General features: G+C 33.8%; 1 protein-coding gene across 1 annotated transcript; it reads right to left on the bottom strand.

The window, feature by feature from the left end:
- Nucleotides 1–53,879: 53,879 nt before the first annotated feature.
- On the bottom strand, nucleotides 53,880–143,430 carry LOC124355086 (forkhead box protein B1-like). Its single transcript, XM_046806026.1, has 2 exons — nucleotides 142,316–143,430; nucleotides 53,880–55,643 (listed from the first exon to the last, which is right to left on the bottom strand). Exons 1-2 carry the CDS (start codon nucleotides 142,977–142,979, stop codon nucleotides 55,537–55,539), a joined length of 771 nt encoding a protein of 256 aa, XP_046661982.1. The 5' UTR covers nucleotides 142,980–143,430; the 3' UTR covers nucleotides 53,880–55,536.
- Nucleotides 143,431–144,179: the final 749 nt, after the last annotated feature.

The following is a 144,179-nucleotide window of genomic DNA, read 5'->3' as shown; positions in this document are numbered from 1 at the left end:
TGGTATATAACATATATGTATTTCTAGAGTTTCACAAAGACACCTATTAATTCCTTCAGCTTACTCGTATTACTAGCAGCTATACGCGGCTTCACACGTCATTGCGTAGGTTTTACACATGTATGAGCACTTGTGGTTTTTAGTGAATTATATTTCTGACGCCAATGTTAAGTTTGTCTTTTTGCCATGATCAAGAAAATATGTTAAAAATTGTATATTTATGACCATATTAATTTACTCTGGTCGTAGTATTTTTTATTCCATTATTGATTTTGCTTTTTTCCCCGTACAAGAAAACATATTTAAACACATAACTCTGAGAAGCCTACTTCTGTCAAAAGAAAAAAAAGATATAATTCGTAACAATCTTTAAATATATAATAGATTTTATGTTTTGTATATCTGCACTGATAGCAGTTACCCACTGCTTTTCACTTGTTTTACCACTACTGGTTCGGGTGTATATTTTCGACGTCAATGATGAGTTTACCTTGTTGCCACTACCAAGAAAATACGTCAAAGAGTATATATAACCATTGCAATTTACTTAGTCCTCAGTATTATTTATTCCATAGTTGATTTTGCCTTGTTTTAAAATAAAACATATATTACAGATCAGAGAAGCCTACTTCTGTAAAAATACAACTAAGATGGGGTTTTGTAAGCCTTGAAATGTATAGTAAAAGTCAAATAGTAACTTTTTATTCTGTATCTAATACTAAGTATTTGCTAAGAATATATAGTTAAAAGTACATTAACAACGACACTATTTAATGTATTCGTGTCTTTATAAACTGAAAAATATTTTTAATATTTTATAACATTTACAGCTTGAATTGGTACATTAGTTCAAACGCACAGTCCAGCGAACTTCCATCTACCATACCTCTTGCCCTTTGCTACAAAGTCAGTCTTTGGTGTTAAAATTCTGACCATCTTATGGTTTAGAACAGTATCTAAGTTGGATTTCTCAGTAAATTTCTAAGGTAGAGTACTTACCTAAATTCTGAAATAAATAAAACCGCGTGAAAACTAATGGTTATTCTTTAAATAATTTGCACACTATAAATGTAAACAAATTGAACATTAATTTATTTAACAGATGGTTGTGCTTTAATAAAGCAATGTTCACATAGATCATTTTATTACATTTTACAGGCTCTTCCAATTAATATTAAAATCCAGTGGGACGTACTTTGGAGGAATTTTAGAAATAGGAATAGTCCTGTATTCTAATTTCGATTCCCAAGGACCGTAAGAATCTCCATATAGAATTTCAATGCAATCGCTTGAATAGTTGACGCGTGAAAGCAAAACAAACAAAGACACTTTCGCATTTGTAATATTATTAGGATTAGGATTTGCTAGGCTATACAAAGTCAGAGTTATCCAAATATTTACTATCCAAATTTAATTTTCTTAGCAATTCTCACACTATATGTACTAAGCTTATTCATAATAGTGTGGATGTTATTAGTATATTATGATTAGTATTCTGAACTTGATGATGGACATTCAAAAACAAATGGGTTCATTAACATTCTTGTTAGAGGCCAACTGTAACTTAACAGACTAAAATTGATTCTCATGTCGTCAAATTCTATATTATGAGCACAAATTTAAGAACATATATTTAATTTGCACACATATATTACTTATAAAATGTCACCCTCAGAAGTCTATAGTTATCTAGAAATTCGGAAATCATATATCCGAATCAGACGTCACTAACACTTTGCTCAATATTATATAATAGTATAATGACTCAGGAATTGTTTGTGTCGTTATAAATTCCCTCTTTTTTCTCTCGGTTATTGTTACAGATAAAGTCCCAGGACAGTGTAAATGTTACATTTCTTTAGATGTTAGCTTCATAGGTTCCTTTTGTTATTAAAAAAAAATGTCAATGATGCAATACTAACAATTTTGTTTTCTTGGTAAGGACCTCCCATTGTGAGTTTGTTAAACATAGAATTTAGATTCGATTCCACATTAATGTTACGCAAATAAAGCGTAGATTTATAAATAAAGTTGAAATTGCCTCAAATGTTACTTTGAACAAAGTCTTATAGAAGATTACTATTAAATTCAAAACTCATTAAAACTAGCTTATTAATTAACTTAAAGTGTTTGATATTGTTACTTATACTCCGAATCATATTTTCCCTCGTAGCTCATTTCCTACATCTCATCAAAGTGACCCATTCCCAACGTGTTGGCGTCCACTCAGGAAAATGAAATTATAGACGGAAGTGAAATTGCATATTCATAACCTATCTCGGATCTGATAATTAAAGATGCAGTGGGGATTAATTCAATTTGTGGAATTAATAAACATGATTGTTTCCTTGCGGTGCGAGCCTGCCATTGGCGGAACCCCAGTCAGCGCTAATTGTGGTGTCTGAGAGCGTCTGTGCGTGCCTGCTGGTAGTACGGATGGTCCGGGCTCTTCGACCGTGAATGTATCGAATCACCTTGACTTGGCCCATTTTGTCCTTGAAGGTCACGGCTACGTGGTGAAACACAAAAAAGGAAGTGCAGCATCGCACATTTCTGTCCATTAAGCGTCATAAAACACATCATATAGAATGAATGATGTTACTCCAATACGAGCTAATTCTTTACTATATGAATAAGAAGTCCAGGGAGCAAGTTAAGATATGATTTGAGAACACAATTATCGTTCGATATTTTAAATAATTTCGATACCCTCCTATTCAGACCACCACTAAAACTATCGTGGCAGGATCGATTTCTTTTCCAGACAAAATTACTTTATCGATTACACGAAAATCTAGGATGTTTGCTTATACAATGCAAGTTGGCTCTAAAATCATATAATTTCTTTCGTTTAGGTAATTTTTCGAAAAATTTAGAATTTGGTTTACACGTTTTAATTTCTGGGTTGAGAAAAAACTAAAATAGACTCATTTGCTGGTTACTCTAAATACTTTACCCTAAATGTGGATTTTGGGACTGGAAGCGTTTTGCCAAATAGTATAGAACCTGGATCTTTGAAACTACCTAGTAAGGATGAGAATTGTACGCCCATACTCAAGTCAGAAACATGTTTCCAGTCAACGTGAAGCAGCTGTAATAATGTTTGAGTAATATAAAAAACAATTATCTACTTTTGATAAATATTATGAATTATAAATAAATTTATTTAAAAATTCCCTACTGTCGTTGATCAAACTCTGAATTTAAAAATCCACTAATGATGATGATCGAGAGTATGGAGTAAAGAACACAGTGGAATTTCTTATATTGAGATTGTGGCTCGTATCTTCTTGGCTGAGCGTAAGCGAAGCCTATCAATCGCGAGGTTGAAAACATTTCATTTCTGCCTGTCTCTCTGTTTTTCTATCCGCACGATATCTCCAAAATGAAATGACCTACTGGCCTGAAGCTTCATTTCTATACTAGCAACACTGACTATGGTGATGGTGAATGTCACTCCACGGGACATGGCTGAACTTTAGATAATATTTTTACATTAGTTTTATGGATAACGATGATTAAAACGACGGAAGGAGAGAATAAATAAATTTATTAATAAACGTACAGTCGTAGGAAACTTTAAAATATGTGAACTGTCACACATTTTTAAAATCATAATTCATAGAGCAAAAAAAATAATAGAGTGGAAAGTTAATTTCAGCGCACTCTTGTGTTGCAGTACTCTCTCTAGCTCATCGTAACTTTCATTATTTGACCATTGCTATAAAACATAACGTAATGAAAATATTTGAACTCATCATGTGGCAAGATATCTCGAGAAATATTTCATCCGAAGACTTCTTTCTTCCGAAGAAAGCTCGGTAGAGCAGGGTGTGCTATAATTCAGGTAGTCATCATTCATCCCGATGATTACAAAACGAGAATAACTGGGATACGAACTGTCTTTCCTCCTCTTTTTAATGCTCATTTCTCATGATATTATGTTTGTCCGACAGTTAATTTAGAATGTTTACAATTTTTAAATAGATTTTAGAACTAAACCATTTTGATAAAAGATAAAAATTTATGTTCTCCAGATAGTGTTAACCTAGCCGCTGACCAATTAGAAGGAAGTACTTTAAAATACTTGGCATTATCACAATGGGTAAACATATTTAACTCATGTTCATTGTAAGTATTGCCTACTGTGTAATATAAATATATTTTACACTTGGAATATCGAGATTAGTTAGAACACATGAAGGCATTTGGCTCTTTAAGATTAGTAACCTTAGTTAAGTGACGTTCACTCGATATAAACTTATATAAGGTCAATATAGTGATACTAAAAAGAGCATGAAGAACACCTGCGATGTGGTTGCGACTAAGCAAGAAATATATGGCAATCTCAGTGGAGATGAGGTTTAATAGAAGGTGTAGAGTCTTTATGACAAGATCTTGCTAGGAGTGTTCGGAAATGGTCCACAAGGAAACAGTGCTCTGCCACTAAAGATTTATCTTCTCGAAAAACTTGTATTGCGATGGAAGCAGCCGTATGCAAGAACGTTAGCTAGATGGCAATTCTTCATGGTGCCTCAAAGAACGAAAACCTCATCGGTGTCTTCTACCGACTGAGATGAAGATTTAAGAGGTGTTTTTTTAACCCTACTGAGACCAAATCAATAAATCGAATAACACAGTTGGAACATCAGGGAACATATAGATGATGTCAATAACCAAGTTAGGAAGAACGAGAATATTAGGGAATGAAAGAGGAACTTCTGCAGCCTTACTGCAAACTATACTTCCATCTATAAGAGGTGATTCAAAAGGTTATGGATCATCACGCCGGGTAAAATGACTGATCCGATCAATTATCTTTCTCTTCAATTGCTCTGTTTTCTTGTAACTACAAAGGAGCCTCAAAAAGGCTGCATAAGGCTGAAGAACTACGTGAAAAACAAAGTTTACTCTCAGAGATCAAACATAACTTCAAACTGCATGTGAACTATATGTGTTGTAGTTATAATTTCTAATAAAGTTGACAGTAATCTCCTTCACGATAAAGCACCACCCTTATCCAGAGGAATTCGTCCAGGATTTAAAGTAACCTTTTTATGACAACAGTGAACAGCCACAGTGAAAATAACTAGTGTATCTGTCAAATTGTCTACAGATTCGATTGGGTGAACTCGATGTTGATTGTATGACGAAAATATTGGCTTTGATTTCTTTCAGGCCGAAACTACAGCATTTCACATAAAGTGACAAAAACGAAGACTCGATTGAAACCTATACTATTGAAAATGCTAGAAGATTTAGGATTGGATGAGCATTTTTGAGAAAAAAAGGATAAATACCCTTTCAGTATAAACAGGGCGTGGAAAAGACTCAAGATCATTCGAGCGAAGTATTAGAGACTGACTGTACTTTGAATAACGATGAGAAAGTGTGATCTGCTATAGTTACAGCTGTTCCATTTAAAACTATTAATTTATCGCCATCTGGCAGACTCACAGACTTTCGTATCAGTTCCTAGACTCAGGATCACAGAAGCCTGAAGATAGGAATACATCAGTAGGCCTCAGGTGCTTTGCTGCAGGAAGAATCAGAAATTCATAATTAAAACGACTGAAAACTAATACTGTCAATTATATTGAACGATACGAAAAAACAACATGAGAGGGCCCCTATTTCTACAACGTGAGAGTAATCTCTAACTAGTAATTGGAACAGCTTAACATAGCCCGCAACACATCTAGATTAATTCAGCTTGGAGAGACAGTTAAAGTTATATTTACCGGAAAGAGAGAGTATTCTTCCAATTTCGAGGACATAAATAATTTAACTAGCATAGCCAAATGCACAAGCACATTCTATTAATACAACCATTTTCCGATATTAGTTCAAGTAAATAATAATTAGGTACCTTATATTAAGGAAGATTATGACCCGAATTGTAACATGTTGGTAATAATTAGAACTAGATCTTGTAAGATTAAGGATTGTTAGAAGTGATTCGTAACAATAAGTATTCTTAACGCAATGGTATTTTAATGCATACTCAACTGCAAGAGGGTAATGTTTGGGAATATAACAGTAGGGTAAAATACAAAAATATAACACAGTTTTAGAGCACTATGATACCACATTTTGGAGGATGTTCAATCACAGTTACCTATGCAATACAAGATGTGCCTTATTTATTCATGTTTCAATAATTTGCTAGACTTGCTGTAACATGGTTAACCAAGTTTGATAGAAAAATAGAAGACTACTATAAAGTTCTACAAATATGTTAGGCTTTTTTATGTTTAGTTTTCAGAAGTCAGAAATCCTTTATTCAGAAGTATACAATATCTTGACATGCAAAAAAACACAGATACCAAAAATGACGTGTGTGGGCATTATAGTTACTCAGTAATTAAACTATTTTTCATTTTATGTGTGCCTATTTCCAAAGTGCAGTCCTTTAGTCCTTCTATTGCATATTGGATATTGCTTCCACATTATATAATATTATCCATAGTATTCCTAATACAACAATCAATAGATATAAATAAATTCTCACTATCCTACATTAAATCTATCACTTATAAATATATAGAGATAAACACTGTATAAACAGCTATAACAATAAATAGAATATTACATCTCAATAACAATAACAATTAAGCAAAACAGAAAAGTAACACAGCTTAATGAAATCACCATGCAAAAGGAATGTTATAATTGACTAATAAATATGAAATTAGAATATTAGCACCAGAGCAGACAACAGCCCTCATGCTTATCACTCAGTCAAGACCAACATTCAAGCTTTCTAACACAGTATAGCAGCACTCAATGGAGCTTTGACATTTGAGGTAGAGTGCTTCAAATTAAAATGTAACACAATTATAAATATTAACTATCTGATAAGGGATGATAGATGATATTATTAGCAGGGTTTATTCTTCAAATATCCGCAAAAAATACTCTTTTATGGTGACACTGTTTATTGCGCAATATTTCCTTTATCCCCCTTCTTTTTCATTCTTTTTCTAGGTATTCCAGGTACTTAAAACAAACAGATCTGTCCATCTCACCCCATTTTCTCTTCATTAACGTTTGGTTTTCATTTTCAGCTTCGTGTAATAACTTATTCGTGATCCTTCCAACTCTTCTATCTGTTATATAACGGTCTCGAGCTGTCAATTTGTCATATAAAATTAGTTATGGCACATTAGTTATCCAGTAAACTTAGTTTACTGGCACACTTAGTTATCCAGTAGAGTGTGTTCTTCATGGTCAGCGACATTAGCTGCAAAATACTGACATATAATGGAGCTGAGGAATAACTAACCATTTGTCGTTGTGCCTTACCAGATTTAGATATACCGTTATAGCTTTAGCCAAAGTGTGAAATTAATGATAGTGCAAAATATTAGAGTGTGGGAAGTCAGAGAGGTAGCATAAGACAGTTCGTATGATCATGGATAATGTTGGAAGAGCAGACACGCTTACTAATATGAAGTAGAGAGAAGAAGACATGAATTTTCGTGCTTGTAAAGCTGTTTCAGATTGTCGTTTAAAGCACTTCAGTCTCTCCAAGATGTCACAAATAATTCCAATGTTTACATCCATTGCATTGTTACGACATCTTTCCAATGGACATAGATCTCTCTAATACCTACCTCTCCTCTGCCCTACTACAAGTACAGTATTTTTGCCAAAGTTCATATTCCAGTTAGATCAACAACATTCGTGTACATGAATATTTCCACCTACCATACTTCTATATAATAGTATCACTACATTTCTTACGAAGCTACTAAGCTCTTACTATCAATTCTAATGTGCAAATTAATTTTCTAATTGTGAACTTGAATTTGTTTTATCCATTGTTTACCCAGAATGTAGAGATGATATTTTTACAGGGCAACTTCACCATTACCAAAAATATTATCAATCAGAATGTTCTACAATATAACAGTATACCTAACTAAATAATGTGAGCCGCTTTTACCACCGTTCTCGTCTCGCAATTTCCTAACTTCAAATGCTATGGAAAGTAGAATGCTATTAAAATGTCAGCAATAGTAAGATCCGTTTTCTCTATATAACCACGTTCACATAGCTCATGCATTTATCATAATATGTACAAGCTCTAGAAGACTTCAAATGTAAAGATATAATAATCCAATAATGTAGTTCCAATATTAAGTACGTCAGCTATATACCTTTATCCGGTCTGAATGTATTGTTACTAAACTCCTAAAAGTTATATATAGCTTATGTTTTGAAATTACTGTTTTGCTCCCTATGGGACCGATACGTCGATGCTATCCTATTGAAAAAAGGATCTCGCCCGGTTGAAGATGATACTGAGGTTTGATGCTATAACCCAGTAAGTGTAAACTATCCATTGTGAACAAATCGAGAAGATTAATTATTTACTGCCTCAGTTATCGATAATGATGAAGATCTCGCCACGTTGAGAGATGGTGCTACAACCTTGGATGTGTGACAAAATGATAACATGATGAAGGTTATCTTGCTTGCTACGTTGGTTATCGATATAGTATTGATGATAATTAAACTAGGGCATGGTATGATGATGGAACTCAGAATATGACATAATTACAAGATTGAGTACATTAATCACCTTGCTGCTATAAATATCAATATAATGGTGTTATTTATTTTGTCAATTTGGATGTTTTTTGCTACAACACAATGATAAAAGTTAGATGTGACAAAATACAATAGTAAAAATTGTTGATTTTTTGCTATTTCTGCTATCGATAAAATATTGGTAAAACCTTAAATATATTTTTTTAGCAGACATAATATTATAATACAATCATGATTGGCACAATGGCAATCATAAAAACGTTAGCTACTCTATGTTTTCTCTCTGGAAACGTAGATCTCTTCAGGGTGTAGGCGTAATGCTTCATTGCTACATGGTGATGTATTGCGTAACTTTCAAACAACGACTATTTCAGATATCAGTATGTTATTAACGCTTACCTCGCTTACAAAGAGAATCTTTTCAGTATGCAGGTATGATGCTACTATTCACTTAGTTTCGGGACAATAAAAACCTAAAGAATGTTGGCAATATTACAATTCCGATATCACTATGCTATTGATGTTTATCTCGCTACACAGTTGATCTCATCAGGATCCAGGTATGATGCTACTATTAAGTTACTTTTGACACAATGACAACGTAGTGAATTTTTATAATATAAATATTCCAAATGTCACTATGCTATTGATGCTTATCTCGCTGACACAGTGGATCTCGCCCGGCTGAAGGTGTGATGTTATAACTCAGTCGGGTGTGACACAATGACAATATAGAGAACGTTGGCAATATTGCTTTTCTAGATGTCACTACGCTGTTTTGATACTTACCTCGCTGACACAGTGGATCTCGCCCGGCTGAAGGTGTGATGTTATAACTCAGTCGGGTGTGACACAATTACAATATAGAGAACGTTAGCAAAATTACTGTTCTAGATTCACTATGCTGTTTTGATACTTATCTCGCTGACACAGTGGATCTCGCCCGGCTGAAGGTGTGATGTTATAACTCAGCGGGTGTGACACAATTACAATATAGAGAACGTTGGCAATATTACTGTTCTAGATTCACTATGCTGTTTTGATACTTATCTCGCTGACACGGTGGATCTCGCCCGGCTGAAGGTGTGATGTTGAGGTGTGATGTTATAACTCAGCGGGTGTGACACAATTACAATATAGAGAACGTTGGCAATATTACTGTTCTAGATTCACTATGCTGTTTTGATACTTATCTCGCTGACACGGTGGATCTCGCCCGGCTGAAGGTGTGATGTATAACTCAGTCGGGTGTGACACAATTACAATATAGAGAACGTTGGCAATATTACTGTTCTAGATTCACTATGCTGTTTTGATACTTATCTCGCTGACACGGTGGATCTCGCCCGGCTGAAGGTGTGATGTTATAACTCAGCGGGTGTGACACAATTACAATATAGAGAACGTTGGCAATATTACTGTTCTAGATTCACTATGCTGTTTTGATACTTATCTCGCTGACACGGTGGATCTCGCCCGGCTGAATGTGTGATGTTGAGGTGTGATGTTATAACTCAGCGGGTGTGACACAATTACAATATAGAGAACGTTAGCAAAATTACTGTTCTAGATTCACTATGCTGTTTTGATACTTATCTCGCTGACACAGTGGATCTCGCCCGGCTGAAGGTGTGATGTTATAACTCAGCGGGTGTGACACAATTACAATATAGAGAACGTTGGCAATATTACTGTTCTAGATTCACTATGCTGTTTTGATACTTATCTCGCTGACACGGTGGATCTCGCCCGGCTGAATGTGTGATGTTGAGGTGTGATGTTATAACTCAGCGGGTGTGACACAATTACAATATAGAGAACGTTAGCAAAATTACTGTTCTAGATTCACTATGCTGTTTTGATACTTATCTCGCTGACACGGTGGATCTCGCCCGGCTGAATGTGTGATGTTGAGGTGTGATGTTATAACTCAGTCGGGTGTGACACAATTACAATATAGAGAACGTTGGCAATATTACTGTTCTAGATTCACTATGCTGTTTTGATACTTATCTCGCTGACACGGTGGATCTCGCCCGGCTGAAGGTGTGATGTTGAGGTGTGATGTTATAACTCAGTCGGGTGTGACACAATGACAAGATGGAGAACATTAGGCTGCCGAGAGCGGCCAGCTGCCCGGCCCCGCCCATTCTTGTTACCTGCCTCACTAATAATTATTAGCAGCATCAAACACAGCGCTCCAAATAACAGAGCGGCATCTCTTGACCGGTTCACAGTGATGACCAAACGCCTCGTGCCTCTACTTGTTATTTCTAGTTTGGCCTAAAGCATAATACCATTTTATAGGTACAGGAAATGTAGTTAACTTTAGCTCTCATTTTACTGATTTATACACTATGCATGTTTCTTACGGTTGAAAACTATACAAAGGTAATATATGTTATTGAAAAAACCCCACCTTTTCGTCCTTTAAGTGCAGTTTTCATCTTGAATATGTGATTCATATTTTACTGTATACGCATTTTTAAATAGGCACTTTCCGTAATAGAAATCTAAGTAGCCGATTTCGAAAGTTCTTAAGACATTTTAGATACAGAATTGTTACGTAAACTTAATTATTTATTGCATATACTTTATAGATATTTTATTGCATAGTATAAAGAAATAGTGAGTGATATGTATAAAATTTAAGCCATTCATAATATTAAATTTTTTTCTAAAAAATTTTGTTAGTTTCATAAGAAATCAGTACTACAGAACTGTTTTTAAGAATAATGATTTTAATAACAATTTAACTATGCTGGGATTAACTTTATGCAAATTGAAGCACTCAGGCAAATTTATTTTTTAGCTTTTCCAGTAATCACCAGTTTTTGGCTGCATATTGTAGGTGATGATAAGCATATATGTCCGACACAGTCGTATTTCAAAATATCAAATCAGAAATGTGAAAGCTAGGTATTAAAAAAAACATACGATTAGTTATTCAACAGATAACACAATTAAAACAGTAAGTACCGATACAATCTTGAAGTAATTGTAGTGGATAAGTACAAGCCAACCCCGATAAATCACTCGAGAACTATGTTTGTTATTTGACATGGTCGTAATCACACAACGTTTGCAATTACGACCGGCGACCGCCAGGAGCAAGTATTTACGACCCGATACGACACGGTTGGATGTCGAGCAGCGTGCAAATCGCCAAGGATACGTACGTCCGTAGCCACCGCTTCTGAGCAGATAGCTGCCGTAGCAGTGGTCGCGGTAGATCCTGACTTTTCTCGGAACGACAATATTTATTTTGGTTTAACGCTCCACTGCCGCATTGGCTCTGCTGGGATCCCCGCAAATAAATTAATTCGAGGCGTGAATGTCCCTTTGTGCCCGAAGGACAAGGTCGTACCAGCACCGACACCATGCGACCCGTGAGGATTCTTTAGGAATTGAAAGCCTTATTTACGACTTCTTTTGTAGCATTACAATCTGCGTTCTATAAGTCCTGGATATTTATATCCTATCTTATATGTAATTACTCTGGTTTTATTAGAAATGCCGATGCGTCTTGTCGAATATCTATTGTTTCAGTATTACTTCACACATTAACAAATTCGGTGTTAGATTATCAGTTCAAAATGGTCGTCAAAGTTTTAAACATGTTTTAGATTAAAGTTGTACTGAATATTTTGTGATATAACTCTCTTTGTTTTCTATTCTGTATTCTGATCTGATAAAGCACACATATTAAAAAAATTCTATACATTGTAATTAGATGTTTATAAAACTTTTTAATACAGTTAATTTTATTACAAAAACGGCATAGGTTACATTTGCGGCATAGGTGTGTAATTAAGACAGGTAATTTGGCTTTAGTAATGAAAATACAATAAACCCTACAATATTTTAAACGATGGCTCTACTGAAGTGATAAAATGGATTCTATATCCAAATGCAATAGAGTTTTAGGTATAAAGGGTAAATATTTTCGCATATTTTGACATTATTTTGTTAGTTATGAAATATAATAGAACTAATATACACATGCTTGTGTTATGGTTACACGAAAGTTTTGTTTCCTCCACAAGATCTCTTCCCCAACACAACCAAGTACACTGCTACTTGTCTATGCGCTCGACCATACCTGTGAACCGGACTCGCGGCCCCTCCGGCCAGCCAGTTTTCAAACCATGGGCCTGCCTATACTTTAGTGTCGGTTTTTCGAGCCTTCAAACACAATCTGCTCCTCCGTCTCTCTCCCTCTAACACAAATTGTGAGCGAAAATATGTGTTATTAAGTCCTCTTTGGACGGCCGCCGATTAGTCGGCACTGAGAAAATACTAGCCCTATCTGTTCAAATATTTGCCGACAAGGGGTAATTATCATCACGGACACCTTCGCTTCATGATGCGGCAAAAACTGTCTAGTCGTGGCGTTCCCACTCAGCCGCCTCACTAGTTAATTAATTGTACGAGTATTGACTGTATTCGGTAAAGAATGAGCAACTATTTTCATTTATCAGTCAACTACTTATAGGTCAGTTATCAGTCAACCAATTACATTTCAGATTTAAAAGTCCTTCCTTAACGGGTAAAAATTTTAATTAAAACTTCCATTCGATGTTCATAAAATTAACCAAAGCTATTACAAAGTTGGTGTAGTCGTAAAGCTGGTAGAAAAGTGCCTACGTTACGTGATACATATTAGTAAAAATATTAATTTTTAAATAGCCAAAAGTTTCAAAAGTGCAGTTTTGTGGCTTCGCATTTTGGACATATACAGAATTTGGTCATATAGGTTTTGGTGGATCTGAGCTTGACGTCTCAGCTGATATCCAATAACTTCAGCGTCTAAGGGAATCATATTTAGACGATTTAAGATTAATCCCAGAGCTACAGGAGCTGCACGTGGACCTATAACCCTACCTAGGCTTATACCTAAGGGAAATTGAAACGTCTATAAATAAGGAATGTTTCAAAATTCAGTATGAAGTTCAACACAGGAAAATGAAAGTGCATTTTGGAGTTTTAGGTGTAAATATCCGATTCAAAATAGTTTTTCACATGGGGAAGTGCGCCTACTTTGTACCTCTGCCTAAATCGTACCACATTCATAAAAGCTAGTCGAAGTAATGAGTGAGTATAACTACGAGAGGCCGTTTAAGGAACTACAGACCACTCTGACAAAGGAGAACTCTCATTAGTTGTGTCAGCGTCGCGTGTGCTTAGTCTTAAAACCTATATTTGTGCCATTTGTTAAAATTATTGTAATTTGAACATCTTACTATAGATTCACGGCTTGAAAGGTTAGTGTACTCACTATTTTACACGTTATTAGTGTTAAACTTAAGCTATATAATGAAGTAAGAATCGAGATTTTTTCCTTCTCCATAACCTAGAAAGTGCTTAGTTTGTCCAAGATGGAGACTGCCTCAATTGTACCGCTTTTGTTTTCCTAATTTGTACAATTTAAGCTAAAAATGGCTTTTGTTTCAGATGGATGTAAAAACCAGAAAATATAGTCTTTGGTCAGTGGATGACATGCATAGAGCTATCGCAGCCGTACAAAACAGTGATATGGGAGTTAATGCTGCCTGCCGTACCTACGGAGTCTCCAAGCCTATCCTAAAAAGACATGGAGAGAATCAACACATATGCTATTGACGGAGCAAAAGCTTTTAGGCCGTCCTTAGGATTGGCCTAAAGTAATTGAAGAACAGATAGTAAATATGTTTTAAATCAAGAACGTAGATTTTTAACCTTACAAGGGATGGCCTTAAAAAGTTGGCTTTCCAAGTTGCAGAAGCTAACAATACTTGATCATAGATTTAACGAAGCCAAGAAGATAGCGGAATATAAATGTTATTACTCATTTTTAAGAAGACTTCCACAGTTAAATCTTCTAACCAACATCTATGGCTAGAGCCACCGGATTTTCAAAAGAAAGGGTTGACGAGTTTTTTAAAAAATTAACCGAAATTCTTGATGAAAACAAGTTTCAAGGGGCAGAAAGGTATAACGTAGATGAGACTGCCCTATCAACTGTCCAAAAGCTATGGAAAATAGTTGGCCTCAAAGGAAAGCTCTAGATTGGAGGAATGACCAGTGGTAAAAGAAGGATTTTGACTAAGGGGATGTTTTTGTATGAGTGCCTCGGGTGCTTACGTTTCCCCAATGCTCGTGTTTAGGAGACTTCGATTCAAAGTGAGTGGAAATTGGGAGCTCCACCTGGAATGAATTTTATAGTAACTGAATAAAGAATGGAGTAACTAACAGTGAAGTTTTGTGTAATGGCTTCGACATTTTGTGAAGTTCACTAAGTCAACGAAAGACAATAAAACACTATTGATCTTAGATGTAATGCCAATCATCCGAAAATCTTGGATGCCATCCTTTATTCTACAGAAATTGCATTATAATGCTTTCCTTGCCAAGTCACACGAGCCACAGACTCCAAACATTGGACATACATTTTTTGCCCCTTTGAAGTACAATTTTAACTTGGCAGTTGATAAATATATCAGAAAAAATCGAACGAAAGTAGTTCCTTCACATATCAGCTTACCTTTAGGTAAGAGTTACCCAAAAGCCAATATTGCTACAGAGATGAATGGTATTTTAAGCGGTTGATGAAGACAAATTTCGAGAGTCAGATTTTTCCATACGAAATTTGGAGTTAACGTCAACACCTGCGTCTTCAACGTCAACACCATGTGAGCAGCTCCACAATTTAGGAGATAAAGACGCCGATCTTTCAAGTAGCCTATCACATGTAAGAGTATAGAAGATATCTCTCCAATTCCTCATGTTACCAAGTTTGTAAAGGAAAGGCATGTAGAAACTTCAGTTGCAAATGTTCTTACAAGCCCACCTTATAAAAAATCCCTTATTGAAGTCCAAACTGGCGAAAAGATTAAAAGAAAATCAAATAACAATAAAAACACCTGTGAAAAGGAATTTAGGTTTCCTCAAATATAAATAAGTATCAGACTCTTGTAACTGCAAAATATGTGGACAAAAAAACATGATACAGTGCCTGAAATATCATGAATGGCACCACGATAAAAATGTGCTGGTGTTAAGCCAACTTAAAAACAATACTCTTGTTCCGAGAATGCACCATCTAAAAAATATTGTTCATGGATGAATTTAGTATTTTAAGTCAGTAAAACTTAAAATTTAACCTTTTTTACTTTGGATTTTACATTTATACTTAATAGTTTGTTTTATTTCAAAGTAATATTTAATGATTAGAAATTTTATTTTAACTACAACATATAATACCACATGTGATTCACCATGGTATATTTTAAGAAAACATTTGGCACAATTTAATCATTCATGGTATAGCAAAAGTAAATAAAAAAGTGTTTAAACTTAAAAAAATAGCTTATTAGCTAAACATACTGGCCTTATAATTTTAGACGTTGTTTAAGGCCTAAGGCACAATAATGCAGTGAAATTCACAGTTTCCTAAGAATAGTTTTCTATAAAAATGAGACCATCCTAAGTGGTACAATATCGGCACACTTACCCTAATTATCTTGGATATTTTATACGTGCTGAATTTAAAATTAAAAGACTCACCATTGCACAAATTTAATTGTTTTAAATTAGATAATGTTTAATTTTTTTTGCTAAATTACTATGGAATGCAAAGCTGACAAATCGTCAGGCGTGTACACCTTGTGGTATTCCAGCACGTAATCCAGAAGCTCCTGAAGGATATGAAGGTAGTCAAATGCACTAAGAGGGCTAAAAACAGCCTGGTGATTGTAGAGACTGAAAAACATTTAAGGGAACGAGTAGTGCTTCGATAAAAGATTGATAGTTGATTGGTTTTACTGAAGAGTCATCTCAAGCAAAGGAAATATATATCTAGTCAGATTAATAGTGTATGAGGTTTTATATAGGCTGGTGGCTGAAATCAAGCTTCTTCTTTGACCGATTACTTCAAGATAACAAGGTAAGGCCTTAGCTAGATAAGAATGTTATGTTTGCCCTCAGTTCACCTTCCACTTATTGCAGAGTTTGAAGTCTAACGCTGTGATAGAGTGATGTGACAACCGTGTACCTGATGAGGCAATAAGAACACCACTTCATCTTGATTAAATTTATTTGTAGTCCAGGTGTCTCTGATGTCGAAACTATTTAGAGAGTTCTTCTTGAGCTTCTTCGTCGCCGACTGTTTTGGATCTCTTCTTTGGATGTTTATTCCAGATTCTAGGAGTAAAATCCGCCACAGCGTTATACTTCCAACGCTGCAATAAGTGGAAGGTGAAATGGAGCTGAACTTATCATTCTTATTGAATCAACACTTCCCACCATTGCTCTACGTTATACTTAGCTAGATAACCACTCAGTGGTATAGAAAATTTACTTCTGGGGATAGATTGGTCCATTTGTGTTATACTAGACCAGAGGCTTATGGGGATCAGATAATTCCGTGCATTCTTATTTCAAAATCCCAAAACTGTATAAACAACAATAAAAATATAAATTGATCTTACGGCCTTAAAACAAAAGCGGTTTTAAATTCAACAAAATGTAAGAGAAAATGGTAATGTTGCTGGTCCTAAAAAGTATAGGACTTAGAAAATACGCTGGGTGTTGATGATCTAAACTTATAAACGCTCAAGAAATATTGATTAACGTTTGTTACACTCAAAGCCAAGAGATCCTTTGATGATCTTCTATTATTGTGTTTTCAAGTCATGTCACAATCACGCAGCTTAGGTATGAAAATCATCACAATCTCCAAAACCTTGGGAAAATCTCCCAACAATGCAGTATCAATTCGATAGTGGACCACGTTCTGGTTTGAAATAGCAAATCAAATCAAGACCAAATGAACCTATCCAGAACCGAAACCGATCGTTACCCCACTATATTCAAAGCAGCAATAAACGTATCAGTCCAAAAAATGATTGTTTCACAAGAGAAGGACCTTTCCCTCACGTGCGCGGTAGCGGTATTAGAGGTGCGCGGCGACTGCGCATGCGTGTATCAGTGCGCAGATCGCCCGGAACCTGCTCCAGTTCGATTTAATATCACCATAATGGATCCGGGGACCGTTCCGAATTGATTTCTATAACTGGTATCGATTTATAGCACTATTAACAGTCCATCTGAGGCGCCGAATGGCTGTAAAATAGTTTTATAGGGACAGTAAGATTTTGAATCTGAGTTAGTAATCGATTCTTTTGTACCAGTATATGGATTGAACCACCATTCAGAGGAACCAGTTTTAAAGTGGCTCAATACTTTGGGAACAGTATTAAAATCTAAGATTGTTATTTTGTAAGAAATGTGTATAGGTTCATACATATTCCAACCAGGTTAGTAAATGGTACTTTCTAACTTTCCCCATCTTTTGTTTGTCACTATTTGTCATTATTGTTGTGCAATAACATAACTAATAGTAACATTTTAAAATAATAACCAAATAAAACATAATTTAGAACATAAAGTTCAATGTCGGTACGATATTGTTACAATATCAAACATAGAATATGCTTGAGTAGTAGCAGTGCCAAAAGAGCTCCAATAGTTGTGTAACGCGATCTACTGAGGAGATCATAAGAGAAAAGTCCCTAATAAAGGTATAAAATGAATAAGATAAAATGGCTAAAAATAGATTCTTTGGGCGTAAAAGCCATAGAGCAAAACATATTATAAGACAGAGAACCTAATAATGAACACGGCTAGGATAACGAAGTTTTTAAGGCAAATTGTACAATAATAGTTCCCTTTATCTTAAATTAGCAGGACTGATATACAAAAACTACACGTTTTTAGCACTGGATTTTGTATCCAAAAGTACATCAGTATATAATATCATACACAATGATAACAGACAAATGCCAATACATAAAATAAACTAAAACAATAATTATATACTACACCTTGTACTTCAGAAATAAAAAAATGAGTACATTATTAAATACCATAAATTGTATCCTTATAGTTCTAAATGTTTATATATTTATTAACATTTGTTCGGTTATAATTGCCTTCCTAAAACTTATTTACTAAGGAATTTTCTTTTTATATACCACAAATTAATTTTATATTAAATATATAGAGTTTGCTCCTTAATTTACCCTGTAACATTCGAATAATTACCCTATATGTTGAACTTAAATTGTCAGCAACTCAACCTACCAAAATTATGACATCGATTTAGGAGCGAGTCATTGTGCCATTTGCAACTTTACATAACTTTTCTAAAATTTTCTAATCGCCACGTACAATTATTTACATTTCCTTCCTCATTATAATGTTGTCTTACATTCATTTCACACTATATTAGAGCTTACTTGTTGGAAGTATTTTGAGTTCTTAATTGTTGTTTGTTAAATTATAATTTATAATATCAGCGGCAGAATTAACAATTAAACCTGTTATCAACTAAACTCTTATAGTTGAAACACATAAACGAACGGTAGCTGATATCAGAATGAGCAAGAACATAATCGGACCTAATGCGAATCCTTGGGGTCGTCCTATTCTCACCAGCGATTCGCCCCCGAACATTACACACCGTTAATTAATAAAAATAACCCAGTAGAAACCAAAGAACACGATGAATCCTAGAAACTGTAATTGATTTTTATTACACTTCTCATCAGAGAGAAGCGCGTTGATAGGTTTAATTGCTTAATTTGAGTGACGCACGGCTGAGGCAACAATGGTTGTTCATTACCGCAAAATATGTTTCAGGGGCTATAAAACTTTAGTGTTATGGAGACGGGCCAATTAGAATGTGCTTAGCCAGATCAATTGGGCGTAACAGGGTTCAGCGCCAGACGTGTATGTTTATTTAACGCAATTACGGGTGATGTAAAACGTGCGAAACACTAATTGCACGTGAGATAGAAGAGCAAACAGCAGCGCTGACCTGCCATAGAACAATTAGACACTGATATGGCTGCCGGCTCGGCGGGCTTTGTTGGATAATTGTTGCTACAACATGGTTTCTCGGAGAACTTGTCTACTAAAATGGCGGATTATTGTGGTCGGTCATAATGATAAACAGTTCACGTACTGTATACAATACCAAACAGTAAATCTAGCTATTTCTCTCAGTCTTGTACAAACATGTCTGCAATTATTGGGTCATTTTGAAACATTCGTCTATTTGAAAAATTTTGGAATTTATACTTGCATTTTTTTTATTATTTTGTATACCTTGCACAAAACCTTGTTTTTCGAATAATTAAACTAATCGTCAGCCACGCTAGTTTGATGGGGGTCGAAACGGAATTGCATCAAAAGAGTTGAAAATATGAAAAGATAATGTGCCCTTAGATTATATTTTTTACACTTTGACTCCCTTAAAAAAGATCGTTTTGTCACGTAAATAACATTTGGGCCACCATCGAAAATTATATAAAACATCTGAGAGTCTCCACATTCATGGGCTTTCAAAGGTTAGCTGATGTTACACAATGATTCATGTGTCTTACGATTAGTGTACAATGTGTTAAGCTAGAAAAAAAAATATTATCTGACGAAAACTAATTGTTCAGTATTTTTAACCTTTTTTTATACTCGCCCTACCCCGAAACTAAACTTGCTGACTATCAATTTCTTAGAAAAACTTCTTTCGATTACATGAAAAACTGGGTTTATCGAGTATAGAATGCAAAATAGGTTTCGGATCCTGGCCTATAAGCAATCGTGCTATAACAGCTTATGTAATATGGAATATTTAAGTTGTGGAATCACAATATCTCATCTGACGTTATTAACTTGGATAATAGGATCATTCAATGCCCTTACTTGATATCTTTTATTCGAACTTATATGATTGATACATAAGGTAGAAGATTAGAATGATATACCACTCTTCCAAATTGAAATCTTACCTTTTACCACATTAATTTAATATAAATGGTAGTAGGATCAAGCAATATCTGTATATAACATTTTCCATTTCACCTTATGTGATTAATACAAGATGGTTGAAGGCCCATCCGATGTTTTGAAGTGAAATTTAACATTTCATTTTATTATTATCACAATAAAGTATTAGGATCATTGTATGTTCTAACTTGCAGCCTGTCCATTTCTATCCTTAAGTGAATGATAACAAATAGTAGTAGTGGATCGTCGAAATACATGAAATCTGCCAGATACACCAACACGATTAATCCAAAATGTACAAGCTACATCAAATATCATAGCACAGAGCAAAACTTCTATATTGTTTCTAAAACTAGATAGGACAATTTAAAACTCTAAAAATCAAATTTCTATTATTTAACCGTGAAGTTTTACATATAACAATACTGGTAAATTTACTCCATCTTGAGATTATATTTGCTCATTATCTGCAATAATAAAATACAATATATACCATCATTTATTTACTAATATGATAAGAATAAATCTATTTTGTAAACTACATTGCATGTGGTATTTAATCTTCTTTTGTTTAATACATAAGAGAGGATTTTTTTAAATGATTTATTCGTCATTTTGAGGAAGGAGCTAAAATTATTTATTTTTAAACATATTCTAAGTTGAGAATGAAATATAGATTTTTATTTTTATTTGAACGTAAAAATAGAAAAAGAATGTATACATTTTATTTCAGAAAACTTAAGAAAGTCCTCATTTCAGAGGTTTTAATATTTTGGGACCAGAACTATACCTGCATAAAAGGGATTCAGTCAAATTCCCAGTATCCCGAAGAGAACTACAGCTCTGGGAGGGCAAATAAAAGAACACAACGAGAAGCTGTTCTAAAAGATAAAACTTCAAATTTTAGCTCATGGGCGTGTAAAATTTACATTTATGAACTTATGGGTATGTTACTGTTGGATATGTTGAGTTCGGCTCAAGTTCACCATTCACTTACTACAGAGTCTGAAATATGAAGCTGTCACAGATGAGACTTCTGGAGTCCGGATTTCAAACCTGTCTGAAGAGATCCATATGTCGATGACGAAGAAGCTAAAAACGAACTCTGCATCTTTTTTACATCAAAGACACCTAGACCACAGAAGCAAGTGTAAACTAGACGAAAAAGCTTTCTCATTGTCTCAGTAGTGGCACAGTTGAGTGCACTACATGTTTTAGACACGATTCCGAGTATTCTACCCACAAAAATGGTAGAAAGGGTTGATTCAATGTGAATATTCAGTTAAACACCTGGCGAGGCAATGAGTATTCATCTTCATCTAGAATGTACTCAAGTAGTATATATGGCTCTGATCTCGAAACGATACGGAGAGTTTATTTTGAGCTTCTTCTTTGCCGACTTTGGATCTCTTCAGATGGACCAAAGAAAATCTAAAGATTTCAGGAGTCAAGTCTATGACAGCTTCAGATTTCAAAAGATCCACTAATCGGAATACGGAGTGGAGTTGAACTTAAAGTTCTATTGAATCAATTATTCCACCATACTACGTTTTGCGTGGGTTACTCCAACAACAAGCATGACTTAGATTTTGTTGGAGTTTAATCTTTGTATGTTATTATTTTCTCTCTGTTCATTTGGTTACATGTAGGCCAATATACTAAAAATTAAAATAAGTTGTTACTCAAATTATTTAGTATCTTGTCCCTAATTAAATCTTGTACACACCAGTTATGGTGGCAAACGGCCGATAAGTATAAAATCGTCTACTTCTCAATTGCTTGTGGACTATGTGCTTTATCTTGGTTTTAAATTCTATTAAAATATTAGAAAATTTATAATGCCACTATGGATTGTTAAAATTTAAAGAGGCAATGTACTCGTAGTATTACGGGCATTTTGAAATCAGGTCCATTCAAATGTTTAAAGACAAAATTATAAATTACTTCACGTAATGAATCTGAAAACAGCTGAATAGTGACGTGTTTCTTAAGTATATAGGTTCCTTAAGTAATGTACTATTGCATATACTATTTTAAAAATTATATGTCATTAAAAATATCAACCTATGAATAATAAAAGCAGATTTCTTCCGAGAAATCGTTTTTGTAGACTAACAAAGTACGGAAGCGCCAACATAAATTCCTTCTGTTACGTTCTTGTGTGACTCAGATTAATTTCCAGGACGGACTTGGTTACGAGCATCTCTGACTTCGAGCAGAGTTGGGACAATCCCAATAAACCAACTGACATTTTTATGGTAGAATGTAGATAAAAGCCCTTTTTCTATCTATAAAATTGTGCTATACATTAATTTGACGTTCTCTGTTATATTAAAAATATGAATATAAAGTTATCCACTAAATGAAATGCCAACCAGTCTTGGCGTTTAGCAAAGTATGGCGTTGTTTTGGTTTTGTGATGTGTTGCTGATGCGTAAAAAACTAGTAAAAAAACCAAGTTTAGAGGATTAGAACAACTGGTGTTCGCTACATTGTGATCAAAAAGTTTCATAATCTTAAAGAATTAATAAATTAATAAAGAAAAATTAATAAACTTTCTACGATTTGAGACATTGACAGTTTTATAGGTTAAAATAGGTTACAAATTATAGTGGTTCCAATGTTTATCCTTTTTACAAAAGATTCTAGAAATAAATTTTAAGAATCACACAATTAGTAATATTAGTAATTTTAAAATTAAATTGTAAAACAAACATAGTCTTTAAATGTCCAAGCACAAAATATATACGAAAAGAACAAATATACACCTAAATACTGTATTACGCTTTTCTTCAAATTTGTACTGCAACACGTAATGCTTCCTTAAAAAAATCTATTACAACGCTGTGTGCAACTGTGCAAGGGTTTTTTTTTTAAATTTGCAAACACGGTTTTGCAGTACTTACTTGTTTCATGAATTGATACATACAGTTCATACAAAGATCGTACATCTCACTCATCAAGTATTACAAAATATCAACTGTACAGCACAAGTCATGTACACTGTAGAAATAAAAAACAGACAAGTTTTAATTATAATATTCGTACATTATTAGAAATCTGGTTTTGTTATTAGCTTATCAGAAATTCATTCTCCCAGTAATGTTCCTTTTCTGCAAGAAAAGTGTTTAAACTATTTTTAAAAGAAATGAGACTTTTATAATGTTCTACGTCCAAAGAAAGTTCGTTGGAATAATAACTCCAGAAAATGAGACATCCATTATGAAAGTGTTCTACTATATTTGGTAGGCCGGAGTATATTCCACCAAGTATACAACCTAATAAAATATCACAAACTCAAAACAACAAATCTTTTGTGAGCTGTGCTTTTTTATATTTAAAGTTGTCTTGAGAGCATTTAATATACCAATACATACCACCAAACCCACTGTTGATTCTGAAACGATCATCCCACTTCAATAAGTGAAGCAATAATTAAAGAAACGAACTAATAATTTCTGCCTAGGGTATAGGCGAATACCCTAGGAATGTCCCAGGCCACCTGAGCTAGTGATTATGGAGCCGTGGAACATTGAAGTGCCAGGAGAGATGCAACACAGTTTATCATGATATCAGGACGAGAGATAGGATCACACGAATACCCTAGGAATGTCCCAGGCCACCTGAGCTAGTGATTATGGAGCCGTGGAACATTGAAGTGCCAGGAGAGATGCGACACAGTTTATCATGATATCGGGACGAGAGATAGGATCACACGAATACCCTAGGAATGTCCCAGGCCACCTGAGCTAGTGATTATGGAGCCGTGGAACATTGAAGTGCCAGGAGAGATGCGACACAGTTTATCATGATATCGGGACGAGAGATAGGATCACACGAATACCCTAGGAATGTCCCAGGCCACCTGAGCTAGTGATTATGGAGCCGTAGAACATTGAAGTGCCAGGAGAGATGCGACACAGTCTATCATGATATCGGGACGAGAGATAGGATCACACGAATCGCCTCACGGAGCCGACACTGGTCGGCACTTCACACAATGCAAATTATCTGGTGGAATCGCATCTGCATTGCTAAACAATGTTTGGCGCAACTCTTATTACAGGTTATACAAATAGATTAGCATACCCGGGGTACGTGGTGTCGCGCACTTCAATGGGCCTGACGCAATGGACGGATTGGAGCTACTTCGCATCATAACGACACAGGGCGATGACATGTTATGTATTCATTTGGCAGGGCACGAAAAGTAATATTATATTCACCACTACTTTGATTAGGGCTCTGATTTTATGGGGTTTCCAAAAACTAATGTACTATTATTACTAATATTATTTTTAAGCAAAATTGGACCTTACAAGCTATTTTTAAACATCTTAAGCTTACCAAAAACTTATTAATGCTAGCTTAAAATATTAATTTTCGCTACTATGGTGTCAAAATTAAACTTAAATTTGATTTTTACACATATCCCATAAAAATTACCTTATTAATTTATATACTAATGTAGATTGACATAATACTATAAATATGTCAATAGGAGTTCGGATAATTCTATGTTACAACATAGAAGACTTCGCTTCGAGATTTGATATCTACCCTTTATATCTACCTCTGAGGAACCGTAGTAAATATGTTTAAATATGCAGTATAATATAATTGTTTATATACTAAACTAAGTGTACAAAAATAAAATGATATAAGAACTTAAGCAACACCTGACTGGTACATTAACAGGTTGAAGTCCCGACTAGTGAGCATGAACCCATGCAGTGACAATATGCAGGACCGAGAGCACTATACAACGTATCTGCACGTATATTGTGCTGGCGTCCATCTGGATTTGAATCCAATAAGAATAATGTCATATTTGGAACACTGTCACACTCTTATTTTTAGTCGTAAAATTAGGGTGGATGTGTCATTTTAAAATAATAATTAATAGTACAACAAAACAACAACAAATAAAGGCGTGAATTGTTGGAAATTTACAATGGTCTTATGTGTGGAAATCAACAAAGCCAACTCACAATCTGAATGCCTCTATAATGTTGTATTTGCAATGTATTTCAAATGTACACAATAAGTATTTCAAGAATAAATAAGTCTAAACGAGTAATTTAAAAATACAATTGCCAGGAATAAAAATGTGTTTAAATCTTTATTTGTGCCCACAATTGCAAGAAATATACTGTATTCCGACAGAAATTCAAAATTTAACCACCTTGATGATTGGCAATCAATTTTTGAATTTCTAGGTTCTTATATTAAAATGGTCATTAAACTGGAGACAGCGATGGTGGCATTGTTAAAATGAAGATAGAGTATATTAGACATCCTTTTTTGGTTTTAGTTAATAATATGTATATTATTGAGGGACTAAAATAGATTATATGTCAGTGAATTTAAAAAATGAGACATATTTAAAATAAACTGTCGTATGATTATGACATAAGAATTAGAGGACTATGCGTTTAATTAATATTTTCTTTGAATATATACTCGTACTTAAATTGCGTTCGTCAATCATATATTTAAATATGTAATAATTGCGTAGAAAATATCGCCTAGTTTATTTTAAACAGATATTTATTTAGATAAAAACTATTATTTTCAATAGTCTGAAACCCGACTTCAATTGAAAAACAACACCAAGGGAGTTTCAACACCTCCCGTAACTGATAACTCCCTTTAATTCATCTACTTTAATTATACAATGGCACTGTGATTACTCACTATAGTTAATCGGCTTTAGTGGCTTATGCTCGAACTAATGGTCCAGCAAATGAACTCATTCAGGCAACCCAGGATGGGTGCTAATAAGCAATGCGCATCGTCGTACGTGAGCAAAGAATCCTGGAAATACGTCCAGAATCGTCTCGAAATAATCAAATGTGATTAACATTATCCAAGTATAACTTATAAAGTAATGAATCAAATACCACTAAAAAGCTTAATTAGTGTGTTTTATAAGAGCCCATCATTAGCATTTTGTTAGCATCATTAGTTTTTATGGCGTACTAATTATTTTGTTTAATTTAATCGGAAACATTGCGATAGTCGTACTTATGACCATAATTCGTCGGATACTTCAAGATGTAGGCCTATATGATCTTCCAGACTATCTCAATACGGACAATCTGTTTACAGTCCTTGAAGATCTCATTATCTTTTTCACACTTTGAACATTTTTACACTTCGGAAGACTATATCTCAAGTTGATTCTCTGATCTTATTTGTGACACTACATTCCATTCATATCTAGAAGAGATTCAATTCAACTGTACTACATTTAATAATCTAATTTGTGGTGGAGGAATTTCCTTACTACAGGAAGAATCCTGGTAAGGGATTGAATTGGGCATTGCACCTGGGTATGATTAAAATTCACTGACTTCTAACAGATTTACTAAGGATACAGCCACTTGGAAAAGAACACGCCAAGCAAATAGAGAATCACAAGGCACCTGCGAACACCTACGGCCCATACCGTCCAGTCGCAGGTGCCGGTCAGCACCTGTCCCTCGTGTTTACCGACACCGTGTTCCCCGACCCAACAATTTCCGACACCTTCAGCGTGAACCATTACAATATAAATTAGCGGCGCGCATCGGTCCGCCGGCCCAGTGCCGTAATCAATTCATACGGGGTCTCTAATAAACCGTCCCACATCGCGGTATAATCGGCCGTTGTTGGTATTATTAACACGGCCCGACCTTATCTCCATCTCTCTAAGTATGACATAAAACTTAATCACACGTTCTCGGTGCCCACAAGCATTAAGAATTAAGAGTCGCGGTGCATTTGAGATTTCGCGAAGGAGACATCGATTGGTTCGGTCGCGTTCAGTTACTCGGGATTGCGCGAGCTGTTGTTCTGGTACTGAAGATGGAGCTCAGTTAACGATATGATATCCGGAATCGAGCAGAGCTATTGTTCTGATATCCAGAATCGACTGGAGCTATTGATCTGGTTCCAGGGATTGCGCGGAGCTAATGTTATGGTGGCAGGAATATTGCGGAATTTACATTCTGGTACCACGGATGAGTGAAGCTAACGTCCTGGTACCAGGGATTGCACGGAGCTAACGTCCTGGTACCAGGGATTGCACGGAGCTAACGTCCTGGTATCAGAGATTGCACGGAGCTAACGTCCTGGTACCAGGAATTGCACAGAGCTAGCGTACTGGTACCAGGATTGCACGGAGCTAACGTCCTGGTATCAGAGATTGCACGGAGCTAACGCCCTGGTACCAGGATTGCACGGAGCTAACGTCCTGGTACCAGGGATTGCACGGAGCTAACGTCCTGGTACCAGGATTGCACGGAGCTAATGTCCTGGTACCAGGGATTGCACAGAGCTAGCGTACTGGTACCAGGATTGCACGGAGCTAGCGTACTGGTACCAGGATTGCACGGAGCTAACGTCCTGGTACCAAGGAATTGCACGGAGCTAACGTTCTCATACCAGGGATTGCATAGTTTTTTGGGATATAATATTTAAATATTATTAAAAAAGTAACGATATGACGACATTAATCTAATTTTCAGTTATGGAATATAGGTGTTTTTCATCAATATCCACACATATAAGATCTTTTCTGCAAATCTACCACTATCGACTCAAATTTAATTTCTCATATAATTTTTAAACCAGTAATGGCGTGAAGCTTTGTAACAAAAGGAGTTTTAAGGTAGCGAACAATCATAAGTAATTAGACCCAGAAACCAACCAGGCTATGCGACATCAACGAAACATTTAATGTAACCCCACGCGAACAGTGGTTATACAGTTCTTGAAACATCTGCCGTGTACCTGGTCGCTAAATATTGCTGGGACTATAAGGACTAATCATTATTCACATCATCATCTAATCACAACTATTACAATTGTGAAACATAGAAGTTCTTAATCATTTCTAACTACTATTCTTTTTTCACAGTAACTGTTTCACTGTTTTGTTTTTTTATGTGAATCTGCAAGACATGAGGGACTACATCAAAACACGATTACAATTGTCCACTCTTGCATATTTAGTGAAACTGCATCAACTGTATTCTTAAGCAACAATTGACAGTTTACACACAGTAATACATGAGAAGTACCTGTTTTAAAGAGCCAGATTTTATTAAATGACCCCATTAATCCAACTAAAAAACCAAACTGTAAAAGAAAAATATTACACATATATTTTTAAAGCTGCATTTTTATATAGCTAAAAAATAATAGGTTAAGTATAAGACAACTGGTAAAACACCTTGGTAGTGAGAGTTAAACTTGATAAAAGTAGAATAAATTAATACTGGATTTTGCAAATCTGAATTAGATTTGAAGTGAAATGGCTGTATTCTATAAATTCCAAGAAAACTCGCTTTAAAAATGACTTAAACTCCTTTACAAAAACAACAAAGTTAAATAAACTAGCAGTAATGTACATTTGCACATATATCTAAATTTAATCCTTAACTTTTCTAAGCTGTAAAATATGCATAAACATGCATTTTGAATTGTTGATCTTATGTAGCAAGGCCCCAGATCTTGTATAGAATAGCAACTGTTACCTAATCAGCGAGAAATTAAGCCATTAAAATGGACGTTAATTGATCCAGTGTTCCATCGTTAAGGTAACAAAGGTTTGGTTTGTCAAAATTAAATAGTGTGAGGAGAACTAATTAGAACAGCCGAGAAGAGAGTGTAGTGTTGAGAAACCACAGCTCAGCGCGCCTCGCCGCTGTAACTGAGAACCGCGTTTACAATGACTGAGTAAGTGTGGGCCTCATTTCAATAATATGTAAGTAATTACGGCAAACACAGCACGCACGTGTGTTTGTGTGTTGCGTGTTACAGTTTCGTAACCAAATTATATATTTACTCAACTCTCGCCCCCGTTTAATGGACCACTGGAACGTGTGATTAGGCAAAAGAAAAAGAAACAAAAGTAGTTCTTACTAAACAAATAACCAATCGTGCATAACACTGTTTGATTAGTTGTTGGTTTCGTTGTTTTTGTAAACAAACGCGTACTATATATAGATTTCAAGGTATACTGTAGGAAAAAAAATTGGCTGAGCGTCAGGGAAGCCAAAATATTTCATTTCTATCTATCCGTATGATAATACGAGATAAAACTGACAATTTATTTGAAATTTTGCATGAACATAGATTCCTATTCCAGCAACATTGAGTTCCTTCATGTGATTTGGCTGAGCGTAAGCGAGTATCTTTACATTGTTATGGGTAAACATGATGACAACGAGGAATTCCCAGAAAAAATAAACTTTTTAATAAACTTAGTATAACCATGTGCTATTTTAATTTGTGAATTTGTAAAAAATGTAGCTTACTAGAACAACTTGAAATTTTGAATGCAACCTCAGTGAAGGGTAAAACTTGACACTTATGTAGTGTATTCCTATCTTGTACAGTAGAACGTCAATAATCCGGATTAATTGGGACCGGGCCCCATCCGGATTATCAAATTATCCGGATTATCGAAATTACCTTAAAGTATACACTATTTAAGTACACAAACATTTTAAAATTTTATATTTTCTCTTATACAGTAAAGGGTTTAGAGGTAAAAACATCTTATGTTCAAACACTGTATTGTAGTTTGTTAGTAGGAACATGCGTATAGTAAAAACATTAAACACTAGCTTGAGCTTTTAAAAAAAATGTTTAATAGGTTTATGAACACTGCAGTAGTATTTAGTTTTTTCGCAACTAAGTTGTTAATTCGTTTGAAAAGAACAGTTGAGTGGGTGAGCTCTCGTTTTATTTCTCTAGCCATGACATCAGTGTCACCTCTGCTACAAACGCTTCAGAATGAGTTAGCTCTGTTTCTTCTATCTCATGTCTGGGTCGTCACTGTCAGATTCCATTGTTTCTGTTTCCTCTGAAAGAAATTGCTTAAATAAACAACAACAAAAATGCTTTCTTTTCTTGCCATTACACAGTACTTTATGTATATTACGCCATCGCCCGCTTGACACTAAAGAACATAGTGTAAGGGCAGATAGTACGATGTTTTGATTTTTGCTAGATGCAAATCCGGATTATTGACAGTCCGGAATTTTGACGTCCGAATTATCGACGTTTACTGTGATTAAATAACCTCTGTGGCCCATGTGGGACTTATTTCATGGATATAAAGTGTACTATGTTTGCTTGTAAATTCTTAAATAAATTTGATTTGATTTGATTTAAATTGTAAATAAATAATGATAGGAAATAAAATATAAACTTGTGAAATAATGATATCATTTGAAATTGTTATGTGGTTCGTTGGAAACATTAAAAGAATTCTAGTTCAGCTGAATCTTGTTCAGTACAAGCAGCAGCAATGGCTTATATATTATTTTAAAAATAATTTCAAAAATTATCTAAATTATTTCGAAAAAAGAGCAGAAACTTGCACATAAGCAGGTCGATGTTTTCAAATGCATTTGTCACCGATACCAAAACAGCTTTATTTGAAACTGGGAACTAAGTTAGTGAACATAGAACAACTTCTTATAAAAATTGTCAATGCTAAAAACAAAAATTATTTTCTCTCTTATGATGTAACAGAATCCAAAAAGTTGCCAACATCATTCTATTTTCGGGACCGAACGTCTGCAATTTCAGTGGAGTGTTGAACATTTTGAATGGTTGCGGGACTATAATGTGATTGTATGCGTGAGAACCTGGATTGGATTCCGACTGAAGTGTTTCAATTACCCTAGATCGGGGATATTGGTTAATCAAAGGTCACCTTTGTATGATGTAAAACGAGGTCAGACTAATACGATCGTGTGTTTTCAAAGTGTCGAACAGTTATTCTAAATACATTACTATATCGTGTTAAAGTAATTTAAAATCAGACTTTCTCTGTTAAAATATATAAAAAATAAAAAAGTAAAATATACTTTCATGTATTTGCTTCTACTTGTATTTTTAAAATCGGTCACCCACCTCTTTTGTGATCATAGTTCTATCTTTCACTGATAACATTGCAATAAACTCGAGTATATTTTCTAGCACAGTTAAAGGCACTAATTATGATTTTACGTTAATTAAGTAATTCCCAAATAAAGAAGGACTTTAACAACGGAGTGTTTTATCTTAGAAGTGAATTTTAAAGTATTAGTATTTTATTTTTTAATGTATGATACTACATCCAGTTTTATTGGTTTAAACATGTAGTTCCTTTGTATTTATTTAAAACTAATTTTTTAATATTTACGAATCTGTTTTTCCTAATACCACTTATGAGTAGGAAAGATGACTCAAAAGTTGTTTTAAAATGTGTAACATTTTTAAAATTTTATTTAACATTTCTGTTATTAGCTGTAAATCTTTTACCATCCTCACCAAATTATGTATTGCATAATATTATCTTCAATTTTGTTATATAAAAAAAAATACTTTTTAAAGGAAATAGTATTCCAGAATTGGAATAACAACACAGTTTACATTTCAGTGCTATAGATAAACCTTTCGAGTTCTTCTACTTACGGAAGGTCGTAAAGACTGTACGTTTAATATACCTATTTGTTTGTGAAGAGAGTAATTTTCACAATAAACTAACTGTATTATGAGATTCTGCACCCGAAAACGGCCAAAATTATAAATTTGTTAACAATTTTTTAAATTTTGTTTTGGTTCTACACAAATATTATCCCTAGAAATAGTTAAGCTAAAGAAACCAAATATGGTACTTAGGTTTGAATAGATAAGAAAAAACTTTAAAAATTAATTGTGTTATTTTCTGTAATATCGACAAAATGGCATATGTTGAATGTTTTCAATGTAAAGTAATAATAATTATTTAAAAAACGGTATAGTTATAAAAGCTTTACTTGATACTAACTATTTTAGCAATTTTATTACAACTCCAACGGTACTTGTTTCAACAAAATCCGTCAACGTATACGCGAGCACGACCACTTTAAAGCTAAGCTTGCACAAACAGCAAATATTTGGTCTTTTGTTATTCATCAGCTGTTTTCAATAGGTTATACAACATTTAAAAGGTACCAACTATTTTAAAACATTTATCACATTTCCAACGGTACTTTTTCTAACAAACTCCGTCAATGCACAAGCGAGCTCGACCACTTTAAATATACGCTTGCACAAGCCAGGAGCAACAAACAACTGATACCTCTCTACTGTGGCAAGTTTGAAGTTTATGTTTACGTTAATCCCCATAAGAATGAAGTAAATTAAAGTGAAAGGATTACGAAATGAAACATGTTTATGGTGAGTGAGCAACTAGAAAATGAATGCTTGATAGTCAATGTATTCCTACTGCACGTCGTGTGATGTGACAAACTAAGTATGAAACACTCCAAGTCCCCATTGCTGACCGGAAACCCCGGTAAAGAGTTCGGTATATCCGGTTATTTTACATACAATAGTGGTTGCTCTATCAGTTGACCACTCCTTCAGGAGCGCCTCCGGGCTGGAGGTGACAGAGGGAGTGACTGTGACTCCGCCAAATCACCAGATCACCTGGAGTCGCCAGTCATCTTGCAGAGCGATGGCTGAATCACCGCAATGTACCTCCAAGGACTGATGAGCCATGTCTGAATCATCAGATTCGTGACTGGGCCAACAATGACTCCAGGTGTGAATAGCATTTTTAACCGTGAAACGTTGACTAATCTTGAGAAATTCCTTTGACTTAAAAGCAAATGCCTGAAAGAGATTTTGGGATTCATAACCCTTTTGACACTGTAGTCCTTTAAGTATAAAACTGATTTGCTTAGCAATGATATATACTAAGTACAAGAAATTCTTAACACCTTCTACATACAAGCAGTAATATTGAATTTTTCTTTAAACGTAACACAGTAAGTATCCTTATAAATGTATTTTTCCAGCGAACAAAGTGTATTTGCAGAGGTGACACGATACTGTATGTACAGTCGGAAATACTTTATTTCAATACTTTAATTCCTCAGAACTTTCTGTATCACTGGCCCTCGCTAGAATACGTTAGAATGGCTGGTCCAAACCTATTTCATAGATTAATAGTTTGTAAATCATACAGCATTTCCTATATTCTTCGTGCTATACAAGGTATATTTATTCATGCATAGTTGTAGGGTGTAAACATGACAGTTATTCATCACCTCACCTGATTTCCAAAATTGTGTTCCAAATGCTTGTCAATGGAGTAAGTGGATTATAGCTCTGCTAGGGACAATTGCATCGTGTCAGATCTATCCACTGGCCTAAATAGAGGGTTGGAGCACACGGTTGTACTGTATTCGCTGTCTCATTTTCTAAAATAAAAGTCAAAATTAAGTTTTGATTTCTCAACTTTGTACTTGGCCCCGCTGTGTTTTTATAGCGACTGATCTTATACTGTTACTTATGCGATAATATCACACTTGAAGATCAAGCTAAGACAACTGATTGTTTCTCTAGTCTGAACTGAAAGTCGACCTCGAATCTTATACATAATAAGTTGATTAACTTAAATACTGCTATCCTGCTAGGGGATATACGAATTCCACGCATTAGAGTCGCTTTCCTACGTATGAATGCAATAACAATAATAGATATGTGTCGTTAAACTACTTTCTGTATCAGTAAAATAAAGATACATGTTTTGTTAGATTTTCTCTTAAGAGCATGTAGTTTTAATAATTATGTTATTAAATTGTGATAATCTAGAAACCAAAGAAGATATAGTGCAAGGATTTCCAATATAGTAAGTACATTAATTTGTAACATCAAAATGTTTGCGTTACTTTATTGACTTGTCTTTTAATTACTGAAATCTTTACATCAAAATTAAGCTAATTATGTTTGTTATTACATTATACATTTTGTAAGTAATTTTGAACTAAACGAAGTTAGTAAGGGATTTTTTAAATTAAATCTTTATTAGAAAATAATTTTAGGCAACCAAGCGAGAATTAGAATTTCAGTTAGTGACTCGGTTAACCATTTCCTGACGTGCCTGGAAATCTCAAATTCATGTATTTCCAAAACCAGCTCCATGCGGTTACTATACCGCGCCAGAATCATACAATGAAACGCCAGCGCAACACATTTCTTATCCGGATTCATTAAAACTCGTCGCTGACCCTTAACGTTGAGCGTTCCAAAACCTACGCTCGTCGTGACAGGGGAAACTCGCCGGTATAGAGCGGTCAGAGAGCGGCGGCCGGTGAGCAAACCGTTTCAAGATGGCCGACTCATCGCGGAAAGCTGGCGTTAATTGGTCTAATTGTGCTATTTTTTGTTTTCCTAGGGAGCTCTATCATTAATATAATTACAAATACGAAAGGTGAGTAATTACGGAAAGGCCCTTGTTCGTAATAACCTCACTGAATTATTCGTAATAGCCCGAGGCAGCTTCTCCGGAGGACGTAAATTAATTATTGCGGCTAAGGAGGAGCGCGGGATTAAATTATTTAGAGGGCTGCAATTATTCGGCGGTCCGGAAGCGCTTATCCCTCCCGGAAGTGGACATTTGGAGGTATTAACAGTGTGGTTTGTGTTTGCATAATAAGGCGCTCGGACGCGGCCCAGCGCTGGGCACGCCGGCTCGCCGCACCTCCACCCTAGCATTACAGCGCGCGGCGTCCAAATTACAAATCCACTACTGACGGCCGGCTATTCGAGCAAACATGCGGCTCCAACAACAGATTGATTTCTTGAGAGCCGGTCTGTTATAACGCCTCGTCCGCCGCGCCGAGTCCGCAGTCCCGCGGTACAGACACGCATTCCCACCTCACATTTACAGCTTCATCACTTTTCCTTGGCATTGTGTTCAGGAATGACCCGGGCCCTGTTGTCAAGCGAACAAGGATTAGTACTTTAAGCCATATGGATGTTCTTCAGTACTGCTTCTCTTGTAAAATTGTTTCAAAACCTTACATTACATCTGAGGATGATAGCCGTTGCTGAGTGGTCTAGGGTGTCGGATTTTGAGTTTGGGCTAAAGAGATATCGTAGTCTTAAATCCTGACCGTCGCTCTTTCACCAGTACGTACCTTAGACCTTTTACTGTACTGACTCTCTCAGATAGGATCCTCGCACAGGCCAGGAGGAAAGGCTAAAAGGGGGATTGGGGTATCGTTAAAAAAATATAGATCAAAAAAGTAAATTTCCTATGGAGGGAATTTGGGAGCATTATTCAAAAATGAAGTTAACATTTTCATCCAATAAATTTAATTGAATATTAATTATTAAACACCCTCAGACCAATGTATTCACTGTGAATAAACGAGTACGTTAATCACTCATAGACAGCATCAGTCACTTCAGCGACTGAACGGAAACCAAAACGTAGCTTTGAACTTTAACTTGTTTATCCAGTTACCTTATCGGTGCCACGGAGATTTATGAGGTTGTTTTGATCCCATTGGGAAGTAAAGGCATAACATTTGATCATGAACTGCGTTTGAGCAGCCACTAAAATGCTAATACTATGAAGATTGCATGCAACGGTCGGCGCCTCAAGGTTGCCATTAATTTTTGGGCTATTAATTACTTCAACCATCTCATTCACACGTTACAATTAACTCAATCATGCCTCACTCATGTTCATGTTAAAATACTTACCATTGATTTGTCACCGTAAAGATGAAATTTAGATTTAATGAGATGGCCAGTCTATTTTGATATAATATTGGAAGTAGTTTGACTCTTCCCGCCGAAGAGTGAATGTTCACTTTCTTGAAAGTCTTAAATCCTGCTGGAGGAATTGTTAGAACCGTTTATACAACATACAAATAAACCCTGAGTTAGCTTTCTTTCAACGCCATACTTACACTTCCCTAAATTAATTACATGCTCTACTTGAATAGCTATAAATTACTTAAATATTTAAAAAAATATATAATTTATTCTATTATGTTTTATCATCATCTAGCAGTTACCTGCGTCTTCGTACGAAACTCATTTTAAAAATAGGAGCATCATGAGAATATTCCTTTTAAATGACAATCCAAACAATCCTGAGATAATTCATAGTCAATGAAAGTTATTCCAATCTCTCGGTCCATTTCAAAATTAAGTTTAACGGTGGTGCCCTAAAATTGGCGAGTGACACTGTTTTTATAAATACATAAAAAATTTCTGTCTGATAATATCGTGATATTTTATTTTATTAAATAGCTCTACCAGTAGCAATTGACCTATTTTAGGCTAATGTAAAGGTGCCCTAAGTCTAAAGTGAGACTAGAGTCGCTTTTCAGTTAACACACTTATGAATTAATAAATGTTGGATTTTTAATGTTGTTGATTTAAAACCCCAATAAACCAAACCCAGACCTATCTGCACGTAACTTGACATTTGTAAAAAACTAACTTTGACAGATTACAAAAACAACATTTATTATCACCTCTTTAAATGTGTAAAAATTATTACCTTATTATACTTTACTTTGCTTTGGAATAAATACATATTTACTATCTGCTGATTAAGCCAAGTCCACATGTATAATGGACAATAGATTTAAGAGAGTCTTAAAGATCCTTGAGCGTAACCCGAAGAGATTTTCGAAATAGGGATAGACCTATACGTTAAACAGGGACCCTCTCAATGTCTATGTAATATTTCATTACAATTGGTTTAGTTGTTGTTACGCAATAAAAATACACACACAGACAGACAAAACTAGATTTTATTATAATATAGTGGATTTTATATAAAAAGCACGCTTATTCTTCAGAATCCCAGAACATCGTGTAGATAGATGCTATTATGTACACCACAAAAGACAAAGTTACTAAATTTTAAATATCATAAAATGTCTTAGAACCATCGTATTTTGTTAACATAACAGTAAAAAAGTTTTTAAATAATATGATTATCCTTAACCAACAAATTTAAAAACGAAAAACAAATCATTTAATGCCTATTCTCCAAGTTTGTGTTGGCTAGGTCATATATAATTTCTCTTACATGAATGTTTTCGTTTCATTATGAAATTTAATTACAGATTGCACGATGCCGACGAGTAGATTTTACTTTTTAACAAGGGCCATTCTCTCGTGTGGGAACATGGTATAAGAAGTATATATGTTTATGTATTAATAACATATGTGCATACTGAATTAAATAACCTTCCCTTAATAACACGTTATTAGCAGTCATCGAGAGCCGATGACCGAGAGGTCCATGACGTCAGACTTTGAATCTGAGTTAGAGATAGCGCAGGTTCAAATTATGTCTGTGACCGTAGCATACTCATCAGTTCCATTGACCTTGTACCGTATCGACTTTCCCCCTTATCCTGTTTGATAAGATCCTCGCACAGATCAGTGTCCCATGAGGACAGGCAGAATATGGCTTAAAAGGGAATTGGGCCCTCCATAAAAAATAACGTACATAACGTATGTTAGGTGAAATTATTATTTATGTAAATGTACAAACGTACAAAGCAAAAAAGACAAGAAACTTTAAGATTTATACATACAAATACATGCAGCACAACATACAAGAACATTCAAAGCTGAGTTAAACATATTAATTATTGTTTGTTCAGTTTGTTTCTGGTTTTAAATGTTAGATCGAAAGTTATTATTGCAAGGCTAAACACACTATGGAACAGCTCCAACGTTAGTTACTGGTTGTTTATAAATGGTAAAAGAAAGTTTGTCTACAGCAATATATTTATAAACCACATAAAATACAACGTAAAGTAGTTTAAATTATCGCTAGATGGTTACTGAATGTTGAAGAGAGAAGTTTATTTTGTGTACTCTAACGGAGTTGTAAGTGAAAGTGTTATATACCAATACCTCAATATACTAAGAGTATATTAACTTAGTATCAATTTACTACCAAAACCCAGGATTTGGTAGGGTAAAGTATATGTCACAGTAATATTTTCCAGTGAAGCGATTAACAAAGCATCTGTTATAGCCATTTTATTCTATCTCAAAGTTGGAGTTGCTAATGGATGTTTGAGGATACAAGATAAGCTATTTGACGATATTTGACGTCAGAGAAGTTTTCTTGCTCGGTTATCTTGGTGATCTCAGTTAAAGAGATGTCGATTCTTATGAAACTGTAAATTATTAAGTTATTTTATATATTCAAATAGAAAATTACTATCGTATAAGTAGGGACTCGCTTGTGTAGTGGTAGCTTACTCGCCCGCCAAGAGGGGGATCCGGGTTCGAGTCCTACTGGAGCTACAACTTTTGTTATTCAATTTTTATTTATAACAATTTGAAATATTTTAATAACTTTTTTTATAAAATAAAACTAGTCTACTACCGTTTAAACAAATTTACTGAGTTTAAAAAACATTTGACGGGTATTTGGTTTTCAGATCTTAGGATAGTTTGGTTATATAAACACATATGTGGCATAAACAATCTAATACTAAATAATTAAATTGTATAACTTAGGAGCTCTGTTGTGTAGTGGTAGCATATACACGCGGAAAGTGAGAGATCCGGGTTTGAGTTCCCGCAGAGCAACAAGTACTTTTTGCGATTTCTTGGAATTAAATATATTGAATTGAATTGCTTTTATTTCAGAAATAAATTATATTATTGATGTTTCTTAATGTATTATTAAGAGCAATATTTTTATGCGGGAAAATTCATAATCTAATGCTTTAAAATAATATAATTAATTAAATTTCCTTTAAAGTCTTTCATGTATTACGTTTTAAATAAATTGTGGTAAACATTGGTATATTACATTCATTTAACATTCAAGTTGTTAATTGTGAGTTAGTATTCAATGTGTTACAAATGATATGAATTATGATAGAACTTTAAACTAACAAGCTGTTGTGTAAATAATTACAAAAATATCATAACTTAGCCTATGTTTTACTTAACAGCTGTGTGCAGTGAAATATCAGGCAGGTCTATCAACTACCTGAATAGTATTATAAAAATTCCCTTCACATAACCATACAAACACGGGTTTTTAAGAATTAGTTGACGAAAACCACGAGGAAAGTACATCATATATGGCACTTTTGAAATCATTTATAAATATATTTTATTTTGACTAACTAAAGAGTGGTACGTTGCGTTAAAAATCTAATTAAACTCTACAGCTCCTTCTTGCTGGTCTTGAAACTTTTAAATATAACATTCAACAACTAGAAGAAATTTGTATGAGGATTTCTAGTAAAAAAGTTTCAATGTGGGTACGAAGAAGACAGCTGCGAGAGTTTGGAAGTTTGGATCAAAATCAGACATGAGTGAATGACGCAGTCAATAATCAACTCAACAACATTAATTGGTCCTGTTATTACGCACAACAATGACAGGATATGCTAATCAGGATATTTGTCAATTTAATCTTTTCTGTATCTCATAGTTTCCAAGATCCCTTCAGTGTGCATAGCATGTTTTACACACATTTTTAAATATTTATGGGTGTGTGTGTTTTAATTCGGAGTTAGCAATATCTTATCCACCGGTCGAGATGGAGCTGATAATATAAATTTAATACAATAGTATATGTTATAATGTAAATAGTTCAATGTTATAGTAATTTTATATGGTACAGTTTAATGTAGGTAGTTTACTCACCAGTCAAAGTGGCCAAAGAATGGTATATGTGAGTAGCAAGATAAGCCTCGTACTTCTTGCCCTAAAGCGCCAGCTAGCTGGGCGTTTTTCTTATCCTCAGAAGGGGTCAATAGTGAAAAAAATACATATTAGAGTGAGTTTTAATGTTTTTGTATCACATCAAATGAATGGGACAGTCAGGTAAATAGAAATAGCTATGTTAGTAGAACTTATATAAATTGGGATTTTATTTTACAGGGCTGTCCACATTGGGTAAGGTGATGGACCTCAGGGAATATATCTTCATTGTACAAGATATAGATTTTAGGATGGGATTTAATGTCTCAAATTTAGAATAATATTGTATTAGTAGAATGGCCTCGACAAGGTTTCAAAGAAAATGTTTAGTGAACTAAACCTTCCCTTTGCATCTATTACTATTTACGTAGTTTCTTTGTCTCTGTGAGTTACTTTGTTATTCCTGCTTTCTTTATATGACTTTGAAGTCGATTTAAAGTTATTCTAAATTATTAAATGGCATCTTGTGCACGCTCACTCTCAAAATTATCAATTATTAAATTTTAGTGAATAATTAAAATGGTAGGATAATCTGATACTTGTGACAAGTAAAGTAGAGAACCAGGTGAGGGTTCTCGGGTACAAACCTACAGGTGGATTGAGTTCTATTAGTCCAATATGTTTTGGATTCACCGTGATGACCTCCTTTATATGAGTATTTCATTGACGAGCAACTCTTAAAGCAGAATCTCAAGGAAAATTGGACCTTGAGAAAGGGTCCTCGCAAGAACTACCAAAAGCATCTGCGTGGTATTGAGTTCGTACAATTAATTTCGATTATAATATGAAAAAGGTACATTATTTAGACATTTTTCTCACAGTTTGATGATTTGAGTTAAGCGTTTACTTTCTGCAAGATTATTTTGATTTTTTTAATAGGAATAAATAACAAATAGGCTTAATTGTTGTCCGGTAAATGAATAACTACGGAATCTAAATTAGAAAACTGCAAATAAAAAATAATCGACCAGAGATTTTGTATATACGGCAAAAAGGACGGATACTGTTGACAGTGAAAACGGATAGTCTTGGCGGGTGGTGCTTATCAAACCAGTTGATGTATTATGGGGTGAATATGTCAGGAGATCATTACTACACCAAAAGCTTTCATGTGTTAAAACTAATATTTGTGTTATAGCTTTATAAGGGAAAATGTCTATAAATGTTGCTTGTTGTAAATTATCCTTATAAATACTTTCTAAAACACCTTGTACAGATTCCTGTAGGATATTGGTGTACAATAGACGTATCACTTTCCTTTGGTTAATGATGTGAGAACTAGTGCAATCAATTTAATTGCAACTCTAATTAAATCACAAATTCTAATTCCTTAAATATTGTTTGCCTTAATTACAAAACTGTTGAACGTCGTCTTTGCTCACTACTATGATAAATTATTTGAAACTTACCGTTGACAGATTGATATGTTTATAAAGCACCTCCCCAGTCATATATACTCGCTCTTACAATAACTGCCTTACATGGATCACAAGTAAACGTAGCCTGCGGCGTATATCGTATCAGGTTTACGCCCTGGATGAACCGTAGCGTAGTGTGTACCTATTAATTAAGGTGTCTAGGCATCGATGTGAACGCTCCATTGAGAGCAGTAATAGATTATTTAGTCATGGCCAACTAGACAAGACGGTTAGAGCAAACATGGCGAAACCGACTCATTAATCACTACTAACAAGTCTTGCCGTGCCTGCTGTCCGTCTCTTGTCTGTCCGTTGTCTGGCTAACTCCATCGTGACGTGCCTGCTTGCTAGGGTCCTCTAGTTCCCTTAACTAGCCGAGGAAGTGGAGAGATGCAAGTGTTACTGTTCCTGCTGTCCGTCTCTTGTCTGTCCGTTGTCTGGCTAACTCCATCGTAACGTGTCTGCTAGTTCCTTAAAGTAGCCGAGGAAGTGGAGAGATGCAAGTGTTGTCGTGCCTGCTGTCCGTCTCTTGTCTGTCCGTTGTCTGGCTAACTCCGTCGAGACGTGTCTGTTTGCCAGGTTCCGCTAGTTCCTTAAAGTAGCCGAGGAAGTGTAGAGATGCAATTGTTACTGTTCCTGCTGTCCGTCTCTTGTCTGCCTGTTGCCTTTTGTCTGGCTGACTCCATTATGAGGTGTATAGGCTACTTTCTTAGGTTCGCTAGTTCCTCAGAGCAGCTGGGGAAGTGAAGAGATGCAAGTAATGCCATGCTTGCTTTTCGTATTTATTTGTCTGTTGTCTGGCTGACTCCATTATGAGGTGTATACTTTCTTAGGTTCGCTAGTTCCTCAGAGCAGCTGGGGAAGTGAAGAGATGCAAGTAATGTCATGCTTGCTTTTCGTATTTGTTTGTCGGTTGTCTGGCTGAATCCGTTATGACGTGTTTGGCAAGACGTGAATACTTTAATCGAAAGCAAATTATGTGTACTGTTCCGAGGCAATAGCACATTTCAAAGTTTTCTTGGGATATATTTCGGTATCTTATTTGATTTGAGACCATACTTGATAAGAATTAATGGTTAATGGTAATTAAAAATACAGATATGACACCAATTGTGTTATTATCTTCTACATCAGCAATACACCTGGAGTAATAATTGCAAAATAAATAACATATGACTATTTTGAATTTAAGTAATGTGAAAAATTACGTAATTATAAAAAAGAAACAATGAATAAAACAAATAACATACCTATAATTTTATCATAATATAATTATGGTCATGTATAGAGGAATTACGATAATTTCTCCCTGCAAAGATATTACCGTGATAAAGGAATTTCATGATTTAGATTTCAAGAGTAAGGTCCTTACTTCACCACTTTATCTACTAATTAAAAGAAGAGAAATGCTGGAGTGTCTCACTTACCCTTTTCATATATCCATTGCGTCGTTCTTAGATAATAAAAAGGATATATTCAACATACACCCACATTCTATCGAGCATACTCTGACATTAATTATATAAAGTTGGGTATTTAATTTACTAATTACAAAAAAATGACATACAAAACATATTACATTGCAATGAAAGGAACATGCTATGTAATTGGTTTTGGCGTTCAAGAAAACCACACTACTATAAACGTAGATTTGTTTATAGTCTCTTAAATTCAGATTTTGTAATCGGTATTCTATGAAAAAATTAATTAAAGCAATATTTGTTTTTCGGACGCCTCAATTTGAGCAGGTAAGGGCGAGGACACACCAACTGGGCTAACACATTCAAATTTATTCCACGATTGACAAAAATTGACCACCGGTCTGTAATATTATGTAAATAAAAGGGATAACGGCTCCAGATTACAGCCAAGATAGTACAGAATGGCTATAAATTGGTGATGTTTGAATGGTTAAACTGTGCTTCATTTGGTAGAAATGGAGATTAGTTTAAACATTAAAACTCCTTTAAGGAATGATATCCAAAGGTGAGTGACTAAGTCAAATTTTAAATCTTGATCAAACTTATTACCTTTAACGTTAAAATGGCAAATTAATATTTAATCATGAACACGTTGTTATTATATATATATATGTATATATATATATATATATATATATATATATATATATATATATATATATATATATTAGTAGTAATCAGAAGACTTCATTTGAGATGAAGTTAATTTTTAAAGTATATTTTTAACAGAATTTATAACTAGTGTAGTGTTCACATTAACACTTTCGAAAGCAATGGTTGTTCTCTGAGGATAAAAAGCTTAGAAATTGCAGCTAGTCCTATAAAGAACTTTGTGCTGCTTCCAGAGTAACAGAATATTCTGGATGGGTAGTGTTGGGGGCAGGGACTGCCTCCTGTTGAGATCCATGGGGAAGAATGTAGGACACTAATCTCAAGTAATGCCCACTTGGAAGAATGGGGAGCCAGCTCTGATCCAGATTCTCCAGTCAAAGCAGCCTGGGGATGGCCCTTATATCTAGGCAAGCAAGAACCTTTGACTCTTAGGGAACAAACCCCACCAACCCCAACAGTATTCTTCCGCAATAGCTAGACCTATCGAATTACTCTTGCACCCCAGATTCTGTTCAGTTTCGGTTAGTGATGTGCCGTTACTGGGCATCCATAAAGTTGCCCAGATTCAATTGACACATCGGTTTTTGCTGTGCCCAGTTTGAGTCCAACTGGAAATTATAAACCAACCAGAAGTAAACCCTTCTGGGTACAAAGATAGCAATGGTTACAGGAGGATACATACATGTATCTGTGATATACGTGCAAACAGACATTCTACCGCCTGGTATTCAAGGTGTTAACTTCGAAGAGTAGTGCCCACATACAGTACCATGGCTAAAAAATGCCTACCTAATAATGTTTGCTTCAATTGTATTATGCCCCGGGGACGAGAAGAACTAAACATTATATAAATACACAAACCTGGGATCATTGATGTTTCTGTTGAAGGCAACTTACTGCTAAATCGCTTGGTTGCCAAGGGGCAATATGCGGCGAAGAAGAGGGCTTAAATATAAATGTTTATATCAAGGAGGTTCCACCGTCTAGGTAAATATAATTATCGATATCCCTGGTAAAGAGCAAGTTACTGCTAAATCACAAGGAGCAATATTGGGTGAAGGATAAGGCATAAATACGAATGTCTTTAATTCAGAGATGTTCGAAAAGATTCTTGGTATTAGATGTTCGATTTCGCTATTATTAAATACACTGTGGATATAAGAGTACTCGAAATGTTATTAAAGTACATATTTTGATGATTATTGAAAAGTCCATGCTTGGAATTCGACATTGACGATTGATGATTTTGAAAGAAGAGTACAATTACTACAAAATATTTGCTGTTATTACAATAAAGCTGTTACACATAAAATGGTGTTTTGGTTTCATGTATTAACAAACATTATACCATTTTGCTGATAACCTTTGATTATTGCTAATTATTATGATTCCTTTAACGTGTTAATTACAATTTCTTAGAAATTTGATATAAATACAAAAAATATTGCACTGTAAAAAATTGTGAGCATTATACCAAATGAAGTCATTTAATTTGTATATTTATAATTTCTTATACTTATTATAACTTTAAATCCAGTTTTGGGATTTATTGTAGTGTTGGATATGTATAGTTTTATTATGTTTAACTCGGTTCTGAAAGAAATATGGTTTTCGATTTGCTTTGTAGTTACGTGCATCGATATATTGATTCCAGATATAATGTGTTGAACATGCAAATTAAGTAGTGAAAATATGCCTTTTATATTCATATATTACTGTAAGAATTCATCTCATTATCGTCAACAGTTTTTTTTGCTCCGATCAACACACTTTTTCCTTTATTTCCGTATAAAAAATATCTTAGAGAACTGTGTCCATACATTTTCCCAACATAAAACGGATTGGACCACTTCAATATTCACTTTATACTTCGTTTTCGGGTTTTTAATAGCCCTATCGGCGAAATTGATTACTAACGTTATGGATAAAGTCGTTTAGGGCCCTAACCTACTCAGTAAACAATTACGATAACACCTCTACAGCGGAAGGAGGCTCGTCAGGCGATTTACCTTCGTCCAGAGTGATTATAAAGTGATAAAGAGAAGGCTCATTAAAATTACTCAAAAACGAGGGCATTAGGAGAGGCGGCTGAGGAGAGCTAAATAGAGCTTATTAATCAAAATATTTCCCGTCGCCATAACGAGAGAACCGCTCAATCTCGAGCAGGTATCCGTGATAAGCATAATGTAGTGCGATCTTACCCATTAATTATGGTAAAGCAGACCTACGCTCCTTGATACGGGCCGCCTCTCCAGTACTGAACCGGAAGCCGCCAAACAAACGGATACATAACCGATTTCCGACGATCGCGCGCGCTCGGACGACTTCCGGCGATTACAGGAGAGAGGCTGGCAGTGACGTGCGGCGCGGCGACTGGTGGTGTCGGCGAGGGCAGTTTCGGTAACTAGCGGGAAAGCGGTAAAACACAGGGCGGAGCGGTTCAATTACCTCGATTTCGTCGTTAGATCGGACACTTTACACCGGTCGTTGGAGGCTCGTGACGGGCCTAGGAAGGAAACGAGAGACGGTGAACTGTTGGTTTTGTACATAGACGCGTAATATCGTTTGACGTCAGGTGATAGTCCGAAATAGAAGAGTATATTAACAATGAACTTGTCTAGTAATTGTATTTGAGGCTTGGAATACTTAGTCTTTCTCGACCTGGTTGTAACAGTTAAAAAAGGTATAATACCAGAACACACTCTGCTTGGTTCAAAGGAGCTGTATATAGGGGAGGGGAGAAATTTGGGAAATATAGACAAAAATCAATAGATATATCTTTCAAAGGTAATTTTTTTCCTTGGACCTGCAACCATACGTTAGACCTAAAAGAAAAGTTAAATCAGCGTGTCCCAATGATTCAAAGAGAATAAAATAGCAAATTCTTAACAAAAAAGTCGATTTTATTTCGTGGGCTGGCGCTATAGTAATATTTATGCTATAGTAATATAGATTTGATTCAAGAGCGTCAAGCTAAAAAATTAAAAACGCTCCCATTTTGACCCATCCAAAACAAATGCGGTTGATAGTTGAATTGATCTTTAGTAGGAATTAATTTATATAGATAAAGTCAAACCCTATTGCTTTATTTCAAAAATTGAACATTTTATCATTTCTCATTTCAAATATTATAAGAGATAGTTATTTAACAATATGTAAACATTTTAGAAGAATCATAATATATATTCCGATAGCTTAATTCCACTACAAAATATAATAATAATAATAATAATATAATTTTATTTTCCATTCGTTAATTTACATGAATATAACTTAATATGTCCTTGGAAATAACTGACCACAGTTACAAGTATGTGTGGCCAGTGAGAATTATTAAATATAAACAAATTTACAACATCCTTAAACTAATTATATAAATACATAGTAAAAAAAATGATAAATGAGTCCAGTCTCGATACATCCAAAGACACTCTCTGTGGCGCTTGGTTTACTTATAAAATAACTAATATATGTACAGATTATATTCCTATAATAGGTGGTACTGCAGTTCAACTTAACATTTCTCACATAATATACGTACTTATATTTACAATTTTAGAAGAAAAATAAAACAACAGACGAGAAAAAAAATTTAAATTAGTTTCGACATATGTACAGAATTTATACCAAGCAAACATTCATAAAGTCTACATCTTGTTTTAAAAATAACCACTCTTTTATTTTTCCAGAAAATATTTTTAAGTTTATACAACTTTTTACCTCATGTGGTAATTGATTAAAGTACTTAGGCCCTATATATTGGAAAGAATGATTAAAAATACTTTTTGTAACTTTTGGAAGTTTGAATATTCTATTTGATCCACTTCTTGTATTGTGCATTAAATTTGTTGTTCCAGTATTTCCACTTTTAAGATAAAATATTCTTAAGACTTTGTAAATAAATAGATGTTGAACAGGAAGTATCTTTAATGTGCAGTATAGTGGAAATGAACTATCTCTTTTTTTTTACATGTAATTATTATGATAAGGTAATTTTGGGATTTTCTTATTCTCAATATATAAGTCTTGTAAGTACCCCCCCAACAATGTATAGCATACTGAATTCTCGAGTGTACCAGCGCAAAATAAAGCATTTTTAAGGTTGTTTCGTTGCAAAAGTTTCTTAAGTAGTAAAATGTCCTTATCATTGATTTAATTTTACTGTGAACAGTTATTGAGTGTCTTTCCCAGTTTAATTGTTCGTCCAGTACAACTCCTAGATATTTAAAATACTTTACCTTTTCTATGGTTTGATACTTCTGGTTTTGAGTACAATTATCTATGTTGTATACTATACCAGAGGGAAAATCAAAATTTGTATGACTGAAATTAACGTACTTAGTTTTACTGACATTTACTTGCATTTTGTTTTTCACACACCAATTTTTTAAAGTGTTGAGGTCTTCTGTAATAAGTTGCCAGGCGATAGCGGCGTCTGTGAATGAATAAAAGAACGCGATATCGTCAGCAAAAGCACATATTTGCCCATGAAAAGGAAGTTTTTAACAGGTCATTTATAAAAATTAGAAATAGGATTGAAGAGGTCACTGACCCTTGTGGTACTCCAGCCTTGACAAAGCAAGGGTTACTAAACCTATCTTTAATCTTAACCTGTTGGACCCTATTGCTTAAAAAGCTTTTAAACCAGTTAAGAGCGATTCCTCTTACTCCTGCATGTTCCAATTTTTCCAATAAGATGTTATGGTCAACATAATCAAAAGCTTTTTTAAAGTCAATAAATAGACCTGTGGCTTTCTCTTTTTTATTTAAGCTACAATATATTTGTTCTGTAATTGCAAGTATTGCTTCTTCAGTTGATTTTCCTTTTCTAAATCCAAACTGGCAGGGACTAAAAAAATTGTTTCTTTCCAAAAAGCTTATTAATCTTGATTTAATTATTTTCTCAATTATTTTAGAAAAACCTGATAGCAAGCTTATTGGTCTTAAATTGTCAAGTTTATAGGATGAATCCTTCTTGAATATGGGAACAACAGTACTTAATTTAAGTCTTTCGGGAAAAATACCTTCATTAAAACTTAAGTTAACAATGTACGTTAAGACAGCGGATATTTCATTTGAAATGTTTTTAATACAGTCTACGGAAAAATTATCAACACCACATGATTTTTTATTTTTAAGGTTTTTTATTATTTGTATGATTTCTAAGTCGTTTGTAGGATTGATAAAGATGGAGGAGGGACTAGGCAAGGAAAGAAACGTTTGAGGTGCAGAAGTGTACAGGTGAGTTGGACCTTGGGTTGAGATAAGATAAGAGTTGATTGACTCTGCCACTTGTCTTGCATCAGACACTACTTCCCCGTTATCTAACTCGATCTTATCTACAGAATTTACGATTTGCCTCTCCACTCAAATTATTTATAATTTTCCAGCACTGTGCTTGGTCACCTATGCAACTGTTTAACTTTGTACTGTAAAAATTCTGCTTGGTTAAATTAATATCATTTTTTAGTTTTTCAGTAAATCTGTTATAATATTTTTTAAACTTTAGGTCATAAGGTCGTTTCTTTAATATTGAATATAGGTTTCTCCTTCTTTTTAATCGATTTAATAAATTATGATTCATCCAAGGTGTGATAGCCTTTGCTTTGTTTAACCTAGAAGGCACAGCAACTGTTTTACAACTAACTTATTTATATTTAAAGATAATATCTCAAAAAATTTATTATAATTTAAATTAACATCATTTAATACAAAACATTGCATCCAGTCAATTTCATGGAGTTTTTTTTAAGCTTATCATAATTAATATTACATTTTTTAAGCGTGATATCTGTTAGTATATTGAATTGACCTTTATTTACTTTCTCGTTGTAACAGCTCAATCCTAGGAAACAATGATCTGTGAGCCCTACATCAAAAACAGCTGAATTAAAACAATCTAATTTCCTATTTCTAATAAACATGTGATCAATTAAAGATTTAAATACATTTGTTATTCTAGTTGGACTATTAATAAGTGAAACCGAACCGTGGTTACTTAATAGGTTAATGTAACTTTGAGTAATTAAGTTGCTTTCTAATATGTTAATATTTATATCACTTACATAAATAATATTTTGTTGGCAGGCAGTAAGTTGGGTGTCTAGCTCTTTAATAAAATCAGTCTCTGAACTAAAATTAAATCTATAAATAGAAAATAATTTAAAATAAACTTTTTTTATCCTGATATTTAGAAATAAGCTATCAGCCGTAACCATATGAATGTCTGTTTGTGTGGCACATATGTCCTTATGTATATAACAAACAACACCACCTGCCCTATAGTTCTCATTACACTTGGCAAACATGTTGTAATCCGGTATTTTATACAAATCAAGTTCATCCTTATTGATCCAAATTTCGCTAAAGACAACAATATCTATTTTACTTTTAAATTGGCTAAAATCAGCTATAAAATGGTTAAAGTTTTTCCTTAAACTCCTAATGTTGGTATAGATTAAACTGAATAAACTATTCTCCTCTCTATTTACAAAAACATTATCTACTTCATGTTGTTGTTGTACAATAGTATACTTATCCACCATATTTTATATTAAAAAAACAATAATTCATTAATAAGAAATAAGAAAAGAAATATAACAAGAGCAAGAAATATAAGGAAAAATAACAATATATACAAAACATCAACAAAATACCTCTTATTGCCGTTGTAGTCTCGATCACTTCAGATTTTCTATCTCATGAAAAGAGTTAACCCTCTGCACTTTCCCTCCCTCACTTTTCCTAATAAAAAATTTTCCTTCACGGCACCAAACGAAGGCGTAGTTTAACTCACGGCACTTCTTCTTTAGTGTAGCGAGGAACAGTTTGTTGTCCGGTGACAGATGTTCATTCACGTAGACTCTTTGGTTTTGTGGGAAGTGTTTGTTGACTTGGTAAGCATTTAGGGTCTTCGTTTCTCTGAATTTGGAAATCCAAGTATCTCGTAGAATTCTTTCTAGAAACTGGACCACAACTGAGGGGATACGTTCCTTCTTGTAGGTAGGAATGCGATGCGCAGCTGTTATATCTTCCTTCTGCACCTCCATGCCGATAGCTGTCCCCACGTCTTGAATAATTTTATTCACGTCCTCGTTTAGGTGTCGCAGGAATGCCGCTTAACTCTACATCGTTCCTTCTGCTGTACTGTTCCAGGTTACGTACTCGATCTTTAAGTTCGACCAGTTCCCTAGACATCAACTTGTTACTCATCTGCAGCTGTTCGTTTTCTTTTTTAATCTCAATGAACTCTCTTTTAATATTATTCATAAGGCTGTTGGCAGCGTCTACCCTGTCTGAAAGAAACTGCATGGATGTTGACAATTCCGCCATTTCGTTCCTGAACATCTTAAACTCAATAAATACGTCCTTTTTGAACTCTTCAATGACTCTCACGAAGAAATCCTTGGTGAGGGCAGGGTCAGAAGAGGAAGAGGTCTCATTTCCTTGTGTCGGTGTAGCACTTTTTCTGCAGCTTGCGCACTTCCAGTCCTTGGTCGAGCGCATCTTCCTGCCTTCGAATTCGCTCTTAACGCATTCCAGATGAAACACGCTTTCACACGCTCCACTACACTTAACAGCAGTAACCTCACTAACTGAATTTTTGCAAACGCCACAGGATGCCATACTTAAGTACCTTTATACAGTTATACTGTCGATTTCAGAACACGACAAGAAATCCAGTCGATGTTTGCGCGTCGATGCTTGCGCGTCTGTGTGTCGCGGAGCGATAACAGAGAGCTCTTATCTACTCGGCGACGCGAGCTGGACTCTACTCAAATATATATATATATATATATATATATATATATATATATATATATATATAATATTATATAAGTTAATTAATTATTGATTCTAGTTGCAAGTATTCGAACTCAATATTCTTAATTAGAGACGTTTGGCCAAAAAATTACAAATTTTAGTTATTTATTATAAATTCTGCATAAAGCAAACAAAGTTGTTAACGAACGAAGCGATCTTGCAAGTATAAAATACCCAAAAACGTACAAAAAATAATTTCAAGATTTTTGTTGTGGTATCATGCTACAAACAATCTACAGCTAATGAGGATTGTCGTTATCTTATAACTTGGTTTATAATAATATTTTCAGCACATACGCTTACAGATTAGTTATAGGATTATTCTATAGATCTTCAGTTTATGAAATATAGAAACAACTGATAAACATCGACGATAGTCACGATATTCGATTTAATCGACTAATAAATATTCACGTGCAATTCTTGTGGGTAATGTAATTCACTCATTGTTGGCCATGAAACAATAATATTGTTGGACAGATACAAGTATAATCATACTGAACCGACTGACCCAGACAACCCGTCTACTACTACAGCCAAGCAGAATGGCTTAAAACTGTAATTTGAAAATGTTGCTAATTTAATCACAAAAAATCCATATAAAATACTGTCAAAGTTATTCATTTCCAATCTACAACACTTTAACTCACAGTCATGTATCATATTGTAAGTAACGTTTACATTGAGGTGAATACAAAAGTTTGTTACACATTTCAATTAATCTAGTTTGAAAATGCTCCATACTTCCACAACATTGTTAGTAAATAAAATTCTGATTTTATTAGAAGAAACTTTTTTGTTTTTATAATTATCAAAAACAAACCATAAAAATATTGGTATTGGTAATGCATGCACTTTATGAAGACTTAAATTATACATCTATACTTAAAGTTTGATACTATCTCATAAACAGTAGCCTAAATATTATTGGAGACAAAGCATAATAATTAACAGTTGTAATTAGTATTTACTTTTAAATATTCACATTATAATAGTATCAAAAGTTTAATTTATTATGTTTACGCTAATACTGTTAAAACGATTGGGTTAAAGTGTTGTATAGATTTAGTTTAAAAATTAAAATTACATATACGAGTATGCCTTTTTGAGTTTTAAAATTCGTGATAGTTAAATGATCCATTTAAATTAAGGAGATTCTAAAATGTTAAAAGAGGCTAAATGTTCCTCTAGGTGTATTTTAAGTAGCAATCCAAATTGTTATACAAACATTCCGTAATTATTCCGTTTACCCAAGTACCAAAATTGAAGGTTTTCACAATGATTTTTGTTTCTTGGTGAGTGTGTGATGTGATGTAAGGAAGACTTAATTTTTACTACCGATGGCACCATGACGAATTGCAACTTTAAAAAGGTTAACAGTTCCAAAACCTAGCGAAACAAACTATGACATTTTATTTACACATTATTACGACATTTTATTAAAGGTTACTTCTAAGAGACAAGTTTGCAGATTGTAAGTTATTTCAAGTATATCAACTTTATAGCAACTAATGATATTGTAAAGGCTTTTTACTCAGTCTAATAATATAATGACAGATATTTTCATTTTGTCATCAAAGAAAATAACCAAAGAAAGGATCAGCAACAATCCCATTTCGGTGTTTGTAAAAATATATGTTTGCTGAATTTGATGGGCCTTGGAGAGGGTTGAGCTTTTGAGCAAAAGAATCTTCTAGGCAGTATATTACTGTATAGTACTATGAGCTTGCAATAAAATGTTATTGATTTCTTGAGAACGAATTTGTACAACAGTACAAATTTTTATTCAGAACAAAAATAGTCATTGCGAGATAAATATTCTTCTATAGTTAATATAACACGTTCTCAATCTAAATTCCTTACCTTGATTTTTGGGATACACATTACGATACACTCCATGATACCAAAAATTACCTTTTTATGGGTATTATAATATAATCCAGTTAATAAAAACCTTATTTGTTTGATAATTGTATATATATATATATATATATATATATATTATATATATATATATATATATATATATATGGAGGTATTAATACAATTCTTAAGAATCAGCCAATCAACAACCCCGACATTAGAAAGGGAATAGGAATAAAAATATATAAAAAAACCAATCGGTTTACTTGACAATAAATATAAGTGTATACAATAAACTATTGCTCTAAATGTATAGGAAGCTCTTGAGAATTTAAGATACGTCTTAGAAAAGTAACAATATTATAAATATTTATAATTATAAATAAACAATTCTCGTATCTCAATAATGTTCTCAACTTAAACCTATAAATAATTACAAAACTATTACTTAAACTGTAAAATTGCACATTTATGGCAAATGGTTATTATTTTTCCATGTCAGTATATTCAAATTTCTTATAATCATTATATAATGGTTTTGTTATTAATAAATTAGAAACATTTTGTCGCTTTATATCACGACAATACACGTAAGGTAATGCAGGCATTACTTACGTAAAGTTACATTTTAAGTTCCTATTAATAGTTTTAAATTGTTGTAATTTAAGGGATTTTAAATTTGTTAGTTTTAGGATCTCAAGAACTGCGTTTATATTATAAAATTGTACTATAATATACTACATAGTAACAGTTATTTTTGAATGAACTGAAATAATATTTCAACTGTTTTTAAACTTTATTAAGTTATAAAACCTCATTGAATGGTAATGTTAATACTATTGGTAGGCTTCTGTAATTTGTTTTACTGCATTATTTGTATATTAAATATTTCTCCTTAAAACTTCCATTTTCACCAACATGTTCCTCTTTCTCAATAATCACAGAAAGTATTAACGTGAAGCTTGTTGGCTTGTAAATATAACTTATATACATCACAAAACTCAAAGGGATAGTTAAGTATTATGTATATAGAACATTTTAAAAGCTACCAGTAATTTAAAACTCTTTAAAAATACCATGATATATGTAGAATGGTCTACTAAACTAAAACTAAATCTAAACTGAAAGATATCTTTATAGGTTTCTGAGAAAAAGGAACATTATTTATTATTATAGGATCTAGGGGGCACGTATTTTAATAGTAAGCTTCATAATTGGGTAAAATAAAAGTACTTGTATACAAGGTGATTCTAAAAGAGCGAAAAAAATAGAAAAAGTTTGGAACATAAAAATTGAAAAACTGTCCTATATCATCCTATTAAAGTCCTAAAATTCTTAGTCTTCAGTCAATCTGTCTTATTATTTTTTAGTGTTTATATAACTAATCATTAAAGTGATAAAGTAAGAATTTCGAATTTACTCTATACATATAAATATCTAAAAAATCTTGTAAAAAAAGTGCAGGTCATATTTTTAAGAATCATCGCGCCTCATACCGATAATGGAGCTAAATTCATATGCAATAATTGTATATGATCTCTATACATTATTATTATTTTCTGCAAATGGAATGGTTTTTTTCAATTAATGTCATGGAATCTAATTTATCAAAGAAGAAAAGCCTCAAAATATTGATAATCCGTAAAGAAATTGCTCAGGCCAAATTTACTTTAAGGTTAGAAAAAGAATATGCATGGAACTAAATTAATATGAATCAATTAAATAAGTTGTACTGCATCGAAATATCATTCAACACAAATTATTAGTGAAAGAGAGAACTTTTTCGTCCTAACTTCGCCTCTATTAATAAAGGTATTTTTCATTTCATTTTATTCACCACAGAAAATTCCTTCACCCCTTTGGAATATCATGTAATTGCATAAAAAACATGAGGGAACAATTATTCAACGAATTTCCCACTTTAGTTAATATAAACATGTTCATAATGTATTATTTAAGTATGCACACCGATGAGATTGTGATGTAGAAACCTTAAATATCCAGTTTAATATCAATAAACTTTACGCATTCAATAAAAAGTCTGTAACTTAATGCGTATAGATAACTTAAAATATTCTAATTAGTTATTTTATCACACTCAGAAATATATAAAATACGCTGCTAATAAATAATGTACATTTAATTTTTAGGTACATTAATCACAATCAATACAAATTCGTATACAATATTTGTCGTAATCGTAAAACGTATGCATATTAATATCTAAATTACCTAAAATTAAAAGAATATAATTATTTATTTGTATTTTATCGTCTAAAACCAATTTACAGAATTAACTTTTTTTAAATCACAAATAATAATAAATAAACTATACACAATCTGTCACTCTCAGAGTTTTCACTTTTCACAGTTGAAGGTGCCGGCTTCACCTAATCCAGTATGGCGGCCGAGGCACTCCAGGGCTGGGCCTAGGTAGTGGGTGCTGTAAGGGGGAGAGGGGGCTCCTCGGGGGTGGGGTGACGGGGGCTCGGCTCATCGGGTACCTCTTGGAGGGTGGCTCTGGATGGTCCCTCACCTGAAACACGCATGAGGAAGTCAGAAGATAACCTAAAAATTCATAAGTTTTGTGATTAAATTTAAATATCGTCAATACTTTTTACGTTTTAAATTGCCTACATCTAGCCATGCAGGTTGCCTTCATCAGACGATAATTTAGGTATAACAAGATGAAATAAGTACAAAAATGTTTCTATAAGTTATTTAGTTTCAGCATCATATTGTACTTTTCGCATGTTTGGATTCATAATACTAAGATCCTTATAGCTAGGTCATTGTAACCAAGTAATTAGACATGAATACAACTGTTTACAACCAAATTCTGACACATGAATCTGTCTGTGTCTGTTAGCACTGAAAGACATTGAGCCCAAGAATAGTATCGTACAATATTCATATGTGTGGCACAATAAAACGCTATAGGCAAAGTAATACAGAATTACGTAAAAACATACTGGTACAGCTATAAATATGAAAAACTACGTAAAATATCTTATCATGATAAAACCTCAACTTTATGGCATTCTACTGTGTGCGTGTCTGAATGTAATTTTTATCTAAACAATCAACAAGTCACAAACTTACAGTGTAAGAAATAAATAAGGACTTTTTAACTTCTTGATGGGAAAAAAATTTGTACAAAAACTTATTGCTCATAGTAATATATTCAGAAGAACAAAAAAATCCTAATTTCACATGGTATATTATTTACCAAAAGTGGACATAAAAACTTGGGGGAATGAAGGGTTTATAATTGTGTTCATTAATAGTGTTTACCAGTTTACATTCATCCATGATTCGTGCTTTAGTGAGAAAAAATGCTTATGAATTATTAGTTTTTTTTAAGAAACTAAACATGAACCTCATTTTCAAGTGCTCTTTTCAGTATGCAAAATAAAATTAAACATTTCGAGTTCGATTTCAAGCTATAGATAAAATAATCATACTAACATTCATGTACTATTTTGTATATGGTAAATAAGCGGTGTGATCATGTTATGAACTACATTACAGTTTAAATAAAATCTGCCTTTATTTAAAAGTTTGGCTGAAACCAGAGTAAGTATTCAGGTCGGCTGTGCTAAGCTGTTCTGTGTAACGTGTAGTAAACCAAACAGTATCACTATTATAAACGAAGGAATAGAAAGTAACAGTGGGGCCAGTACTTCTGGAAAGAGCGGGAAACACTCAAAGACACTTTCCTCGCCGATTTTAGCATTCTTTGTGTTATCTTAGGTAACGAGATTAACAATCGTCTTCCGCTTAAAAAAAATCAAATTTAATTAAAACTACTTGCTATGGATACACATATCAGATTTTTCAATACAGTAAAATCATTGCATAATTCCATTGAATTATGTTGAACAGCGATTTGTTTACAGATGATGATGGAATTCAAAGTAGGCCTACGATGTTGCAGCCTACTAACTCTGAAACTCTGGTTTCCAATACCATGGCACCAATCATACGACACATTCAAGACATCACAATTAATTACCAGTGTTACCAACCCACTTAGTCTTAAATGCTAATCGCTAATACTTGATACAGAAGTATAACCATTAGTGTCTTGTACGTTCATTGAAAGAAGAATGATTTGGTGCACAAATTTAAGGTAAAACTTCTAAGTATAATACGGCTTGATTAGGAATTTTTCTATTTACCCAGAATTGAGAACAACAATAGTTATTGTGTCGAGCTTTTAAGAAAACAGAAACAGAAAATATAATTTCTTGGGTGACAGCCTACAAAGCAACTGTGAGACTTTAAAAGTATTATTTATATTTTAATAAAGAAAATGCTGTGTTTAAAATACCAAAACATGCACAAGGCCTCACAAAACAAATAAAAAATAATACCAAAATGAAACAGTCATTATCAGATGATGGAACTATAGTTTTATTTGTTTATTTTTAGATGGACGAGTGAAGCTGAGTACTAAATTGTATTAGGTTTGACTCAAATGAATATTATTAGAACGCAAAAATGCCATTGCTCAAACCAGAGTTCGAATCTGGGTTGATGAGTTAAGACGCTAACTACTCAGCTACAAAGAACGGAGGCACCCCAACATTGCCAGAATGTTTAAACAAAAGTTGTCTCGCTCTGGCGTCGTTCACAAATGACGTTACACTAATGAAACATTTTATACAAAAACGTAACTGAACTTGCTGTATAAAGGCCACTTTAAAAGCTTGTCGAATAATTCTTTGCTTTGAAAAAAGAAATGTTTTTGCCATGAGGGTTTAAATTATGATAAAATGTTTCTCAGTACATTTACCATTTGAATTTACCGTAAGAATAATTGTAATTCACCGCAATACGAGATTCATTAATTTTCCAACATACACTTCAAGATTTCCAAATTTCTAGTTTCATGAATTTTGGAGTTGGTATCCACCTTAAGGCATCAGACTTTCAATTTGATAACTCACGTTCGTATATCCCTGTGACTGTAGCACTTTTTATCAGTACTGTTGACCATGTACTGTACGGACTCTCCTGATTATGATATTTTATAAGATCCTTTCACACGTCAGAGTCCCATATGGATGGTAGAAGAAAGATCGGCCGTTCCTTAGAAAAAAAGTAATACCTATCAACAAACCATTAAATTTAGTTTAGGCGAGAGACCATGATAGACTCTTACAACCATGGAGCATGATTACTTTATCTGTCAATACTTTGGACTGGGATTCCACATAACTGAACACCATCCTAGCTGAAGACAAGTGGAGAGGTGCTCCAATAAAACCTGCGAAATTGGGCGATCCTTCCTCCATCACCGGCTAATAACAGCTGTGCCAGTACTTAGCGGGCGCTGAGCGCCGTGATCGCCGCTATTTGCTCGTGGAGCGACGGGTAAGCCACGTCGTACCGCCGATTTGCATAACTTATGTCCAACCGACCTCCGGACCTCTAAGTGGAAAATAATTTAAAAGCCTCATCATGGAGGGTTAGCCGGGGGCGGCGGGCCGCACCCCATAACTCATCGCGCCCATCCCGCAACGGTCAGGTCGGTGTTAGGCAAAGCGATGCCGACACCTTGAGGGAGGGAGAGGAGCTTTGTACTAAACGTCAAGCCCCGCTCCGCTCCAGCTTCCAGCTTCCAATATTATTCTCCTGCCTTTCATCCTTTCCAGTTGACCTCTTTGGAATGGAAATTTCACTTTCCTATTTTAAAACCGCTGATTTTAGGTATCGAAAGGTGATACATATACACGATATAACATATAATGTTTACCTTTGACAACTGAATTTACCATATTATCACTTAATTAGGTATTACCATTTATATATATTCCTGAATATTTTATGTAAACTTTTTTAATAGTCAAGGTTTCTGTATTACACTATATTATTTTTGTAGTAAAAGTCCAACCAACCAATGCTTTTCGAATCTTTTATGTTGCTTATTACGGTTCTATTGAATTTATTAAATATTTATAATCGAACAAAATAAATATTTAAGAAAATTACTTTAAATTTTCGTTTAGTAACGGTATAGCAATAACATGTCAAAAACAATACCACGAACAAAATTAAGAGTTTTCTACACCAAACTATGTTATGGCGGAAAGAGTTGTTTAATTTGAATGTTGATTTTAGCTCCAGTTCACCTTCCCTTAGTCATGGATCTCTTCAGACGCACATGACTCCAGATTTCATTAGTTAAGTAGTCTGTTATAGCGTCAGATTTCAGACGCTGTATCAAACGGAATATGAACTGGAGCTAAACTGAATATTGACAAAACTATGATTATTCTCATATAAAATAAGAATTGCTTATACTCAATGGCTAAAAGTAGGGAAATAGTTATAAGGTTAACTAAATATTTAATAAAAAGAAACTTAGTCACAGCGCAAAACGCTATCTTTGTTAATAAGAGAAACACAAATAATATATAATTTGTATGAAATTGCATTTGAAGTATTTTTGGATGTATATTTTAAAGTGCTCTATTCAGAAACTAGTGCAGATAAGAATATAAACTTTTTAAGTGAAATATGGATGAAGGGAGTGACATTATATAGAAAATATAATATTCTTCAGTAATATTTTATCAAAATACGTGTATATGAACAAATTTTCAATTTAGTTCACATTCTTAACATTAAACATTTTTCCTTGAACCTGATTTCAAAATTACAATTGAAATACACTTGGAGTATTAAAAATAATATAATCGTTATTTTTCTTTGCGGGAAATTTATTTTAAAGGAAATGAGTATGAAAATAAACTCCTAAATTAAATTAAATTAACGGTGGTAGGCTTGGGTGGAAGTTGACTGGATCGTTTATTCTTGTAAAAATATATCAAACCCAAAACACCCGGTTTGCCTTTTTGGCTTTTTTGTTAAAAGCCCAATTCATTTGAGTTATTTTCTGTTTTGAAAGACATTTATTATTCATTAATTACTATAATAATAGCTATAAATATTTAAAAAATCTGAATTGAAATAACTCTAAACCTGTGCTAAAACTAGCGTGTGAAAGATTTACTACTTAGTTGGTATTTCACTTATTTCTGAATTACAACCATTTTTAATGTAGTTTAGTTAATTCCATTGTAATAATATGATTCACCAAAGGTAAACATATTTCTAATGTAATTTATTTTTCCGATAAAAGTTATTATTTAAGATTTTTATTAAAAGTTTGAATAAATTTAATTGTATACAAAAATGTATCTTGTAATAGTATTTCAAATTAAAATAATGTCGGTTTTTTATTTATTATTAAAAAAATTTTCTACCACAAACATTAAAGTAGTTCGTAGAATTATCAATAAAATAATTCCTTTCCGATATCCTTTACAGACACATGGTTTAAAGGTGTAAATTGTTTTACTATATTATAAAATGACGATACAATCCTATATGGTATTTAATTTTTATCTGGTCCGTAAAAGGTTAAACATAGGAAATATTAATCACTTGATTCCCTGCCTAATATACTTTCTAAAACATTATATGAACATATATTTTGAATCTTAAAGAACTTTAAACGATGGAGAATACTACGAGTATATTTGGATATTAAAAGCATCACATTCAATGTCGTTTCCGACAACCTAAAAAACTACATCCATTAAACTAAAAAACGTTTTCACAAGGACATCTGAATCGTCTAGTTCACAGTAAGATTGAAATGGTTAAACAAAGCTTAAAATAGAAAGTCGAACCGTACCTCATGCTTCTTGATTTCTATTTTCAACGAAGGTATTCAGTATTTTATGTTTAGAATAAAATTAATATCTGCCTTTAGTTTTTATTACATTTTTACATTGAACTTAATTGATTTGTCAACGATAACGCTGTAAAGAATTCCGAACTAATTTAACACTGATAACTTCATTAAAATTATAGATCTCAAATATGAGCATGGTTCTGGTCCTGAAGATAAGTTGACTAAAACGTGTGTGTACACTTTAATTGATGTTTAAGAAATGATTATGGAATGCACAACAAACAAAACGTATTTTATTTATCCTCCCGGTAGCACACTTTTCATATTATTATAAGTGAATTTTTATTATATTTTGTATTCAATTACATGTTTTTGATAGTAGTAGGCCTATATATGTGCAAAAATATTCGTTACATCTTGAAAGTTTTGGAACGTTTTCCAGCTCTTTGGTTTTGTATAGGTCTTGCTAGTTTTCTCTCAAAATAATACTATTATCGGTTGATTTAATACTAACACTAGGGACATTTTCGTATAATTTAAAATCCCGTGGTTTTGACAAATAATAGAATACATTGTAAGATTGGAAATACGTCTTTGTTTAAAGTTTGGCATTGATGATTGATGGTTTGAAAGGATTAGGATTCCGATATTTGCAATCGTTATATGTTACAAAAAGTATAACACTCCTTTCGGGGAGTAAAATCACCCCTCTTCTTCAATTGTAAAAACCCCTAAACCTGCAGTGGCTGGGAACCCTAACCACTGCAAAGAGTTTAGATACAATATTTAGAACAAAGAATTTGATATTTCGAAACTGCAGAGGTTTCAATTGTTTATAATGTTTGGAAATGTTTGACGTATTATGTAACATGTTGCATATTCTTGCAGTTACAGAGATATCATGTACATTTGTGGACTCATATTCTTGAATCCTCAAGAGAATTAGAATTTAGGATTGTGTTCTGTTATATGAACTATATTTCTATAGAATTGATCTGACATTAAGCACTATCTGCCAATCGATATTTATCGTAATACAACAAAAGTATTTCGTATGAAAGTTCCAGGAATTCATATTTTCAAAAATAGGAATTGTGCCAGAATATTATCGAGCATTAGCTTTAGAAAAACATACTAACATTAACTTACTATTTATTTTCTTCGAAAGTAACGTTACAGAGACGTTACTCTTGCCATCCTATAACAAATTTCAAAGACCATTCCGCATCGTGAAGACGTTTCAGGGCAGGTTCGCGTAAACTACTTCCCTGTAACATTAGCACCATCTGGGGAAGAAGTGGCGAACCAAATTACGGCGGCAACTTCGGTGTAAGGAAAGGTCAGAATCGTGATATAATCACAGTCTTAACTCTTACTGGTGGCAAGGCACACCTTCAAAACTGACCATTTCTCGCCCATCCGTCTCAGATTTCGCGTTCTGCTGACATTTACTTTGGTAATGTTTGGTTAGGCTTGTAGTCGTCGACCTCTCGGGGCCACGTCTCTCGTGGTGGGCCCTTATTCACATATAAAGAGCAGATATAACAAACAAACTACATGATTTACATACATTTTGATTTTCACAATTTTCTTCGCATCCAGACAATATTGCTTGATATTTATGCTATACCTTTTTGTATACTTATTGAAATACAGGTAGGATTACGCTACAACAAGTGTGGTGTAACAAGTATCGCTGGAGTTGCATACAAAAGTTCTAGTCTATAGCTCCATTTATTACTATATCACGTAATAAAGTGCCTTATGATTGTACTCAGTTTGTTTACAAACCTATTAGTGGAGCGCCTGGAGGTTTTGACCTCGGAATACAATTACAGTGAATTAATTTATATGGTCGATGTGGGATTTTGTTGTTTAAACTAAAAGTTGGAATGTTTACCAAACATTTTTTGTGCATTCATTTTTTTAACATTGGAACAAATTATATTATTAAAATTATTTTTTTATCAACTAGCTCTAAATTGTATTTTTATGTGTAAAATTTCACCTAATTAGATATAAAAACATCTATTTAAGACAATTGTGAATATCAATGGTCGTAGGGACCTTTAATTGATAGTAAGTAAAACGTGGAGGGGAGAGCGGAGCGGCAGGTGCACAGTACAGCTGAGTGTTTCGGCTAGTTCAGTTATAAATAAATGATAAGTGCTCTGTACATGTTGTGTATTATTTCAGTGAACATTCTGTGTTTTGACGAATAACCCTTGAGAGAAATTGTATTCAATGCGATATTTTTCTATAAAACGTTTAAAAAATATTTTGCTTCGTCTGGTAAGTAACTTTATTTAAAACTGTAGTTCATTATTGGACGATTAATTAAATACTAGATAAATCGATGATTAAAACCCAATTTTTCTAAAATATAATAATAATGATTAAAAACTCAATGAATAGTTTTCGAACAATGAGTAAACCAACAGCCAGCAACATGGCCGATGAGTGTAGCTGCCTTTTATTTAAGCACCCGGATTTATCTTCCAAAAAATTATCAAATTTTGGTGAAATAATAAAAATGTATTAGTAGCTTCTTTAAGAGATGCTTCAAGCGAACGACAGGATGGATTGTTACCTCACTTACAACCTGAATTTGTTTATGTTGTCATACAGGTTGTAGGCAAAAATATATTAATAAGAAATACATTGAAATGTATTAAAAACGGTAACTCAAACCTTTTATTTTTCGCCAATTAATTTAAAAGGGTTTGAAAAGTTTCATTACATGGTTACCCAAACGACAAATGACTTTTACATTTGAAAAGTGTGATTTTTATTAGTTTTATTTCCTTATATTGTAGGTTTCTATTATTGGTTAAAATTATAATATATTCAGTATCGATGAAGAATACACAATAAATACAATTAAAATCCAGCTGACTTTAACTTTAAATATATTTCTCATGCTGTAGATTGGTAATGGCAGAAATACACTAATATAACCACATGAAATATAAGTTAATCAAGTATGTTATGTTTATACTTCAAATTTAGCAACGTAATAGTGAAATAAATAAGTAGAAATATTAAGTTGGGATACACCAATAACGTACAACTAATTAGATAATTAAAACTAAAGTTTAGGTCTCATTCCCGAAAGTATTATTACATGGGCCCTAATCCCCTAGTTGTTCAGTCACGTGTTAGGCCACCAGCGACATCTTGCGTCATTAATCGAACTGAAGTATTACGTCCAACTATCGTATAAGGACGGGACCAGCTTCGCAACCTGTCTTTAGGTGTTGTTACTTTTCCATTATTGTAAATTACCTCCGTAATCCCAGCATAATAAATTACCCACTCTGCTAATTCAATAAGTGTTACATTTCCACAAGACTGTAGGGTGGTACACCTGTACGTTGTTACAGCTGCCCCGTGGACTCGGTGAAATGAACGTTACGGGAAATTACTGACCAATTGCGCTGTTGTATAGTTGTTTGAAAAGTTTGATTACAGGTTTTTGTGGCAATACCGAGCGGAATTTACTTGAAATGTACGGCGAGACAAATCTGTGACTTGCACTGTGTAGTGAGGGTAGAAAGTTAATCGTGATGGTTGGTTAGAGGCCTTGTTTTTATGACGTACATATTTTTTAGTATTTAAATATAATAGAAATATATTAAAGATGGACATATTTTTTATAAAATAAGGAAAAGAAAATGCTCAATTATTTTATGTTCTGTGTAATTATTCTGTATTTAGATCAATGCCTTATTGTTCAAAGAATATATTAGTTAGTATAAGGAGAAGATTTAGTAAAATACAAGGTCGACAGTTCTGTTAGAAAGTACTATGGTTAGTAACAGGATGTAATATAATTAGAATATTACATTTTCAACATACTTGAGTTTCATCAAGTCACAACATACCTGTACGTTTACTTTCTTAACATCTGGCATGTACAGTAGATAACATTTTTACATGGGTAATGATAATAATTTTTTTAATGTTTTGCATTTCGAATCCGCAAAATATTCTTAAAGAATACAGGCTAAAACAGACAGTATAAATTACAAACCAAAGGCACAGAAAGAGTAGGGCCAGGAAAAAAGGCGGGAAGCGGGAAGAAGCGACCAGACGGCTTGGCGGCATCGGCCATCAGCCTCTCAGCTAGCGCTACAAGCGGAACCCCTCAGAACTACCTTGACCCACCATCCCACACACCTGTAATTACAACAGACTTATTGCGTGCAAGCCTCAGTGTCACCCAATCCGCAGTGAAATTCATTAGTCTTTAAATCGTCCGTTTTATTGGCCGCGCCAACATTTATGAATCGAATCAGCACGCTCATTTGTGTGGACGCGGTGATGTCTTGATGAGGATCGAGGAATGTGTGTAGGCACAGGGTTTGCCGGAGTTATAGACTGACTTGTTGACGGTTTGGGTTCGGTTCTGATTGGTCGAATAAGTAATTTAATTTCGTTAATTGCCAATCGGATGTGTTATTATTCACGGGTTTTAAATCATCCTGTTGTTTATTCATTGCGGCCCGAAAAGATGTTGCGGCTCGTCATTGTGCAAATTTGGTAACTCCTTAAATGATATTTAAGACTGGCAACAAAATCATTCCCTTGGGAAAATTTTAACTGTTCTCTAGTAATAAATGTCCTCTCTCTTGCTTGGAAATATAATTGAAACGTATAGCATTGAACTGTTTTAGATATAATTAAAACTACCTGTACCTCCACGGAAAAAGCACTTTTGAAAAACAAAATGAAGGCTACATACATTGTTTCATAACTATAATTTGTATCTACATAGTCTACACATAATAGTTATATAAAATAATTAACATATAATAACTACGGAAATTAAATACAGGGTTGTCCAAAAATATGTTACCACTTAAATGGTATTATATAATCATTAAGTTTTTGTTGTTGCAGATTAAATATGGCCACCCGACTTACTTTGGAAGAGAGAAGAAAGGTAGCAGCTTGGATGGAAGTATTCGGATCTCCCTCAGTTGTAAGAAACAAATTTCAACAATGGTTTCAGAAGGATCCTCCAAGTCGTTTAACTATCCGTCGAATTCATGAGAAATTTGAGCGCACAGGGGCTGTGACCAATGATTGTAAAGGGAACAGTGGATGTCCCAGAAGTATTCGAACGGAAGATAACATCATAAATGTTCAAGGCACAATTATTAATAGCCCAAAGAAGTCAAGTACGAGAGTAGCAATGGAAACCGGAATCGCGCGGACTAGTGTTTTAAGAATTCTTCACTTAGACCTGGGAATGAAGCCGTACCACATTCAAATGGTACAGGCGCTTTCTGATGCTGATAAAATTGCTCGTGTACGAGCTGCAGAAGTGTTCTTAGAAATGACGAACATAGACCCTAATGTTGTGTTCTTTATGTCGGATGAAGCCACATTTCATGTCAGCGGCAATGTGAATAAGCACAATTGCGTCATTTGGGGTACATACAATCCCCATGATCGAAGAGAGCACACACGATCCTCTCCGAAAGTTAACGTATGGTGTGGCATTTCGTAGTTTGGAGTACTTGGTCCATATTTCTTTAATGCACAGACTGTAACGGGAGATTCTTACCTAGACATGTTGCAAAATTTTGTTGTAGACAATCTTCCCCTACGTATCCTAACATCTGGTTACTTTCAGCAAGATGGTGCACCACCGCATTATTCCTTAGCGGTTCGAAATTACCTGGATGATACATTTGGTAGACGCTGGATTGGAAGAGCTGGACCATTGGCGTGGCCAGCACGGTCACCAGACCTGACTCCATGTGATTTCTGGCTATGGGGAATGGTGAAAGAACGTGTGTATGCTACAAGACCTATTGACATTAATGACCTTAAAGAACGCATAACCACGGTTGTCCGCTCCATACCTAAGGAAATGTGTGAACGAGCTATGGTCAGTATGGTGAAAAGACTTCATAAATGCATTGAGAACGAAGGAATACAGGTGGAATGAGTACATTAACTTCATTTGGACTTGTAAAATAGTGTGTGTTATTATGTTAATAAAATAAAAGTGAAACCCATATAAGTGGTAACATATTTTTGTACAACCCTGTAGTATAATTTAATAATAACTGTCACGAGGTATGCTTCACTGTAAAAAAATCCATCTCAAGTGGAGCACGCAAATTTTTGGTTTTTTCTCCGTTATTATCAACTCGAAATCTTCATAACGTAATATGTAAAGGGTATCTAAGATAAATTCAACAGCGGAACAGCAAACTCATCTGAAAACTCCCACGTAGCATCAATCCAACCGACTCAAAGCGAAGCTGAAATAGATGTGGCTTCATAAATTGCTGTCAGAAACCCGAGGAGCAATCACTCTCGAAACAAAGGACCGAGAGAGAGAGAACAGAAGCTGGCGTTGGAGTCGGATTCGTCATGAAGCTGAAGAAGGTAACGTATCGAAAGGTCGCAGGAGCCCGGAGGATTCGTCTTGCCACAGCGATTTGTCCGGTCGCTGACAATCATAGATGTTTATTAGATGTTTATTTCACCTCTCCGCGTCGAGTCTACACGCATTTATTTACATAATCGGTGAAGTAAGAGGCTCATTGATGCAAGTATTTATCGCTCTCCACGGGAGACCTGTTGGACACGGTGTACGTAAGTGTCGCGGTGAACTCTACATGATTTAGTGTAAATGCGCAGTTGCTTCATTTTTCTCTCGACGCAATAAATATAGAGTTTCTCACTAGCAACTCGAGCATTACATGGATGATGGTAGCGTTATGGTCTGTACAGGTGGTGGCGTTGTATATTTTTAAGTGCACTACGTCATGGTTTTACTAAGATATCAAAAAACGTTTACTCAATTTACTTACTTAACGCTCCACAATTCATTAAATCGTTTGAAAATGTTTACTGTTATACGCCACTTGTATTATTGTGCCGAAACCTAAACAAAATAGCAGAGGTGTCGGTTTAATACTCGAGATCAATCCAAAGTAGTAAACTCTTTCTTCATTTTTACCCATTGAAACGTATCTTTTGTCATATAATTTTGTGATTGCATACGGTATTTCAGAAACGTTGAAAAATAAATTTAGAATGGTGGTATAGTTTGACTTCAAAATTCGGCAAAACGTATATCACATTATAGCCTACCAACATCAGCAAATCTGAATTCCTTGTATTCCGTTCTTAGATTTCCAATATTGGATATAATATTACGTCTATATTGTTTTGTCATTTTTTGCTCATTAATCTCTTGAGTCTCCCAAATTTAAATTCTTTGATATCACCAGTATGTTTGTAAAGGATTAGGGTTAGATTGGATTTAAGTTTTGAATGAGAACCTAGTCTACAGCTTTTGATGTATTACTCATGAGCAAATAATCAAAATTTACATCCTTTTAATCACATTATCAGTGATTACTTTGTTCATGTTTAGATAGTATTTATGGATGATCTTAGAAGTGCAGACGTTCTTGTTTGTCCATAGTTATTTATACTCGTTAAAGTTGAATTTAACATTGGAGGTTAATCTTTGTACCTTTAACCGAGTCCAAATCTGCTAGTTTTGTATCGAGAGCATTCCACTCGGTTCATCCTGTATAACATCCCATATACTCTATGGTGTTTCCTGAAGTGGATCTAATCGGGAACTAATCGAACTGTCCTTCTTACTTCTTAATTAATCATTACTGAGTGATTAAAAAAATATAAAGAAGAGCCTTTGACAAGCGTTCTTCTAAAATGTTGATTGAGTCTGAATGGCTGAGTTCTTGAAATTCTGTTCTTGCAAAATATTTAACCGCGGCTCATACGGCCAAACGGCTAATGCCACACATTCTTTCTGGTTATTAATTATTATTAATAATGAATGGTTATTATTAATGGCTTGGACTACGTACCTGAAAATTATGTCACTAATTTCATTTCTTAAGATTAACTAATGACCGAGGGCATATCACAGATTTAGATGTTTATGCAGTACAAGCTTCACTACAGTTTGCTCATATCCCCCTAAAAGTTTAGGGTGTTTGATAAGAGTTGGCTTCTCTAAGTGTGGTTTGGTTCTTTGATAAGATAAAGATGTGTTTATCTGCAATGCGTCTATTTATGCACAGTTTTTTAAAGCATTATAGATATCGTTTATATTATCAAATATTTATCGTATGTTTTATCATTTATCATATATCTTATCATTTAAGACTTTTGACAAAGCAATGACAAAAGGGTTTGTGATTGTAATATTTCTGCTCGCTAGAGGTTATTACAGATGTTCCATAATGATCTGCACTTGGACCTTTTTCTGATTACTATTGATAATTCTATTAAGTGTAACATGTCTGAATGTTCTCTAGTTTATATTAATGAAACTCCGATTTTACATAATAATTATTTTAAATATATTTAGTTTAGACTTTTAATGTTTTGAATGATCAAGAATTAATCCTCATTTTTTATAAGTGTGTCTATATTACCAAGTATTAATTTGATTGTTTTCAAAAATACTTTTAAAAGTACAGTCAAGTAAAAATTTTGAAGCACCGTTTAACAATTTAAGTTAGATACTTGATAGTAAACCCACGTTCACTAATTGCGTTTTTACTTTCAAAGACAACTATTTTCAGTAATTCTGGAAAAGTGATGTTAACAGTTAAGGCCTTTTCTGTCGACTTATAATAAATTAAACCAGATTTTGGGGCATTCTAAATCACATTTTACAAGACTTATATTGCAAATAAAATCTATAAGGAATCATATTTCTAGTATAGATAATTTTTGTTGTACATCAAATTCATAATTATAGTTTTCTTTAATGATTCACCTTTTCTTCACAATTTTAAACAATATATACTAATTAATATATGCTAGGTTCCATAGATCAATATCCCTTTCAAACTTACTTTAAACGGCAATAAAGTAGTCTTTCAGGGCCACATTGTGCAATGGTTATTGAAGTTTTTTGAATTTTATTCGATGATGTGTGGAATTTGGCACACGATCAGTTTTTGGCAATAAAGAGCGTCTTATAAACAAAATTTGGTATGAAAAAGGGACGACCACCAGTGTGGTCTTCCTTTTCTCTGTAATAATGATGGCTTAATTTATGCGGAGTAGTTTGCACGTCATAATGTGGCCAGTCTTTGAGGCTAGTTTTGCCTAGACATAGCATTAATTCTAATAAAATAGACTTTTACAAGTCCGATTTTCGAAATTTAATCACTTCATTACGAAAAAACAATTTAGCATACACTAATAATCAATAATCAAATAATCAAACCCTTTTGTGTTAGTTTGCAAAGAAATATTCCTGTAAATGTTTGATTTTTTGTAAATTTAATGTACAATATTATTAATCTGGATTTTATGTACGGAATAATTTATGAAATTATCAGTTTAAAATAGTTTTTAAAGTATTATAGGTATCATTTATATTATCATATATTTATCGTATGTTTCATCATTTCTCATATATCTTATCATTTAAGATTTTTGACAAAGCAATGACAAGAGGGTTTGTGATTGTAATATTTCTTCTCGCTAGAGGTTATTGCAGAAGTTCCATAATGATCTGCACTTGTACGTTTTTCTGATTACTATTGATAATTCTATTAAGTGTAACATGTCTGAACGTTCAAAGTTTATAAAGGAACCTTTACGTATTATTTATTTAAAATCAAAGTTTTTTAGATCGCATTTCAGGCAGTGTAAAACAAACCTCTGCAAAGCGAAAATATTCTGATATATCATTTAAAACGTTCACTAGTAATTAAAACACAGTATGGTTAATCAACAAAACAATCCATTCACACTACCCAGACACCTATTCCAATCTGAGCTTGTTCAATCTAAAATACGATCACTATTAATTACTTGGAATAAACAACCGATAGATCGAACGTGGAACCATCGATGTCGGATGAGTCGTCCGTATATAAACCCAGCTGTTAATTTGTTTCCGTTAATAGGGGCCTATAAATAAGTCCATTGCGTCGCTTCGCTCGGCCCAGAGCGGCGGCGTTGTTGCCAAATTGAATGTGGGACCGAGGGTCCTTAGGCTTGCCATAGCACAAACACTGCTATAAGGGCTCTCCATCACACAGCAACCAGCATATTAATCGCTGGAGCCCCGTCCGTCCGTCCGTCCCATTATAAACTGTTAATTCCTACAGGTGACGGATGCTTCGTTGTAAATCAAATGTTAGTGTGCCCACTCATATGATCGGGTAATGGAAAGCCCTTCCCATTATTTTAGCTTTTTCTCCGCCGATACCAAGGTTGACAAGTTCGATAGGTGAAACGTAGTACGAATGTCACTTCTGGGCACTTGTTATAGGAGATACAGATTTTGTAAGCAATTTTTTATTAACATGCCCCCTGCTTGTTATTGGGTCCTTAAACTAAACAACGACTCTGTATGAATGTCCTCTCATACGAGTTATTACTTTGCAGCTAGTGAAATAGCTAGCTAGTTGCGGCAAAACATTCAGTTGCAAAGCTTCGATATTGTATAAACATTAAATTAATCAAAAATACAGAAACCTAATTGTTTGTAATTATTAATATTCAAACCACGGTATTAATTTTTCAATACTGATTCCTCTTCTTCATCGGTATTAGCATCCTAATAGGGTCAAAGAATTAAAATGCCCGAGGCACGTGAAACAAATGGGATGTAATTAATTAATTTCAAAAATGACAACCGCACATACTTATTAAAATACAACGTATATAACTCTGGGCTCCGCATCAAATTAAACGGCCAATGGAACCTAAGAGCCTTGTTACAAAATTTGATAACGAGACCTCATCATGATCACAAATTGGTTGAGCCCACCCCATGACGAGCGGCTTAGCGCTGCGCCAGGGAAACGTTAACGCGCAGCCCCCTCCATAACCGACACTGCGCATGCGCGATGGACCGGCCGCTTATTTAACGCCACTTAAACACAAAATGACGCCCCTAAATCAGGACCTATACATCTTTAACGCCGGCATCGGTTAATTATAGAGGTAATGGCCCGCACCTCTTCGGTTGCCAAAATAGCCCACCTCCTCATATCACCCATAATGCAAATTTGAAACTAAACACGTTGTTGTCCATAATGTTTTTGCATGGATTCCATACTAATACAATTTTTTGACGTAATTGTTATTTAACGAGGAAGATTTATCATTTTTCACAGTGCATACTAAGTGCACTTATTATAAATATTCGTAGCCATAAAAAACATTGATTAACTTTTGATGATAAATTCTGTAAGTTATGTTATATTTCAAGCGGAACACAAATTATATAGTATATAATTTCAATACTTTCTTCGAAGTCAGAAAACTTTAATTTCCTTAAATTATACAACCATTCGCCAAATCGGTCTATTTGGTCAAACACGTTTACTACTTTCTATGAATGGTTACGTGGCACGTGATACTATGAGATCTTAGAATCATTATTTTATTATTTTTATATTTTAATAGTTTGCTATCAATAGAATAGATATTTTTTCTCCAGACCCGGATATGAGACATAATTAGTGTAATCCATACTACATTATTAAGATTTGAATAACCACAGGTATAACCTTGTGTTACATCACAAGCAATTAAGATCAGAGAAGTGTAACTATTTTACATCAATTAATTTAATTTAATTGGCAAATTTGTGTGTTTCTGCCCTGCTACTTTTCGGAGCAACCCACAATTGTTTATGAAACCTTTTTACTGGATCAAACTCACGGTTGGACTTTGGCGAATACAGCCTTCATTGCCATAATTTATATCATTGGTAATAAAATTAAAAGTTAAATTGATCGGCCTACTACTTTGTTCTACAAATGGTTTCATAACATATATTGTAGCATATGATATTATTACAAGTTGTTTTATTGCCTCAATGGTTGTCAATCGTTAATCTTTATCAGTGTATTTCAACAAGAAATCTGTACGTGGGAACTCGATTATTACTCAAGCATATAAGATATATTACATTATTATACAACTCTTTGATTCCTCAGCATCCAATAAGGATACACCTACAATTTTTGAATGAGATTTTCAAAACGAATGTTATGCAATTACAACGATGCTCTAACACTCATGTTTTTGTAACAATTTCTCTTTTCGAAAAAATTCTATTTGCGTTCAAAGGCGAGTGATTTGTAGAGGAGTGACTCATCGGGAGTCCCAAGATGACATTGAAAATCAAACAATGCCAGTCAGCTCCGCTTCACACACAGCAACAGATAACATTAAGATACAAAGACCGATAAAGGCTGATGGATGGAACGCGCTGCCTTGTCACCTCCGTCTCGGCGCCTTTGATCTGACACCTGGATCACACAGAGCCGTCCTGGATAATGAAGCCATAACGTCCTCCGGGATATGGAGGCCAAAGGGGCGTAGGCTCGCGGCACCACGCAGTCTATCGGGTGATACACAAGAGTTGCCTTCGACCAGAGTTCATGATGAAAGTCTCAGTGAAGGAAGAAACCAGTATCCTTATTTGTTAATTGTATGAACACTAAAAATCAACTCGAACAGAAAGTACAATTTTATGATTGCTTTAGTTGATTCAACGATACTAGAAAATATAAAACAATAACCTTCAATGAAAACAAAGTATCTAATCAAATCTTGGCTTCGGAAATCTTAAGGAGTTTGAATTTGTGCCAGTACATTACGAAGGAATTATCATATTGGAAACACGATCGAAATTGTGTAAGATTAAAGTTGCCTCTCTACATTTGTAAAAAAATTTGACACTCTAAGTAATTTTTTCACCGATTTTGAGATGTGCTGACTATAGTACTCCACAGTTGGATGGACGGTTTGGAATGGAAGATTTTGAGAGTGCTTCAACTGATGCAGTAGGGATTAAGGATTATGGTTCCCGAAACTTAGAAATGATCTTCAAAGGCTTGAATAAAATGGCCAGATCTGCAGCGGCTTGCTGGCCTAGCTTGATTGGGTAATCTCTCTCACGTATTGAAATTGGGTGAATTCAACATCACTTCGCCAGAATTTTGGAACTCATGCTTCGATATCGTGATTGGGAAGTGTCTGTTAAACAACTGGAATTTTCAATTTTCGGAGCAGCAGCGGAGATTTGTAGCACTATTCTGTTGGAAGCATTAGGGACTTACTGAGCTTCTCCTTTTAGTCATTGTATCTGGCTCTACAAGATCTAATAAACTCAGAAAAAGCCGTAAATTATATGAAGAAGTTATCATATGAACCAAATGCCTCATGTGATACGCTACAAAAATAATTTTTGTGATTGGATGACTTTCATTTCGATAGCTTGAATATAATCAGAAAAAGATCACGTCCCCTTACTACCTCTAGAGACCGATTTCCAATGCAAAAATATCCTGAATTTTTCTCCAACTACCTGCTTTACACGACCCATATCATTGTTTCTTCTGCACACACGCAAAAGAAAAAGCACACATACTTTCTTTGCATATGTCTGTCATACACACTTACTCAGAAAGAGCCTTGCTATTGATTACTTTTGAATACCTTTTGATATTTGGTACTTTTGAAAGTCATTATATCAGTCCTGATCCTTCCTTGTTTACGAATGAGGATGTTAATATGGGCAGAGCATATACAAACAAATCCTTTTAAGGAGTTATAAATTACAACATACTTTACATGGTACCCAAATATCTAGTAGGTTATTCAAAGCAATTACAATAACCTAAGAGGAGGTGCTCAATTAATTGAAAAGCCGGTGGCGACTGAGCTAAAGCGTCGGACATTGAGTCTGAGTACGATTACAGACAAAGGAGCTCTTAAATTTTATTTGTAAAGAGGGCTATTCGTAATGTCTCCTATCTCCAAAAGACGCCAGTCTTCCAATACGACCAATATCGATTTTTTAAGATTGAAGTTATAATTTCTATACTCAAACGTAGCATTCATAAATCCACCCTTTAAGAAATTTGACAGCACATTCAAAATATTTAGTATATAACTCACCAACATTCATAATTATTACACTTCCTAAATTTCCCCCTACAATTTCACTTAATTAGTATTTTAAGAAGACGCATGTAATCAAGTCACATTTCATCCGTCTTCATGCATTAGTCTGTACAACACTATAGAATACAATAATGAAGAGATATAGTAAGTTAGAGAGTGCATAGCATTAATAGGAAGACAATGATATCCTTGCTTTTCTGCATACAAATATCGATAAGCATTTTAAGAAGAAAGGAAGAAATACTGCAGGCTAGTATAACAGTAGCACTTTAAGTTCTAATAACGGTTTTGAAATATATTTATTTAAAGACTTTAACAATGAATAATTCTAGAGATATTATTATTGTAAACTCAAATAACCCTAACAAAAACGTAGAAGAAGCCAGTAAACAGAACGCCAGTAAAGAAGGCTTTCTGGATCACATTACTTAAATATATCTGACACCACTAATTCTATCTCGGACTGTACACGGTGAGAAGCGACGGACACAGCCTAAAGCAAATAATGCTCAGATCTCGCCGACCTCCGCCAGATTACCGGCACAGCGCCGCACCTCGCGTCATCCCAGGCCGATTAATTTGAAATTCTAATCGGATACATTATGGCGACTAAATACATAGGCCGCTAAGTCCATTAATAAATCCATTATAAACAGTCGTACCTATTACCCAACAGGAGATTTATTGAACGACCAAAATAAACACACAACAATACGGAGAGAGACTCGAGGCTGAGGGTCACCACCTTTAGGTTTTAATTTTACTGTGAGAAATGTGTGTTTTCAAATTAACCGTTTGTTTGGCGCCAAGATTTATGTTGCGGTGGATTCGGTTTGTTTTTTCGATTGCGATTTCGGCGATAACTTCCGCCCTAGTGTACGTGAGTCGCGCTTCCTCCGTGGTGTTACATTACACCGTAAGAGTATATCTCATTGTGCTATATACAATAAGGTCAAAAACTCATGAAATGGTTTGATGGTTCTAAAAGTTAAAATTAAAAGAATTCTGCACACTAATATATGTTCTAAAAACTATTTTTTTTGCCCTTACCCTATTCCTTATTCAATCTCTTAGTCATGAGTTGATGGGAAATCTTTAGGTATGGGATAAATGGCACCTAATTGTAAAGGTGTTGAATGATGGAATGAATAAAAGACAATGGTAAGAAAATTTTAATTGGAACAACGTATGAAAATAGGTGGCTATTTAAAGTTTTAGGATATTACTATCTAAATATTACATACAATGTTATATACAAATTTAGAAAAAGTATATATATATATATATATATATATATATATATATAGTAGGAATATCCATTCCGGCTTATTCACGTATACGTTGATTTCATATAATGCAGATGTAAAACACATTAGACAGTAAATTTGAACAATACTGGTCGTATGATGATACACTACATCTCATATTTAAAACTTTCAATTAGTTGGAATGTCCATCATCTAAAAACCGTAAATTACGAAAATCTTGTAATAGTAAGCATATGTAGACCTTTTCTATTAACTTTGTTTAAATTCAAGCAGTGGGACATTATAATTATAAAACATATTAATTTATAACGATTCAATGTCGAATGTAAATACTGAGTTTAATGCAATACTCCATTGCACCTTCAGCGTAATGCAGCGTCTGAAATCTGACACTGGTACAAATTGACTTCTAGAATGTAGTCTGTTTGTCTGAAAAGATCCATAAAAAATTGGTGACGAAAACGTTCAGGACGAAATCTTTGCCTCGTTTTCATATCGAAGACATCCTAAGCTATAAAGGATTTCTGTCTGGTACCCAACAGCTAGCAAGTGTAGGCTAATGTACGTAATGAGGTATTCTCATTATCTCATGTGCACATTTGAGTACACTGCGATGTTTTAGACACGATCTCGATGCACGGCGGAGAATCCGGGATTTCTACACATGCCGTAGCTGTGGTGGTTGATTTCCTTAAGAAAAAGGAACCATAATGAACTATTGTTTCATTACAATTTTATCCAAAGACTCAACAAGAAAAGTTCATATATAAAATTAAAAATATTTGGGTTCATTTATTACATAAATAGTTCTCTGAAATTATATTTGTATTTTAATGCTACATTAGCACAATAAAAATGGTTTTTATTTATTTTCTTGCGAGCTGTTCCTTTCCTGTCAAATATATTCTTGGGGTTTACCAAAACCTGTTTTTACCACTAAAATTGGACAGCTCGAATTTTCCTTGTACAGGAAGATTAAATTGTTAAATTATTTAAAATTATAATACATGATGGTTTCAGCCGTTTTATACTTCGCCTGATTAGCCTTATTTAATATACAGTATACAGCTTGAAATGTAATACTGGTAAGGAAGATCACTTGTTGGTTGTAGACGCGGTTGACCAGAGTTGGACTCCGACAGTTGGGATCCACATTACGACCCCAGTCAGCACCGAGGTTACCAGGTAGAGGTAAGCTAGCATTATACCGAGGTGCTGCAGGATTCCTGAGGTGCTGGGAACGATGATTGAGGCGATGTTCTGGCCGCTTACCCGACTCGGCCGGGCGGCTCGCTCTCCAAACAGCCGGTGCCCTATAATTAGGGGTAACACAAACACATTTGGCCGGCCCCGCCGCCTTTTGTCGGCCCGCGGGGGCGTGGCCCCGTGATAGAAATCAAAACACCGTCCGGGCCCAGATTGTGGCTAATCTCCAGCCATCAGCTCGCCGCTCTATAAATGAGTGATTAATATTACACCCCGGTCTGAAATTAAAATTGATCAACAAATGGTGTAACACTTGGCCGGTCCACGGGTAGCGCAGAATCCCCGGCTACCGAGCTCGGCGGGGATATTTGTTTCTTTTGCACTCTAATTGGCACCACGGAACATGTAATCGGCCTTGGATTACGCGTGAAATTACAAGTGTTTGCCGAATATTTAACACGCCTCGGACGCCTATTGGGCCGCGGGGCCGTAAGCGGCCGGATGTGAAGATTGTATGTGCCCGCAGATGACAACATGTTGAGTAATTGAGTTCTGACAATTTTTAAAAACGTCACGACCTAGACAAGGATGAATTGTGTATACTATTGCATGATAAATCAAAATTCTACGAAGTTGAAAATTTTCAACACAAGACACTGCATTGAAACGACCTTAAATTGTAGACTGTTACAAAAGTTAATAATTAACACACTTACAACTCCACTTTTGCGCCTTTATTTTTGGTCGTAGAATCATGAGAGATGTCTCGTCTTCAAGTACATATTAATACACATCAAAACGCATCTTAGCTATCCTTGAAAAGCTGATATTTTTCAAATATTGAAGCAATGAAGTAAGAAAGAGACATTTTTATGAATAAGCAATACAAATGTAAATAACTGAAACGTATTTTGAAGGAAACAGATTATGTCTTTGAAATGAAAACTCTTCCATAAACCAAAAATAAAAATACAGCGTAAATGTGTGAAATATCGTGTTTCTGGGGTTAAAATTAAAATGGTCAACAGTTTAATTAGCCGGTTCTTTGTTATTTTAATTTAAATGTAATTTTAAAAAATTGTAACGTTGAGTTTTTGTTATTAATCAGGAAATTTACTAAAAAAAGCACTTATTAAATGGAAAACACACATCTTATGGTGAGTATAAAAGAGATTACTTCAAGGCCTAAATTATGCCTAAGTAAAAAAGTGAACTTATAATAAAATATTGTAATTTTGAACTGTTTTGAACAGCATGCCTATTTTAAGACATTAAGCTACATTATCGCATGAATACTAGGACATAAAAGACTGATTTATAACTGTTGAGCCATGTTGATGCGCTGGACAAAAGGAGTGGAATAGGAGCGCAGCGCCTTCAGTCAACCCGAGCGTCGGTGTCTCCGGTGTGTGATGCAATTTACGCGACTGGACTGAGTTAATTAATAAATATGAGTTCGCGTCGGCGTGGAGGTTTACCGGGCCGTGTGATTAGGACGCACGTGTCGGCATCTGGACCCCACGTAGACAATACACAATAGCAGTAATTTGAGCACAGCAGACTGGCTAAATGACAGCTTACTACTAGCTCAGCTGTCTCGGTCACCGCTCGCCCTGTTACAATTGTATTACTGGTAATGCTTCATCAGAGCTCGCTGAAGGATAGCGAGCTCGCCAGGTCTACTGCAGGAGAGGAGTGGAGACTGGAACTTTCGTGTGTTTTAGTACTCGTATCATGGGATGTTTCAGTTAAGCAAGTCAATGTGCTGCAAAGACCGATACGTGTACTAAATTAAGTAGGCCGCTTTAAATATTTTAAGAAACACAGGTACCTTTGGTCAAGTATATATTATATCAGAAGACTACAATTACACTAATGATAAACGTTACCCTATTTATAAGCGTGCAAACATTTTCTTTTTTTTAAGAAGAGGTCGATCCCTTTTTTTAGCCACATTCTGCTTGTCCTCGTGGGCCATAACAACGAATGGTATGATACAGTTCACTGGAAATTTCAAGAAACAAACATTTTCTAGGGAGAAGAAGAACAGGAGCTGCACAAGGGATGGATGACTACATAAAAGCTCATACATTTATCAAACTAAAATTATTAGTTTTCAATGTGATAACTATTTAAAATTGACGAGGAAACGTTTAAAATGTAGGCTTAGTATTTACTATTATCTACATTCACAATGATATTAAAAGGTTTGCATGGTACTATAACTATTTGAACAATCCTTTAACTCTGATACAATTCTCTCTGGATCTCCGTGTTATTGTGCGTTTCCGGTCATTAACTCTACATGCCCGACGACCTCAGGACGTGCGAAGATGACACCCAGAGTCCCCGGGTGGCGACCACACCGACCGAGGAGTCACACAGCGCACTGCAAGACACGACCACGACCATGAGGCGCTGTGTTTGATCTTGGTCTGCAAACAATCGAACCCAAACAATACAACAGAGAGTCTGCTTAATTAAAGCGCCATTGTTTGTAACCTTTGTTTCGACGATTGAAATACGCCGAGTGAAAGATATGGTTGCAGCTCCACGCTACGAGTCGCGAGCCAGTCTGTAAAATAGTCACTAGAAGAGGTACAATCCTGGTGTGTTTGGCTATGAATAAGAATGGTATTTAATATGTTATAATATTCTATACTTTTCGTGTGTAATGTGAAAATTCAAGGACGTTGGAAAAGAGAGGAACTAGTACAAACAAAATTATTACTAGCCATTATTTAACTGAATATTAACCTTAAACTTAAATTAGAGCCCCTAAAAATAGATTATGTATGAACGCACGCTAAAAAAATGAATTTTGTAAATATATACATAGGGCTACAATTTTGGTTTTATTCAATCAAATTTAGGCTGTTCAGAAGAATTAAGCTACATGTTCTTCGAAACAAATATATTATCTTATTTGTAATTAGGTAATGTATTCTGATGACATCAGAACATTGTAAGCTCCACGTATATAGATTGTCTATATTTCTCTTGCATAAAAATATAGGATGAATCGATAAGGGCGTGTAGTTGGTAATTATATAATTCACATTATTCTTTTTTTTTTTCACGAATTTCTCTAATTGACTCTTTTTGTTGCTGTCAAAGTAAAAATAAAAATAAAATAGCCACATATTAACCTCAAATCTTTATCAGTTAACGCTGTGGATTAATTTACCATTTGGAAAGAAGTTATAATTAAATATTAAACATTTTAAAACAATATAAAACTCATCTGAATGAACGATTTAATATATAAAAGTCCAGATTTAAATTTATAATATTTGAATTCAACAGTTAGTGAAAAAATGTGAGAAGTACTCAATTTACAATAAAATACGCAATCAATCATTTCTCCTCGCATGATCTAAAACCCAAAAAAGGAATTTAATCAAAATTACCATGTTTGATTAGTAACCGATTTTAGATTTTCATTTCCTTGAGTGTCAGTAGGTTTTTTTGAAAAGGCCTTAAAACTCAAGTACTAAACCTGTTGTGAAACCTTATAGGATCTTATTAAATAAAAGAAGTAAAATTTAAATCCCGCACTAAACAAAAAAGAATAGATATATCACTCTTAATTAAATGTCAATAGTAGTTTTCAAATTCACATTCAACTAAAAAAATATGTGTTTATCATTGTTGTGTGGTACGTACATCTCAAAATACATTTCCTAGTCTTACAAAATCCATAATAATGTTCTTCACCCTGTTTTATTTGTACTGTTAAACTATTAGATGAGCATTAGCGTAGCCTGTTACTCAATTGGCTGAAAAATTACCATTTCTGTATGTCTGTCTGTATCTCGTATATACATTATCTCGAGAAAAACTTAACTGTAAGCTTGAAAAAAATATGAAACTGAGCTTTAGCGAAAATTTTTACATTGGTCTTAAATAGGTAACCATTATGGCAACCACAAAATTACAGAATACATAAATCTGTAAACAAACTGAGTACAATCACAAGACATTTTCACATGTGACATAGTAACACGTATAGAATGATTAGTAAATTATTTAAAATATATCTCGAGAAAGTTATAATTTTTAAATATTACATGAAACTTCACTTCTACATAAACAAAAACGAGTTCTATGTTGATATATGACCACCCATTGAATTTGGCTGAGCGTTATTAAAACCTATTCCTCATTAGACTGGAAAAATTTCTGTATTTCTCTACAGAAAGGTGCGTAAGAATGTACGATTGACTGTCTATCCACAGAACCTATCCAGAAATTAATATATTGCTATAGATTTGACACTTTGCATGAAACTTCAGCGAAGCCTGTTAGGGGATACATGGTGTGGAGTATTTCTATCTTGTTTTTAAACAAACAAATTCCCCACAACAAACTACTATAAAATAATTCTAATAAATAGACATTCACTTTCCATCTTTAATCATACTTTTTAACTCTATTCCAAAATTATACAATTAAAAGTTTTGTAACAGTTAAAGGCTAAGTTTTAAGCATTATTCTTCCCGTTTTCATGCATGTTTGATCGTTTTATCAAACAGAGTATGAATGGCAGTATGATCTTAAGTCACAAAATGTATAAACAGTCATCAGTTCCAGTCAAAGTACAATTGAAAATTACGTTATCTCTCAGATTCGTCTTTCCTATTTTCGAATATACAAGGTAAGTACGCAACTCCTCGTGACGTAACAGACTTTACTGAGATTCGATGCAAAATTTCAAATCTATTGCTCATTTCATTCTTGAGACATCCTGCGGGCAGTCGGTTAGATAATCACAAAAAAGAAGTTCAATGAGAAGGGTTGAAGTTTCATTCAAAATTTGAAGTCTACACATGAAATCTTTTTGAAATATCTTACCAAATTGTAAATTTAGAGTTTCGCTCATTAAATTGGGTTTAATGTCAGTTTTCAAACAATAAAATCCTACACATCAAGTCACTGTGGAAAGATTTTGTATGTACTGGGATAGTCAGGATACATATGTCACATGTTTGAATCTCTTATGTGTGTATTGTTTTTGTTTACAATTTTGTTACACCTGTTTCTCGTTGCCATCCTGGTCACGAATAAGACCATGTATAAGACGAATGTAAAGATATTCGCTGACGCTCATCAAAATCTCGTGGAGTGACATGCGACATCATCGAACTCATTTAGAAATGAAGGTTCATGCACAATTTCAAGTCTATACATCAATTGGTTTTGAGATATCGTGAGGATAGACAGGCTCATAATCAGGCAGAAACGCAAACAGACTGACAGAGATAAATTTCTTCTAGCTCACGAGTTTTTTGATAGGCTTCGCCAAAACTCAGACAATAAATGATTATTCAACTTAACAATTCATGTATTGTTACTTTTTTGTATTACTGATTTTCAGTATCACTTAACTATACCAAATGTCCAGGAAATCCTGTTTCCTACATATGTAGTTACTTGAGACCGGATTTGTGTACTAACTAAACATTCCAATGGATATTGTGGGCTTTTCAAATAGTACAATCCACATTGGAATGGGTGAAAAGCAGTTTTTAAATTCAATCAATAAAGTGAGTAAATACCAAAATATGGATTAAAATCACTCTTAAAAGGCATTAAAATTAAAGAGATAGTGATACAGAAGTAGAAAATAACCAAGCCATCGGAAGTATCATTCCATCGTTCTAAAATTGCGTCGTAAATAACAGCTGATTTTGACATCTGACAGTAGTACCTGATAATTACTGAATAATAGAGGCTCCCTCGACAGTCGCCCACAACCACGGAGGTAGCAAACGATTAAATATTTAAGTGGTTGCAGAACTGCTCAGGGCTGTAGGAATAAATTTATTCTAGGAATTATTCTTGTGTTGAAATTTAAATGTGTTTCAGATTTCATGGTATTTATATTCAATAATGATATGTTGCCAGTTCCAAATACTAGCCGATTCCTTCAATGCTTATTTTAGGTTAAATGGAATTGTACGAAGTTATTACCATATCTTATAGGTGACAGTGGTGATAAATAAAAATATTGTGGGCTATTTAAAATATATATTTGATTTGTTGGATTTCATCATAAAAATTCATTTCGACAAAATCGAAAGTTGCAGATGATAAAATAACTACTTTGGGAACAATTAAATACACAGTAAACTGTATATTTCGTCACATTTAGACACAAGCAGCCTCATATTACGTGGAACTCAATTAAGGACTCAAGGCCGACGTATCGCATCGGTCGTAACTGTCTCAACAAGAGATGGCAAACCGAATGTCTGAATAGTGCAGACGATGAAGGACATAATATATTACAGTTCCATTCAATCTGTTCTTATCTATACGGACGAGTGATAACACCGATATACAATGTTATCTCTTATGTCCCCTTTCCCGAGATAACAGCTCGAGATAACCGAGTTTTCACCAACCAACTTTTGACTGCTACATTGCATTGTGTCAGTTGGGTTTCTTTCAGACAAAGCTTCTTCCCATTGCATCATTTAGGAATATGCTTGAAACTATGCACTTTCTTAATGTATATTTTTTATTACGTTCATTAATTCCTTTGATAACCGGATGTATGAATAATACAGTTTATGTTACAAAGGACAAGAAGAATTTATATCACGTTTATAATTGTGTTTTAGGCTAACATCCTTCAATTACAGGGTTTAATTACAGTACACATACAAACTTTACTATGAATTAATTTTCCTTTTTCAAATATTTTCTTGAATAGGGATGGCAACAGTAGATGCGGGTTTAGTCTACATCGACCAACCAGTTTCTGGGGACTAAGTTTCTATTCACATGGACACAGGTAACGTACATTATGTTTCCATATGTATCACGTCGGTTCAAGTCGGTACGCTTCCTTTTTACGTGTTCATATTCATAATTGTATGTAGGTCTTGATATAAACCTTTTTTTCAAACAAGGATTTCATAGATTTCATCTTTCTGGGTGAAGCCCACTCTTGACTCAAGTAAGGATGAAAATCTCATTTGCAAGTATATAGATGTACCTTTAAATTTCGTTGAACCAAAATACCCACTTGAATGTTTCGTAATGGTCCACCAACGTATAGGTTTAGCTTTTTATAGTATCACATTGTCTTGAAAACCGTCTACACAGAAATATATGCATACGATATAACGAATCGCATACGATAGTGACGTTTACGAAACCTCTGGTTGTTACTTACTCGTAGACTTTATAGCCATCGTAATGCAACTGTCCCGTAACTTACTTTTCCTATCCATTCCTACAACTACATAAAAGCTAAACAAGTGAAGTCAGTCTGCAATAAAGAGCTTTTTCCACCATTCTGTATTAGAAACATATTTTTTCTAATACAATAACCGGAACAAATTATGACGATGACCTTGTAAAATACATAAAAATGTTATCATTGGTTTTATTTAAACTCTCAATATAACTTGGAAACTCAAGTGCAAATGGACAGCATATGTGATTATTGTCGAAGGATATATTATAAATTGGAATTAAATTGGATAAAATTAGTGCGCGTAATGAGAAAACCAATAGGATAACGTTTTTATGAGCGTATTATACCACAAGAAGTACTAATTTACACATTAAACGGATGAATAATTAAGAAAAGACAAGAAACAGGATGTTAAAGATTAGAAACAATTACAGTGTTAAAACGTATTAAGATTCAAAACAGCGGTAAACATCTCATGTTAGTATACTAACATATTAGAGTGTACGAAATGTGGGGTTGCTTACAACTCCTTTATTTCAAATTCAACTTACAAATAACTGCTTCAGTTACTTAGTTTAATTAAGAACTAAATTGTAACATTACCTTTTCTGTAACCAAAACATCATAAATGTATGTATGATATGTATTTATCCTCACAGCTATAGCCCACAGCGTAAATTGTCTTCTACTATGTATGGCATGGACTGTTTAGAAAGGGTAATTGAACTACGTGGTAGTTCTTACTATATTTAAATATAATGAACAGTTTTTAACTGTCCAACATTTAGCAAAGGCTGTCACTCGAGGGGCTAGACAAATTTAATTTCTATCGTCTGTATGCCTACTTGTTATCTCCTCCAACGTTACCTCTAAAACGGAATAGAATATAGACTTGAAATTTTGCATGAAGATTTGCCATGATCATTTATGATTTTCCCGAATATTAGCGAATATTTTTGCATTGGTCTTATGGTTCACCACGATGGAAACGAGAAAATAGCAGAATAAATATATTTTAATAATATGTAATGCTAATAAATAATTTAAATACTGTGCAAAATAATGTTCAAATCCCGGGGACAAATCATGCATAGACACAATAGCCTACATAGTGTACTTTACTAATAAAAATAAACAGTGTACATCGAAGCCGGTATAGCTAACGTTGATTGAGGCTTAAAAAGATTAAAAAGAGTGCAATAATAAGGGGTTTTAACATGATATATGTATAAATAAATATATATATATATATATATATATTTTCATTAAATTTGTATAAGTGGCAATAGCCTAATTAATTTTTTAATAAACATTGAATCACAAAAAGTACGAGTACTTGCTCCGCCGGGACTCGAACCCGAATCTCACTTGCTGGTGAATGTGCTACCTTTATATATATATATATATATATATATATATATATATATATATATAAAACACGTCTAGATTATTCATACAGTAAGAAGAACAAATATTGGAAGTTGATAAGATCTGATTTTAGCGCACTAGCATCGTACCTTCTCTAGGTAACTGGAACCCTTGTTATTTTAACACTGACATGACATATAACTTGATTGACAAGAATTTATGTATAATGTGGTAAGATAAACTTTATGCATGAAACTTTATTTTTAAAAAGGCCAACCATGTTACTTGGGTTTGTCATTGTAGTCTATCACTCAAGAGGCTGAAACATTTTTCTTTTTCGTCTGCTGAAGGGATGGAAAATGTATTTTCTGTACGATTGCCAGTATGTCTATGATAACCACAGGACATCTCGATAGTGAAATTAGCTGTAGATTTGATATTTAGTAGTATACTCCTGCTTTGTTTTACAAAGTAGAGAACTAACTGAACGAAAAGTATTGTTATGTAAGACTTTGTTGGAGTGAATAAATTTTAAAATAAATTTTAACCACGTAATGCACAATTGTGGTAACATTTTTTAAACGTCTGCGTTCAATATAATATTATTTAGTGTTTTTTAAATTACATTCTGATATAACAAGTAAAGATAGAAGTACTCCAAGAAATGATACACCAAGATGTCAATTGACAGGTTAAAAGATCGCTTCTGTAGCCATATAAAGGCGAAGTGTACTAGTAAAGACGACGGAGGCAAAGAAGTCGTCGAAGAATTTGGGAACTGGTTTGTTTCTACACAAGTTGGTAAAAAATTGTTAATTTAAATTTTTAACATTAATTTCAATTTAGTACATTCGCCATACTGAAAATTTTACTTTTATTTCCTGTGTCACTGTAGTGTATTTAGTATAGCATTTCTCAGTCACCGGAAAACGTTTAAAAATAGACTGCCACTAATAACCAAGTGCAGAAACAGAGGAGATGCAAAAAATGCGAAACACCTGGCAGTAATAATTCTACAAACGGAAACAAAAATTAATCTCTTTTTGGGAGGAAACAATAACATTAACGAGAGTGTTTAAAATAACTCTGAGGAGAGAAAGGATATCCTCCTCAACAACATAATCAACTTTGTTTCCTCTGAAACAATTGAGACCAAATTGCTCCTTTAATGTTTCCTCTCCCAGAAGCGACCATTTGATCAGACAATTTCATTTGTTAGTCATCAGGGGGATAGGCACGAGCGAGGAAATAGAGGCGATCTGTAGTATATACCGATCGGAGGTTTCCATCTTAACTTCCTGTTTGATTCGACAGAGGATGCTTGGGTCCACTTTGCTACTTTAATGGGACGGAAAATCGGCCTAAACGCTCTCTGCACCGGCGGAAATCGCGGGGCTGCGTTTCGCATGCGTCCGGCGTGGCTGTACAAATAATTACCCGCGCTACGCAACGCACACTGCACAACGCAAAGCAGCCGAGGACTCACTTCACGCTAGTCAAGTCGTTAGAGATTGCACAGTTAGGCCTATCACAGATATGGGCACACGCACTCGCAAAACGTAGTTGACAAAGTTCGTAGTAGTACGAACTTTCCTATTCACTACCTGAACAATTAGCGGAAATGATTAATTGAATTTAGTAAAACAATAATTCGGTACACAATACTTGTCATTTATGGCCATTTTCTACAACCTGGTGTTCATCATCGGCCGTAGCGTGTTCTGGGAGCTGAACAATGCTGCCACCGTCCTCTAGTGGCTCCTACACTACACTTACGAAAGCATCTATGTCTTCGATACTCTCATCCACGCGCACGATGGTAACTCCAATCTTAGATCTCCTTCGTGGTAAGTTGTGTAGCAGCACTACAAAACAACTATATTTTTTATTTTTAAAGAGCTGTATGTTAATAGGTAATAATTATTGAACTAGCATACATTCAAATTTTTACTACTCAGTCAAACTCTTAATCAGCACCTATGTCAAACTTTTCCGTTACAAAATCAATTGTAATGACATACTTCAGGTTATCTGGAACAAGGAATGATTGTATATTGATTATAGATACTAAGTATTTTTAGGTTTCAAAGGTTACCAGTTCTCCATGTAAGGTGAGAGAGGCTTCTTACGTGTAAGACTTGCCACGGATGCTTTGTACGTTTATATTGCGTTTCTGAAAGTATTTCTGAGATTTTCATTATTATTTAAATTCTGTTTATGGTTAAGCAGCATTTGAGAACAGCAAATAAATTTAATTATTTCTTTCGACCTTTGAGGTTAAGACGATTAGTGAGTTAATAGTTAACATTTTGGGAATCTTAACTACAACGGTGTGTTTTATTCAATTTAGAATATTTAAAACATTCCTTGGAAGTTAGAATGTCTCTTTCTTTAAAATGGATATTAGTGGTCATCCAGTCTTAGTATATCTACTAAGCAGACTTTTTAAAACTTTCACTCAATAAAATAATAAAAAAGTTGTGTTCATTTTGTATATTTATATTGAAATTTTTCTATTTCAAGAGGGTATGATCTATATTTGTAGCGAAACTATGGTAACAGGCATTGATGTTGAATGCTATCATAATACATAATAGTGCAGATTCATTAAATTAAATGCAATAAATGCATTTAAAATCCATTGTAACAATTTAAATATTACTTTAAAATGCAATATTAGATAAAAAAGTAACATTCAATATATTATAATAAAATATATCAATACAGGTAACAAACTAAGACGGTATCTCTATAAAACCAAACTCTATTACATTAAATTAAAGAGCCTTACTACCAGAGTCAATGATGGACTTAATTACGGTTATACTATTCGGATGGTTTACCGAGCAGTATAAGACATCCATGAGGAGCTCACGGAGCTCCTTCCTGAAAACTTTAATTGAAGGTCTCTTTTCAAGGTACAGAGGTAATTTATTTAAATGTTTCTTTTAAGGATTTTTTCAAAAGAAGTTGTTTTATGTATTAAAAGGGTCATATTATTCTCATGCATTGTGTGATGTCCGAGATAAAAGACCTTGAGGTAACGTGGAAGAGTTCTGTTTAACAAATGTTAGTGTTTGAAATATATAATAGACACATAGCAGTAGAAGAATGTTGAACTTTAAAATATACATCTATTATCTATGTTGGCAGTGACATGAACTATCCTTTTTTGTATTCTAGAAACCGTGAAAAAAATCAATGTTAATGAATTGAAGAAATAAAAAAAGAAAATATGTGATGATATCTTTTCTATGATGGTAATGAATTCCAGAAAAGTATGTTATGATGTCATCCGTCAGATAAGATTACAAATACGCATGATATACCTTTTAAACTGTGACCAGACCTACAATTTTCTAAAGTTTAAGGATAGCATAGTTGTCTCTATTTAATGTGAATGAAGGAACACTTACGAGTACGTGAGCTACCTATTTGACGTCACTCTCAATCTGGATGCCATTTCGACGCAACATTTATTACAGGTCTTAGATATGAATCTTCTACCCTGGCACTTTTTTGGTAATTTGAGTGGAAGTTCATTGCAAATTTCATAGGCAAAGGACCGTTATTTGAGAATAATTCCAGCAATAATGTGATTTCTTTTTCGAGATGATGTAGCAACTGGGCGTAACTTGAATGCTTAATGAAGATTATCATATCGTCTGCGTAGGAGATACGAGCGCCGTTTGTTAGTCACTTACGGGGGTCATTAACACAAATACGTATAGAAGTGGTTCCAAAATAGCTACTTGTGGAACTCCTTCTTTCACATATTTTAGATATGCAGAAAAAATGTTCTGAGAGCGGTGGAAAACTCTTTACTGGCAATTTCTTACAAAAAAGAGATCCACTTCTTGATTTTTCCTTGAATACTACACAATGACAATTTATAAGTTAGAAGAGAATGATCGAAGCAATCGAAAGCTTTGGATAAGTAATAGAACTCCGCGTCAGCACTCCGTGACTCATCCAAAACGAGAGCGACTTCGTTACAAAACGTACATAAGTAAAAATAAAATTAATTATTATGCAGTAAATTAAAATAACATTTTTGCATTCAAATTGTTGAAAAATTTGTCTCTTTTGAAACGAAACTGATATTTTTTATTGGCAATATATGGTTTTAGTGTTACATGCAAAAAGAAATAGCATTACAAAATATTTTGGTCAAATATTTTAAAGTTTTGTTTATATTTTGAAAGATAACGGAAATAATTAAATAAGAAAATTTCATCCCCAAAACACATACTTTTATCGCTAAAATGACAAAGTTTTGGAAAATGTATTATACATTTTGCAGTACTTGCAGTATCGTTTCAAAATTTGAATATTTTTATTTTCTTTTTTAAAATTTAACATATAAGAGACATTCAAAACTAATATAGAAAGTTTTTTTTAATTCAAAGTGATTTTTTTCAATTTGAATTAAACGTCTTTGTTGGATTATTTCTGCTCCTAAAAATAAAAGCAAATTTCAAACAACGGTTCTTTGAGTATTTTTGCTTAATTGTACTTATAATTAAGGATGCCGTCATAATGAATTGTTTAACGTGTACAGTACATTTATTGCGTCTTTAGAAGTTGTTTTACGCATGATTTTAGTTACGTTTATAATCTCTATTAATTTATATAAATAGATAATCAGCATTAAGAGTTATTAACAAGGTTAGTTCGTTGATGGGTTAATTTGGGACGAAATGGACACCAGAGATAAGCTCTACACAGTTCCAGACTCTTGAGATAGAATGAATATAACAAATATTAGCAAATATGATACTGAAGAGCAAATGGTAACCGAAGGAACTTTATAAATATTCATGAAGCTAAGGAACAGACGTCTAGCACTGTAACCATTTTCTATATGGAAATAGTGGACATCCTATAGGTTTCCATGAATTTGAACCAAAATTGTTAGTACAGTAGTGAAAGGTTCATAGGTTATATGCAGGGATCTAGGGGCTGGAGTCTAGGGTTAACATGGTTTTCATACAACACATCAATATGAACATGAGACGTTATTGATCTGTATTGGAAAGAATGATATGCGAGAATGGTTCATGAATGCCATTAGAACTAAGTCAAAGAAACCCCCAGGACCAAATCAAATTTAACACAACAGCTCTTCATCTACGAGAGATCCTTGAATTGTATCTTCAATGACGAGAAGGATTTCTACGTAAACACCTTGCCTAACTGTAAATGAATTATCTTGAACAAAAAATGGCGTTGTTGTTTTTTTAAAAAATAACTGAATTTTAAATAGGACTAATACCTTGACTGTCAGAACTGAAATCTATATATATAAAAGAAAGTCGTGTTAGTTACACTATTTATAAGTCAAGAACGGCTGATCCGATTTGGCTGAAAATTTGTAGGGAGGTAAGCTAAGAACTGGGAGAAACACATTTTATCCCGTTTCCCGATTCAGGATTCCGCCCCACTGGTCTCTAAAGGTTACGGAAATACCCGTAAGAAATGCATTACAGCAAACATATGTTATTAAGTGAAAGGGCCTGTTCAAATTGAATCAGCTGTTCTTTGTAAAACATATATAATGCAACAAAAGAAAATATATGTTTATATCATTTAATTACCATTTTAAATTTCTTTACATTTATAGTTTTAAAGCATAGAGTAAGCTTAAGAGAAACAGCAAATTTTGTTTCAACTGTTTCTGCAATCACTGTTAAGCATAGACTTTACTATCCAGATAATACAAATCAAATTTTAATTTTTTAACAATTCAAAGCAGTTTATCTCTGCATCTCCAAGTCAGATACGTACATTATTTGCTACCATCATTTCGACATGCTTTCCATCGAACCCATGCTAACCTGTGGCACAAATACAAGGATAATATGGCAGAGGATATTTTTACATCAAAATTCGTGTCAGTTTCAATAAATTCCGATCTTAAAATGAATGAGGAGATACATAATCGGGCCTTACTATTGATCGAAGACATGAGTTATCTCATGTGTGGTAGTTTATTAGTCAGGTTAGGAATGCCAGCGCCAAAATCGTAAAATGAATGACGCATTTAATCGAGAATTGGAATGGGAACGTGAATATGATCACCAGGAATAAGATTTAGTAGTTCAAACAAATGTGCCCCTGATGAACCCCCAACAAAAGGAAGTTTATGATACATTAATGAAGGCAATTGATGATGGAAACGGTGGTTTTATATTTACATGGTGGAACTGGTAAGACATTCCTCATGTCAGTAGTTTTAGCCACTGTTCGTGCAAGATCCAACATTGCAGTTTCAGTTGTTTCAGTTGCTTCTTCTGGAATAGCAGCCACATTGCTAGAAGGATGACGTACGGCACATTCTGCATTAAAAATTGCCGTTAAATCTTCAATATATTGAAGAACCAACGTGCAACATTACAAAGCGCTCCGCTATGGCGAAAGTTTTATCAGAATCGAAGATCATCATCTGGGGACGAATGCACAATAGCGCATAAACGTGCATTGGAAGCAGTTAACCTAACATTGCAAGATCTACGTAATGACTCAAAATGTTTTGGAGGCGCAACTATTTTACTGTCTGGCGATTTCCGCCAAAACATTGCCAGTAATTCCAGATCGACTGCTGCCGACAAAATAAACGCTTGCCTCAAATCATCGAATCTATGGCGCTATGTTAGGAAACTTCAGCTGACAACAAAAACATGAGAGTTGCATTGCTGAACGATACATCTGCTGAAGATTTCTCTGAGTAATTGTTGACTATCGGTAATGGTCGAGAGTACCTGTCGACGAATCGAGCGGATTGATTTCATTTCCTCGGAATATCTGTAACTTTGTTTCATCGAAAGACGAACTCATCAACCAAAGTATTCCCAAACATCATTACTAACCTCAAAAATAATAAATGGTTGAGTGAGCGAGTAAATTTTGGCAGCTAAGAATAAAGATGCAGATGACTTAAACTACATAATTCAGAATGAGATCATTGGTACACTGCATTCTTTCAAATCTGTTGACTGTGTAACAAATGAAGATGATGCCACCAACTATCCAATTGAATGTTTAAACTCCTTGGATGTACCTGGCACAATTTACAACTAAATATTGGTTCTGTAGTAATCATGCTTCGAAACTTATACCAACCAAAACTGTGCAACGGAACAAGTTTGGTGGTAAGTAAATTGATGAACAATTTGATTTACACCACAATACTCAAAGGTGAGGAAATTCTCATTTCCGAGGATCCCGATGATCCCACCCGACATGCCATTTGAGTTTAAAACGGTTTCAATTTCCGATCCGTCATGACTGTAAATAAGTCACAAGGCCAATCGTTGAAAGTTTGTGGTCTTAATCTCAAACATCCATTTTTTTCCCATGGCCAATTAAATGTGGCATGTCCACGGGTCGGAAGACCATCCGCGTTATTTGTTTTCGCGCCTAATAAAAAAAACAAAAAATGTAGTTTATCACAAGGTGCTACAATAAATGGCAAATAAAGAATCATTGAATAATTATATTTTTTATTTACAATTATCCTAATTTAAAAAGTAAAAAAAAATGTGATCATGTGATATTGCCTTTAAGGCGGGACAAAGTTCGCCGGTCAGCTAGTCATTATTAAAAACAAACAAGGACATCCAAGGGATCTGTAAAAATTCAACAAAACTTACGTGGCATTTTTATTAAATAATATTATGGTACTCCAGTTAATTACTGATTATTATTAGGGTCAATAGGGTATATTGAAATATGACTACCATGAATGCTAACCACAACTAAAATTAATCTCTTAAAATTGTATGGATTTCATAAAATATGGCATAAAAACGTTATGAACAAATATCAACCAAGAACAGCTATTGTTGAACCAGCTCGAAGCCCACAAATGTTTCCATAAAAAGAACTGACCTGAATATCTTAAGTAAAACTGTACTTAAATATTTTCAAAGAAAAATATGAACTTTGAATTTTGAATCTTATAGAACCTAAAAGTGTCAAAGCCGGAAAGCCTTTACAAAGTAGAAGCATTCAGAGGGTCAGAGCTCAAATAGATTGGTGCATTTCCCACGGGCAGCGAACTGTCGTAGCCCAAAAGTTTCTGAATACTGAACATTTCTAATAAGTCTTGAGCGTTCAAACTCCGGTATTCATAGTAGATAAATTCGTCCACATATGAGAAGCTTCCAGTAGTCAAAGATTTTTAAATCTAAAAGCTTACAGGGATCAATAACTCTTAAGAGGTTCTGCTTTGATATTCCAAAATGTATTATACAATTTTTAATTATAATTGTAACATTTTTTAAATTGTGTATTTCATCATTACCAAAAATATTTATTACAATTAAATTATATCAATTAAAATAGCTAAAGAAAAAAATATATTTTAAGAAAATTTCTAAAATCACTCCAATACACCAACTGTGTTTTAAGAAATCTGTTGAGCATATAAATGGAGCAGCTCCTGACACCGGCTTCACAAACAATTAATGGTACAGAACAAGAGTTCCGAGAAATATTAAACCGGGCAGTGCCGTAATGCGCGCATATGACAGCCGCGGGCGCACGTCATGCTGAAGGGCCGGGCAATTTGCAGCGTGAACATGCGGAAAATAAATGCGAACGCGTTAAAAGAACGCGCTATCGCGGCCCATAAAGAGTAAACAAAAGAAGACGCGCAATAAAATGGCCAAACGAGCTTACGTCGGGTGATTAGTCGGGATAATAGAAAACAGAGAGGTATTACCGGCTAATAGCAGCGGCGCCGTTTTATTCCCGGGCCGTAGAGTGTAGAGTGCCGCTGCCCGTAGAGTGTAGAGTACCGCGGCCGCTTGTTATTTACCCACCGGGCTCCCTATATGGCGGCACCGCAGTAACCGTAAATGTGCCCGCCATTATACTACATACTCCTGCATAAACATGCCGCTCTTATTTTTGGTCGACCATTTCTTTTCTTATTTTTTACTGTCCTATTCCGTTTCTCTCCTCTTGAAGAGGGCCCGCCATTTCTTGCTCTTCGGCAGTAAACCGCCTCACAGCTCCTGTGCAGGTAGTTAGTCTCGATCCTGGCAGGTTTGGCTTTTTCGCACCTGGTTGAACTCTGCGGACTTGTGTATGGAAAAATAATCACCGGTTTCTAACCGGGAGCAGAGAAAAAGTTTGGTTGATGCTATCATATAACATCAAACCGTTTAAAGTACAGTTGCGAATCTGGTTAGGTTTGGTTTTTTTGATTATTATGTTTCTTTGCTAATAACCATCGTGCTGCATAAACGTCGCATCTTGAATACTTATTCACATTTTCAAGTCAGGGGACGGTTGGTTGTCAGGGCATATAACGAATGGATTGGAAAATTTGCAGTTAAATGCTGTGGTACTTGTACAGAATAATACTTGATAATGATTAATACTAAAATGTAAAACATTTCCTTAATATTATAGAAATTTAATTTTATGCATAACAGTAGATTAAGTCTGGTAAATCTAGTTTAGGCCACTGTATCATTTAGATCTGTATTATTTTTCTTGAACTTTGTCTAAAAATGAAAATTATACGACAAGTATGTTACAATTTCAATTTTATTATCCCACCTTAAACTATTTACTCAATAGAGTATTTAACTTAATAACAGTGTGTAGCTTAATAAACAGTAATATATTTAAACGTTTAACTACAATATATAATGTATTTCAACTAAGAGTCTTAATTTACTTGAGCTTAAATTCTTAAAACAGAGAAAATTCTACTTCCATAAAGAAGTTTAGACATTTTTGTATGGTATATATCCCGCTTTAATGTTTTATTCTTTCCAAAATATTGATCAATGATAAAGCTTTCATTAAAAAATGTCTTGAGGTAGTAGTGCTAGTGGGATATATTAATAAACATGTCGCAATTTGCTATTGTAACAAATATCGGTAAAATAGTAAATTAATAGAACTGGGATTTTCACTAAAACAAGTGCATGCTTGAATTGTTGGGAAATCGTTTTTAAATCAAAATATAACACACATTCACTGGTAAATTTATGGTTGCCACTTTCTCCAAGGGTGGTCTCAAATTGAGTATTTCTAAAAAAAGTAAAAATGATTAAATAATAAAATTCATTTTTCCTAGGTTTAAATTTTAATGTAGTATTCATAGTATAAAATGTTCAGATACTGATATCACGGAAAACAATACGTTTATCTTGTTCAGATGAAATTCTTCCAGAGATATCTTGCCACATGATACATTCCCATTTTTATCCAATAAAGTTTGTTTCATAGCAGTATTTAATTAATAAAAATCCACCCACCAAGTCACAGAAAGTTGTCCTATTTGTTTGGGTATTTAGACTATAATACTAGCGGTACGAGAGATTCATGTAAAAATTCCTTCAGGGAGCTTGAATTGCTGACTTTGCCCTGTCTGTATATCCTTGAAGTTGCTCTGTACTGTTGATTCAAGCGTCAGTTGGTTCAAGGCAGGGACGTTCACCAATATGGGACTAGGGGCCGGGACAACTTTCGTATTCAACAGCACAGAACTGCCACGTTCGAACTTTTACCATCCGAGGTTTGCATTAAGTTGATAAATAAGCTCTCTGATAAGATAAAAAATTTAAAAGATACAAAAAATTTAAAGTTCGATTAAGAAACCTATTGGTGTCGAGAGTGTTCTACTCTGTTAAAGAGTTTATAATGAGCCGCTGGGATAACATTTGAAATTAATTGGTTCCATCCTTTAGTTTTGTTGTAAATTTGTAATCAGCATAGCTGAAAACTGTTTAATAAGTAAAATGGCGAATGTTTAAATGTATACATAAAGTTTCAACAGTATTTTACTACATGTATATTAACGATTGTATACATTATTTTCTTAAATTGTGATTGAAATTAAGATTTATTATTATTACTTATTTTTTATATATAAAATGTTAAAATGTCATGATTGTACTTGGTTTTGTCTACAAATTTATTCATTCTACGATTTTCTTGATGCCATCGTGGTTAATCGTAAGGCTAATGTAAAAATATTCGCAAACGCTCAGCAAAATCCAATGGACTGACTTGCGCTATAATATAAATCGGTATTGACTATATAGCAATCCATGCAAAATTTCAATTCTATGGGTCGGTGCATTCTCGACATATCGTGCGGACAGACAGGCAGACAGAAATGGAATTATTCAGCCCCCCCCCCCCCCAAGTGATAAGCTTTGCTAGCGATCAGTTATTGATTTCGAATTACTTATATTGGAGTATTGCAATTTGTGTTAATATTCACCATTAGTATCCCAATATTGAAATTGAAAATGGTAAACATTGGTCTATTGAGACTAGCTCTGCGGTCCAGGATGTTGCCCACTGCTGTTGCTGACTTTTATTGATCATTTATATTAAATAAGAATCAACATTTATATGCGCAAGTGAAAGATCCTTCACGGAATTAAACTGTAATGAATAGTATTTTTATTTTGTGGCCGGTTTCTGACAAAAATGTCTTCTGATATGTTTAAATGTCAAGTTTAACTGTGAATGTTGAGTTGAGCTCGAGTTCATTCAATTTTTATAAAGTTTTGCAGCGTTTTAAATCTAACACTGTCACAAACTTGACTGTTGAAATCTAAAAAGACACCTAGACTAACAAATATAATGTAGTCTAGTTGAACAGGTATTCTTATTGTCTCATCAGGTGCACAACTGAGTGCACTACGCTGTTTTGAGGTGATCCCAAAGCACCTTTAGGCGTTTCTGATGTTGAATCGATGTAAGGGTTCATTATGAGCTTCTTCGTCGCCGACCATTTTGCATCTCTTCAGACGAAAAGTCAGATTTAAGACGCTACACTAAGAGGAAGGTAACTGGAGCTAAACTCAACATTCACATTGAATCAACCCAAAGCTATGTTATCAAGGATTAAGTAAACGTAACTTCGGAACAGAACTTTGTTATGTTCAGACATTAATATTCCAGCAGTTTCTACACCAATTTCTGTCTCAAAGGACGCAGTCAACCGAAACTAAAAGTAATTTAGCCTTCCTTTCCTAACTGGACTACATTATTGTCGATAGTGGAATTTTTAGTCCAAATCTTATAGAGCAAGTAAGTGATATATATATAAGTTGTTATATCTATGAATCGTAATTTTGATAAAATATAAAATGAAGAATAATACTCCTTTTACGTGTATTTACTGCTTATCTCAAAATTACAATAACTCACGTTAAGATCACTAACCTATATTGATAATTTTCATAGCAACGTGTTTTTTCCTTTTTTTATTTACAAACATGAATATTAATGCTAAAACAATATTAAGTAAATTTATTATAAGCTCGTAATTTTGATAAAATATAAAATGAAGAATAATACTCCTTTTACGTGTATTTATTGCTTATCTCAAAATTACAATAACTCACGTTAAGATCACTAACCTATATTGGTAATTTTCATAGCAACGTGTTTTTTCCTTTTTTTATTTACAAACATGAATATTAATGCTAAAAAAAATATTAAGTAAATTTATTATAAGCTCGTATCAGTTATTTTAAACAGGCATCAGGAGTGTTAACTCTCTTTGTGGATATTTTCATCAACAACATGTAAAAAATACACAGGCGCTTGTTTCATGGTAAAGACTTGTTACGAGTTATTCCAATTTCCAGAAACGTAATCTTTAAGCCAAATATAAAGTGCTGTCGGTTCTTAATCTTAATTCAGATAAGATATCAACTTAATATTAGTAAGTTGTAGTTACCAATATCCCAAGAGGTCATCGTTGCTTGTAAAATTCACTTTTAATAGTAATTTTCAAAAATATATGTTTGCTTATCAAACGTTTCAAGAAAATATTAATAGTTAAGTTTTACAACAAATTATATTTTAAAGATTATTAAAATTATATAATACTATTCATTTAAATATGTACTTATGTAGCACCTGAACATTTTGTTTTAAATAGTTTGCCCAACTATTTCTGATACCTCTCAAAGAACTCCCACCGTTTTATGTTTGTAAACGGTCTAAATATTCCTAAAATTGGAGCATATTATCAAAGATTATTATTGAAATAGTTTTAATCTTTTTTTCTAATGCGAACTAGATTAGTAAAACGAATATTGAATAAGTTACTTGGAGAAGATTTTACCTTAACTATAACAATAGGTGTACTCGAGTATTAGCGTAATCTTTAATCTCTGAAAGTGTATTATTGTTATCATTTATTATTCTTTTAGTAGTAATAAATTGAAAGTTGTAAGAATATAACATTAGTATTTTGGAAAATCACATTAAGAACTCTAAAATACGGAATAACATTAGAAATTAAATAGTAAGATGGGTAATTATATTGAATTTACATAATTTAGTAACAAAAACCTGTGAGTTATTATTTAAAACTATGGTATTTATGGTTAACTATGGTAACTAAGCGTATGACAATTTGAATTCAACCAATTATGTTGACATATTAGAAAGGGAAAGCAACTATGAGAAGCTCGATTGCCGGATATTCTCCTTTTGTCCTTTATTATCATGATTTGTGGACCTCCGAACTGAAATTAAGTGATTACATACAACACAAAAACTTAGTTTGTGGGTGTAGATTAGTTAAACTGTCATTTAACTACTACGAGCTAAATTCTAATTGAGCTTGAAATCCAGTGCAAAGATTTGCTTACGATTTAAAAGGTTTAATTCCCCTATTCTTTATTATTACACAAGGTGAAATAATGAACCGGAAAATTTTGAATTTTTAAGATACACAATCTGTAACACGTTTATTTATGTCATCTAGTAGTAATAATAATGCCATTTAAGAATATGCATTCTTAAATTGTGTTATAATGCATAAATAGTGTAATTTATGTTTTGAAAATTACATCTTGTAGATGACCTTCAATTACACGGAAACATTCAGTCCATCATTTACTTTGTTAATGGTTCTATGTAACATCTCAACTGTAATTCTGGCAATTATTCGTCTCATACTGACCTTACATTTTTACGTTGAAGCAGAAAAGTGACCAGATACTAAAAAATCTGAGAGGCTACTGAACGTCGCCTTTTATATAAATTACATCTACCACACCAGTTGGCGTACGTCTGCCGCCAATATTTCTGGGCTGGATGGTAATGCAAGTACTGTAGGCTACTAATATTCTTCAAACTTGAAACATTGAACTTCTCATATGCTGAGTGACAGCTAGGATACTGTATGTAATGTACGAGCTGTTCCATACGTCCTGGAGGCTTTGTTTACTGTCACGTAGATTTCCTAGAAAACTAATCTATATTTTAATTTTATGTGGTGTTAGGACACGATCTTGAAGTCCTGAATTGAAATGGTGGTGGAATTTTCTACGTGCCACCATCACACTGCTATCTTCTTGTAACACTTTGCAAATGCACTTTAAACACTAATTGTAACTAAGCATTCATTCTAACTAAACGACAATATGTCGTTGACAGGCTGGCAGACGTTACTCAGTGCTACTAATCATCCATAGCAGCCAACCAATCTTTCAAAATTTCGCGTTCCTCTGAATCATACTCTATGTAACACTGTATAGTATTATGCGAAGACGATGTAGTGCAAGTAAACAATATTTATCAATGGGCAGTATTTTTTGTTGAAAAGGCAAACGGCTTGTTTATTAGATGGCTATTGAAAATTATTTGTTTGATCTACTAAAATCTTTGAATGAACGGGTTGTATGAAAATCTGTTAGTTTTAAAAATAAAAGTGACGCATAAATTACTCTTATAAACAAGATCAATCGACATCATAGGGAAAATAGCGTAAAGATATAAAACAGAGTAAGGTAGATTTATTAATCCAAATACTTGTATTAAAAACACGCTTATCATTACTATCATATTTTTTTTAAGTAGCATAGTTTTATTTTCGTTAAAATATGTTTAAACTGTAAAATGATCTTCATGGGAAATTTATTACCAATACACTCGTACTTTGAAATGGTAAACAATAATTAATTTTTATTTTTAACATTTTTCTGGAGACTTAATAGGCTTTCAACTGATCTTAACAGTGGAGATTCCAAGAACAGTAACTTTCTATCACATTTACACCAGGAACTGACTGAGAAAACATAATAGTCATAGGTTAGGGAAAGTTAGAATGCTGTACGAAGTATATTTTAAACATGTGTCTCCTTCAAAAACGTGATTTTTAATAGGATGTTTCAAAATTTTCATAGCTTTTAAAAATTATTGCTAGAGAGTCTAGAAGCGATTTGAAAATCATCGCACTTACAATATATAAGTAAATTTTAATAAACCTTTCTGGAAATAGTCTCAAATCATTTAAAAATGTGAAAGCTATTTATTTACATATTCACTTTCATTATTTACTGGAGATTTTAAATGCAGCGTCTAGAATATTAGGATACATCACACTAGGTCACGAAGTTCAAACGTCGTTAATGATTTTATAAGTTAGGCAACAAATTCTAATATTTGAAAGATTTAAATGTTACACCATTACTTATTGTTATTGTGATAGATAAGTTATTTTATCTCTGTTACTTGGCGAAATAAATCCTTTTACAGTACTAAAAAATTAGAACCGTCGAAAAGCTAATTTTTTTTTAAGCTAGTATCCAATTTTGGCAAAAAAATATTGATGTTTTGGGCATTTCCTAACCGTTAGTATTATTGTCAAACGTCGTGCAATTTTAAGATGTAAGTTATTTAATTCTATCATTTTAAAAATAATTAAAAAATTTTGTGAATTATATATACTTTTCTCCTGCATTGTCTGGGATTAAATCTGGCTATTATTATTAATTAAATTATGGAGAACGACATTTCGAAAAATTGCATTTATTTACTTTTTTTTATTTTGAAACAGAAAAATGGCTATTATGGGTTATTTTTTGGAGATAGATATATGCCACCGTAGACTTTTGTAGGCGTTTATTTTAAATTTACAGTTCGTAGTATATTATTTTATTATATTATGTCGTAAGGTTCAATCAGTAATAACACTGAAAGTGCTAAAAAATATCAACGTTCACATTATACAAACTTTTTTCTACTCTATATATTTAAAATATTAATTTATCATATATAGCAAGCTGACCTAGTTCATAAAGAAGCCAACAGTGAAAACCTTATCAAAATCCGTTGAGTAGTTTTTAGAAAAGAATATCGATGCACGAACGGGCTAACACAAAAAGCGACTTTTATTTATACTGTATATTCTTATGTGCATGGATTGAATCCAAAGCGCGTCTAATGGTAAATGGTATTTTTTAACCCTATGTCCAGTATTTTTTTAAATTCTGTGTAGCTATTTTAGAATTTTTAACTGTTTCGAGGAGCTTTTAAAAATTCGTCTCCGTCTGTCTGTCTATCTGCATGACACCTCCAAAATGAACTTACCTAGAGACGCAATTTAGCATAAGGTTTTATTTATATACGGTACAGGAAACACGGAACTCAATGATGGTACATTTCAGTTCATAGGATTTGACTGAGAATTAGTGAATAGTTTTACATTGGCCTTATGGTTAACCATGCTTGCAACGAAATAATAGCACAACAAATAAAATTATAAACAATCTGAATACAATCATTAAATTTTAACATCACGTGTATTAATTCATGTAGCCCAACAATGCAAACACGTATATCATCATTTTCCTGTGACTTTGTGTAGATTTTTATTGATTTAACTATGCTATGAAACCCAATTTATTGTAAAATGTAAATGTATCATGTGGAAATATACATCGGGAAATATTTTATCTGTAGACCTTAAATGTTGCACAACATCTTATTTTTACATAGACAAGAATGAGTTCAATGATGGCGCATTTTCAACCATGCAATTTGGCCGAGCACCAGTTGGTTGATACAATTTCTCTTTTGTCTGCCGGCGAGATAACAATTTCTTTTTTACATGATTGCCTTTTTATCCATGATTATAAATCCCGACAATAAAATTATCTAGACTTGAAATTTTGCATGCAACCTGTGCGAAGCCTGCCACGCGACTTCTATATGAATAACCATTGCCAAGGACGAACATCTATAACAATAGTCTTCCAATTTAAATATAATCATGACCAAAAACTTTAATGAACTGCTTTTTATTGTATTTGTCGTAGAAATGAATATTTAACCTAAAAGAATATGAAGAGTTTTATAAAAACCTTTGCATCTATCATGTGCAATCTGTCGACTTATTTTTTTTTAAATATTGAAAGAATATGTACCCTGCCCTACAACTTACTGAAATTCCGTTACGAAATCAAAACACATGATGACCAATCTACGTAACACCTCAATTCGACAATTGTTTCAGTGCAGACCACTGTGGGGTAGCAGGAGACACCAATCTTCGTAAATCAGTCGGGCGGTGTATCACAGACCCATCGCCATAATCGATCCTGGGTGCTCCGGTTCCGACCGCAAACCACGACATTACACACTCTGGTAGTAACGGGGTTCCAAAAGGTTCCCAGTAGTTCGCAGAGGTTCCCACGGTTCCCTACGGAGGCCTTGTAGTAATGGGTTGGCATTGCGTCAAGTGGAGAAAATGGGTCATTTTATGGGGTTCTGCTAAGAACAGATTGAAAGGTCCCCGGGGTCATGGTTAGGTGGTGGTATGTTTTCAAGCTCCACGAGGTTATTGAATATAAATCAGTCATTGTTCAGCGTGCCATTCATTATTTGATAGCTGTTGAAACATAATTTACACGAGCAGAGCGAAAAAAATGCTTTCTCTGAGTAAGCACATTGAGACTATCAGTAATCAGAGATCAGGCAAAGGAACTAACCTTGAATAAAAATGTGTTAACTGTTTATAAGAGATAAAATTTTGGATTTATAGACCATAAACTCCTATCCTTTAATATAATTCAATACAATACATTGCTTAATCAGTAATAATACAAAAGGTAATCTGTATTAGTATCTTACACAAGCAATTGCTATCAGAGGAAGATTGTGGTTTTTACCTTGTACGCAATACACTGAATTGTGATTTGACACGTTATAGACTAATAGAAGAATAAAATATTTACTATATTAAATGATCAATACTCTTAGTTTGTTTTTTGTAGATGTTTGGTTCAATTAATTTAAGAGCTGGTTGAAAAGATCGCCAACTTAATTTTAGCTCCGTAAGAGCTGCGTCAAACTTCAAACGCATTTGCAATTTTTACGTAGAACTATGAGAAAGCATAATTTAAAATTACGACTAATACCCTTCCAACTTTTAAGGTTTTTACATTTAAAATAATCTTGAACTAATGCAGAAAGCACCTAATCGTTTAAATATTGATAAACTACGTACACAGCCAGAAAAACTGAAAAGCATGGATACGTACTGATTATATCGGAAGGATTAGAAGCGTCCAACAATTCAACGATTACAAATAAGAGTTTTAAGTTCAAACTGTCCTTATTGGTTAATCTAAAGGCCGTTCACTAGAGATTGCGTTCATGTAGGAAAATTTCCGAAATTAGCTCAAAGTATAAGTTTTAAATCTGTCCAAACAAAACAAAAACAAACAAACTATAAGAGTGTGTTCCTTAGGAGTCTCCAACATGTGGCCTGCAAATAGATTTTTTGCTAGAAAGCTAGCACACAGAAAAAATATTTTAATTTGATATTATATTTCCTTTTAAGCACTTTTACCATTAGCACATTCTCATTTTGACAAGTAGGCCTACTTTTTTTTACATCTCTCACTTGCCACTTTTTTTTAATAACTCTAAAACTAGATATAAACAAGTAGCGATCAACTACTGAGTGATATATAGTAAGTTGTTAGCATAGACTGTACGTGTACGGTCAGAAAGTCGTACTCTACCCCAACTGTACCTGAGGCAGAACCAAAATACCCTCATCGCGTCAGCCTTGTCAGTCGCTTACCACCAGTTAGTTACAATCACAACTCTAGTGCGAGTGTAAGTTGATGTTTCGCGAAGTGCATAGTGATCGTTGGACAGTATATTTTATATTTCTGTTTTATTGCTCATAACAATGGCTTCTTGCAAAAAAAGGATAGTTGACTTTGAGTCCTGTGTGTTTAATAAACAGTGAACTATTTTATGATCGATAACAATAATAAAGTGTTGTGTCTTATTTGCAACAAGACTGTCTCTGTTCTCAAAGAATTTAATGTCCGTAGACATTATGAAACATAACACAAGAGCAAGTATTCCAATTCATCAGGCAATCTACGAGAGGAAAAAACTGAAAAATTTGCTTTCAAATAAGAGACAAAAATTTTTCAACCAATCTCAACAAAACGAGGCTGCTGTAAAAGCCAGTTTCAAAGTCAGCTATATTCTGCCTAACGCTGTAAACCTTTTACAGAATTGGTGAAAGATGATATCTTAGGGAGTGTGGAAGAAATATGCCTTGATAAACGTTCACTGTTCAATGCTATTAGTTTGTCAGCGCAGTAGTGCGCCGTACGAAAGATCTTGGAAATGACGTAGTTGATCAGCTGAGAGACGCATGCAAAAACTTTGAATGGTTCTCAATCGCTCTAGATGAATCAACTGATGTCACTGATTCGGTGACAAGTTCTTTTATTTGTTTGTGGTGTGGACAGTGATTTTAAAATGACAGAAGAGTTGGCTGACGTTCACTCTATGGAGACAAAATCGTTGCAAAAATAAATGAAACCATTTCTAATCTTGGGCTCGACTTCAAACGCATGAGGGGTGTTACCACTGAAGTCTCGTACGAAAACTGGAGTAGTTGAAAACATTTGCATACATTCTGTAAAACTGCTGGCTGTAACCAACCCGTGATTTATCACTAGATTATCCATCAACAAGTGTTGTGTGGTAAACACCTAGATGTAGTTGAAGTAATGAATGTAATTGTAAAAACAGTTAACTTCATTAGATCAAGTTCCCTCAAAAAAGCCAAGTTCATAAATATTCTTCCTAATTAACAGTGCAAGTATTTCAGCGATTTTAAACTTCGTGAAGTGATTGACGTTTTTATGATTGAACAGCGTCATCCTTTCTGAACGTTCTTACAGTGCGTTTGCATGGAAATTGGTTTTTCTGGTTGACTTTACGGCAAATATTAGCTTTCTGAAACTGCAAGGTGAAAACTCTTCAGTTTGTGCCTTATACTGGTATGTAACAGATTTTAGAAAAACTCATACTTTTCGAAAGCATTTAGAAGTTATGAGCGTTGACCACTTTGAATGTTGTCGGAACCTAAGTGCACTAAGCATTGCTACCTTCCCGAAGGATTACGTTTTGGGAATCATGTTTAAGCTACGGCAAGAGTTTGAAACCCGCTTAGGCCGTGCAGCAGAAGATACGGAATGTTGCAAAACCCTTTTACGTGTGAGATTGACAAAGTGCCTGCAGAAATGTAACTTGAAGGCATCGAGCTAACAACCTCAAAACAACCTTAAAATGACACACTCAAAGACCGATTTCCAGGAATCCTTCAAAGAAGGTATTACATTCTATAGTTCTATCCCAGAAAAATGCTTTAAAAACATAAAATAACCATGCTCGAGTTATATTTTCTCTTTTTGGGTCTACCTAAGAGTTTGAGCTGACTTTTTCAATAGTTTTTTACATCTAAATACAGATCTCCCTTGTCAGATGAACATTTGAAATCAATCCTAATGATCGGAAGTACGAAGTTAGACCCCAAATGGGCTGAACTTTATAATGGCAAACAAAATGCAATCTTCTCACTAAAACATATTGTTCTTTTTAAGCTTTACACTTGTATTCACATTCATTGTCAAACTTCCTTGTTGAAATTACAATTTGCTCTTCATTAAAAAAGGTTGGAGACCACTGCTGTAAAGACTGGAAGCATCCAGTGGGTAAAATATAACAGAAATGTTTTATTGGTTTTCGATAGAAACAATGTCTAACGAGCTGTTAACTACGTAATATAGTAATCATTATAAACAACAATAATTTTCCATTGAAGCAGTAAAATGATGGTTTCATGGTATTTGCTCTGCTTTATATATATATCTATTAAGCAATACAAAAATTTGATCAGAATTAAAATTTTAATTCTGATATTAGAAGTCCCTTAACTTGCATTTTATCTCATCTGTTATCTTTTTATCTTGTTATTTAGAGATAATAAGTCTCGTTCAAGGAATGGTTAATGTTATTCTTTCTTTGTATTATACTAAAGATAGTTTTAAAAAGAACAGGCGAGAGTTTGCTAGTTATTGATTCATGTAACAAAGAATGTGCATAACAGGTTGCGTAAACTGATTACTTCAAGTCGTAAATTTCATCTCCATGTGTCCTTATTGATGGATAAATTAAAGTTTTATAAGGAAGAGGTTTTATTTTTATGATGTATAAAACCAAATATGATATTGCCTGACAAAACCCAAATATTTAAACTAGGAACCAGTTGACTCATCTAGTTTCAAAATTTGTCACAAAACACAAAAGACTGACAACAAATCATTATTTGTTGTAGAATTAAAATATTTTTTTCTAAAATATCATATAGGGTAGACACATAATTAGGCTAAGTTTCGACTCTTTATCTGTAACACTTCTATCTATCTCTTTATCTATCTGGTTGTGAAAAAAGCTTTTGTATTTATCTGGTTTTGCAACAGGCTCTTGAAATCTTTCTGGTTTTGAGACAAGACTTACTGTCTATTGGTTCTTACATCAAAGGAGAAAAAACGCAATTCGTAAAAATCACTGCCATTTCTGGAATAAAATAAACAATATAACTTAATTGAGGTTACGTTTTCATTCTAAATTCCGCAAGGTTCGCTAACTACTATACTTACGTTTAATGAAATGCAATGTTGTATGCAATGTACACAGTTGTGTAGTTGTTCCACTGCGCGACGCAAGACCAAGTCAAAATTTCAGTTCCACTTTAAGCATAAAAATAAAAATATTACATTATTTATAGGGTAAGAGTTCAAGTCTATTTTCTACTTATGTTTCTGGATTGCTGGATTAATAAATATTTTTGAGAAGGCGTTAAGCCTTTTTTTAATATAATTAATTGGTATTAAATTCTTTGGAAGACGAGCAAAATCGCATAAAATCGACGCGTCTTGAATAACTGAAGCCAAGTGTACTGCAATCAAGGGTAAAATACAGGAACAAATTGAGATCAATGGTTCACACCCATCTCGGAACAGTTTATCCTCATTATGGCAGGAAGAGCAGTCATTTTTGATAAATATATGAAAATGAGGGTAAACAGATTAAGCAAACTAAACATCCGACAAGTGAAGAAAATTACATACTTGAAACCGTTAATAATAGTCCGAAGACGGGTAAAAAAGCTTGGAACGAGGGAAATAGCGGCTAATGCGGCAAATACAAGAGCGGCTAAATTGACCGCCGGAACAGGTTTAACCCAAGTAAGACGAACGGCTTCGGCTAGCCGCTAGGAGCAGCTACATTAGCAACACCCCATTACCTTACCGACACCTCTAGCCGCTCCTCGATCGCTTGGCTCTCCCCTCGTCGCTCGCTTTAATACTTAACTGTAAACCAGTTTAACCGTAGAACACTTTAGCCTTTTAAAAGACTGCAAATTTTCTTACTTTTCTCTTGTAAACCGTATCATTTCAGAACAGTAGAGCATTTAAAAGATGGATCACTAATAATAAATATATAACAACTTTTGTCTATACACTAAAGTAAAAAAACAGTAACTCACATTGTCCGACTTTTCTCGCCGAAATTTTAAGACTTGGACCCCTAGACGGAACCACCATAGCCATAGACATGTTTCAAATTTTATTCTATTTACAAAAACTAGTATTCAAACTTATTTCTACAAAATTCTCTATCACTTGGATCAATAACCGTCTAAACCCCTACATTTGATTTGAGCGTGCAATTCAAAGAGCTATAAATATTTATATATCCTCCATAAAATAATATAACCTCCGAAATTACAACTAGTTGAATGCGTGCATAATAATTCGGTTTATTTAACAGTTTCAATATCGCTTTAAATATATCAGAGACATTAAAGTGATTTTTTTTGTATTTCATTAGTTTCAGAATTGAAGCAATGTCTTATATGGAAATCAGTTTCAAGATTGATTTAATTAATCATTATATTGGTATCCGTGTTAGCATACTTATATTATATTAACAGTCACCGAGGACCTCCCGTTCCTATTCCATAATATAACAGGAACGTCTTAGAGTCACTATTAGATGGATCAAAAAATCGTTATTTACAAAAATACAGCCCCAATTATACCTATTCACCTGCGACTTGGCCCTGCCCCTGAATTCCGTCTTTATGGATACGTTTAGAGATTCTGAATTCTCCAACAAGATTAACGGTGGTCATTTTAAGCTGAATAAATCCAATAACTTCTAAAGTAGGTTGGTGATTCCTTGAAGATTTTATTTTTCTTGACGCTTTTACATTTTAAGATGGTGAAAATGTTCCTTGAGCAAACAACAATATAGAAACAATGATTTATAAAGTGATTAAACCTTTTCATTGCACACATGATAGTTTATAAGGTTTGTATTTCGCCCTACTTTTTCTGTTAAAATGTATTAGAATTCAACGGTACTTTTTGATTTTCATTTCATACTATGTACTGAGTTTGGTGAAATACAACTAGAAAGGTTTTGGCCTATTACTGTAAAATCTTAAGACTACTGAATTATAATAAATGACAATGTCATGAAGTTCCGAGCTGCAATTTGTTGTAATATTACAAAAGTGTACAAAGATCACCATATTGTCAGGAAACAATTTTCCAGTTAACACATTCAGGAGTTCTTTATAACCAGGAGCGTAAAATGTATGCGTTTAAAGTACATAAAAGTACATTTTTCTAAATAACAAATACAGAGATTCTAAAAAAACTAACGAGCGTTTGGTGGCGTTATTAGGATCTTAAAACAAGACGTCTTCCAGATCAAAAATAAGGGCGTAAAATTGTTTTGGGTTTAACATTGTTCTTAAGGGGCTAAGATCAAGATCGCCAGCTCGAACTTGGTTTTGACTAAATTCAGTATTTTCTAACTTTTCTGAAACATTTATGTGTAGTTCCTGTAGATAATTATTTGTCATTAATATATTCGGAGATAAATTTCGTAAACATATTTATCGAAAGAAATTACTTTTAAATTATTGGCTAAATAAATTTAAAAGATTGATACAACGTAATTAATGTTAAATGGCTAACAATTCATAGGTTGTTTTGTACGAGAGTTAAACCCGTAGTTAAGTTTAGTTCAGCTAAGTTAAATTAGACCTTAAACCGATCCTTACTGACCCTAGTAAGCTACGGGGAATAGATCGGCAGATTCAGTATTACCGTGTATATTGTTAGTCACAAAAACGTTTCTGATCAACATCCTGCATTTTCTTAACCTATCTGATATTTCTGTACAAGATAAGTTAAATAATGTTGTTAAAGGGTAAGATTTTGTAAATAATGTCCGTAGCAAAAACATTTTTTCACCAATTCTCGATTATTTTATTTCAAGCAATTATTTTTTTATAGTGGGTTTCTATAAATAGAATAGAAATGTTTTAACTAAAACGGGATTTTTGACCTAAACATGGGAGGCCACTTTTTGAAATGGCGTGAAGTACAAATACATTTTAAAATATCGATGACAGGATTTACTTTACATAAAACTGTATTCTAGTGTTTACAGTATGTTTCCTGAACGACTTAGTGTAAGGATCGTAATTACATACTTAATATGTAGGTATTTATCATTATAAATGACCCTCAATTGTGCAATAAATTACAGTCACTTGCTGATCTGCCCGGGAACTGCATATCACAATTTTCAAAATGTTTTCTCAGCTTTTGAATTCATTTACTCCTAGCAGATTTACTTATTTTCTACAATATGAGTAGTTGTCATCTGTCTAACTTTTTAATACAAATAGGAATCCATTTTTATAAAGTGGCTAACATTTAAATGTATTACTCCGCTGTACGCACGTTAGGAAATAAAGCTTTACATTTATTCATGACCGTTAATAGTTTAGCATAAGTACGTCTAAAAACAGCAATCTTTATTAGTTTGTTTAAAATAAAAATTTTAAACCGAGATGATACAGTAGTGATTTTGTGTATGTCTACAAACGAAAATATTTTGATATGTAATCAGGAATTACAAACTGAATAATACCATATATATTATATGTCATCATATAATATAGAATCATATTTAATTACTGTGGACATATGAACAACCCGTTTTCAAACTATAATTTTCTAAGTTTTGTTTAAAAGTGATTTATGCGTTACGAGTATTACAATCCACCTTACCGTAGTTCATATACAAATTTTTAGAGGAATTTTAAACATTTTATAAAATTACAATTATCTTTTACCTAGTAGCTAACAGCTTTGCTTGTATTAGGTACACTGGATAACTAATACAGTAAATGCTATTAGTTATTAGGGTCACCCAGTACTCCACCAAGTTATTAAAAGTTTTTAAGTCCCCGAATTTTAGAATGGCAGTTGTCTGGATTCACTCGGTCTCTGAGACGTATTTACCTCTATATTTGAAAATTCTGCAAGGCTAAACTCTATACTAGTCTTTATGTCTGGTTCCTTCAGTTCTCTAGAAGTATAGTCCCTCTAGTTTTAAATCAAAAGAAACTTCCGACATCTAGAAGGCACTTCACAAAATCTGGGAGATCTTGCCTTCTGATGCTCGTGGCCTTACTAGATACTAATATTTAATACTTCCCCAGCTCTGAGAGTGACCGGCTACTGAGAGATTCAAACATATATCCGCATACGGTATTTGGAAGCATCCAGATTTTAGAGGTTTCCTGCATGTGGCTGCTTACGTTTTTTTAAGAGTACATTATCTAAACCTTCTCTTCTGGTTATGTTAATACCTGGAAACTGCTGGGCACTGAAATACTCAAGTTCATATTTACATCTAACCTTTAATAGTGTAAGGGTAGAAGGCTTAAACGTATTACATTACCGTTTTTTGAAGTTTTGATTTTTGAAAGTTCGTTCCCAGACTATGGAATTTTCTCAGTCCATTAGAAGCTTTTGGGATTTAGAAGACTTTGGTTTTTAAAAGATATCTATCTATTGAATTTCTTGGTTTATAAATACCTTTGCGCCTAATAGCACCATCTTCCGGGGCCTCTCGGTCCATGAAAGTTCCTCGTCCTCTTCCATTAACCCGTAACAGCCTAGTCGTGTCTTTTGGATACATCAGTACATACAGTATTTACCACGGGTGTGATACCCTCCTAGGCTGGTAAGGGTTAAATATAGCTAGTATATCAATGTTTAACAGTTTCGGCGCTAATTTTGCAACATACAATAGTAAAAATAAGTACCAGTACATAAATAAACAAACCATGAATAAACCGCTTCAAATAACTTAACTAGAAGCAAACTTCCCACTGAATAAAAAATGTATATTATATTCTCCATTCAATACAAACATATGAACTATACAGTCTATTGTTTTCCTATTATTTACAAATCTTCTTCTTGTAAATAAATTAGTTTATAAATATACAAGCACCGGCTGACAGAGTTCGCACTTCGCCTGTGAACAGCTGTAAGCCGACTGACCGGGCATTATTGCTGGGCAGCTGTGTAACAATGGCGGCTAACAAGCGGCTGTGATTGTGAGGCCGTAAAACAATTAAACTCGGCTACCGGTTTTATGGCTTCTCACCTCTGGTTGCTGCTGGCACTTGTGTGGCAACAAGGCCAGTACTCTCGTTTTACAACTACCAGAGCTACTGGGGCTGCGCTCGGGTAGACTTTGTAGTTCGGTATCAATCCCAAGTTTGTGAATTTGAGTCAAATAAATATTCTGACGACCAATCACCTTTCAATTTTTTAGATTTTTTTTTTTCCTCTACAATTCATAACACTGTCCTATCATTATTTATTATTTTTCATATTGTTTGGTCTGATGACAACACACCATGATGACAATATAGACCTTTTCATAATTATTCAATAAATAACACTCATTAGTCATATGTAAAAACAAAGTGATGTGAAACATGATCGGAATTTTATTACGGTAATTTAAAACCGATTAGAATTTACCGATGTTTAATCTACAACACTTCTAATATAACTTTTTAAATATATGATAGGTCAAAATTTGTTGTGGCGATTTTATTTTCCTCCTTTATAGAAGTTATATTTTTTATTTAAATAGAAATATTAATTTATGAGAACACAGTATACGAAACAAAACCCATTCTTGAGCACAATAATAGTGTGTATTATTTCAGAAACATGAGGCATTTAGTATTATAAAATATTGTTGTAATCCTTATCAATAAATATTTCGAACAAACATATCAAATATGTATTTAATAAGAATAATGCTAATGGATAATCAAATCTGATTCATTTTTCAACTACATTTAGATTTTTTAAAGTGAAACTGTTAAAAAATACAAAGCTTTTATATAGAGATTCTTATTTGAAAATTGAAGTTAATTTTCTCGTTTGCAATATAAAATAGTTGATTTTATTGGTGATCTGAAGGATTTAGTACTTCGGCCAGTTTTTATTATACAGTTTTAACTTGAACTTACGATACATCTTCTATAAGCTGAGTGTGTTACAAGTACGACTTTATCTAAAGACTTAATGTAAGATACGTTAACATACTACTACAGCTGCATGTTATCTTTCTCGAGTTTGTTGAAAAATTCACTTATTATCCACACGAAACTACATTAACGACAAATTTTTTTTAGAATTTATATTGTTGTTTAAAATTTAGAATGAAAATGGTGAAATAGTCAGAGATGTAGTCCTACCCAATCTGTGTTGCCATGCACAGCAGTATGGAGGGGTCGCCACCCTACATCACACCTAAACTATACACTAAATATTTATAAAGCCGGTTTAAAATATAGGCCCCCAAAATAATTATACCAGTATTTAACACACTGGACATCTAATCGATACCGGCAAAGGTACCGCCTCCTTGGAGAATCAGCCGCGTGGGGCGCCAGCGGCGACAAATTGACTCGGATATAAATTGTCCTCAGTAATTGGAAATCCGATCGCAAATTTATTTGTAATGACAAAATTAATCAACAGACAAACGCTCGGTCGTTTAATGAAAGCGGTTGCGCCTAACGCATCCCAAGTAATGACGCGGTTATAATGTCGAGGAGGCGATTTGAAGGGGGGGGGAGGGGTTAGTGTGGTAGCTTCTGGTACTGAGGAGATGTTTTATTGAACGCGGCGGAATGCACCGTTAAGTATTAATGGAATAGTCTTCGGTCTTTAAGGGGATTTACACCGAACAAAACCTTCCGCCGAAGCTATCTCATGCCTCAATTTCCTTTACGACTAGATCTTGTTCTCCAGGACTTCTTGTAGCTATCATGTACATTACACTACAGAGTAACATTCCTTTCCGTACTTGCCTCGCCAAACATATCGAATTTTCACCGCCTGACATATGTGAATAAACAATGAACATTGTAATAAACTTTAATAAATCGTTCAACTTGAGAAAAATGTTGAATTTTAAAACAGTGACTCACTGACGACTTATAAATTCTGTTAAATTTAATAAATTTATTTAGTTGAGTAAAACGATTATTTTAAGCTAGCGTGTGTTTTTTCATCAAATAACTACTAAAATAAATATTGTTTTAACTTACTTAAAAAAAGAAAAAAATAAACAGTTCGGTAACAATTTACAAGTAAGATCAGCTCCTATAGGTCTAAACTTTGTGACATTTCCTTATTTGATTTACAACGTAATATATATTTTCCCAAACAAAACAAATTTTATATGGTAAAACGTTTGTAATCCTTCCCCACAGTACATGTTTCACTAGTGGAATTTATACAGTTAGCGAACTCATGAAAACATTTCAGAGAGTCAGATGTGTGCCGTATTAAAATAACAACTGATTGATCTATGTTACAGCTTTACAAGTTCAACTAGACTTTGGTAACGGCCGCCCTCATAATCGATACCTAGATAATCATTCGATGACGGATGACCTTTTGCGATCAATTGTATAAATCGATAAAATGACTATTAAACATGTAGGCAACAATATATTAATTACTGCTAAAATTTTAAATGTTTGAATTTAAAAGTACAAGATAAAATGTAACTCAAACAGAATCTACTAGATAAATAGATACAAAATTTTAACTAATATTTGTACATGTGGGTTTACAACCGTGGTGAAAAATTGTACTTATTATTATTATTATTATTGTAGTATTAGTAGCTACCTATGGAAAGCAGGAGATGAAATTTGTGGTATGGGGTCCATAGCGACGCAATTTCTTGAAGAAATCCTCAGTATTAAAAACGCGTTTTCCAGAGCAAAATGTGTTCTACATTATAATGTTGAGTATGGTTATTTATTTACTTATTTTAAGTACCTACTTTAAAACAATTCTAACCTGGTTATACATAATTATTTTTCAGTTCGAATCTTAGACTTCCGTTCATACAGCCAATGATAAATCCAATTTCCAAAAAAAGTCCTTAAAGAAGATCCCAAAGCAATCGTAATTTCTTCCCCCCGTATAATGTCTAAGAACATATGAAGCATTTTCCATTGTATAACTGACCCAGGTCGAACAGCTGACCAAACAAGTCTGGTATCAGTGTAAGCGATACAAATGAGAGATCCAATTTAAATTTGCATCGTAAGAAATCCATAAAGAAAATTTAATAGTAATCGTAATTTCTGGCACCGAATAATGTCTAAGAATGTATGAAGAATTTTCCACCGTATAACTGATGCTGGTTCAGCAGCTGACGCAACAAGTCCGGTATCAGAGCAAACGATCAGCTCGGGTGTGCGGGAGCGCGCAAGGCCTGGGGTACCGACTCCGCGATTTTCACACTCCATTGACTGTGGGCAGTTCGCCGCGGCCGGTCGGCCATCTCTGGGCTTTGACGGTCCGCGCCGCCGCGCCTGTCTTCCTGGGCGCATCCCTAGGCGAAGCGCACACCACTGAATGTGAGGTAAAGGATGTTTTGCCTCTTCTTCATAAACTGCAATTCTGAGGAGTTGTAGACGTGCATATTACTTTTACTAGCGTTTCCTAATACATTCAGAAACATTATTATCTGTTTTTATGATTGAATGAATAAACAAGTTTGTTATTTCATTGAGTTAATGTAGGACATTTAGATCCTTTCTTGCACTTAACCTGATGACCAAGACTAGGATGGAACACATCAGGCATCTAATCCCTTTTAGGTATTGTTTGTAAAAAAATTACATCATTGTAGACCTATCTCTTGTAAATTCCAAACGTATTTGTGGACTGCGTCACGCTTAATTAGGAGCACAAATAGAAGGATCGTAAACATACGGGTGTTCATTATATTGATCTATCAATAGTATTTTGAGTAGGCAATATGAAACTAGAGTAGTATATATAATACTTTTTTTGTAATTTTTCGTATTAAATGTTGACATGACAATAATGTTCTATCCAATGCATTCTTATCAATTCATGTATTCGTATGTATATATGTCAATTTATTGTTTTAAAAATTCTTTAAAACATTTCTAACTTTTCTTATCCTTGGTGGTCCTCTAGAGGTTGAAACGACCAAACCAATCTCTAAAAGCCAACCGTCGTTGGAAGATATCGTCCTCGGTGATGACACCAATTCTCTAAAAAGATCGACATAATTATTCCTTGGACTCGTCTTACCTTCACTAATGAAGTACGGATAACCCACGTATTTGAGGAAGTCGTAGCCTTTAATACTTTACACTTCCAAAGAGAACTTTGAACGGATCAAGAGTACCAAAATGGTCTTGACATTACGTGACTATGGATTCTGCTTGGCTTAGTTTACCAGCTTGTAACTATTCTCACCCTCGTCTGTATCGGTTAACCCCAATATATACGCACGAACAGGATGGTGAAATTATTTAAAAGGCAATCCAAACCTAAAACAATGTTTTTTTTTTTTAGGTTTCAATTAATTATAAGTCTTCGAGTTTTTCTGATTACAACGATATACTACGCATATTTCTAATAGTAGAAATTGATGGTAAAGCAATTGTTCTGAAGAGCATGTCATGAAATTGTTGCAAAAATTTCTGAGATGCTTACGAAGTATCAGTATCATACAGGTTTAGTCATGGACAAGAACTTGTTGGTAGTTGGGCTTTTTATTTTACTGTTGAATAACCTGTTAAAATAAGAAAACAGCAGTTGAATAACTAACCTAATGTCTGAAATGTTTATCCTTTATCCGGTAAAAATCGATTGACTGAAGCAGTCATTAAAAATTTACAAATACAGGTAATTTATGGTATTTATATAAGTAGGAACAAAAGCAGAGTAAAAGATATGTAACAAGCAATAATTTTCTACCTACAACCATGTTCTCTCAACTGATCAACACGCTACCCCTCGACTTTGCCCAAAACCTGATGAAACCTTGTGCAAGTATAATCAGGGCCAGAATAATGAGCATAAGAAACATTTCTATTAACCAGAAATTATGATGATTGAAAATAAACTATACGTATTCAGACATTTATCTGATGTCAATCTACTAGATAAGTGGCTAAAGGGGAAATCACAGAACTCTAATGAATCTCTAAATAATGTTATTTGGGCACCAATTCCAAAGAGAAGATTTGTAACTTTAGAAACACCAAACATTTGGTAGCTGTGAAGCTGCATTTATTTGCAATGAAGGGAAGTTCGCAAAGTTGAAGATGATGAGGAGTATGGGGATTCAAGCTACATTTTTCATAATTAGAAACTATGAGGCGAATAGACCTAATCCGAGTTCGGAAAGCAAAACAGCTGCTTAGGACTTGAAGAAAAAAATTCAACAGGCGAGGACGACGAAGACAACCCTTCCTACGGTACTGGGCACTACTAACTCTTTTTATGTGAGTACAAGATATATTTTGTCGTTTTTCCTCATTTTCCAAAAATATTTTTTTAATTCAATGCTCACCTTTTGGGAAACCGTTTAAAACATAAAACTGAAATTTTCACACTAGTTACTTATAACTTAGTTCTATTCCTTACACTACATTCTTAAAATGTTGAAATTGTTTACTACTAAGTAAATAATTCATTTAATTTTTTATCTCTTAAAACTATAGAAAATGAATAAATATTTATTTTTTTGTAAAATTAAAGATCCCTGTATAAGGCACTTTATATTAAAACAGTAAAAAATAATGCTCTATCTCAAATGGTTACAAAAATATTTTTAAGTGTCATTGAGTAAAAAATGAGTTTATATGGCGTATGGACTCCCCTTGTGTGGATCCTCTCTAGGGTTCCAGCGGTTGGACCTGTAAAAAACTTTTGGCCATCTCGCAAACTTTTCCCCTTTTATGAAGTGCCTCTCATAAAATCTGAAAATATCTACAGACATAAAATCTGTTTAGAACTTTTTATAAATATTCAATTACGAGTACGTGTAAATAAATGCATCCCAAGCTGCAGTACTGTTTACAGCAATAAAAAGATAATCAGTAGAGGCCAATTTCTTATATTAGCCATACGTTATTAAATGCTGCAAACTATTACAACATGATTGCATTTTACTTAAATCGGTCTCCAACGGCCCGAACTAACATTAAGGATCTCCGTACTATCACATAGATGATTTTACTACGCCCTTTAAGTGAATTAGACTTCCTGTGACGTGATAGTTTCATCAACAGAAAAGCTCATGAATGACAAAGTAACTTTTGTCGTTCGTATGTTGTACTGACGTCATGAAAACATAAACGATGGTGATTACAGCATACTGCACAGTATTATTAGTTGAATGTAATCGACGGATCTGAATATTAAAAAACATTTCCAATCAGATAATCTAACTTTGTAACTGAGAGAAACTATCCAGACTATCTTTTCGTATTGACGACAAACATGCTGTATATTTCACACTAAGATAACATACTTTGTTGATTATTGTGGATATTAAAAGAAAAGTCAAGAATTATTTATTCCATCCTAACTTATAGAAGATTTAGTATTCATATACTAATTTTTGGTCTCCTAATTATGACTAGTTACTAGCTGTGGCATTAAAGGTATTTTATTTGATTTTTCTGTATAAAAACGAAGCATTGGCAGGATACAAAATTAGTTACATAGAATGTACATGTAAATAATAGGTGTCAATAAAACACGTTTTAATGAGATTTCTGAGATTACTGAGATTATGTCAGTAACTGCAGATTACCCTATTTGTGATCAAAACTTTAGTCATACAAATGAACCATTGAGACAGTAGTCTTTGTGGAAAAAGCTTCGATGGCGCTCTTTAACTTGATAGTAGATATTCCATAAGAATAATAGTTTTGTATTCGAAACTATATCGAAATTTCACTGCTAAAACGCTTCTGATCAACATAAGTTATTGAGATTTGAAACCTTCTGGGGATTTCAATTTTTCTGCGAAAATAGATTTTTTACGACACACAAGCAGTTAAAGTTTTGATGAAAAGAATATGTCATAAGAAGTAACTTAGAAAAAGTAAGAAACTAAAAAAAAAAAAAACACTTTGCCTTTCATTTCTCATACGAATGTACTTTACTTCTGGTTAGTAATTGCAGTTCTACCCAGTATCTGATGGTATTACGTTCAAAACATAATTTCTCAAAAATCTATCAAAGTTTTATTAAAAATTCGCATTATATATATTGCACTTCGATAGAGAGAAGAGAAATATTCAAAAAAGCAGTTAACAACTACTGAGAAAACCATCAACGAGTAAACCAATTGATTTTAGGCGAAAAGGTAGAAAATGTGTATGCAAAATTTAGGATTAATCGTTAACTCAAAATTTTTTTAACTAAATTAAATTGAACATTTATGTCATATAGCGCACGTGAGACCTGCCATTCATAGACGCAGAATCCTTTGTCATTAGAGTCTTTGAGTGTATACTACAGATGAGACAGAGTACCTTCTAGAATCTCTTTAACTATACGTCATAATGGCTTAGAACCATCCATTTTGGTTGACTCTAGAGTTTTGAAGCCATCTGTCCTCGAGAAGTCTCCAACAGCCAAGAAACTTTGTTTGTTGGTTCATCCTGTCTCCGGAAACTACTGAGTTAGTACAACTTCACTATTTGATTTCACTAAATCTCTAGGAAACCCTTAAACATTTCAAACCTCTGGGTATACTTGATCATTGTATGACATTGCCTCTAAAATTCCACTGGAATGATCCAGTCTCAGTCTTAAAGGGATCAGCGGGGCTTCTTGAAACCTCCTTAGCCGTGGAAATTTGGAGCACTTTCGCCAGTTTAAACCTCAAGTAAAGTCACACAGCTGAATTCCTGCCCCAGTTAACTCCCAACATGTGCCTTAGAATGCATTTTCAAAGCTTCAGAACTTAATCATAAAATAGTCTATACTAACCTGACGTCTGCCTCCACATACTCTTGAATTCTGCATGACCCAGAATCCTATCTCGGCCTGTTAGAAATCTTGGGCCCTACATATGCCAACCACCACCTTGTTCCAGCAGGTTTGTAAGAGCTTTGAAAACACGGTTTTTGCTTCTGAGAACCGATAACCTGAAAGGAAGTTCGCGCCTCTTGTAAGATCCCTCTTTTATGTGTATATTGATATGCTGACGTATTCCATAACAACTCTGTTCAGTTGTCCAAATTTCAGCTTCTCGAGTAGTCATATATCGTTATAAGCCTAGACTCAACGGCTTCCGGAATTACCCTAATTAGTTTGTTCCAACGTAACTTTGATGGTGGATGTGCAGAGGGAGTTCTAAGTGTTATTCTGTCAGTTCTGTGAATTGTCAGTTCCAACGTCTGTTTGACGTTGGAAAGGCACATGACGGTGTGAGGTACTTAAATATTTTGCAGTTTATGAGATCGAAATGGGTTTCAAGAGGCCTTCATTAATTTGTGCAACCGAAGTTAGTTCTTCAGAGAGTTCTAGATCAGTTTGAAGAGGTGGCGCGTCGGTGGCACATGATTTGCATTTATTCAGCTAAGGCAACCGTACTGTATATTTCCCCATATATTAAAGTTAAAATATCAAGGTAATTCTAGGCCGTACATTCACCAAGGGAAGAATATGTCTCCCCAAGTACCTTCATCTGAAGATGACATAGTCTCTGCGATGACTTTAAGGTGTGGAACAAAGGGGTGGATGAGTATGGTCCATATATATTGAAGGGGTAAAGAAGGATCCTATGAACCTTCATGGGTTTATTTCAATATTAAATCCTTGGAGATTCTATTAAACCATTTAATTTAATGAAGGGCTGCATTTCAAAAATAAATAAATAATTTTGGTTTTGGAATTTGTTTAATGGGAGTATCACACAAAATGTTTTATGTTGCAGCTTTAATTATTTGTAAATTATAAAATAATTAAATAATTAGAGATGCAGCTTAATTACAGATAAAAAATAATGTTAAATACGCCTACTTGTAGTAGGCCTACGACTTGTTTGACACACTGTGGTTCTTTAGAGAAAAAACCAAAATTATTAGATTTAAATAGGAATTTGTTACTATTTTGTTCTATATATTACGTGTACATATCATATAGATATTAAAAGAGATGACGCTTATCTTGTTGCGGTAGTTCAAAACCAAAATCATAGCACACACCATTCACTCATTACAAAGGTGCTGGACCTTTCCATTAATTTGCTGCATTCACATTACTTCTTCTTAATAAAAAATAAAAATTCAGACTATAAAGTTTGGACATTTTACTGATGATTACTAAATGCAGCCGCAGCCCGCTCTGAATGATTCTTTACTACTCTACTGAAGCTTTACTATCAACCCGTGCTTTTACTTGCTCCTCTTTTGAGTATTTGCATCATATCTCCCATCCTCATTTTACTATCCTCATTAACTATTTTATAATTACTATAAACACTTTCTACACATTTATAACTTACTTACGAACTAAACCAAACATCGGCATGATGTCGACTGCAAAGAGTAAGTGCAAACTGATTTCCCAGAATGAACAGCTTCAATTATAAACAGCGATAACCAAGAACTGGGAACGATGCAGATTGATATAACGAACGTATATTATTTTATATCACTATAATAATACTATTAATAGGTAGAGGTACAATTTAGATACGTCTTAAGTATGTAGAAAGTATTTGGTGTAACTCTAAGCTAGTTCGTATCTGTGGTTGTTCCAAATTTTAATTAAATTGATTTTAAAAGAATGTACAGTTTAATGTAGAACTTAGACAAGTAAATAAAATACATAATACGGAAAACAAGGTTATTAAATAGTTGTTTTTATCGAACTTGGATAGAGTATGTATTACTGTAATAATTTTTGATCTATGTCTATACGAAAGCAGTAACCCAGTTATTGTAATATTATAGCATAAATAATAATCTAAAATAAATCACTGATAGACTATCAATTACTGTTACAGCACTAATTCATACAAAAAGAAAGGTTTATGGGTAATTTTTATTCGTTCAATTTGAATTTTCATAGTTAGGTAATACTATGCAATAAAGAGGTAAATGGCTTTATATTAAATTGACATATTTCCCTCCACTCTTAGTCGTATTATAAACTACTCAATAACTCAAAATTGTAACCCATCCAATCAATACAACTAATTTCACATAATAATTTGATGGTATTCGTTAATCTAGCGAATGTTAATATAATCAATTAAACTCATATTGAGGTAAACTACTGAGTAAACACTATCATTAAAAGAATGAACAGCGAGGAGCAAGGCCGCTGCCCTATGAGGTTCATGTTTATTCCTCCGTGTAATTTGTCAGTATCGCTACCTTACTCTGTGTAATTAAACGCTCATTATAGCCATTCCAAGTTTCAGCGCCTAATTATGGAAAGTGAGCCAATTGTTTTAAATTATACACATTAATGGTTGGTACCACTGATACAATGTACTCCGGGTTCTCGTCTTCATGTCTTTATCATGCCCTGTGTCCACTTTTATGATGTCTAGTAATAGTCTAGTAATTGATAATAAATGTTTGTAGCATTAATTCTGTACACATAAAGGGAGGCCTGAAGATCTATCGCTGCTAATTTTGTAACGGTTGTAGGTAGAACTTACTGTACGTTGTACACCTATGAAATCTAACGTTGTGGCGTATCACACATTCCCCCCGTAAGACACGCAACTCTTTTACGTTATGTAGGCTATTGTTGTAAAAAAACTAGGATTTTAACTCAGATATAAAGGTTAATCTGTATAAATTCCAAGAAAAAGATTTAAACCACCAGTAGAGGTGTCAAAAAGTTAAATCCTACTGAATTACTATTTTAAATTTTAATATTTTAAATATGTTAAGAAAATATTTCAAAAAATTAAATTACGTTTGTATATTATTACCAAAATTGCCAAAATTCAATCATATGCAAGCTTTGCTTATTTTTCAAAACTTTTTAAGAAAATAATACTGTTTTGGAGTTCTATTTGGTCTCAAAACTATCTTAACATTGAATTAGAAAAATGCCTTCAGTTTGTGAACCCTTATGGCCCTTACAATAATGAGGGATAACGGATTTTAAACACGAGTTTTAGTAGCCTCTCCTCCCAACCCAGAAAATTATAATTCACCAACAGTTGATCATTCACGTAGTAATGTTTAACTACTATAGATTTCAGTATCTGTTCATCATAAATTATTAAAAGAGCTTGAAACCTGAGCCAATTATTTATTAAAATTGTATTTGACCAAAAAGTATTATTTCGGTCAATTTCAACTATTACTTCAGTTTTACTAGACTTTTCGGTTACATACCGACTTTGATAATGTTTCTCAGACATGGAGTCTTGAGTTGAAATTTGGGGATTCGCTCTTTTGTTTTTCCGTTGTCAAGAACTCACAGAACCCGCAAGATTCCAGGAACCAGAGGACTAAGGATATCAAAAGATTTTCGAGATGATACAGTCCCAGTGACTAAACTATCCAGTTGTCCTGAAACTGTTAGGGGTTGACAGGATAACAGAATTCCGGGCATTTGCCATCGTAATGATTACAAAAGTTTTAACACAACGTTTCGAGGATTGGAAATCTATCTTCCTCGTCATGTGAGAGAGGTATTATTACATACAAAACAGAGAACAAAAAGAAGGAAAAGAACAGGGTTCAAACATACTGAAAAGCCGCTAGGAGTCTAGTCCAGGCGTTATCACTGCAGAGAATGCTAGTTGTATGTACTAATACCTCCCTCACCTGACGAAGAGGATAGATTCTAATCCTCGAAACGTTGTGTTATACCTTTGTTAACCATAACGAAGGCAAATGTCCGAAATCCTGTTATTATGTCAAAACTTCCATCGTCAACAACAAACTTTAAATGTTAGGGTATGTAGTCTTTTGTATCTCAGAAAGTGGCTGACATCAGGAGATTACAAAGGCAACTAACTAACTTAAACATGCCATATTTCATGTTACATTCCAGTATTTTTAACTTGTGTAATCAGCCATTTTGAAATGGTTAAATATTTAAAAAACATCTTTTCTCCACGGTGTATCTTTTGACTACAGCTTTAGAGCTAAGTACCATGTGACATTGGTTTACATTTTAAAAATTTAATATTTGGATACGGGTTTTGGCATACCCTGTCCTTTTAATCTGATGAAACTATTTTAAATGGATACCTATTTCTTAACTGTTTAACTAAATGCATGGGTGAGTATGAAGTGTGCTTGAAGTTTGCATTCTCTGAGTGCGCATGGCACGAAAGTAAGTAAGCTATTAGTGAGTAAAGATGTGTTCTATGTTTTGTTGATCATTTAAGGTACAGCGGATGCTGTGGAGAATTGAGGTAACTTTGCTATTAGAACTTACAACTCATTTTTCAGTTTACAGCGAACATTACCCCGACAGATGGTTCAAGTGATCGGTCACGTGCAACATCAACACGAAGCACGAAAACAATTACACTACATAGTTATGGCTAGTTATCTAGCAAACAATGTGGAATGCCTTTCTGTGTTTGTCATGGTTAGGCTTACATACCTATGATCTAACTACATTCTGTTGCTAACCTGACAAAAACTTTCCGGAATGTGCAAGCTCCATTCAGATTTTATCGGCTGTGACGAAACCTCGGTATCCATACTGGCTATATAATGCACAGTACTAAATGTGTGATTGCTAAGGCACTCTGGAGACTTTAAACACTCTAAGTATTTAAATTTTTAATTAGCGTTCAATACCAAAAACTGTGGCTATTACCACTGGTTTCACTATTAAATTGGAAAATAATCAATATTGTTGGTCATAGTAAAATATAAAGTCCACTAAAATTGTTATTGATCAGATACGTCTAGTATTTTGTGATCACAAATCATAATATGGAATACAATAATAATGCATTCCAAAATCTATTTTGACTATTATTAGCAAAAAATGGTAAATCGTACATTTTTTAACAAGTGATACAGCCTTTTTCATTAAGATGTATTTTTAACAAGAGAATGTAGATAATAACATTAATATTTAACAATACTAATCTTCATAAAAGTATTTTTGGAGACGCCTGATTATGAAACCCTTGGTTTCGAAAGGCCTTGTCCTAAAATTAAACCATTTGGAAAAGTTTTGTATTATTTTATTATTAATGTTTATTAAAATTTATTACTATCCATCAATGCAGTTTTTAATAAGGAATCACACTAAGTTTAGTTAACGGAACAAACTAGTAAAATCTCCACATATATTATATCTATGTTTTATACTAATTGCTTATAAAATTCTAGAATATAAGATAATTATTATATCACGAAAGTGACTCATCGTTGCAGTTTTAAAACGTTTCATTGGCCTGAGAGAAATATTTTTATGTTAAACTTAACCGTTCCTAAGGAATATGCGTTATTTGTAGAATATTTTACCTTGGAGGTAGATATTTTTCAAATATTTTACTTTAATGCTTCTGCTGCATAATTTCATGAAAGGTATTTATCATTAATTAAAACATGTTAAGACTGAAGTTGCTGGTTACTTTTGTACCCTTGATATACAGACGAATTTAAACTAATATTCGAAATAAAAAAAATAATAAAAGAAATGAAACTCATGTTACATGTCCCATACTCAAGTTTTTTGGGGAATATATATTAATATTGAGCTGGAAGAGAATAAGGTCCATCAGAATAGGAATTGGTTTTAAAAGTACGACAATGATCTACAAGCTTTGGTATCCAAAGCAAATGCAAAAAGTTTAAAGCTAACTTACAAGGCTATTTATAATTTAAAAGTTTCACTTTCATTTTCATCTTTTCACTTTTTTTATAAAAAAATAGAGGTCGATCCCCTTTTGAGACTTATTCTGCATGGCCTTATGAACCACTGCCCAATGCGAGGATCTTCCAAACAGTATAAGGAGGAGAGTCGACGCAGTACAAGGTCAATGTTACTGCTAAAAGTGCTATGTCCGGTGACAGTATATTTTCAGAATATTTTTTTAGGAAAGTTAAATATAACGTCGGACTTTTTTATTATCATACCTCTGAAACCATGGTTGTTTGGACAAAGTCTAAAATATCTGGAACAAATGTTTTAGTAATAACTTACTTTTTTGAAGGAAACGTAAGTCTATCAGTGCAATGTTATAACTAACTATTGGAAAGCGCTGGAAATTGTGCTGAAAATGGGACATCTCCACTTTTGTGTTGTTCATACAATAATAAACTGAACTCAATCAGAAACTTGATTGTATCCTACATTTTATGAATATTGCCTTTTAATAATAAGGCATTTAACTGACGCTTTGAAAAAAACCGTTAAAGGTTACAAGATCCAATTTAAACTAGCTGCTTTAGCAAACTTAAATAGATTTAAAAAACAACAGGTGTGAATGATAGAGGAGTAATACATTTGATCACAATAACTCACAGAAAAATAACATTCTGTATTTGAATTGTTCAACAAGAATACAAACAAACAAACGAGGTAACTGTATCCGATGGTAAAATTAAAAGGAAGAGGTTCTTCAACTCATTAATATGTCAGAGAAAATGGCAGACAGTGGAAACACTACATTAGATGTCGGATATAGCGAGTACCTTATTCCATGTTTGAATAATCAGAACTAGAACTATTTATCACGCACTGGCATTGCAATGACGTCGTGTCCTTGATCAGACAAGCAGTGGGACGCTGCTGTCTTATCGCGTTATCTGATTCCTGATCTTACTGTCCAGTTATACCCGGTTCTGCCGCTACGACATTTTATCTCTAGTTCTCTGTTATCTTTTTTTTCCCAGAATATTCAAAATAATGTACTGAGACACCTCTTCCTTATGGTATCCTAATCAAAGAATAGTCTTATCGCGTTATCTGATTCCTGATCTTACTGTCCAGTTATACCCGGTTCTGCCGCTGCGAAATTTTATCTCTAGGTTTCTGTTATCTTTTTGTTTCCCTGAGTATTAAAAATAATATAGTGAGACACTTCTTCCCTAAGGTATTCTGATCAAAGAAGAGTCACAGATAAGCGACCCAAGAACAGTCTGAGTCAGTATGACTTGCGGTCATCTCAGGAGTGGAGAGAGGCACGCGGAACGAAGAGGTTCTTCACATTTGCTAAGCTGATACAATTATGTATAAATAGTGCTTTGTAAAACTCACTGACGATGTTTGCAAAAAATTTTTCTTTTCAAGATAAATATTAATTTGTGCTTTCTTATTATGGTACGATGTTTTAGTGTTGCGTAAATAGAACATAATTACATTTTATGTAGATATTATCCATGAAATTGAAAAGAAGCTGGTTTCTAATTTGTAAAACCAGAGTGCGATTAGGGTGTTTTATAATATGTGAATCGGTTTAGTGCACAAACGTTTATTCTGATGCACGTTCATTAAAATGTTGAATCCTAAGTGGAGGATTATTATAAAGTTTAATTAGTTGATTCTATTGCCTTATCTGACGTGTCTTTTTGCGCTTGTTTAGAATTACATGTAGCAACACCTGCATCGTAAATTCTATTACTCTCTCTTAACTACTTGCTGAGGCAGTACAAGGTGTTTAAGTGTGTACCGTATACAATAAAAGAATATAACACTCAGGTATGATACGATCTTAAGATTATTTTAAAATCTAACCAGAATCCTTTAATTATCCATTATGTCGTATCACATTAGCAACGCTATTATTATAGTGAGATCATACGTAATTTATCTAACGTTGTATAATCCACTCTGTTCTAAAACTATTCTTCATGATACCATAGCTCATTATACAATACAACTCAAATAACCTTGGATTTTGTTGATTCTACAATACTTTAATATTTTATAACGTTGTAGCTACTTTTTTATCACACCGTACTGTTTTGCATAACATTTAAGTAGTACACAATATAATTATTTTCTATTAAAAATTAAAGAACACTTTATTGAAAGTTGTATGCCACAACGATGCCCAATTATTTCATTTTGACGTGGTTTGAACCAGAAAACTTAGCTTAGAAAACGGCTACAAACTAAAAATAATATTTAAAGATTAAAAAAAACTATCCAAGACTTTTCATAACTGTGGATAACTAACAACATACCAAACATGACGGAGAAAGTTTTCAGACCTCATGAATTTAGGTTTATTGATTAGCCTTTTACAATTCATTGATTCTTCTAAGTAGAATAAAGCTAAATGACTCTGAATATTGATCTCAAATACAATAATAATAATACATGCACAACACAGCGTCACTTCATAAGTAAGTCCTTAAAAGAGCCTCAAGGACAAATGAGTCTCAATGTATTACAAGATTGTGTGTATGTCACTGCAGAGTTTTCACCGTATAATTTTGGAGGATATTTAATGATATGTAGCATTCATTTCACACGTATACGAGTATGTGACCCATGTTTCACTCACAAACTTGGTTTCAAAAATCGATCCTCCATGGCGATGATAGATTCATAGTTGGTCATAAAAGTAATAATAGACATAGTGAAACATACGTGGTATGTACTTGATTCTATAAAAGGGATATGTTATCTATTGTTTTCATCTAAGTTACGTTTTTTGCTTATAGCAACAAACTACATGGAGTAATCTCAACTCTAATTAAATTGTCTTTTATATATTCTTAGAGTATATGGGTCCTTAGCTAAAGGAAAATATTTATCTTCTGTCTAAAAACAACCACAAACAAAATAAGTATACGTGAAATATTAATTATTTTTATCTGAAAAAAATATCCTATGTAAAAATTTTGTAGTCCATGTTATTTAAATGAGAGATTGATAGACGAGTTGTGGCGCACTCCTACTTTTAAATAAATATATTTTCTTTCTCCAATTGTGAGTCTCATTGCATGGTATTTTTTATTTATGACCAATAAAACTCATGATTCATGAGTCTAGAAACATTGGTTGTTTCAAATGCCACAGTAGGCATGGATAGCTACTGGATGATTATCCATTACTCATGCATGATTACCAATCCATTGTTCGAGATATGAAAAAAATGTAAAAATATGTGTGTTATTTACTAAACAAAATTTGATAAAATAAAGACCATATTTTATCTATGGATATTAAAATCTGGATCATTCGCATCGATACCAATTATTTGCTTAAAGCTTGGGCCAGCACTATGTAATCCAAGTCATCAATAGTAATTCCAAAAGATGAAACTTGGTTTTATGATTGCTTTTTGGAATTACATGAATCAAACCAGAGGCTGTACATGCACACAGTATGCATACCCTATAAAATATAATTCTAGAACAAACTACCAAGATGATGTTTAAAATCGTGAACATGACGAGCAGGTTGTGTATAAATGTAATCAGCATACCCTGTAAAATATAATTCTAGAACAAACTACCAAGATGATGTTTAAAATCGTGAACATGACGAGCAGGTTGTGTATAAGTGTAAACAGCATACCCTGTAAAATATAATTCTAGAACAAACTACCAAGATGATGTTTAAAATCGTGAACATGACGAGCAGGTTGTGTATAAGTGTAAACAGCATACCCTATAAAATATAATTCTAGAACAAACTACCAAGATGATGTTTAAAATCGTGAACATGACGAGCAGGTTGTGTATAAGTGCATAAACAGAACATAAAAATGTACAGCATACGTGAACATGAACAAACTACTAAATATATAATTCTAGAACAAACTATAAGATCGTGATAACCCATATATATAATTCTAGAACAAACTACCAAGATGATGTTTAAAATCGTGAACATGACGAGCAGGTTTGTGTATAAATGTAAACAGTATACCCTAAAATATAATTCTAGATCTAAGATGATGTTTAAAATCGTGAACATGACGAGCAGGTTGTGTATAAATGTAATCAGCATACCCTGTAAAAATATAATTCTAGAACAAAACTACTAAGATATGTTTAAAAATCGTGAACATGACGAGCAGGTTGTGTATAAATGTAAACAGCATACCTGTAAAATATAATTCTAGAACAAACTACTAAGATGATGTTTAAAAATCGTGAACATGATGAGCAGGTTGTGTATAAGTGTAAACAGCATACCCTGTAAAATATAATTCTAGAACAAACTACTAAGATGATGTTTAAAATCGTGAACATGACGAGCAGGTTGTGTATAAGTGTAAACAGCATACCCTATAAAATATAATTCTAGAACAAACTACTAAGATGATGTTTAAAATCGTGAACATGACGAGCAGGTTGTGTATAAATGTAAACAGCATACCCTATAAAATATAATTCTAGAACAAACTACTAAGATGATGTTTAAAAATCGTGAACATGACGAGCAGGTTGTGTATAAATGTAATCAGCATACCCTGTAAAATATAATTCTAGAACAAACTACTAAGAGATGATGTTTAAAATCGTGAACATGACGAGCAGGTTGTGTATAAGTGTAAACAGCATACCCTGTAAAATATAATTCTAAGAACAAACTACTAAGATGATGTTTAAAATCGTGAACATGACGAGCAGGTTGTGTATATAAATGTAATCAGCATATACCCTGTAAAATATAATTCTAGAACAAACTACTAAGATGATGTTTAAAATCGTGAACATGACGAGCAGGTTGTGTATAAATGTAATCAGCATACCCTGTAAAATATAATTCTAGAACAAACTACTAAGATGATGTTTAAAATCGTGAACATGACGAGCAGGTTGTGTATAAATGTAATCAGCATACCCTGTAAAATATAATTCTAGAACAAACTACCAAGATGATGTTTAAAATCGTGAACATGACGAGCAGGTTGTGTATAAGTGTAAACAGCATACCCTATAAAATATAATTCTAGAACAAACTACTAAGATGATGTTTAAAATCGTGAACATGACGAGCAGGTTGTGTATAAGTGTAAACAGCATACCCTATAAAATATAATTTCTAGAACAAACTACTAAAGATGATGTTTAAAAATCGTGAATCTTGACGAGCATGGTGTGTATAAAGGTAATCAGCCATACCCTGTAAATTATTCTAGAACAAACTACCAAGATGATGTTTTCAAAATCGTGAACATGACGGAAGCCAGCGTTGTGTATAAGTGTAAACAGTATACCTATGAAATATAATTCTAGAACAAACTACTCAAGATGATGTTTACAATTCGGTGAAATGACGAGCAGGTTGTGTATAATAAAAAAATGTAATCATGCTACCTGTATAAATATAATTCTGGAACAAACTTACTTAGATGATGTTTACAATCGTGAACAGCGAGCAGGTTGTGTATATATGTAATCAAGCAACCCTGTAATATATAATTCTAGAAACAAACTACCAAGATGATGTTTAAAAATCGTGAACATGATGAGCAGGTTGTGTCATAAGTGTAAACAGCATATACCCTGTAAAATATAATTCTAGGAACAAACTACAAGGGATGATGTTTAAAATCGTGACCATGACGAGCAGGTTGTGTATATATGTGTGTAAACAGCATACCCTTATTAAATATATTCTAGAACAAACTACTAAGATGATGTTTAAAAACTCGTGAACCTGACTAGCTGGTTGTGTATAAGTGTAAACAGCATACCCTATAAAAATATAATTCTTGAACAAAAACTCTAAGTGGATGTTTAAAATCGTGAACATGACGGCAGGTTGTGTATAAAATGTAATCAGATACCTGTAAAATATAATTCTAGAACAAACTACCAAGCGATGATGTTTAACAAACTCGTGAACATGACGAGCTTGGTTGTGTATAAGTGTAAACAGCATTACCCTATAAATAATAATTCTAGAACAAACACTCCTAAGGTTGATGTTTTAAAAATCGTGAACATGACGAGCTGGTTGTGTATAAGTGTAAACAGCATACCCTAATAAATATACTTCTAGACACAAAACTACTAAGATGATGTTTTAAAAATCGTGAACATGACGAGCAGGTTTGTGTATTAAAATGTAATCAGCATACCCTGTAAAATATATATTCTAGAACAAATACCAAGATGTGTTTAAATATCGTGAAACATGACGAGCAGGTTGTGTATAAGTGTAAACAGTTACCCTATGAAATTAATTCTAGAACAAACTACTAAGATGATGTATTAAAATCGTGAACATGACGAGCGGTTGTTGTTATAAATTGTAATCAGCATGCATACCTGTAAAATATAATTCTCGAACAAAACTACTAAGATGGATGTTTAAAATCGTGAACATGACGAGGGCAGGTTTGTTATATAAGTGTAAATCAGCAATACCCCTGTAAAATATAATTCTAGAAACCAAAAATACCATAAGATGATGATTTAAAAATCGTGAACATGATGAGCAGGTTGTGTATATAGTGTATAACAGCTAAGCCCTAAATACCACTGAAACTATAATTCTATTCTAGAAAAACTACTAAAGATGATGTTTAAAATCGTGAACATGGACGAGCAGGTTGTGTATAAGTGTAAACAGCATACCCTATAAAATCGTTGAACATGACTAAGCAGGTTGTGTAATAAATGTAATCAGCATACCTGTAAAATGCAGGTAATTCTTAGAACCAAACTACCAAGAAGATGTTTGATACATAGTCGTTTAACATGCGTGAGCAGGGTGGTGTATAAGTTGTGTATAACATGCATATACCCTATAAAATATAATTTCTTTAGAACCAAACTACCAGATGATGTTTTTAAATTGTTGAACATGGACGAACGAGCAGGTTGTGTATAAGTGTAATCAGCACAACCCTATTAAAATATATATTATAGAACCAAAACTACTAAGATGATTGTTTAAAATCGGTGAACATGGACGAGCAGGGTTGTGGTATAAGTGTAAACATCATACCTATAAAAATTATAATTCTAGAAACAAATTACACGATAAGTGATGTTTTATTTAAAATCTGTGAACATGGACGAGCCAGGTTGTGTATTTTAAATGTAATCAGCATACCCTTGTAAAATATAAGTTCTAGAAACACAGACTATAAGATGATTGTTTAAAAATCGTGAACTATTGACGAGCAAGGTTGGTGTATAAAATGTAATCAGCCATTACCCATGGTAAAAATATAATTCTACTTGAACTAAACTACCAAGATAAGATGTTTATGTTTAAAATTCGTTGAACATGACGAGCAGGTTGTGTTATAAATGTAATCGCATACCCTTGTAAAATATAAATTCTAGAACAAACTTACCAAGATGATGTTTAAAATCGTGAACATGATGACGATCCACGGGTTGTGTATAAGTGTATAACCAGCATACCCTGGTTAAAAACATATAATTCTAGTAACAAACTACCAAGATGATGTTTAAAATCGTGAACATGACGAGCAGGTTGTGTATAAGTGTAAACAGCATACCCTATAAAATATAATTCTAGAACAAACTACGTACCAAGATGATGTTTAAAATCGTGAACATGACGAGCAGGTTGTGTATAAGTGTAAACAGCATACCCTATAAAATATAATTCTAGAACAAACTACGTACCAAGATGATGTTTAAAATCGTGAACATGACGAGCAGGTTGTGTATAAATGTAATCAGCATACCCTGTAAAATATAATTCTAGAACAAACTACTACCAAGATGATGTTTAAAATCGTGAACATGACGAGCAGGTTGTGTATAAGTGTAAACAGCATACCCTATAAAATATAATTCTAGAACAAACTACCAAGATGATGTTTAAAATCGTGAACATGACGAGCAGGTTGTGTATAAGTGTAAACAGCATACCCTATAAAATATAATTCTAGAACAAACTACAAGATGATGTTTAAAATCGTGAACATGACGAGCAGGTTGTGTATAAGTGTAAACAGCATACCCTATAAAATATAATTCTAGAACAAACTACCAAGATGATGTTTAAAATCGTGAACATGACGAGCAGGTTGTGTATAAGTGTAAACAGCATACCCTATAAAATATAATTCTAGAACAAACTACGTACCAAAGATGATGTTTAAAATCGTGAACATGACGAGCAGGTTGTGTATAAATGTAATCAGCATAGTCACACCTTTTCTAGGAAGTAAAGGGTGTCTTTGCTTTGAAGGATTATATAATCATAATATTTCAGTGATGGTTTGAAGAAGAGAATAACTTGCGTCACTTATTACCTGCCTAAATGTAGCATCAAATTTGTAGCACTCGCAGATTTAAGGAGATCAGGAGCCAGGGGTGGGAGCAAAGGACTTCATAACCAGGAAACAGTTGTTTGTTTTACGACTATATAGCTTACACAAGGTTGGTTAAGGTTGGTTGAGAAGATTGCGCAGAAGCTATTATGTTTTTGTTCCACAATATCAGTAGGTTATTGTAGCTGGGGTATTTACACTTAAATGGTTTCACTGTTACAAATGACTTACAGCAAATAAGTTTCTATAGATTAATGACTAATGGAAGTCAATAATATACAGAGTGTTCAGTAAAAATATTCTGTGGGAATTTGTTCTACATATAAAAATGAGCATAAAATTCATATGAAGGTATGTCCTAAACTTTTAGTTTTTCCGTCTATCTGTCTGTATGTGTTTTTGAAGCAATAAACAACTCATACCTCTCAACTGAAACATGTTTGGTGCTCCCAGCTTGTGCGAGTATACCTATACAGTGATCGTGCTCGCTTATGCGTTGACGGATTTCTTTGAAAAAGTTACCGTTGGAATTGATATTAAAACGAATAAATAGTTTGTGTCTCACGCATTTTTTTGTAGCTATACCGGTTTTTTTGTTATTTGGCTTTACAAATGTTTAACAGTCGCCATTTTGAAACGGGTACAAAGATTTTGTTAATATTACATTTTTATACATTTCTATCAAAGTTTAGTACAATTCTCAAGTTTCATAATTATTGTATGTTAACTGGTTCAAAAGATATATATATTTTTTATAAACCTGATTTGTTACATACAGACAGATATATGGAAAACTATAGGTTTTAGGATATAAATTCATATGTTTGTTTTTTACTCATGTTTTATGTGTAGAACAAAATCCCAAAGTATTGGAACACTTTTACTGAACACCCTAGTATGTATATTTAACTATTACTAGGGAATTCTTCACACTGTCTTAATGTTACTCACTTTTGTTTGTATTCGTCATTGTAAAGTCGTTTACATGGGGCATTTATATAATATACTAGTAGAAAAGTATTTGGATGAATAATACAATGCGATGAAATTAAATTAAATGTACTGTACTTATTCCTTCTAATAATATAGATCACATTTAACAGGTTTTTATTTACCAGAACATTAAAATGCTCTTTAAAAAAGACTTATTAATGAAGAACCGCTAATAGTAACATTATTTTGTAAACACTCAAAGTTTAAAACGATGAAAATTTTCTTGATTTTGATTACGAAACCGGTGCGATAGCCATTTTTGAATTTATAAGGGCATTGCTTTGAAAATTTAAATCTTGAGTTATATCGGTGTCGCTGTCGACCTTCTTTCAGTCAATCCCGAAACGATGTTTCAAAGGGTTTTAAACCAGAAAACTTGGATGATAGCTAAAACGTATCTGTATACGCATACTTGCGCCGTTCTAAAGGCTAGTAGTACCTCAACATTTGTTTCGAAGATTTCCCATGTGATTATAAGTAACAGTTATCCTTCAAGTGTGTGTGTACCATTCTACGCATGAACCTTATGATTACTTAATATGTCTATCACAATAAACTTTATAAAACCTTCAATCACTATGTCTGAATATAAATCCTGGTTGTTAAAGTATGTTTAAATTTCAGTATTTTATGATGTATACTGTGATAAACTGGTGGTTAATTTTCTTTAGTCACGAACATTGATTTTATATTATAATAACTTACTTTAAATTAATAGAAGGGAAGAAATACACATATTTCATGGACTATCATTGTGATAAGATGCTTTAAATACATAATAATCTAATAACTATCCCTGTATACAAAAATATCAGAAAAAAATAAAATTATGTAAATAATTTGCAAGAAATAGTATGAATTAGAAGATATTGTAGACTATCATGCACAAATAAAAATCACTGAATATACCTAATAATCTAAGTCTTTTAAAGTACCTATATACGGTAGCTTCAGGGAGTAACGTGTTTTAAAATAAAATACTACTTTAGAATATTTTTTAATAGATTTAAATTTTTTTTTTAATATTTTAAGCAAATAAAATGTAAAAACTCTGTAAATTATCAATAATTTTAAAAATATTTTCAACGGTGGCCTATCGCTTCCATCATGTTCCGTAAGCAAAAACCGTGAAAAAATGTATCCTTAAACCGTTTTTCTTTAGGTCTGATTATAAGTATTATATATCCCTAAGTGCCATTTTAAATGCACACAACTCTTTTTACAATGACTATTTTTTTATTTTTCCTGTCTTTAGAAAAGAAATCTTAAAGGGCTGTATCGGAAACAAATTTATTCAAAAAAATATCGCCGCTGGATTGTAATTGTAAGTTCTAATGTTAGCCTTTCAATATTTGTATTCAAAAAAGATAATTTTTATTTGTGCCAAATAAGAATATATCTATTTTATATATTACTAGCGGGCCCGGCGCGCTTTGCTGCGCATTTCAATAATTTTTTGCAAAAGTTGCCCGCGGCTTCGCACGCAATTTCCCGTTGAAAACAGTACACTATATTCACTTATTCTTTTTCTATCACATTCTAAACATTGCTGAGATAATTGATAGTCGTTCCATCGTGAGCCTCTTGGGCGTATTATGAAGGTATGTACCATATTCCTGCCTCTATCTAGCTGTTACCCACGGCTTCGCACGCAAATCTTAAGAACCGAAGTCCTTATATTACTTAGTATTTTTTTTTTTTTTTTACTATAATAAATTTTAGATTAAATTAGTTATATCTCCGATGCCACGATTGAGCTTGCTTTGTTGTCTCGATCGAGAGAATATGTACACACGGAGTTTTGAGAACCATACTTCTGTCAAAAAAAACAACTAAGGTTGATTTTATAACATTCTTTATATTTGTAGCCAACGTAAGATAGTAATTATGATATCTGCATTACTCTTCTGATCAAGCATGAGCATGGTTTATATTAAATAAATATTGCAGTTAAAGGTGAATTTTTACGTCAAATTTGAATTGTATTATCTGGATAGTAAAGTCTATGTTTAACAGTGATTGCAAAAACAGTTTAAACAAAATTTGTCGTTTCTCTTAAGCTTACTCTATGCTTTAAAACTATAAGTGTAATATATGTTTACAAAGAACAGCTGATTAAAAATTTGAAAAGACGTTAACATATGTTTGCTGCAATGCATTTCTTATGGGTATTTCTGTAACCAGTGGGGCGGAATCCTGAATCGGGAAAGGGATGGGCATAGCTTATAAACCTTCTCCGTGGAAAAATACATATACGTACAAATTTTCATCATGATCGGTCCAATAGTTCACGATTCCATAAAGGACAAACATACAAACATTCATTTTTATATATATAGATTTGTAGCCAACGTAAGATAGTAATTATGATATCTGCATTACTCTTCTGATCAAGCATGAGCATGGTTTATATTAAATAAATATTGCAGTTAAAGGTGAATTTTTACGTCAAATTTGAATTGTATTATCTGGATAGTAAAGTCTATGTTTAACAGTGATTGCAAAAACAGTTTAAACAAAATTTGTCGTTTCTCTTAAGCTTACTCTATGCTTTAAAACTATAAGTGTAATATATGTTTACAAAGAACAGCTGATTAAAAATTTGAAAAGACGTTAACATATGTTTGCTGCAATGCATTTCTTATGGGTATTTCTGTAACCAGTGGGGCGGAATCCTGAATCGGGAAAGGGATGGGCATAGCTTATAAACCTTCTCCGTGGAAAAATACATATACGTACAAATTTTCATCATGATCGGTCCAATAGTTCACGATTCCATAAAGGACAAACATACAAACATTCATTTTTATATATATATATTATATATTAAGTTCGAACAAAAGTTTTTGTAAATACTTGCAATTGTTTTTGGCCTTAACTAATACGATTAAATGCCCACGAACTATTGACAAACTTAGGCTTATTAAATCAGAAAACGCAGTAGATAAACAAATCAAAAGAAAGCGGAGTATAAAGAAAGGTACTTCAAAGGCAAAAAGGACAACTATGATAAGAACTACTCATCCGGTTTGTCATAGCAAGTAATTTTACTCAAACGGCTAATTAAACCAGAAGTTCTGAAATGCTTTGTGGACATTGCTTACAACAGTGTTTACAATATGTATTGGTATGTTTAAATATTATGAGAGATTTTAAATTCTTTTGTAATGAAAAACATAACGTGTTGAAAAATGGTTCGTAATTAACGTAAAAAAGCCAACACTCCGTTTAACGGCGCAACAGTAAATGCACCGATGCCTTTCAAAAAAGGTGAATCGATACAGAATGCAGTCAGTATGATACCTGTATAAGATATAAATTGGCTGCGTATGCGCTCACCAATAAAACTGAATTTGATTCAGCATGCGTTTCTCTTACAAGGCTAATAAAAGGTTATGTATGCTGTAATTTATAGGTTATGGAATGGGGTCATAAACTCAATATAGGTGTTTTGTGGAATTATGTTTTTCAGGTCAACATGCCCAGAACAGTTTTATCGAACGCTCCTACATTACATCGTTTAGTGTCCATAGACTTGTTTTAGGTCGATTTCTTAGAAGCCTATCTATTGCAAATACATGATGGCCATCTTGATTTTTCCAAAATTGTACTTCCAAATCTTATTTTTACAAGCTCATTTTTATTCACAGTATTATGGTATATGTCTTTTTTCAATGGTATGATTAGTACAAATCCGAACACTTCAATTTTTTTGATATTTTTATTTCTTATTCATAAATGTCACAAATTGTTTTATAATTCATTATTTAAATACAGCAAAAATTCACAATTAATAAAAAAAAGCGTATGGATGTATACTAAATATATATTTAATATAAGAAATCACATTGTTCTCAACCAACAGTAAGTATTTTATGTTAACATCGTTCTCATGCAGTAATGTTAAGGGCCTTTTTACGATATCGTGTTATTAATCTTTTCCAGCAGTATGCTTGTCAAATCCGTACGGAAGTTGACTCAGTTTATTGTGTTAATCCGTAAACGTATAGAAATATGTTATTAAGTACTAAAACAGACTTCAATTTTTTAACATTATTGGGAAAGAATTTGGGTCCTGGCTGTTAAGATAATATGGATGTATGGCAAGGTACATACCAAAAGTAACGAACGATACATAAAAAAATGTTACATAAAGAAAGTGAGTCAGTACTCAATACTCGTTTATTGACACAGTTGGACTTTAAAGTTTTATAGTGCAAGTCAGAACACATAAAAGTTGCATTAGTTAAATGAAATACACTTAAAAATGGAGTAATACAATAAGATAATTTGTACAACATGTACAATTAGTTACAGATTGACCTGCTGACTTCATGTACGTTCATCAAGGACCTCGTAAAGACTGTAAAAAAGCCTTTCCGACAAACTGGGCCCTCAAGTGGAACTTGAACTTTTTCAAGCTCGTTATATTTTATATGTGTAGTGGAATTAAGTTAAACAAGTTTGGTCCAAATTTTAATATTGATGTTTAAACAGATTTAATTCAAATTTGTCTACCATGAGATCTGTTTTGTATCTAGTGTGGTAGGTGTGATCAAGAACTGTAAATCTTTCTGTATGTTTGCAAACTTTATTACTGTATTACAAAATAAGGGACTAGCCAATCTACGGATTCCACTTGATCTGAATTGCTCCCTACAACTGTACCGCTGCTACAAGCCCCAGACGACTCTCAAAGCCTTCTTTAGTTGGAAAAAAATCTATTAAACAACGCAGTATTGCAATAGCCCCAGAATTCAAGGCCATAGCCTATCTAAGTCTCGATTCGAAGTAGTAGCATATGGTGAACTATTAAAGTCACACCAATCAAGTACACCCACATTCCGTAATCAAAAATGCCTATAAATGTGAACTCGAAGACCCAGAGTAGGAGGGTAATGAGGGTAGCTAGGGTTGGTCCTTAATATTTTTAATAATTTCCGGAAGAGAAAATGAGCAGCTATAGTGACACTCGTAGCAGTAAGCTACCTAAACGCGAAGGTAAGAAACGGGGACCGATCGTAACCTTAAGCACACATAGTAAGTATCTATACTATTAACTTTTGTAGAAGTTTAACCAACTAAGCAAATATTTTTGTAACGATTTTAAAGATCAAAAGAATTTTATATATGTATTAAGTGTGTTGTGTTGAGACGCATTAGCTTTTTAACTCCACTACGTGACAGATTGTTGCTGTTATGAGAATTTCTTCTGTTATGATCACTGTGATTTAAGTCACCACGACAATTGTGAGATGCCTTTTAAAATGGGGTTATTATTTAAAACATGTTTTTAATATTCTGTGAAAAATTTTGTTTTTCAGATTTCCCCAAATTTTGAGTCTTATTTAAAGGTCTAATTGTTTAACAACCAATCTATACGTATATAGGCTACTGTAGATGCACAATGTTCTATGAAAACTCGTACAATATATCTATCTTTTTATCGGTTTTTTGTGATTGGGCTATGAAATATAAGGCAACCTTGTTAGAACGAGATTTAGAAATAAAATTGTTGAGGTGAAAATTAACTAATGCCTGATTAACTATCAACAGGTGTTAATCAGTACATCAACTCATTCAAGAATTTAGCTGATAGTAATGATCACTAAAAAATTAATGTATTATTGCAACTGAACTTTGCTTACTTATCATACTTCCATTTTACTAGATAGCCTTCTCTCAGTCAACTGCATACTTAGTCTTTAGCAATGTGGTAGACGAAACCGATTTTTTCATTGGAATCAAGTTGATAATTGTTATAAATCGCCTATTTCATTATATACCTGCTTTCATAATGAAACATTATTCGTAATTCCTAATTTACTTTAATGTTTTAAATAATTGACATATAAATAACTGATTTTTTTTTATTTTGATATGGGAAATTGTTACTATAAATAACACAATACTTGGAAGTAGTAAGTTGTTGTGTATTGCTTAAAAATCTTAAAATATTTGTTCACTCTCGTCTATATCACTCACTGCTCTCGGAACAGAGATTATTTTGTAGTAGTACCATTAAACTTTATTTATGCAGCTAATTATTCCATATTTTTAAATTGATGGGAATGCATATTTTACATATTTCATAAACTTAACCTATGAATAATTCTACTACAGTATAAAAAGTTCAACAGACAGGAGTCAAGTGTGTTTTATATGTAGGCTACATTGATTAATAACGTATATCAAGTAACGATATCTCATGTTTGTAGACTAAAAATGTATGGCGACATGTAATCCTCTCGTGTTGGGTCCAATAGATAACAAAGATGATACTAATTACTTGTTTTACTTCTTTTCATTTGACCTAAGGATTTTCAATGTAAGCTAGACGAATTAACTTGAATAAACGTGTAATTAAATTGATATGTCATCAAATAATCAACTGATCTACTATACGAAACTTATAATTTTATACTTTTAGTTTTTCCTATCCAGTTTCTAATAATAACAAAATGTCACACTTTGACTATAAATCGTTTAAGGAGCTCCATGCTATCCTTTATACTACTGTATCGCCTATAAATATTTCCTTTATTTATATATTTTCATCATTGTAAGTATAACATTATTAGTCTCATTACTTGAGATCGCTATTAAAACGTAAAACTGAGTTTTGAAGATAACAGTAATTGAATTACACTTTTTCGTAACAGATAATAAAACTTTAAACCTTATTTGCACAAAACTAAAGTTTTAAAGCAAATAACAAAGCTTCAAATCATTTCTACGCCCAAAAGGAAACCACCAGACCAATTTCCACCCCTGACTAAACATAGAATCACTGATCTGACACCTGTCCACGGTCCGTGCGCTTTGTTTCTACATCTGTGGCTCTTTATAGACGAGAGCCGTTCATTGTTTAGAGGCAGATGGTACAGCACCTGTCACGAGCACAGGAGTCATTCTGGGCTAACAGACGAGATAGCCTATCGCCTGACACCTGCCTATCTACTCTACACTCTCACCTGGGGGATGGTGCAGACCGGACTCCGTGGAGGAACAAGACGACTCTGCGAGCTCCGTGGAGGGCAGCATAGGAAGCGGCGGGGCCAGCAGGCCTTGCTGGAGGGCGAACGCGTAGAGAGCGGCGTACCCGGGGTTGAGCAGGGGAGGCGGCAGGCACACAGGAGGGTAGTGGTAGTGAAACAGGGGTGGAGGCAGTACCGGGGTCGGTGGGGTGGATATGATACTGTCGATACTGAAAGACTTGCTGGCCGTACTCTGAGGAACTTTTGGAATTTCAGTTGTTCCTGTCGTCTTAGCGACGCTATCCAGTAAGGCCTTCTCGGTCTTCGGCAGTTTGAATCTTTTCCTCCTCCTCAAGAAGGAGCCGTTCTCGAACATGTCCAAGGCGGCAGGATGGAGCGCCCAGTAGGCCCCCTTGCCGGGGCGGTCCGGTCGTCGCGGGATCTTGACGAAACAGTCGTTGAAGGACAAGTTGTGCCTGAGAGAGTTCTGCCAGCGCTGCGTGTTGTGCCTGTAGTAAGGGAAGCGCTCGCTGATGAATCGGTAGATCTCGGACAGTGGGAGCATCTTCTCGGGAGAACTCCAGATCGCCATCGCCGTCAGAGAGATGTACGAGTACGGAGGCTTCTGTTCCCCGTAAGACTCTCGGCAAGGACGAGGCATCTCCTTATACACTACTCATATAAGTCCACACGATAAATATATAAAACTCGCGCACTTCTATAACCAAATTGTGGAACAACAAAATTGATTTTTACTAGGGTTTAACAAGTCAATTAACGGGGCCATATTATTCATATAATGCTGCTAAAGTTCAATTTGTGAATCCTTATTAGAGGAAAACCATCTTGTTTAGAATCCTGTACTGGTAATACGACTGATTTATATATAGACTTTAGAGAGTCACTCGAACGATTGTAATGAAAAACTATGTGGAAAACCTCTGTCCGAGAAGGAAATCCTCATCTATTTCCGGATAGAAATAAAAGAGTGATCATGTTTTGGTCGAGTGCCACCGCCACCGCCGCCGCGGGATGCACCTTGTGGATCACTGCACACTGACAGTTCTGGTATTTGTTTTCTGGACTTGTGATTCGACAAACAGCGACACTCTGCGGCCAACCAGACGCGCGACTGGGCGGCCTGTTTGAAGTGCCGGCTCACCGCGGCAGAGGGCGTGGCCTGCGTGCGCTCCCATTGGTCCGACCGGGCCAACAATGGCAGGTCGCGACAACAAACTCCATTTTGTTCCCCCATCCCTCCTCACACCAGTTTGTTCCCAATCTCTTTCTAACATGGAAGATTAATTTTCCAAATAAGTTTACCCCGGCCTTTCTAAATTAACTGTCGCATCCTACCCCGCCGCTATTTATGTGCTAGCCGCCGCCGCTCTGATCTCCGGGCGAATATTTCAGCACTATCATGTTGATTTGAACAGTTGCCAGGTTATTGATGACCGTCCTTGCAAAACGAGTATTGATTGGTATTTTCACTTGCGGGCATTTCTTGATGAAATTGAGCCTTCATACGAGTTTGAAACTGGTCTGAGTATTACAGCCTGGAGCTATTGGGCAAGCTCCTTGTTCCTGTAAATGTTACCCTGTCTTCGATGAGTGATAATGTTATGGTATACACTCTTCTTTTTTTATAGTTCAAGTTTTATTCACCTGAATCTAAATTTGTAGTTATAAATGCCATAAGTTATATCCGATGGAAAATACTTTTAAGAATGAAAAGAAATTACTATGGATTTATTATAATAGTTATGTTTCCTTGTAGGAAAAGTAGGCCTAATTCCCAGCAGAGCTAAAAAGTAGAATACTGTAAATTTTTTTGGTATTTTTTTCTGGTAAATCGTGTTTT

Source organism: Homalodisca vitripennis, chromosome 2 (assembly GCF_021130785.1).
Source record: "Homalodisca vitripennis isolate AUS2020 chromosome 2, UT_GWSS_2.1, whole genome shotgun sequence".
Lineage (NCBI taxonomy): Eukaryota > Metazoa > Arthropoda > Insecta > Hemiptera > Cicadellidae > Homalodisca > Homalodisca vitripennis.
The sequence above is the reverse complement of the archived record's forward strand: the minus strand, read 5'-3'. Positions and strand labels throughout refer to the sequence as shown.

What these genes read in the sequence shown, in the direction of transcription:
- LOC124355086 (XM_046806026.1), bottom strand. Translation starts at nt 142,979, where the DNA reads ATGCCTCGTCCTTGCCGAGAGTCTTACGGGGAACAGAAGCCTCCGTAC. An exon ending in CGGTCTGCACCATCCCCCAG is followed by an intron (nt 55,644 to 142,315) that starts GTGAGAGTGTAG and finishes TGCGTGTTTCAG; the next exon opens with GTGAGGGACCATCCAGAGCC.